This window comes from Zymoseptoria tritici, chromosome 6 (assembly GCF_000219625.1).
Source record: "Zymoseptoria tritici IPO323 chromosome 6, whole genome shotgun sequence".
Lineage (NCBI taxonomy): Eukaryota > Fungi > Ascomycota > Dothideomycetes > Mycosphaerellales > Mycosphaerellaceae > Zymoseptoria > Zymoseptoria tritici.
Window position 1 is genome coordinate 453,999 of NC_018213.1, and position 122,266 is coordinate 576,264.

Consider the following 122,266-nt stretch of genomic DNA (forward strand, 5'->3'; position numbering starts at 1 on the left):
TTCGATCGTAGTCTTAAAGCTGTTTATGCGTTTAGGGGTAAGTCTTAAACCCTTCTCGATGTCGGAAAACTTAGGGATAAGGTACTTGTTGTCCTAGGGGTGCGTGCTTAGTATAAGTTTGGCCTTATTTTTAAGACATCTCTGCCGCTAGTTAAAAGTACTACTAGGGGGCTTGCTTCTAGTGTCGTAAATACTACTATTAACGGGTCTAATCTTGTCCGCCTTGCGTTTGTATATAGTGTATACATTCGGAGCAGATCCTGCCTTCTATTCCGCTTTACGCTAGAGGTAATCTAACTAGAGAATATCTACCTACTTAATAAGCAGCGACGCTACTCGAGCTTATGAGGTAGTTTCCTAGACTGTATCCGAGGGATTAAGGGTATATTTTGTCGAGGTAATAGTCTAGAACTCCTCCTAAGCCCTTACTTTATCCTAGGTACTAAGGAAATGTTTGCCAGACCCGGGGTCTAGGAAAGGTTTCGGGTCGACTTCGACTAGTAGTCTCGTTCTAGACGACTGCAAGTAATCCTCTAGATAGTTAAATAATGCTACTACGTTACTAGGGTGTCGGCAGCCTACTCGTTTCCCGACTCCTCGGGCTTAGTTGTATAAAATGCCTTGGTCGGACCGTACCTATCTCCGTATCCCTTAACTCTAGTAAAGGTAATCGTTATTCTATCCGGTGTCGCGATTGTGCACTCGAGGGACCCGTCGTCGCAGTTTACAGATCTAAGCCGCACCTGTCTAGTCTATAGTCGGCCGAGAAGGAAAGGTGTAGTCCGTATAATAAGAAACGATAAGTAGGTAAGAACTCCTATAACCTTAATTAGTACCTGCTCTACAATACCTAGGAAATCCGTATAGCTACTAACTGTATTTATCTGTATTAGCCGATAGGTGCGTATACTAACACCCGCTCGCTTTACCGCAGACTAGCTTATAATGTTCCCTTTAGATCCTTCGTTAATTATAGCACGACGCTCCCTATGTCGTTTTGGACCGACAATGCATTCTACAATAGGCGAGGGTATAATAATATAGTCTCGGTCGTTAAAGGACAACCTCGCGTCCTTAGGGTCTTCGTATAGGTCCTGTATTAGTCTCGGGGGCATCGTAATATATAGCTCCTTAACTATAGGACCGAGGAAAGTAGGGTTATCGTCTTCTATCTCTTCTACGAACCTATTGCGTATATAAAATCTAGAGGGCAGGATGTGCTTAGCGGTAGCACTACTAAGTTTAAACTCGACTCGTACCCTATAAGAACGAAGCGGCTCGTCTATATCGTACTAGTATGCTGTAGTAGTAGCAATGTTGTCCTCCTTAACGATAATCGACAGCCCGGCTTCCTTAGCAGCTATTACGAAGTCTTCTTAGTTCTGAGCACAGCGCTTAAGAAGTCCCCTAGCTACGGCAGGCGAGGTAGCGAGAAGCTCCCTAACAGGGATATTAGACGGCTGCGCTAGTATCCTATCGAGCAGCACTTTTTCTATGTCTAGCCGCTCTCGAAGGTAAATGTCCCTTCTCTACGCACCCTTCCTAGTCGTAGTAGGCTTCTAGTTCTTCTTTTTCTTTAGTAGCGGGGGGTTAACGAAGCCCTAAGAAGGAGGGGTAGGATCTAGATCTATGCTTCTAGTAGGGTCCTAGGTCTAGCTGTCGTTTGCGGACTACGGCTAGTTACCGGTGTTAAATGTACTATTACTAGTAAGAGTGCCCTGTGTCGACTACGAGCCTTCTTCGACTACCTTTATATACTCTTCCGTATTAGGGATCTTGCGGGCATCGATCTCGATAGACACTGTCTTCTTTAGCTTTATAATACGGCTAGTATTATTACTCGGCTTAGCGGCTAGCTCCTTTCCCTTAGTCGTACTTGTTAGCCTGGTCGTAGCGTTCGCAGATAGAGAGTTAGTACGGATCTAATTTACATAGGGGGCACGAGGATCTCGCTTATTAATATACACTAGATCCTTAGGAACCGTACTTCCAGCGACGATGTTGCACTAGTTTCTATTTATGTTCGTCGCTAGTGCGGGTCCTGCAGGGGGACCTGCTGGTAACGAGGGTGCAGATTTTAAGGTCGGTGGAACAGGGCTAGGAACAAGTGCCGGATTAAGAGGTGTACTCGGTACACGTGTCCGAGGAGCAAAGGCAGCTGCAGGTAGTTTATAAGCTAGCTAGTACTTCTTAGCATCCTCGAGATTCGCATCGGCAGGCTAAGTAATAGCCCTTCCCTATGCTTTCTCGATAGCGGGAGCTATTATCCGGAGCTTAGGCTAATCCGGCTAGTTCCTAAACTACACCTTTCGTCTGTTAATATTACCTTCTCGTCCGATATACTACTTCTTTTTACTGTCGCGGTGTGTCTAGCCCGCACTTAGGAGGTAGTTTATATACTTGCATTCGTAAACACTATAATCGGGTTTAAAGCAATAAAAGTATATATACTTAGAGGCTTCCTAGTAGAAGGGGTTCGAGCTGCTAGACAACTAATAGGGCACTAGTCTAGGTCTAGCGATATTATACGAGTAGTACTCGGGAGAATTAGGGGTATTATTAGTATATAGCGTAGCTATATAAGACTTCGGAAAGTCTCTAGGTAGATTAACAGCTACACGTACACTTCTCTTAGCTCTTACATGCTTAATCTTAGTAATAGTTATCTTAGAAAGCTTTTTAGACAGGTCCTCTATGTCCGGCAGCTTCTCTTTTAGTACGCGTAACGACTAGACTCTATCGTTCGATGTATCTAGCTTCGGATACCTCTTCTTAGTCTAGTTAACAAGCTAGCTAGTAACCTAGCTCTTGCCCTTGCCGTACAACTCCTAGTAAGCTATGCGGCTTGTAACGTACTTAAGTGTCGTATCGTATAATAGAGGAAGCTAAGTATAGGAGGCTAGGTTTAAGACGTCTACTTCGAGCTTGTTTATAATTTCCTGTCCTACCTCGGAGGGCAAGCCTTTAAGGAAGAGGTAGTATCGAGCGACTTCGTTATACTGTTTAAGAGGTATCCTTTTCGAGACCGCTTTAAACGTTATAACGTACTAGCGTAGGTTATCCTTCTGTCCGGAGACATCCTAGACTCTTTCCTTTGCGCATAGCTCCTCGAGGAAAGGGAGGCTATACTTATACACCTAGCTATCGTAGCACCGATAGTAGGAAAGAGCCTCTTCCTTAAAAGCTTCGTAGCTTTTGCTATTGAAGCCTAAAAGACACTCGAGCTAAGCTCGAACGTCCGGCACCGAGTGTCGAGTAGCAAGTCGGATCCTTTCCCTATTAGGAGTGCGTAATCCTTTAAAGTACGAATCGAAGAAGTCGGCTATAGTCTAGAAGAAAGTCGAGGCATCCTTACCGTCGAAGGATAGAGTACTAGGCTCTCTAGGAAAGGGTACGCGACTACGGTAAGCAGGGGCTCTATTATTATAAGTAGCCGCGGTAAGGGTAGTAACAAGATCTGCGATATTTAGGTTAGTAGGCTAGGGAGCGGGAACTATACTATAGGTTGCTACAGTAGTAATCCCTTTAGCTTAAGGGAGAGCCTTATTAGTCGACCCTTTAGTTAAATTAGTCGCAAAGCGAGCTAATAGAATCCTATTACTATCGTAGAAGGCGCGAGCATCGGAAGGTGCCTAGATAGGGCTATTAGTTCCGGAAGCCTCGCCGGTGCTTAGGGTATTGCGGAGAATCTCCGAGGGAGTATTAAGATAGCTACGACGGGAGGGTCCGTCCGGGCCGTTATTAGGAGTGTTATTAGGAGACATCGTAATAGCGATATGCAGCTTAGTGTCGCAAATAGGGAAATAGGAAGTAAGGAGTGCAGATGCGTGTTTAGAAGGCGTATAGGAAAAGGTTAGCAAGTCGTCGTCGATACCGGGGCGGCGGGAGTAGGCTATTTAAAGCTCTCGAGGGTTTGCTAGACTATTAGTCTAGGAAACATTGTTACTGCTAGTAGTGCACTACAGCTAATTATGCTGTTTATACATAGTCTAGGGCTATATTCGATAGTCTCCTTAGTACAGGCAGGGTGTAATCGTATATTCCAGGCACGTAGGACGGCTAAGTATCCAGAAACTCGAGACTAAGGCGGGATCGCTTCTCGTATAGTGTAGAAGAGTCCAGGATAGGGAAATAAGGACTAGGGATGCGTCTAGGGTCCGTAGCTCGGTATTATTTGTTTACTAGACCCTCTTCCTAATTTGGTCTAGGAAACATCGCATCCTCGAAAGGTCGCACCTCTTAGACTGTTCTAGCTAGCTAGAGCCGAGAACTATATATCGCATTCTCGTACCGAGAACCTGGTGTTAGTAGATCTAGGCAGGGCTTATGTGCTCCCTAGTTCCAGTGCTAGGTTCGTAGCGATATTATCTGCTATTGCCTTAGAAAGCAACACTAAGGAGCGGTCGGACGATTAGTGCAATAGGGCGACGTTTCTTAGGGTATTCGCGACGCCTACGCTATAATAGCTAGTTAGTCTCGTTTCTTATAGCTATTCTATCGAGAGCGCGGGACGGCTTACGTAACCGAGTATTCTCTAATGTCTAGCATGTCTATTATAGCTACTACGGCGGTCGGTGAAGTTTTCTAGGTACTTAAGGGCTCTTTTTTTTTTACCCTGTTTCTCTTTCTTTTCTTTACGAGCGCCTCGTATAGGGTTTACCGCACGCCTAGCGTACCTACCTCGGTAGGTAGTCGGGCATAGGAAAAGCTATAGCCGTACGATTTTAGCCCTAGGAGGCTTGTTTTTACCCTATTTTGCATCCGCTAGAGTCGATATTATCTCCGTAGTAGTGTCGCGTTTTAAAGGCGTGTAGCTGAGCTCGGTAGCGTAGTCGCTCGTACAGGTATAGGAGCGATAATCTCTAATGTCTATTATATCTATTATAACCTTTACCGCGACCGGTGCGATATTCCAGGTACTTAAGGGGGCATATTTACTTGCTCTTCCTTCTTTTCGGAGCATGTAGGGCATAGCGGCCGCTAAACAAGAGATAAAATGCGGTCGCCGCTCGTCTCGCTTACCTTCACTAGTAGGTAGTCGGGCATAGGAAAAGCTATAGTAGTACGATTTTGGCCCTAGGAGGCTTGTTTTTACCCCAAATCGCGCCTATTATAGTCGATATACTCTCCGCGATAGCGTCGCGCTTTAAGGGCGTGCATCCGAGTCCGGTAGCGCGGTTGCATACATTAGTACGAGAGCGCTTTATACCGAGACTCTATGCGATGTTAGTGTCCCTTTTTTTTTTTTTTTTCATATACTCTTTCGCTCCCTCGGTTTCTTCCTTCTCCTTCTTAGGCTGTATCGACGAGCTGCTCGGCGTAGGGTATGCAGCTCGGTAGGGTATAGGGAATGTGTGTATGTGTTCGTGTGTTCGTGTATTTAGGGTGTATTCGGTAGTAGATCCAGCAATGTGCACACAGCGATTTGTGCATTAAGGTAGGGTGTATTCGGTAGTAGATCTAGCAATGTGCATATAGCGATTTGTGTATTAAGGTACTTTGTATTTTAAACTTAGACTTTAATCTTAGGTACTTAAGCCTACTGCCCTAGCTAAGGGGCAGAGGTATATTGTAATCCTTTCTTCGAGGGAGGGTATTCGTTGTATGCGTCGTAAGTACTCGTAAGGCGACCAGCGCTATTGTCGAGGTCGTAGCTACTCCGCACTTCCGCACTACTACCTACCCTTTATATATCCTCCTTCTCCGCTTTCGCGAAGGAAGGAGTCTTATATCGTCTACCAAAATGTAAGGGGGGAACTTCTAAAGGTTCCGATCTCCTGCGGATAGTAGTAGTGCGGATATATAGAGTAGCATAGGGGGCAAAAAGGGCGGTAAACTATACAATTAGAGTAAAAGGTAGGGGGGTAAAAGAGGTAGTATTAAGTGCTCTGTACTATTAGGCTTCGTGTGCGTGTCGAAGGTCCTTCCGGAGGTGCTAGTAGTCGGTGTCCTGTTCCTCCGTAGGTCGATGTTTTGATAATCCTTCGACCTGCACACGAAGCTGAAGCTAGATACAGACCACACGTAACAGTGCGATATTCCCCACTACAGTACCTTATTAATCTCCCGTTGTCTTGCTATTTCGTATTAGGTTTTCCAGACGCTAAAGAGATCGTCTTTTGCGTAGTTAGCCCTCTCGTGTTCTACGAAATGCTTGTATTGTTAGAGTCGATAATAGAGTAGTTGTATCTATATTCTCTGTCGTTTTTGCGGAAGTATCTCTCTCGAGTCCTCGTATCGGACTTCTCGCGTATCTAAAGGCGCGCTTTAGATAGCGAGTCTTATAGGGTAGTTTTCGGGTAGCTTTGCTACGCGTAGAGAGTATAAAATTAACTATCTCTCTAGGCGTAGATCCGGGGGGAAGAGATTTAACTCTACTTCGGACAGGATATTTAGGGCGGTACGGAAAACGCCTAGGATCTTTCTACAAGCTTTACTTTATAGAGATACTAGAGGTTTTATACTCTTTTTCGACCGCTACTAAACTAGGGCCCTATAGTCTACTATTATAGTAACGTAGGCTAGGTAGATCTTTCTTAACGATATAGAAGATAGACCGCGTTCGGTATTTGCTAGTCTTTCTAATCGATAAAATGCTGCTTATGCTTATGCCGATCTTATTACAATATGCTCCTTAAAGGTAAGACCGGCGTCTAGCTAAATCCTAAGCTACCTTATCGCTTTCTTTGCCGGGCGAATAATATTACTGTTTAGAAGAATTACCGGGCAATTAGACCCTTTCCCTTTTAAAAAGTGTACTAGGTCTATCTTTGCTAGGTCGAAAGCAATCGAGTTCTTCTTTCCTAGGTCTATTAGCCTTCTTGCCTTATGTTCTAGTACCTTAGAGTTCTTCTTAAGGGACGTAGACGAGGTAGATAGTCTAATATCGTCGACGTAGGAACTAGGAGTAACTCCTTATAGCGAGAAGAATATATCGCGCGTATAGATAAGAAAGAGGATAGGAGACATCGGGCTGCCTTACGGAACGCCGATCTCTACGTCCTAGAATTCCTGTATCTGTCCGTCGAATGCTATTCGTAGGCGTCTATTACTTATAAACGACTAAACCTAATATATAAGGCTATACGGAAGCCTTAACTAGATTATTATTCTTAATAGTCGGTTCTTTATAACATAGTCGTATGCTCCTCTTACGTCGAGGAAGATAACTAAAGTCTTCTTTTTCTTTCTTTAATTCTCCTCGATTTCGTTCGTTAAGAGAAGTACTATATCGATAGCCGATTTCTTCTTTCGCCCTCCTAACTACGAGTCGTATAGAAGGGGCTTCGTCTCTGCGATAATCCCTAGGCGTTTTGCAAGTATTCTCTCGCTAATCTTACCGAGATAGTTTAAGAGAAAGATAACTTGGTAGGCCTTAGGGACCGAATAGTCTAGTTTTCCCGGCTTTGCTAGAACTGCGCCTGTCGCAACTTTCTAGCATCGGGGGTAGTGTCCTTCGTCGAGTAGCCTACTATATATACGTAGAAAGGTAATAGGAATAGCGCCGTACGCTTTACTAATAATAGCTTGCGTAATACTATCTAGGCCCGGCGTTTTTCCTTTTACTATCTTCGTACTATAGGCGGTAGCGAGTTCCTCTTTAGTTAGCGTAGTCTAGCCCTAATCCCCGGCTATATACGCTTCCTAACGGCTAGGTAGAGGTTCTTCGGTAGGAGGGCGCGGAAATAAGGCTTCGGAGAAGGCCTTACATTTCCCCTCGAAAGAATCTTTATTATTTATTATAGGTATCTGTCTTCGGCTACTATTCCTAGTATAGGACATAGCTTTAAAGATAGATTTCGAGTCTTCTTTTTTAAGGAAAGCGTTCTAGTAGTTCTTCTTAGCTGTTTTAATAGCTTAGAAGTACTCGTTTCTCGCTTTCGTATACGCCTCTTTCTCGTCTAGCGTCGGCGTACGTCTGTAGGTAAAGGTCTGTCTATATGTTCTAGACATTATATAGCGTAGTATGCGTAGCTCTCTATTCTACTAAGGTTTTGCGTAGGCGTGTACTACTTTCTCTAGGATTGCTCCCCGTATCGATTCGGTAATATACGAGGTAAAGGAGTCTACGATGTTGTTAAGGGAGTTCGTATAGTTAATAGACGTCGCCTTGCTTATTAGGAGATCTGTAAACAGTTCCTAATCCGCGGAAGCTATATCTAGAACTACTTTCTTCTATTAGGCTCGATCTTGCGCGCTAATAAGGTCTATAGATATAGCCTTATAGTCTAAGCCTATCGGAATCGTTCTCTAATCGATTTCTTTCGTAGATAAGGATCCTCTTATAAACGTAAGGTCTAGGACCGACTCTGCGTCTAGGTGCGGCCTATAGAAGGTCCCGACACCTATCGTATTATATAGAGTAAAGCCCTAGTCTTCTATCTACTCTATAAATTCGCGGGCACTAGTAGTATCCTTTCCCCTCGGATCCTAGGACGGGTGTCTAAGGTTAAAGTCTCTTACTAGTAGAGTATTTAGAAGGAATATATTGCGTAGAGAGTAGAGGCTTCTCTCTATTGTTCGTCGGTTTTGCGGGTTCTCGGTATCCTAAAGGTCCTTCTCGTTATAGAGATTAACTATCTAGATCTTGTTGCCCTTTTTGTCTAAAATAACAAAGGAAAGTATGTCGCTATCGTCTAATAAAATAGGAGAGATATTAACGTTAAGTCTTATGCTAATATATAGTATTGTTCTTAGCCGGATCGTCGAATCCGTAGTCGTTAGGAATAGCTAGTTATAATCCCGGTGTGCGATAGATCTTGTCTTTTTGTAGCCTGTTATTAGGTCTTTTATAGTCTATAGTTCCTAGACTAGTAGAAGGTCGGCTTTCTGCTTAACCGCGACGTCTAAGGTAGACTCTATAGCCTCGATAGATCAGTTAAGATTAACGTAGAAAATCCGTAGAGAGTGTTCTAACATATAGAACGTTCTAGGGGCCTCCCTTTCTGTTATATACGATCCCTCGCCTTCTTAACTCTTAGGCTGTCCGCGCCTACGTATAGACGGTTTTAAATAGCCCTTTTTGCCTCCTCCTCGGTAGTAAAACCTACTAGAACTATCGCCCTAGTAAGAGTCCTTCTTCTCTCTTCGTTTGTTAGCTAAATCGGGGTGCCTGCGAGTTTAAGACCTCTATTAAAGGTCTTAATTTCTCGTTAAATGTCCTATAGGCCCGTTAGCGTGTTAAAGTTCGCGGTCGAGACGCTATAGACTACGACCTTATGCTAGAGAGAGTCCTTTATTACCTATACCTCGCCTACGATATCGGTAATCTTAGTAAGGCTATCGATCGTTCGTTAGCGGGCTTTCTCTATTATAAAGTTTAGGACAATATTACCCCGAACTAATTTCTTTATCGTAAGGATAGCTAGCTCTTAGTCTTCGCCTTTAAGAGCGTCGTTAATTTTGTCTCGGGTTGCGATCTAGTCGAGTTCCTTCTCTTTATCCTTTAGTACAAGGATAAGAGGCATCGGTTCTACTTGTTCTTTCGGCTTGCTAGCCCTCTAGGAGACGGTCGTCTACTATTGTTGTTATTGTTGTTATTATTATATTATCTTTGTTGTCGAGGAGGTAGAGGTAGAGGTAGCGGATCCGCTATCTCCCTTAATAACGTCTGCGAAAGTAGGCTTCTTCGCCTATGCTACTAGTTTCTTTATTATCGTTTCTAAGTTCGAGACTTGCTTTGCGAGGATTTAGGACGTTATCCTAAAGTCTGTATACTTAGTAAAGTGCCGAAAGACTTCGAGAAGGTCGAGAACCCGGGTTTGTTCTTCTAGAATCCCGCCTAGATCCCCTACCGCTTCGACTAATAGCTATCGGGCTTATAGGATCTTCTCGTTCGCAGGCGTGCGAGAGAGTGTTTATTTCTTTCCGAGAGAAGGGCTACGAGTCGGGAAGCTACTAAATTCGAAGGGGTTTTGCCTTTTCCTAGGTAGGAAAGGAATGTCGGTTCTTTTTAGTAGTTCCTTCGGTAACGGCAGGGTTTTAAGAGACTTAAACGTAACTTCCTCGTCCCCTCTAGCTGTAGCTTTTAGAGTCTAAGGGGCTAAGCTTATGTCTATTATTTCCGTCTCGGTAGACATTATCTTATTATTGTTATTTGTTATTTAAAAAGAGGCTTAGCAGTCTTACGCCGAGAGGGCTGCTTGTTCGTCTCTATTTCTAATCGCGTTTAGGTCCTAGCCTACTTACGATACTAGGGCACTCTTCTCCCTACTATACAAAGTAGGAGTATAGGAGAAGGTATACTTTAAAGAGGAGAGAAGAGATATATAAATATACCTCTACTTTTAGGAAGTACTTTAGCCTGTAGCAACGTGCGTCTTTATAGCAGGCTTTAGAGGCGTTCTACGGGTAGCTGTAGCAGGTTCGGGACAACCTTTGTCTCTAGGGAAAGGTAGGCCTATACTCTATATAAAGTATCTAGCTATATAGCTAGTACTACTACTCTAATCCCTAAAGGTGCAAATTCGTCCTTACTAAACTATACTGCTCCTTTAGCTTCCTCTCTCGGCGGCGTAGGACAACAGGTAACTCTAGTATAGAGAGAACTAAGTATATATGTATATTTGTATATCCTAGGAACACTGCTCTTGTTTAGCCTTTAGCTCTTTTAAAATTCGACTAAATTAGGCGTTTAATAGCTAGAATAAAAGCTCTCGTCGAGGGCTTTTAAACGGGCTACATAGCGTCCGAATCGGCGGCGTATTAGTTATGTTGTAGTGTATTAAAGTGTTATAGTACAGGTTATAAACCTTCCTTATATAATGCCCTAAACAGGGAATATTTCGAGTGTAGGGGAGGTAAGGTCGGAATAAGGTTTCGGAGGTAGGGGCCAAATCCCGGAGTTTAGGGTCCAAATTTGCACCCTAAAGGGGGCAACAAGGTAAATCTTTAACCTCTAGTAGCAGCGTAGGTTTTAAGGGCAGCAGGGTAAATGCGGGTTCGTTGGAACGGCCTTGATAAGGGCTTTCGAATAGTGCGTGTTTGGTAATAATCGGGTTAATATTAGGTGTGCAATAGAAGTGCGGATGTCGATGTAAGATGAGTCGCTCTCCTTAATTCGCCGAGGCGACTATATATAGAGCGAGAAACTCGGGCTAGAAGTCCCTTAAAAAACATCTTTATGCGAGAGACATTATCGAGCTAGTTTAGTTACAGACATCTAGCAATCGCTTTAAAGTGTCTATAGAATGTAAGAAGCTCCTCGTTACTAGTAGTCTCGTAACGACTAGATTGCCGAGCTACTAGCTGCTTAAGAAACGACCGGTCCTTAGTCCTTACCGCAGAATTAAACTAACGCTAAGCAAGAAGGGCCTTAGTCTTAAATATAGACTAGTCGCTATTAGTAAAGGCGTCGAATAACTTAAACTACGAACGTAGCATAGGGACATAGTACTTAATAGTCTTGCGGATCTTCTTACGATCCGGCAGTTTAGATAGGTCGTAGTAGTCCTTAAAGAGGTCTTCGATATTCTCGAAGAAGGTAGTTATATTGGCACCGTTAAAGAGGGGAGCGTCGGTACTTCCGGGCATTAGCATTAAAGGGGCAAGACGAACGAATAGTGCTATAGTATTGCGTCTTCTAGTAGCTATAGGCTTGCGTATATAGTCGGCTATATTACTACTCTCGAAGGTAACCTCTAGCCTATCGGTAGAGTCCGAGAGTATAACGTCGCCCTTCGGTTTACGTATAACCTAGTTAGGGCTAATCCCTTTAGTAAGCTTAGTCGAATCTAGGCCGTCTTAGCTAGGTATAGTCGGATTAGTACCTTAAGAAGACTCCGAGCTATCCTTACTTAAGGAAGGGCTAGTTTTAGTACGAGCGGCAGAAGAAGCCGTAGCCTTAGTAGGGTCGTTAGTGTTACCTAAAGACATAGCGATTAGTGTCGGTAAGGTTTAAAATAAGAGGGGGTATAAACTACGAAATAAGGGAGCTAAGGTATCGTTAACTAATTAGTGTAGAAGGCGATAATTCCTCGAAATGTCGGGCATACATAAGGAGGTATTTAAGTACAAATGCTCGGTTCTATAAGATTCTTTAATATAGTCGGTACGTTCCCTACTTGGAAGGTAATCTATAAACCGTAATATTAAGAGCCGGCTCTAAACAGCGATATCCTTACTAAGTTAGGCCCTTAGACTACTCGATCCTTAATAGCAAACGAGGTATTATAGATCGAGTAGTAATCTTGCTAGTAAAATGTGTAGTAATAAGCGATCGCCGGAAAGTATCGGAGGAATATAGGAATCGACGATTATAGTCGCCGGTTCCTTAGAGAAGAAGTATTATATCGATCGCGAGGCATCTAGTTTTTAGGGTTTTTAGCATGCCTACGCTCTAGGTATCTAGTAATTCTAGTTAGATTTTATCTAGTTTCTTCGTATCTTCGAGGTATACTATTAATCCGTAATTCCTATAATTCTTAAGCCGTATATAAACTACGCTACGAGTGGACGTACATTTAGGTTTTCTAGTAACAGTAACAATGTATAAACCGTACTATAGATTCGGTACGCGTTTAGGTTTCCTTAATTCCTTAATCTCGAGTAGACTATACTACGTACGAGCATACGTCCGTCTATACCTTACAATTTATAGTAATGCACTATAGTACGAGCGGGTGTACGTACACCGTCTTTAAATTAGAGGTGTCCTTAAGCCTTAACTTTAAATAAACTATAATTCGAGCGACTATACGTTTAGTAACCGTAACCTTAAACATTAAGAGATTACCTCGTACTCTATGTTAGCGCACTATAGTACGAGCGGGTATATATACGCCGTCTTTAGAGTAGAGGTAAACTATAAGCCTTATATAAACTACACTACGAGCGGGTGTGCGTTTAGGTTTCCTTAAGCCTTAAATAAGCTATAATACGAGTAACTATGCGCCTAGTGTTCTTAAATGTACTATATTTCTAGTAACCTTATATAAGCTATACTATAGATTCGGTATACGCTTAGGTTTCCTTAATTTAAGTGCTTCTACTTCGCCCTATTAATAGCCTATAGTACGAACGAGTGTACGACTACCGTCTTCGGTACGAGTAAAGCTTCTATATGCCGCGTGTCTTTCTTAGTACTATATATCCGAGTCCTTAAGGGGTGCGCCCGTAGATCCGAGTTTTCCTATAACTATTATATATAATATAGACGACTTATGCACTTACCGAGTATGCCCTTTCCTTCGTATAAAGGAGCCGTAAAGAGTCTTACATCGTCTACTAGAAATGTAGTAGGTAGAATCGACTACTACTAACCTAAGGCACTAAGAGGTAAGTGCATAAGTGCCTTAAGGGCGCGGTATCGAGCGTAGAATTACATTAAGAAATAAGTAGTAGCTATAAAGTATATTAAGTGCTACCGACGACCAGTAATGTTGTTGTTAGATCCTTAAAAAAAGGAAGAATCCGACTACTATACATCGCTAAGACCTAAAACTACGCTATACCGTAAACTATATTTAGCACTATTTGCCCTATAACAACCTTTAGAAAGTTAGACGCCGTAGGATAGAAACACGTCTATAAAGACGAGGCTATTTCGTTAGAAGACGCCGAAGCTATCGAGTTATAGATTATATAGGGACTTAAGGATAAATACTACCTCGTACACCCGAACGCGCCCCTCGTAGTAGTTACCCTAGCTCGTAAGAAAGCGGCTAAAAAAGTAGCCGCGCTAAAAGCTAAAGCGGCCGCGCTATCGAAAGCCGCAATTACGAACGCGGTAAACGCCGCGGCGCTAATTACTATAAGTATGCCGCTACCGCCGCTACCGGCGACGAAGAAGGTAAAGCCGTACCTACTTACGACTAGCTAGCTAATGTCCGATCTTTAGAGGAAGAAGTATACTAACTTTGCTAAACTTATCGAAGCATTCTAAGTCGACGAGAAAGGTAGAGATTTCCTTAATATCGCGTACCTCGTAATATACTACGGAGTTTTTGCCTTTCCGGTATAGTAGTTACTTACTCCTCTTACTAGAGGCGTTTAGTTACGACGTTTTGACTAAGTAATACGGTAGGTAGAGAACTGTTTTAACTATCGTGCGCTATAGGACGTACTCGACTACCTACGTACTAACTACGCCGGTCCTATTAACTAGAACCTAGGCTTCTATATACTAGCCTAGGTCTACCTCGAAGAATTTATCGTTAGCCCTATCCTGTACGTAATCTAAGATAGCAACGAGTTAATAAACGCTATCTTCGCCTACGTCGACAACTTCTCTACGCTTACTACCGAGACGTAGAAACAAGTTTTCGGGATAATTAAGTTTTTCCGCCCTAACTTCGAAGTACTAGTAGACTACCTTAAAGATCTCGACGAGAATTTAAACAACATCGCGCGTCTACCGGTAGTAAACAACGAGGCCTAAAAGGACGAAATCGAGTTCCGTATAGTAGTATTTAGGAACCTAGATAGAGAAGTTAACTAGCTAAATCTAATCGCCGAAGGTATAGCCGGGGACGAATAGCGCTAATTCGACCCGAGGTAGGCGTCTACTAACGCTACCCTCTCCTATTTAGCGATAAGAATCGACATACTACTAGAACTCGTCCTACTTATAAAGTAGCTAGAAGACATCTAAGCTGTTATACGCTTCTACCGTATATAGTACAGCCTAGCCGTAATTAGAGGATAGACTATAATAAGTACTAAAGACGACATTAATAGATAGGTTACGACGATTATCTAAGCTATTCTATTAATAGACTCTAAGAGTATTAAGTTGTTCCTCTACCTAATCGTAGGCAAGATCGTTTACGTTAGTACCGGCGCCCCTATTACCGTAGAAAAAGCGGTCGCCGTACTAAAGTAGAAGAAGAACGACCCGGCTAGCTTCGCTAAGCTTATCGCCGTAAATAGGGCTACGCTAGGAAAGTTCGGTACCGCGTCTACTATAGCCCTAACGGATCTGTCCCGGGCCTTTACCGACATCTTAATACGTTTAGATAAGCTACCGACCCCGGCGGTAGCGGAGCTTCTTAAGTAGGGCCTCGCTATTCTACTAAATTAGGCCCTATTCTAGTATAGTAGTAAGACATCGAAGTAGCTCCTTAACTATAAACTTATTAGGGGAACAATATACGAGTAGCTTACCCTCTATAACCGTAAGCTATACCTCGAGATAGACGACTAGCTTAAACTATATATTACCCTAGAACTTCGCCTAAGACAGTCTTAACTACTTATCTTAGCTTTTATTACTCGATAGTACCTCGCGTCCGCTCGGTCGATAGCTCTATAGAACTACGATAAGTAAATAGCGAGTTTCGTAGTAGATATAGAAGACATCGAAGACGCCTATCTTCCCGAACTAGTCTAAACCGCGTCTACTTAAGTAAACGCCGCTACTCTAGCGTCTTTTAACAACCTCGACTAAGACATAGCCGACGCTACCGAGGTAGAACTACTAATTCCCGACAATCTTATAGACGATATTAAAGAGCTTATGCCGTAACTAGGCGACGCTACCGTAGTAGACGCTACTAAAGTAGAACTACTAATTCCCGACATAAACGACGTTAACCTTATAGAGGACATTTAAGGGCTTATACTACTACTAGGACAGAAGCATCCTACCCCGTCGATAGATCGAAGTAACGAGTAAATAAGGCACTAAAACCGCGTCTACTATACTATAGTAGACTAATCGCATTAAATAAGGCATTACGGCATAGCGCTTTAATAATAAAAGTTTTTACCGTAGACATTAAGTAGTTACTATAGCACTTTAGCACTAGCGAGCATAAAGGTTTACCGGATAGAGAGACGGCTCGGAAAGCGCGTCTACTACGGAATAGAAATAGATTTACGTAAAGCGTTTATAGTTTATGTTTCTTTTGTTACTTAATAGAAATAGATATAAGGCTCACCGGGACGGAGAGCATTAGGAGGGGGCATCTGTTACGTTACCACGCCAAGGAGGGTCCGTGCATGCTCTTACACTTACTCGAGAGGCTGCCCTTGCAACCTCTTAGTTTAGTCACCTTAATAACATAATTCCATTTGAACGTCTCGTTTTATTACACGCATTCCCGATCGTCCTTGTTCCAAGGGGCGACTTGACAAGAAAGCCCAGGCGGACACCCCTGACCTCCCCACTCACACATCAAATGACAGTGTTTGTCGTCCGCGCAGACAAATGGATGACAGCACCGCCAGTAGGGACAAGCCGCTTTTGGGGACAGTTAGAGTTGACCTAGATTTGGATGTCCGTATGCAAAGGAACGACGTACCCCACTCTCCACCGTGTGTGCAAGGCGAGTAGGGAGCTCGAGCGACAACGGAGGCGGCGAGCATTGCGCAGATGAACAGCTTCATGGTTTTGGGTTGTGGAGATGCACGTCTGAGGGAGGTGCAAGTCCGCTCGAGGTACAAGTTGGTTGGAAGTCGGTTGGAAGTCGGTTGGAGGGGCATGTCCGTTAAAGGCGTCAGCAAAAAGTAGATTCGGGTACTGGATGAGACGCATACATCAGAATTTTGCAGCGGCAGTGTTGATGAGGAAGCGATGACGGATGCGAGAGGTCCATAAGAAGAAGGACAGAAGAGATGTGCGGATGCAAGGAGATGGACAGGAGCAAGAAGAGGCGCAGCACGGGACAATCACCGGCAAACGTGTTGACAAGGACAGGCTTCAGAACCTACCCAGTCACCGGCCAGGCTCCGAGCAGCCGATGCGCGGCCGGAGAAATCCCATCCGCATCATACAGACCACGGATGGAGTCTGGATCAAAAGCAAGAAGTAGTGCCTGCCCCATGAAGCATTTCCGATCCAATATGACCTCGAGAAACTGAACCGTTATCCGAATCCTGCCCAAGATGGGCATCGATCAAAGCGAACTGAGCGCAGGGATGAGTCGGCTTGCTGTGCCGTGAAAGACCACACGACACGCGCGATCAAATGCCTCAGTCGGTAAGTTGAGTTTCTTTGCGTCTTCTACGTGCCTTCTAGTCGACTCAGCCTTGTGAAGGAATTGGGTGGGTCATGGTTCGCATATGGTGCAGGGTTATGGCTGTGATGTGAGGCATATCGCGGCTCCTGTCCTCCGACTGCATCATCGACTCGACACATGACCTTTACAGTGAATGATCTTCGATCCATCAGGACCTCCTTCACTGCCCGACGTCGACTCGCAGCGCCATACCTCTGATCCTCGCCAATGCCGCCGCAATCTCAAATCTCCTAACCGCGACCAACTCGCCACCCACCAAGTCCATCGGCAGAGTCTCCTCCACACCCACGTATTGCTTCAACTTTTGGAGTATCTCCTCCATCGTCAACGCCTCCCTCTCCGTCAACGCCGCAACCTGCTGTAGCAACACAGCAATCGTGCGTGTCTGTCCAATCTCCACAATCTGCTCCAGTCCTCCCAGATCAACACCACTTTCCGCCCGAGAATGGTCATCGACCGCATCTTTGACCTGCGAGCTGAGCGCGATGAACGTCTTCCTCGCCGCGAATGGTGTTCGCAAGCCGCTCAGATCGACTTTCAACTGTCGTCTCGGGATCGAGCCGTAGTGATCATCCTGCACGACCTCGCTGGGGAACTGCTCGACCACGCGTTGTGCTTCGCTTGTGATGTCGCGGGGAATGTAGGAGTCGAGAAGAATTACCCTATCGGCGACTGCAAGCCAGTCTCCTAGACCACCGATGACAATCACCGTGCTGACTCCCAGCTCGGTGTACAGAGCGCGAGCTTTGCTGATGAGAGGCGTGATGGGTTCGTTGCGGATGAGAGCTTGCATCCGGGCGTCACGGACGAGCAAATTGGTGGCCGAGGAGTCCTCATCGATGAGCAGCGTTTCACATCCCACTTCGAGCGCTTCTTGGATGTTGGCGGCCATGGACGTGGAGCCGCTTGCGTCTTCGGTGGAGAATGCTTTAGTGTCTTTGCCACCGGGAAGAGCGGCGATGAAAGGGCTGATGTCTGTCTTGGAGACACTGCGGCCGTCTTCTGCTGTGATTTTCACGGTGCTAGGATCTGTGACGACTGCTTCGCGACCGTCGCCGGGGATGTGGTTGTAGACGCCTCGCTCGAGCGCTTCGAGCAGGACGGATTTGCCGTTGAAACCGCCGCCTGTGAGGAGTGTCACGCCACGTGGGATTCCCATGCCAGTGTAGACGGCACCGGCTGCTGTTGTAATCGTGACCTCTAGGTTCTTGGGCGACTGGAAGGGAATGGCTTGGGCAGAATCCATAGGTGCTTGCGATGCGCCCGAAGCTCTGGGTAGGATTGATCCGTTGGCTATCAATGCAATCAGGCCCATCTTTGACAGCTGTTGACGAAGCGAATCCTGGTTCTCTGCAGACTGGACATGTTGCGCCAGCTTCTTCTGATCAAGATTGCCATGGAACAAGGACTGCTGAATCAGATCAGTCAGATTTGTGGAGAGGATCTTGTGCGCTGCTTGTCCGAGAACAGTCCGTCCAGCAGCTGGCAATGATACCGCTAGACGAAGTTCGATGGAATCATTCCCTGAGATCATGGCAGATGTGCGAGGGAGGATCTCCTGACCAGGCCTGCAAAACGCAAACGCACCGCCCTTGGGTCCGGACCATCCACCGTTCGTCCCGCTAACACTTTGATCGAGATGCTTCGTCTGTATGATTGTTCCGGCGACTCGCGATACAAAGTCGCAGAGAGCTATGCGTCGGATGTCAGAGTCGAGATAGTGATCCGGAAGGCCAGTCTCTTTCCATGGTACGATGACTCGTATGCGCGAGGGTGCGGCGTAGGCATCGCCTTGAACGTGGTCGACGCTGAGTGTGAAACGCGGGTTGCTGTGGATATACTGTCCGAGCAGCTGTTTGTAGGCGCCTGCATGTTGTCAGACGGGAAGAGGGAATCCAGATGAGAGAAATGATGGGTGAAATAGAAGGAAAATCGGAGGACGTCTTTGCCTTACCATACTGAGCTCCATCGATACTTCTCAGTGTACTCTCGAGCTGCTGCCAGTCTTTCGTCTGACGACTATGCTGTGGCGGAGCTGATGCATGCTGTTCGCTGCTCTCGTTGTGGGCATTGGAGCCTCGACCTCTGCCACCGCCGCCATATCTCGCCTTATAGTATGCGCCTCGGCCACCACCTCCTCTTCCACGACCTAAGAGATGAAGATATCAGCGAGAGGTTCAATGGCAGATCGTTTCCATCATTCACGACTTACCTGACATGTTGGTGATTTGATGAAAAGTCAACAGTGCTTGACGTAAAGGCCATCCTTGCAGAGGGGCATGCGGACTCGAATCTAATCGTCGTCTCTCTGCGAGACATTCGACGCGCAAAGACCAATCAGATATCGCCGCCTCGTCTTCTCTGCGATCTGCTCTTCACATGCTCCAATCACCGACTCTGCAATCGGGAGCCCTGGATGGTGGCCACACGTCCCGCACTGGCGCGGCACATGACGGCAGCGAACAAGCTTCGACACACCACGCGAGTCCCTCCCATGGCGTCGACGGCATCTCCGGTCACATGCAATCGTCCGGTAAGTGATTGCACATGTCCCCTTCGCAGGTACCTATTCCGTACCTTGTTACCTTCTTGCACCTGCTTGGGTGCTCTGCTCCCTTACCATCAATGTTTCCGAAACGAGATGCGCCGACCGGATCCTCCTTCCACTTCATCGTTCGTTGATCGAACTCTCCTCTTGTACTAACCAAGCATCGCTGCAGGCCAGCCGCCGTTTCACTTCAACAACACACCCTTCTCGCAACCTCTTCCATCGGCGACGTCCGCGACGACCGCCCCCGCCGCACCCCTGCAGCAAGCCTTGAGCCACAGCGCTTCACCACCGTCGAGCTTGTCTCCGCTCCCTCGGGACTCGATCAAATACCCAATGGCCGCCCCGCCTCTACCGCCAAACACACCTGCCTCTTCGCACGGAGCTTCGAACAGCATATCCGCGCCATCTCCCAAATCACCACAGTCACCTGCCATACGCGAACAACAACGCATCGAGCTCGTGCTGGAGATCAACAATGAGCTGCTGCAAGAGATCGATCGACTGCAAAAGGACGGGCAAGGCGGCGCCGTGGATCAGGCACAACTACAACACATGAGAAATGAAGGCTTGCCGGAAAAGTGGGCGTCAGAGAGCTACACTCAGGCATATCGTCGAATGCAAGCGAATTTGACCTGGCTCATGCCCAAGGCCTCACAGGATCCGTCGAAAGCACCGCCTGGACCAGCGTTGATGACGCCTCCATCACATATGACCTCGTTGTTTCCACACTATGAGCGACTGCGTGCGTTGTTCCCAGAGTGGCAGGGTCTCGACGCTCGCATGGCCGCTGCTTCGAGTAGTCCTCGACCCAACGGTCCTAACAGCCAGCAGGCCGCGGCGGCGGCAGCAGCAGCAGCAGCGAATGGTAGCATGGCCACTCAGCAACAGCAAGGGCAACAGCAAGGGCAGTACTGAGCAGTGGTCCTGAGGGTGCAAACTAGATCGCGAGGAGGATCTTGGTGCGATCGATGACACAGGGCGTACTTGGGTCAAGTTACCAGGAAGGAAACATGGGTGGTCTTCTGAGCGTCTTACGAATTGCTTTGTTTGGGCAGTCGATTGCTAGGGGTCGAGAAGATTCCTCACCCCAGAGATCGCAATGATTCACGAAAATTTAGAATGTAAGAGGTACTTCGCGAGAAGTAGAGCCAGGAGGCATCGAGTTGTGCCGTTCAGAAATGTCAATGGCTGGATTGGACTTTACAAGGTGCGCCACAGTAACAGAACTTGTCAAAGTGCGCCGACAAATCAAGGTGGTATCCCAAGAGCACTGTCATATGCCTACGGTATGAACCAACTGAGATTCACGCACGTGAGAGTGGCATCTCCAAACATGCTAGCGCTGCTTGGCGCATCCTACACTTGTGGCCTTGCTCCGCCCGCCCTCTCTTTGCATCACATCCACCATGGAGCTCGTCAAGTTGTGCTTGCTTGTCACTGATGTTGAGGACCATGACAAAGGTGCCCTCACCACATCCAGGCTGTCAACATGGGTAGGCTCCTCGTTGCCGTGTGCTCCGCATCACGACCAATACTAACCCTCCCTGCAGAAGCAGCACCACCCACCTATGAGGCCGCTACCTTGACGAATCACTGGGACCTCGTTGCCAACTATTTACCCATCCACGACCTCTGTTCCTGCGCTTTAGTCTGTAGCCGCTGGCACACTACTTTCAGCCCTTATATTTGGGGCAATCCAGCATCCCACTTCGGCGCCGATAACGATGCCGTTCATACCGCATTGACCCGGTTTCAGCGAGCGCTGCGGACAGTCAGGTTGCGTGTCCGGGAGTTGACGCATACCCTTCACTTCTCTGCGATCGATGCGGATCTCTTCGACAGCCCTGATGAGCATTGGTTGGGAGATATCCTCGAGAGCTTACCCCAGTTGCAGTCTTTGATCGTGAGAGGACTGTCGTTCTTCGATCATGGAGTTTTGCAGGCGTTGAGCTTGGACCGTAGCAAGTCAAAGGAGGCTCGTCGTTCCGGCACAGAGCTGCCCGTCTCAATCGCGAATGCTCCGTTTGGCTTACGGTTGTTGGATGCCTCGAGATGTGACAATGCAACCTCGCATGGGCTGGCCAAGGCTCTGAGACGTTTTGAAACTCTCATATACTTAGATCTGTCCTTCACTGCCGGTGCGAGAAGCTTTGCTGTTATGGCGGCGATTGGGAATTTCACTGGTCTGCAGGTCCTCAAGCTCCGCGGCATTCGTCTTCATGATGGAGGACTTGAACAGCTTTGCAAACTGATTCGCCTGAGAATCAGAAGTCTGGACATTAGAGACAACGAAATAACGGATCGCGGTGTCAATGCGTTGCTTCTATTGTCCTTCCTTGACGGCCCAGAATTGGCTCGTCAACGACAAGCTCCTCTGGCCGCGGCCAGCAAATATCAGGGTGAGGGACTTGAGTCCTACCTCCGCAAGGCCTTTACGAGCGACTTTGTGGACCGCTTGGCGATCGAGGACGCTCCAGCTGATGGTCTCACTCATCTCTATATTTCTGGCAACCGAATCACAGTGGACGGAGTGTATGCGCTTTTGCGGACTGAAAGAGTGCATGTTTTGGATGCTGGATCGATCAAGTTGGGTACTGAACAGTCATCGTCCACGTCAGGCCAAGGTGCGCGCTCCAGAATGCATCAGTGCGGTATTGAGAAAATCATAAGAGCGCTGAAGGAGGATGCCTCTGGAGCTTTGACATACCTGCGTGTTGACCATCGCCTCGTCACTTATGGGACTCATCGAAAGAATGAATCAGTAGCGGGCCTTGACGAAACGCTGGTTTCCGTTGATGCGTTGCAGCTGAATGCAGCACTTGGCGGAGGTCAAATCGACCGCATGGACACTAGTCAGCAGGAACCGCCGCCGTATGAGGCCGACGATGGCATTGCTGAGCCAGCTCCCGGCTACGGCACTATTTATACAGCTACCGCCAACGATTCCGTGGAGAGTAGCAAGGGACAGGAATACTCGAGAGCCGAAGAAGTCCATCCTTTGACAACTCACACGCAGTATCCCGCTGTATCGCCTCCTGTCAGCTTCCAGCCTGCCATGCTGCCCTGTCTTGAAACACTAGTCCTCACAGACTTCCCATCCTTCTCCTCCAACCGCACGCTGGCCAATCGTGTCATAGCATTCATCGAAAGCTGCGCTCGAGAAGCTGCTTCCGCTCGCCGAAGGGCGGTACTTGACTACGATGTTGCGCCAGGTCGCAAAGGCTACGCTTCTACACTCCAGGCATCCGCTAGGAAGTCTTTTGCGTTGACGCGAATTGTGCTCGAACTTGCTCCGCCACGTCTTCAGCATGAGATGGATGTCATGACGAGCAGTTTCGGGCGGCATGCACAGGAGATGAAGTACAAGTCTATGACCGAAGACCAAGACAGCGAGACATTCTGGTCGGCGTCGGAGAAGGACTTCAGCTTCTTCTCGGCCGACGAGGACTCCACGGTGTCGACCTCAGACACGGTCGCCGCTACTAGCCCTCTGCACGCTCCCACGCTCGAGAACATCTCGGTCGACAATATTGCCTTGATCAGTGCTTTTCGGAAAGAGCGAAAGCTGGCTGCTCAGCGTAGTGTTGAGGCGGGCGAGGTCGACGCCGAGATCGAAGGGCTCTGGGACGGGATCATTTCGGTCGTGAGAGACATTGGGTCGGCACGTCGGGATGAGGAACTGGTCTATTATGGGACAAGACACAGGACGGCTTGACAGTATGTATACGATGAATCGGGTCCTTCCCCATGCAGCAAGGACTAGTATCGACCATCATCCGCCTTTACAAGATCAGCACCCTTCTCCGCAACCGCATACGTCGTCGACATGATATTCCCCGAAACGTGCCCCGCAAACACCGACGCATCAATCACCCGCAGCCCATTGACACCTTTCACCTTCAACTTGTCGTCCACCACCTCTCCCATCGTACAAGTTCCAATCAAATGGTACTGCGTCGAGACATGGTTCTTCACAAACTCAACCCGCTCCTCCTCGCTTTCAATGCTCGCTCCTTTCGGTGGCAAGATTCGATCCGCCAGACTCTTGGCCAGCACGGGACGAGCGGCGGCTTTGTCCATCCATTTGATGCCCTCGGCCATGATTTTTGCGTCGGCGGGGTTGCGGAAGTAGCCTGGGTCGATGACGGGGTGGTCGAGTGGGTTGGCAGATTTGATGTGCACGGTGCCGCGGGAGAGAGGGTGTTCGAGGCAGACGAGGAGGGAGACGCGGTTCTTGCCTTCGGGTGGGGCAGCGAAGAACTCGATCTGGTCGTGGCCTTTGCTGACGTCGAGTTGAGCGCCGATGCCTGGGAGGATGGGTCAGTGGGGGCGATTAATCGTGTAAGTAGGCCAAAGTACTTACAAAACGTCTGGATGTTGGCAAAGCTCGGATCCGACAGCTGGCGTACGATGACATCCTCCTGCCTCTTCTCAAAGTCCGTCTTCGCCAGGGAGTTCTTCCTGATCTCACTAATAGTGGCATCGAGCGTCTCCTTGTCGACCAGTGAGGCGTATGATACAAAGCCCATCAACATGCCAGGACTGCCAAGTGGACCATTGTTCGTTTTCTCGTACATGGCTTGCATTTGCTGCTGGTACTCAACGCCGTGCATCGCATCGAGCGACTTGAGGCCGTCCTTGAGGTCGTATAGCATACCGCCGAGGACGTGATCTTGAAAGTTGAACCCCACCCGCTCGTTCTCGATAAGGCATTCCACGCCAGCGGCAGCGAGGACTTCGCGGTTCCCGATACCGGACAGTTCCAGGAGCTGTGGACTGGCAATCGTGCCGCCCGAGACGATAACTTCGCGAGATGCCTTGACTTGCAGCTTCTTGCCGTCGTGGATGAACTCCACGCCGGTAGCGGTGTTGCCGTCCAGCAGGACTCGACTAGCGTGAGCCTCGGTCAAGACCATGAGGTTCTTGCGGCCAAGGTTTGGTCGAAGATATCCCGTTGCAGAGTAGCTGCGCTTTCCAGGGTCGTCGGAACGGTTGACGGCTGCAAGAGAGCTGTAGAAGCCCATGTGGTCTCCCGACCAGGCGTCATGAAGGGTCCTTTCGGCGCCGCCGACTTCGTAACATGCCTCGCAGAAGTCGTACTCAAATGGCTACAACGGACGGGTCAGCCATTGCACAACGCGACAGGATTCGGATAGAAGCTAAGACCTGCTGGCGTCACCCAAGAGACAGTCTCAGGAACAGCCGCAGGTCTTCTGCCCTTCAGCCTCACCTCATAGTAGTCGTTGAACGAGGTGTGTATGGGTCCGTCTGTGCCGTGATACTCCTCTTTCGCTCCCGTGGGCATGTACTGTGCGCTGGGAGGCTCCTTCTCCGATGGATCGAGAGTCTGGTGTTGTTTGAAGTATGGGACCATATCATCCCATCCCCAACCCTCATTGCCCAACGAGGCCCAGCCGTCGTAGTCCCCCTTCGATCCTCGCACATACATTAAGTAATTTATAGCTGATCTATCCGTCCAGAGAGATGAGGGTTAGCTACGTTCCATACATTGAAACGTGGTAGCAAAGTCAGACCGTGGACAAAGTTTGAGAGACTTACGATCCACCGAGCATTCTGCCACGAGGCATGGAGTACTTCTTGTTGCCAGCTGTCGGAACCTCTTCTGAGACATAGCAGAAGTCGTACTTCTCCCTGCCGATGAGCGTTGGGTAGAGACCTGGCGTGAACACCTGAGGATCGTCCATGAGGTTCTTGCCGACTTCAATCACGCCGACCTTGACATCGGGGTTCTCGGTCAGACGTGCTGCTACGCAGAGGCCTGCGGTGCCGCCGCCTACGACGAGGTAGTCCTGTATCGACGGTCAGCCCTGTTCATGACTTGGGTGAGGTTTTCACACATACATATTCGTTGGACACAAACTCGTCGACACTGCAGAGTGCCGACCCAGAGTGTGCGTTCACGCCGTTCGTACCGTTCGTAGCGCCTGGCATGTTGATGTATCTTTCAAGGTCAAGAGTATCTCGAGCACAACTTCAGAAACCGGCCCACGAACGAAGACTCCGTCTTCTTATATCGCTTCGGCGCAATGGAGCAACGGCTACAACGCAGATCGTGCCGACTGTCATGCCCCTCTTCCATCCTTTCCGGGCACTTGTGTCGTCTGTGTGAGCGGTTGACAGAGCTCGGTCCCTGCATGAAATGTCTTGTTTCTCCGCATTCAGCTTGGAAGAAGCTCGTCTCGTGTACACGTCGTGACAAGCCGTTCGACCCCTCCTCAGGTCGTCGATCTTGCCCTTCTTGCCGGCAGCGCTATTGTACGTCTCTGAGATAATGACTCAGCTGTACGTTGCCATTGAACTGCACATAGCCGTATGTGAGCTGTTGATGGCAAGGGTTCACACGTCGAGCAGCGAACTACTTACGAGACCTGAGCATCGTGACGACCGCGCGGACGGAGAAAGAGCAGCAGTGGGAGCTCGAGAGAAAGAGCAGCAGTAGGAGCTGTATGGAAGGAGGACCGTCCTGTTGAGTCTGCTCAGACGTCTTGCGAAGTCAGCGTATGCATGTCAGACTGTCGTTGGCGTAGGAGAAGGGAGCAGTATAAGTGTGAGCTTCTGAAATCTCGATCAAAGACTCAGCGCCTGCGTCGTTCTCTGTATCATCAGCGTCTATTACTTCGATCGAATCAACTCATTGTCGCCAGAGCTTCAAGATGTCAAACCTTCCGTCACCCGCTGATCATTCACCAATATACACGCCCCTCGCACAAGACCAGATCCGCGTATTGCATATTGAGGGCAGTCCCGATGTCGATGCCAACCTTTCCTTTCGACTCGAAACGGTATCGCTTCTCGACAAGCCTCAGTATGTTGCGCTGTCCTACGCGCAGGGCGACACAACCCATCGAACTCCCGCCACCATCGACTATCGGACCGTAAAGATAGCTGCGAAATTAGAGGTTGCTCTGCGTCACATGCGGAAAACCGTCACTGGAAACACTGCCGTGGTCTGGGCCGACGACATTTGTATCCATCAGCGTGATCTATCGGAGCGCAGCCATCAAGTTCTGATGATGCAAAGAATCTACCGGGAAGCCTCAAGCGTGTACGTTTGGCTTGGGCCGGCCAAAGAGCATACTCCCGCAGCCTTTGACCTGTTGCACGCAATGCATCGCGACACCGTCCAATTCAGACCGTATGGAATCCGACCACGCAGAGAGCTTCGACCTCACTTCATGAATGAAGCCCACGAATACCTCGGTCGATATAGTTCAAGAACCTCCGCTGCCGAATTCGCAACGGCTCTCAACGCCTTGTCTTCCGTGCTCAGAACGTCATGGTTCCATCGCGTTTGGATTCTGCAGGAGGCCGTGCTGAACGACAACACCGTGTTGCACATGGGCCGATATGAGCAGACCATTGTAAGGAGCGGGTGGACTGCTTTTATAAACATGATCGATCTTCTCGATACGTTGCCGAATCAGCAGTCATTCTGGGAGGCTCGTACGAAGCTGGTCGACTCAACGAGCGGACTACAAGGCCTTATGAAAGCCGAGGCCTTGGTGCGATCGCTGTCAGAACCCGGAGCAACGAATTTCCGTATCCTGGCGTTGACGATGTGTCGAGGACGAGGAACATCAGAAGCTCGTGACCGCGTGTATGCCGTCCTTGGCCTGCTGCCCGAGACCTTTGGTGTAGTTCCTGACTACGAGAAACCAGTGGAAGACGTCTTCCGCGAAGGCTGCGTGGCGATGATTCGGGAGACCCGAGGATTGCTTCCTCTGACGCAGATTGGAGCTGTCGTACCTGGTCTTGCTTCGTGGGTTCCGGACTTGCGCCAACCTCTTAGAGATTCCAACATTGGCGGTATGGACACCGAGTCGCCGCATGTGTACGGACGCTCGACAGATGACTTCTTTCAGCCCTACGAGGATCGTCCTGGAGTCCTAGCAGTAAGCGGAGTCGCGATAGGTGTTGTGCGCAAGGTTTCCCTACCGCTCGGCCAACGTTGGGCAGGACCAGAACTGTTTCCTAGCCCTGTAAGCGTACGGAATCTGTTCAAGGAATTCGGGCAATTTGCAATCACTTGCGGCATACCTTCACCCTTCAACGGCCTTGACGACGTAATGCTGCGAACTCTCTCTTGTGACGCTTACTTGGATCACGTCACCAACCTGCCGTATCGTCACACTGTGGATTCAATGGAAAGACTCCGCCGCGTAGTGCTGTGGGCGCATCTCCACCGCGACGCAACAGGTGACGCAATGCCAGATTCCAGCGCTTGGGCAGACGCTCTTTTCAAAGCTGTAGGCAATGTGCTGCTGTTCTGTGGCGGTGTTTGTTTCGGATTGGGGCGAGAAGATGTCGAAATAGGCGACGTGGTTTGGCGCCTGCGATGCTTGCCACTCCCTTGTGTCCTGCGCCCGCGAGCTGATCTTGCTAACGGGTACTTCGAATTTCGAGGTTGTTGTTATCTAGAAGGTGAGTGAGAACACAATAGCGAAGATTCCAACTGCTCGATAAATTGACATCCACAAGGATATATGGATGGCGAGATCCCGTCGCCTACTCTCCGTAGTGACGATCGACGTACGACAGGACAGCAAGAGCGCGAATTCCAGAGTATCTTGCTTGTATAAAAGAGAGATTACTGCGAGACCGAATTTCGCAGTCGAGCAGCGACCTGCCAGCCCAGATACTTCTGGAGTACCATGGACAAGCGACCACGAAGCTGGAGACCTGCACATAAGCTGGAGATTTTCAGAAAGACAGTTCGAGGAGGTTTGGCTTACCATTTCTTACCGTTGGAGACAAAGTGCACTTCTGTGGCCGTGTTGCCCTCTGGAAGGAGGAGTCGACTCGATGAATTCGAGCTTGGTCTGAATAGTTCGCAGTAGCCGCCGGCCAGAAATCTATTTAGGTCTCTGTTGAGCAATGCGGTACAGAGGCGCTCAGCCGGGCTTCATTAAACCGTTGGACAATGGGAGGCTTTCGCAGGGGATCAGATTGCCTGGGAAATTGTGAGCATGTCAGGTCTTTGCGGTGCCGCCATTCAAAGCCATCTTTGATCCTTCCTCATTTCCGGCGAGAGTCTCCAATTCTTCCAAATAGCGCTCTCGATCTTTGAGCTTTCTCTCCAAGAACCCGGCATCATTGGGACGCCACAAACTCGCCAAGAACCAAAAGTCGTTGAATTTAACCTCTTCTGTGATGTAGGAAAGATGATAAGGCACTATGCGGTCGTGGAAGATGTCCGTAAAGCCGATGGGATCCATGAAGGCAAGCGTTATCCAGAACGTGCCGCTTGCCCACGCTTCTCGCATGATAGACGACAGAGATTTGACACCACTGCGACCTAAGAGCCGCTCTTGTGCTTCCAGCGCTTGAACGAACTGTTCGTGCCTCGGGCCGAAAGTCTCTTGATCTAGTTCGTCCACGAATTCGCCTCCTAGCCAGTATGGCGGCTGCTGGAACTCCAAGGGCCAGGAACAAGAGAATTCCAGGTCGATGATGCTGATAATATTCCACTCATCGTCCACGATGATGTTGCTGGGGTGTAGATCCGTCAGAGTGAATGCGAACGGGCCAGAACGAAGATCCTGTCGGAACATCTGCGGGAAGGCGGCTCTTGCAGCAGCGAGGCTAGACATCTGGCGGTACCCATCACCGTTACTTTCTATGGCATTTGGCTGGTGGACAGTGCGAGTGTCGAACAATGCCAATTGCTTCAAAATGAATTCGTCGACAGTTGAAAACGTGGAATTTCGAAAAATTTCGACGGGTATGCCCTCGTTCTCCTGCATGACAATTTCCGTGCTAAGAGGCCGATTGTCCAGGTGCAAGTAGCCGTTATCGTCGAGCCGGAAAGCTCCAATGCGAGGTAGTGGAATGCTGGCGAGGGAGAGGATGATTCGGGCCAGATCGCGGCAGAGATTTCCTTGCAGGCTTGCATCATCGTGTTTCTCCTTCCAAGTCTCCGAGAGCATTTCGGCGTTGGGTATCAGTTCAATGATCAGGTAGCCCGTCTCCAGCCTTGGGACGTGGCGGGCGGGATGCCCAACATAGTGGGATGGCAGCGGCAAGCCGAAGAGCGCGAGAATGGAACAGCGAGCTCGCTGGACCCATCGTGACCACCAAGGGAGAAAGTCAGAGCGAGTGAACTAGAAGAGCCTCAGTCATTAGTGAACCATGAAGGTGGCACTTGGGAGATGGCCGTACCCGCTGACCGGACGATAAGCCGAAACCATATAGCTGAGGAATAGGCACCTTGGGGCAAAACTGCTGGATCCAGGCATACGCGGCGGCCTCACACCTCAGCTTCTCGTCGGCATTGCCGGGTTGCTGCGCTTCTCCAGTGCGGTATGGGAGTGGAAGCCGGACCATGACGAACTCTGGCACGAATGCATATTGCGTCGAGACGGCAACGGGCACGCAGAGATTGAAGGATCCGTGTCGCCAGTATGCTTGCGAGGAAACGACACATTGCGAAGAGAGTACGCCCAGGTGATGACTGACCACAGCGCGGATTCTGTCGCGCTGTCCCTCCAATCGTTCGTAGAACGCTCGTTTTTGTTCGGGGTACTGGGCGGCGTGGACCACATTGCGAGCCTTCGCTTTCGCGGCAGACAACGTGACGGGGCCACTGAGCAGTTCAATGTCGCCCGCCATGGTACCCGACGGGACTTGATGCAGAGCACAGGTGTGCGCAAGTAAATGCAAGTACTTATGGGCAGAGGAATAGGGTTCGGTAGCTAGATCGACAGGAAGTGTCGCGGGCCGCTGCCCCTTCTAGCGCGTATGAGTCGTATCAGGAGTACTACTATACTCTACTCCCGAGGGCGTACTCAAGGCTAATTCTATAGGCTTACAGCTCCTTCATGTATAGCAGTGACGAAGGAGACATTAATGAAAGGGAGGCAGCGTGATGCCTTAACGTTAGGATCGCCGCTTCCATGTTTATCAACGTACTGTGCAGCCGTCGTTCGACCTTCAGTCCACTCTAGAAAGCACTCAGCTGGGGTATACCGCATATGCCTCTCCACCACAACCTCCTCAGATTTTCATCGTTCCCCTCTTCTTCTCCCAGAAGTCCAGCGTACAAGCCGCCAGAAAGCACGGAATCTCCCTCCTGCCCTCGACCCAGAACTCGATGTTCGCCCTCAGCTCGCCCGCAAAGACACTCTCCACGCCGCCACTGACTTTCATCGTGCCGTTCTCTCCATCGAAGACGATGCTATTCTCCATTTCCTCCGCCTCGCCATCTTCGCCGATGATATGCGATGTCGGGTGGAGGATCGAAGTGGCCTTGACACGTCCGTTCGGCATAAAGTCGAGCTTCCAGCCAAGGATACTGCAGACTGCTTCTCGGAATTCGAGTGATTTCGCCGAGAATATCTGCTTGAGACGGAGAGTCTTCTTCTCTGCCTGCGCGAGCTGAGCTTTGACATCGTCCAGCTGGTTGCGGTAGTTGTCGAGAGTGCTGACGGGGACCACTTTGGTTGTGTGGCCGCTGCCTTCCAGTTGCGAGAGCAATGCGGCGTTCTCAGCGCGGAGTGTGGTGAGAGTAGAGAGCTTGATTGCTTCGACATCCGCTGTCGGGTTGGACCGAAGTTCGAGGACACGGGTGCGAGAGGAGGATTTCAGCGTGGTGATTTGCGAAAGACTGGCTTTGAGCTCGGCTTCGAGCAGTTGATTTCTTGACTGCAGCTTGTCGAGATCGCCTTGGAGAGTGCGAGTCTTGCGGCGCAATTCGCCCAGTCGCTCATCGTTGGCATCGTCGTCTTCTCTCGGCCTTTTGAGCGGTGACTTGACAGGCGCAGGCAGGGGTTCTGCCTTCGAGAGGTCGGCTTGCAGTGTCGCGACTTCAGTACGATACTGATCAAGCATGTCTTCGAGCTCGTGGATGCGCTTAGTCCGCTCTTCATCCATCTGCTCGGGAGTGAACTCCGCTTCCTCTGCTTCAATCGCCCTCACTTGTGCGCGAAGAAGTTCCACTTCTTTAACAGCAAGATTTCTCGCACGCTCTAGGCGAGCTCTGATCTTTGCATCTGCTGCAGATGTGTCCTTCGCTATGACAGGCTCTGTCCGTGCTTTCCGCGCCGTGTCAAGTTCCTCCATAAGGCGGGCTTTCTCAGCCTCGAGTTTGCTGATGCTATTGTCTTTCTCTAATAGCTTCGGGTGTATCGTTCCAAGCTTGTCCAGCAGCTCTAACTTCTCCAATCGCTCCTTCAGCAAGGCTTTGGCCATTTGCTCCGGCGTGTCGTATCGTAAATCGTCCTCTCCCGGAGCCTCAGTCTCGAGGTAGCTAGACCAGCCTTGCTTTTCATCTTCGAGAATTCTCTTCTGCAACTGTGCCTCCGCGAGCTCTTTCCGCAGATCGTCCATCATACGGACTTTGGCCTCCAACGCTCGCTTCTCCTCTTCCACTACTTCGATCCCCTTCTGCACCTTGCGGAATTGCTTGATCTCCGCCGAGTATTCCCGATTCGATGTCTCCAGCTTCTTGATGTAAGCCACCTGCTCCGTGAGCTCCTTCTTGATAACCGCAAGTGTATCGGAGTCTCCAGTCTGTGCCTTCAGCCGTAGGACTTCATTCTCCAGCTCTCCAACCTCTGCCTCTTTCCGCACCAGCTTCTGTTGCACGGTCTGCAGGGCCGTCACCTTCCCGCTGAGATCTTGCTGAATGTCCTCGACTGACGCCTGAAGTGAGGAGTACTTTGACTCCAGCTCACTGAAGGCATGCTTCCCTTGCCTGTCCTGTGACTCCAGGTCCGCCTTGGCCTCCTCGAGATCGTCACGCAACGAGCGGTTGTCGTCCTGTAATGACCGCACCTTTTTCTCCAGCTGTAGTTTCTCGTTCGCAGCCCGGTCCTGAGTGTCCTGGAAATCCCGTGCAATTGCTTCCGCCTTTTTCACTGCTGCATCTCTCGCACTCTCCGCTGACACAGCTCGCTTATAATCAGCCTCCGCTCGATTCTGCGCTTCTCGAAGCTCCTGCTGCTGGTGCAGTTCATATAATTCGCGCTCCTGTTTGATCGAGTCCAGTTCGTATTGTGCCGTTCGCAGTTGTGCTCGGAGGTCCTCGGTGCCGACGTCTGCGCGGGAAGCGGTGGACTGCTTCATGCTTTCGCGTAGTGCTGGTCGTGCTGGTGGCAGCATCTCGCCTCCAGAAAGGAAGTCATAGGTTGGTTGATTGGCGCGAGCCATCGTGGGCCGCGATGCTGGAGCACAATGACAAAAGCGAAGCTGGGCGGACGCGACCAAACAAACAAAGGAAAGCGCGCGCATGTGAAAGCGGAAGTGGGCGACACTGTGTGCCAGAAGTCGTGTTGAATCTGATGGAGTTGAAGAGAATGCTTTACCGCCCACCTCATGCGGTGCATGTCACACAACGAGCAACGATCCTGATGCACATCTCCCCAATTCGTCGCGCAGTTTTCACAGTACATATATCGCTCGGTTGGCTTTGATGGTGCAGTTTGAGCAGAAGCACGGAGACGGAGGTAGCATTGGTGTCACGATTTCTGGCGCGAAGCCGTACAGAACTTTACTCTGACCGCATCCTTCCCCATGAGGTTGACATCGTTCTCCGTCCTTCGCCGCGCTGCGCTGCCTGCCTCTCTTTCTCACGAACCTCCCCTTTCAAACATGCATTGATCACATGCTGCAAAAAGAGCACTGGCATTTGACCCTCCGCGCTGACTCCCACTGCTTCGCCAGATCACGTTCCTCGTTCCACATGTACTCAAGATTGCCAAACCCGACCAGCTCGAGGATAGTCCTGTCGTCGGCCTGGTCGTCCATGTACGGGCCGAGACACTCCAAAATCTGTTCCTGCATCTCCTGATCTGGAATCCTCTGGTCGCCCAGGAGTACGAACTTGAGGGTCTGGATTTCGCGGTGCGCGCGTATGACATGGGAGAGCCAGTCTTGATACTTCCGGGGTAGCTGCTCGCCATAGCACCGCGCCAGCTTCAAAGTCATGGGCAGAAAGACTGTGATCCGAGATATCGTTGCTGGGTACTTTACCTCGCCGTAGTCGAAGAACAAGGTTGACTCCGGCAGGTATGTGGCGGTGCTGTTGGAGATGAGGCACTCGCGAGCCTCGGAGTTGATCTGCTTGTTCACGGCCAGAAGAGCGGGAGACGCCGAGGAAGCGCCTAGAGCGTCGATTGCGGCGTCGTCGAGGTTCTCTTTCGCCTGCACCTCCAAGACCGTGGCGCGCTCGTCGTTGTGGCACAGCGCGATGTCGTAAATGGCGTTGCGGATCTCTACAGAGCAAAGCATGGAAGTCAGCAGATGTCTCAGACATTGGTGGAACGAAGGTCTCCGAGACGTGTATCATCTCCGTGATTCGACTCGAACTGCACGGCATGAAGTGCGTCTTGGTGGTGTGGTGGTGGAGCGTGCATTTTGAGCAGGAGAATGGAGGTGTGCCTTCCACACTTGGGTTACTTACCTGGAATGAGGTCGAGGAAGCGGAAGGTCTGCTCAGAATCGAGCTTTCGGAGCTGTGTGAAGCGTCAGAATTTGCGTGTCATCGAGGATGGTCAATTTGCTTACCTTGCGGATGCACTTGCTGCGGCCCATCTCGCGGCGGAGATTGCCAGTGCGCTGACGATAGAACTCGCGCAGCTCCTCGACGGTGCAGCCATGCGAGTAGTCCAGTGCGAACTTGCGTAAAGTCATGCTGGGTGGTTGGTGGGCGGTCGTTGGGTGGTCGGTGGAGTTGTGTGGAGTGGTGTGTTGCGAGAGAGCGTGCAGAGCAGATGCGTTGCTCCGCTCGTTGAGTTGTTGTTGGTCGAGTGTTCGAGTACCTTCACGAATGCCGCTGCTGCTGCTGCCGCGCGGCGAAAACACAAAGCACGAAAAACTTACAGTGCGGAGAAGCTCTGGTGAAGCTGCTCAAATGAGTTGGTGCGGTCGGGTGATGCGCACAAGGTGCTGCATCGATGTATGTGGTGGTGTGTCGATGTGGTGGTATGGTTGGATGATGTTGTCGGGAGGTTTGTTTGGCTGAAAATTTCGATTCTTGTTGACATTTCTGAAACAGGTCGTTGGCAAACACTGCACGATGATTCACCCTTTTCACGTGCAAGTCTTGGCGGGGCGCGGAGAGGTGTCCGTCGCAAGCGCGGAAAGAACCTGGACTGCGTTAAGGACAAGAGCATTTCGACTTCTTCCGCGGCTCAACTTCGTCAGTCCTTCGAGCATCAACAATCATGACGCTCCCCAAGTACGCTCTCAACTATCAGAACTGCGATCTGACAGAGCTTCGCAAGTTCTATATTCAGCGACATGCTCTCACCGACATCAGCGGCATTGCAGTCCACGACCTTACGAAGGGCGAACTCATTGCGGCTCTGGAGTCTCTGGACCACACCTCGACCTTCCATTTCCTCGACCTCGCTCCAGAGTTGCGGCTGATGGTGTATCCTCACCTGCTCTCACACCACTACAATCAGACTCTTGAACTTGGACCTCCCTCACCCGCTTCCGCATTCCCTGAGATTCTGAGGGCCTCCAAGCTCTGCTATAAAGAAGCGCGGGATATTCTGTACGAACAGAGCAGTCTCACTCTCTATTTCTTCGGCGAGGAGGAGTGGTCGGGCGAGCCACTGGAAGTCCAAGGGGATGTCAAGTTCAGGGATTACGGAGAAGTGCCGGACCCTCATGGTCTCTCCAGTCGGCTCACTCCATTCGCCGATGTGCAGTACGTCAATATCCTGATTGTGGACTTCGACAATCCTACAAATCCAGGTCCGAGTACCGGAGTTGCGTATCTCTTTGCCGCAATTGTCTCCACCTTCCGTGCTGGCAATTCTCTCAAGGCGATGGTCATCAAGTTCAAGTCCCATCACTTCGATGGCTTGGAGGAAGTAGGGAATGCCTCTCCCGGCGTGGATGGCATCGCCACCTCAGACGATGTGGAGGATTTCGACAAGACATTTCGGACGCTGTTGAGGCTGCAGAAGCTGCCAGCTACCATTCGTCTGGAACTTGTGGACTTTCGCAAAGCTACTTCATCGGCTTTGCGAGGCTTGCTAAAGGAGATGGAGGGGCTGAGGTTATGATTGACTCTCGTGGTCTGCACGATTGATTCCACGCCTCGGATCGACGATTTGTGAGCGAATGGGACTGGTGCTTCACATGTGTTGTGGCTGCAGAGAGCTGCCAGTCATCATGCGTCTGCAACTTGTGGACTCTCGCAAGGCTAGTTGGCTAGCTTTGCAGCGCTTACTACAGGAGATGAGCGGTTTGGAGGCCTGCTAAGGTTCTGGTCAGCACGATTGCTGCTTACATGTTGGTTCCACGGTTCGTGAGCGAACGGGACAGGCGCTTCACAAGCGAAATAGGTTGGCGTACTTCATGGTAGGACATCCATTTCGCACATGCTGTTCACTTCACTTCACGGTCTCATCTAATTGCATGGTCCATTCGCTTGATTCCATGTCTATGCACGAGCGAGATTCGCATTGTCTGCTGATATTCGATCGGCAATTCACACACAGGCAATCCATCCAAGTGGCTTGCACGGACAGCAGCTGACACTCACACCCACAACATCGACGCTCCAACACCATAACTTCCACACAGACCTCTCTTCCAACCATCGCCACGCGACCCATCGCATACCAATCTTCGCATACTCCATCACCACCGACAACAAAGCTCACGGTCAACAACACGTTCCTCTAAGCGAGAGCGCCGTCAAGAAGACGCATCGTCCCGCACTACCATCACCATGGAGCGTCCCACCAAGCCAGTCGACTACAAGTCGCTCTCGGATGAAGAACTGCGCAAGCTCTGCGTGCAACATGGCCTTTACAGCAACAAGCGTAGGATGCTCGCAGCACAAACCTACATCAACGCACTCAAGGCTCGTGATCGCAAGCTGTTCGGCATTCGGCCTCCCAAGCACAACTATGCCCTCGACTACAAGTGCTACGCCCCGGCAGATCTCCGCAGCTTCTGCGTGCAACGCGGTATATACGATCAGAGCCGCAGAGACATGGTGAAGAGCACCTACGTAAGTGCGCTGAGAACTCAAGATCGCCAGGCCACCTTCAGATTCTTCGACCTCCCGCCGGAATTGAGGGTGGTCGTATACTCGATGCTCTTAAATCATCAGCGCGGCGACAAGGTCGGAAGAACCAAGACCTTGGCTTCCATCGCATACCCACAAATCCTCAGAGCTTCGAAGCTATGCTACAGGGAAGCACGCGGAGTCTTGTACCAGCAGAGCAGCTTGACCATGAAGGTCTCGACTTGGGATGAAAGACTCCGGGTCCGTGGCGACATTGCGTTCGGTGTCGAAAAGGGCAAGGAGACGGTTGACTTGTTCGGTCGCCTGCTTCCGAAATTTGCAGGCATCTGGCACGCCAATGTGGTGCTAGTCGAGGACGATTACGGCGATTTCGATGACTGGAGTCTCGAGTGGACCCTCCAAGCACTCGTGAAGGCCTTCCGCAGGAAAAACGCCCTCAAGACATTGACCATCAAATTTGTATGCACGTGCGGCAGCAGACGTCGCCATGAGCGCAGGAAGAAGGGCGAAGCAAAGACGACTCCCCAGGAGATCGAAGAATTGGAGACCGAGCTACGCACATCCCTGCGGAGGCTGCCAGCAACGACTCAAGTGCAGCTTACGGGCTTGGAGAAGATCAGCTCGCAGACGATGCGCTTTATGCTCGCGCGTGCGGACTACGTGCAGGAAACGAGACTCAAGTCTACTCCAGTTCACACGTGAGCTCACGGACGACTCCTGGGCACAAAGTACATGAGCACCAACATCAGGGATGGCAGAAACCGCAACGACGAGTCACCATCTTCGCACAGAAGTCGCCACACCAAACATCAACACATCCACACCAAAAGCACAACTACGCATCCCTTCTCCAATACCAGCCAGCCGAAGCAAAGAAGACTCCCAGCAGCGATGCGCCCGACATTCCAAAGTAGCCAGACATCACAACTCGCACTATCAGCCCAACACATCACTCCCAGCTCGAACCAGAGTCATTTACATCGGTGCGAGCATCAACAAACATCAATATCCCGACATGAAAAGCACAACCACACATCCCTTCCCACCATCAGCGAGAAGAAGCAACCCAGACTCCCCGGCATCAACACTCCCGACACAACGAAGTGCCCGAGCATCACAACCCGCACCTTCAGTCCAACATAGCACTCCCAGCACGAAGCCGGGGCACCCATATCGATGCGAGCATCATCATATCAGCACCATTCCGACATCAAAAGCATAACCACGCATCCTTTCTGCACCATCAACGAGATGAAGCAAAGCACGCTCTTTAGCAGCGATATCGTAGCGTACGTTACTACCCGAAATCAAAAGTTCTGTTTCGAATGATCGTGCCGACCCCTTTCACCTGACCCTCACAGTAATGCCAGTACCTGGAAATTAAGAAGCGCTAGCTTTCAATGCGAGGCCATCCGTAACACCTCCATGATACGTCCGCTACCCAACCTGTACACCGAACAGTATGTCTCGTCAACGTGCTTGTACACTTTTCTGTTCCCTTCCCTGTTCGCCCATTTGCACCACCCATCTGTACATCCACCAGACAGTGACCTGGAGACTCGCCTTCTACTGGCAGCACACTTCTTTCCATACCAACCTCCACGCACCCACTCCGCTTCCCCTTGTCGCCCACCACCATCTCCTACCAACGTATCTGCACACGCAACATTATATCCCGCTAATTACACCGTACCCCTATAATCCCGTTCTCTCATCGTAACTGACCTTCACCTACACGAGTCCGTCCTCCTTGGCTAGTAGACCCGTTAGTTCTGTCCCCTGTGGTTGTGTTCGTATCTGTATGCACGATCGAAGAGGATGAAGAAGGAGAGCGAGAGGGAGTCAAGTTGACGTAGATCAGGTAGAAGCCAGTTCTAGGCAGTATTTTGGAATCTATTCTTTCGCCTTGCCCTTCCTTTCTTTTCCAATCCTTTCCTATCTGAGCCCTGTATCTCCAAAGTCATCAAGTGTCATTCGTTTCCAGAACGCCCAAGGTGCAGTCCAAACCTAGGACACCATCCCTCAGGCATCCATTCGCCGGACCCAATTCGCTCGAATCGCAGCATTTTCCAAGCACAACCACTGCATCCACTCAAAGCATAGCACTTAACCTCTTCTCCCCCTCCGCCCTCACCGCACCCTCCCTCGCCTGCACACCTCCCACCACTTCATTCTTATACACACCCTCAGGATCATACATCTTACTCCTAATCCAGCTCTCCAACTCCTCATCTCCCAACCCTCTCAGTCCCACTTCCCGATCCACCCCATCCCTCTGCGCCGCGCGGATAACACCTCGTGTTACTACCACGCTCACCTCACGAATCCTCGCAATATCCGGGTACAGCCAATTCTTCTCCACCTCCTCGGGAAGCAAACTCGTCGACAAGCTCTCCGCGGAAGCGTAGATCATATTTTGAGTGATGGTCAAGGACTTGGATAAGATCGCCGCAAGTCCGATTCCAGGGAAGACGTACATGTTATTTCCCTGGCCGGGAACGAGTTCTTCACCCTTGTAATTGAGAGTGGGGAACGGCGAGCCGGAAGCGAAGAGGCATTTGCCGTGGGTGTATTTGATAGCGTCTTCAAAAGTGCACTCGGATTTGGAAGAGGGATTGGAGAGGGGGAAGATGACGGGTCGGTCGTTGAGTTCTGCCATGCGGCTGAGGATGGCGGGCGTGAAGGCTCCGCCGATGGTGGAGAGGCCCATGAGGATGGTGGGTTTGACGTACTCGACGACTTCGGAAAGGGTCTTGAATTGCTTTCCGTGGTTGTCGTCGCGGGCGAAGTAGAGCTTGTGCTCGGCGAGGGGGCGGCCGGGGCGGTCGAGGGTCACCATGCCTTCGGAATCGACGAGGGTGAAGCGTTTGCGGGCTTGCTCTTCGGTGAGACCTTCTTTGATGAAGAATTCGGTTAGCTGCTTCGCGACGCCTACGCCTGCACTACCGGCGCCGAGGAATACGGCTCTCTGATCGGCAGGCGCGACGCCGGATTGCTTCACAGCGTTGATGAAGCCTCCTGTGATGACGGCGCCAGTCCCTTGGATATCGTCGTTGAACATGGTGTAGGTGTCTTGATACCGCTCGAGAGAAGGAAATGGGTTCTTGAAGTCTTCGAACTGAATGACAATGCTCGGCCACCTGTCAGTGAGAGCAGCCATCATCTCGTCTAGGAATTCCTTCTCCTCTTCTGGCGTGACCTTGTCTCTCCGGCTGCCCAAGTAGAGAGGATCGTTTCGAAGCGTCTCATTGCTGGTTCCAAGATCGAGGCAAAGTGGGAGGGTCTTCTGAGGATGGATACCAGCGCAGGCAGTGTACAAAGACAGCTTGCCTACTGGGATTCCCATACCGTTGACGCCCAAGTCGCCCAGACCGAGAATGCGGGAGCCATCGGTGACCACGGTTATGTCGACCTCATGTGGCCAGTTTTTAATGACGGAGTGGAGGTTGCCTCGGTCCTCGAATGAAAGGTACATGCCTGTTGCGATGTCAGTCACAAAGCTGAGGTTTCACAGCCGGCTCAATTGACCTTCGGGTTGTGTGTAAAGTTCCGACCATCTTTGACATGCTTCTCCAACGGTAGGTGTGTAGATGAGAGGAGTGATCTCCTGTATAGTTGTCAGACCATTCGTTCGTGTTGCAATGCTCTCTGCTCGATCATTCCTACCTTGATGTTCTCCGACAGCAAGCGGTAGAAGAGGTGAACGTTCGAATTCCGTAGCACGGACAGATATTGGTATTGCTCAATGGGAGTCTTGCGAGAGTTCAAGATGGCCATGCCTGTCAAACGGCATTAGTTTGTGTGCAACCTTGTCCTGTCCTCCATCCACCAACTCACATCTCTTTGTCTGATTCTCGAACGACTCAACAGCGGGAGGAGTAAGACCGTAGGTATGATTTCGTTTGCGAACTTCGATCGAATTTGAGGTGTCATAGTCGGAGCTGGGAAGTGAACTGTCAGCGTGGAAAGCTTTAAGCCATAGGTGAGAGATCCGAGGATTGAACCAACATACGGAGCTGGTAGGTCTTGATTTTGTGATTGTCTTGAGGTAGGATGTGATGTCGCAGCTCCCTTGAGGTTCTGCACGATATTGGTCATGGTCGCGGCGGATTTGGAGGTCGAGGCGAATGGTCGTGTGAGCGATACCGGATCGGAAGTGGAAGAAGTTGGAGTGAGTGTCGGAGTTGTGGTGAAGTAGCGGAGTCGCGGAGAGTTGGAGTGAAGATGGAGAGAAGTTCGAAGATGTGGAGGAATCGATTGGCGAGGGAGTTGTGAGGTGATGAAAGCGTGGGAGCAGCGAGTGGTGGCCCTCATGGATGCAATGGAAGCTCCGACAACTTTTCGGGCGATATCGTAGTTCTAGGGAACCGAAGGGTTCAAGCTCTGGCCGTGTCAGATGCCGAAGAGGAAGCTTGTCGCACGCAGCCGGGGCATTCGCTGGAATCCGCCGGAAGAGTGATGTGGAAGAGCTCGTCTCGAGGATGCGGAGGAAGAAGGAGATGAGGGGATGTGGAGATGTTGAAGATGTTGTTGCTTTGTGGTTGTTGAGGGAAGAAGTCGGAGCGTGTTTGTACTGAAAGTGAGATATGACTCCACGAGAAGACGAGAATTGTCGTCGCGGACTAGCAAGACGGAGCTACCGTGATCTCTACCATTGGAACGTAATAGTGGTTTGAATCACACGATGTTGTAGCATCTAATCCTGGAAAGAGTGACAGAAGTGCACATTGAAACCCGACCGCTTTCAGCTTCAGCTTCTCACTTGTTGCAGCCCATCGTCCTCGTCCTCGTTCTCGCACTTCGATCATTGTACCTGGAACCTTTTTAATATAGCCTTTCCGTTCTCCGACCTGCATAAGAGCTGCACGATCCCGCCTTACTCCCAATATTGCGTGGAGGAAGCTCTTTCTGTGAGCGGAGAAACACGGAAGCCAAATCCAACAACTTCCAACAGGACAAATCTTCATCCGCACATCCTTGACCGAAATGGAGCACGCAGGAAACAAGCAATGACCTTCCCCACACCCACGCGAGCTCCATTCTAGTTCTCGCGGACCACTCCGAGTGACCTGCATGAGGCATGGTGGTCATCAAGTACCAGTCTTCGGGCATTGGCACATCTCAACTGCGTCTGCGGTGCCTCCATGCTCATGCTGTCGTGTTCCTTTCTTCATCGACGATCAACTCCGATCTCGCCCGAGCACTGCTTGTCCGACCGGAGCATTCGGAGAGAGATGCTCGCGGATGCCTGAGAATCCAGGCGTCCGAATGGGACAAAGTCTCTTCACAGGCCGAGGTGGGATGGCAGATATACTGCATTGGCACTCTCCGCGTCCGGGTTCTCGCCCTCCAATCACTCTTGTAGGTGGAGTCCGGCCCGTCGCCAATAATGTTGGCCTCATTCCTGCCTGATTGTAGCGTTCCTTCACATGTGAGTCTTCTCATCTCGATTCATCCCAACTCCTCCTCGTCATGGAGAAAAGAAGCTTCAGCCACTCATTCACTTCAACCGCCGGACATCACTCCGCTGGACCTATCAATCAAGCTCTACCAGCCACAAAGGCACAAACCTGCTTTCCGTCCACGTTCACCGTGATCGTGATCGATCGTCACGGATCAACGTGAAGCGGGGCGGTCGACGCTGCCGAGAGACCATTGCTCTCGTTCTGCTGTCTTTCACCCATCTCCTCCCACCGCCTCCACTCCCTCACTCACTCACCTCCCACCACCGCCATCATGTCCTCCTGCTTCGGATCCCGCAAGAAGCACAACAATGGAGAGCGCGAGCCTCTCCTCCCACAATACAACGATGACACGACCCTCCAAGCAGAGGTGCATCAGAAGCTCCATACCTATCAGATGTTCCGTGCCATGTCAATGGGATACATGCCGAGCACTGAGCAGGCCATTGTCAACCTCAGAACATTCCTCTCCAGCGATGTCCTCAATGCCGACAACCCAGACCTCTCCGCTAGCGGCAAGCGATTGGTCAAGCAGACCCGGACGTTGCTCCAACAGTTCATGGACCTCCTCGAGCACAAGAACGACAAGGATCAAATTCAAGACTTGATCTGGTATTTGAGCAAGAGCAAGATCACGGTCGATGTGGATGACTTGACACGGAGAGCACAAAAGAGCAAGGCCAAGGCTGATACTCAGGCTGCGTATCAAAGCCTGCAGACGGTTGGATCACTTCTGCTCACCAACTCCGATTTCCGCACTTTCTTGGCCGATCTCAATGTGGTGGGTAGAGAAGTGTTCAAGGATACTGCTTTCGCCGCATCCACTGCCGCCGAGGAGATCGGAAAGCAGATCGAGCCTTCTCAAGAAGAGAAGAGCACGGTTGCGAAGCCCGGAGCGGACGACAAGCTGAAGGCGCCTACAAAAGAAGAGCTGGGCGAGCAGGTCAAGGATCTGAGCAAGGTCGTCGGTAATGGCACTGCTGATGTCGCACAAACCGCAGTAGACAGTGCCCAGGACAAGCTCCAAGGCGATGAAGGCAAGACCTTGGTCAACCGACTCAAGCAGGCTGTTTTGAAGCTGCGCCAGCGCAACGACTACTCCGAGTCTGTGTCGACATTGTCTCTTCTGCTCAAGCGGTATGCCGTCATTTACTCTCGCGCAGCTGAGCGAGTCACCGACGTCGCGGCCGAGGACATCAACGAGAACGAGGCACTCGATCAAGCAATGCACAACATGTGGATCTTCATCACTAGCTTCGGCAAGAAGGAAGACTGGAAGAAGTGTGAGGAGCTCTTCAAGCAGGTGATGAGCCACAAGGAGAAGGACCCTCACTTTGAGGAGATGATGGAGGAGACTGGCAATTCTCTGCAAAAGCTGCTCACCGACCCTGACTTCCTCGACAATGCGCAGGAGAAGTTTGGCGAGCTCAAGGAGAAGAGCGAACAGGTCGGCACCGACAGCAGCCTCAAGAAGGACATTCAGCACCTCGTTGCACAGGTCGAGAGAACTCTCAAGGGCGTCCTCCACGACGAGGACATCAACAACTTGATCGTCACCACTACACGCATTTTTGGCATTCTCTCTCCAGCGAACCAAGCCGCCAACCCAGACCTCCTCCAGGACGCCATTCGCGTGTTCGCACCACTCGCCATTGCTGCCATTCAGTACATCCCGATCCCTCGTCTGGAGATCAGCACTCCCGAAATCGACCTCCTCCTGGAAAACCTCATCGTCGAGCCTGGTCACACGGTAAACCACACCTCATTCCTCCCTTACCGCCTCAAGGTCGAGACGTACAACGACTTCGAAATCCGAAAGGCCCGCGCACGCACGGCCACAGCCATGACCAACCTCATGACCATCAAACTCGACGGCCTCTCCGTCAAAGCTGAGGAAATCGGCTTCTGGCTCCGCGCTCACAAGGGTCTCCTCCGCCTCGCCGACGAGGGCATCGCATCCTTCGCCCTCGACGAGCGCGGTATTGACATCCACATTGACGTCGAGATCGCCAAGGACCGCATGGAGCAAATCCTCACCCTCAAAGACGTCCGCGTCCACATCCACAAGCTGAACTACAAACTCCGCCAGTCAAAACTCTCCTGGTTCGGATGGCTCTTCAAGCCGCTTCTCCGCCCCATCATCCGCAAAGTCATGGAGAAGCAACTCGCCAACGCCCTCGCCGACTTCTTCCACGCTGCCAACCGCGAACTCCTCTTCGCGAGAGAGCGACTCCGTGCCACGAGAATTGCGGATCCCAAGGACTTGACGACGTTCTTCAAGGCCGTCGCTGCGAGATTGGTGCCCGAGGACGACCCAGATCTCTACACGAGAGTCGGCTTCGCGCAACCGGGTAAAGGTGTGTTTAAGAATGTGTATGCTCCGGGTAGTGTGGTCAAGTTGTGGGAGGACGAGGCGGTGAGGGCGAGAGAACGGGTGGAGGATAATGAGTGGAACGCGGGTGGGTGGAGGAATGAGATTTTTGATACGCATGTTCGGAGTATGACTTGAGAGGAGACAGGGTGGAGAGGGATGGCAAAAGCGATCGAGGTTGCAGGACTCGGTCGGACGGACATGAACAGTATGAGATAACAGGGATAGTGATGGCGCACAGGATGCAGGATGGAAAGCAGAATAAATCGACAGTGAGAGCACCATAGTTGGTGGACGAATGTAATTGAAGCCTTTATTCGAGCTTGTTGTCCGATTTCCATCCAGTGAAATCCTCTCCATAGCAGGACTTTTCCATTGTCCACTGACTCATTTCCACTATCCTCTGGATGTATATCCGACATCATCCCCCATTGCTGCGGCCGCTACGTACATACAGCCGTAGCCATATTTCTCATCGGTGCCCTCGTGGCTCAGCCGTTTGCAGGTCTCTCCTCTCCCTCGTCGACTGTGAGCCGTTGTCGGCTATATTTCCATCGCCCGGCGGTGTGGGGACGGCAGGGAGCCACGCTTCTCGTACCACTGTCGATGGAGAGTGCCATCACAGAGGTTTTCCGGAGAGGAGGAGCGAGTGAGTGGGATCATCCAAAGCAGCTCTTACTTGTTCAGACACGCTTTCGGTCGAATGTTCTTTTCTCTCGGCCAAGGGTGAGTGAAGCTGCGAAGCGACACTGTACCAGCCTCTTTCCTCCCCACCCCAAACGATCAAATGACCCCAACATCATGTCCATTCACCAACTCTCCCTCCTCCCCTCCCTCCTTCCCTCCTCCTGGCCCACGTCGACGGTTCCGCAACCTCCTCCAGAACTAACCCTCCTCCTCCTCTGCCTCTTCAACTCCAACTCCGCATCCATCAGTCTCGCCTGACACCAACTCCTCCATTCCGCATCGGACTTGACGGCTTCGCAGTTCAAAAGGTCCGTGAGGGTGCATTTGAGGGCGTGGGTGCGGTCCAGCATGTCCATGTCGTTGGAATGGGAGGAGGTTGTGGATGAGGTGGATGGGTTGCGGGTGTGGGAGATTGTCGGCGAGGGGGAGGGTTGGGTTTGTTGGAGGAAGGGGGAGCGGGTTGGGAGGTCGGTCTGAGGGTGAGATTGTTGTTAGTTGTTGGGTTTGGAGGTGGGGTGGGAGGGGCGTACTCGTTGGGGGTTGTCCATTTTTGTGGCTGGGCGAGGATTATGCGCGGATGGAGCTTTGGAGTAGTTGTGTTGTTCGTTTTGTCTTAGTCGAGAATGCTCACTCCACTCAACCAGACCAGGAGCGTTGAGGTATACCTACCCTTTTAGTACCTCAAAATCGGCTCCAAGAACGCAACCGATTGCGTGCGAATGAGGTGTGTGGTACCACACCGTCGGGAATTAGAATTCTGGAATGCTGACACTTGAATGATGACACGCTGCGTCTCTTTCTTCTTGCGACAAAAGTCCCTCACGCGCACGAAGTCACCACGATGGAGTACCGAAACAAAGGGAAAAAACCAAGAAGAAACTCGCGTAGACATGCCATACGTCTGGACGAGAGCATCATAATTACCTTATACCCTACCCTACCCTCACTTACCCACGCTTCTTGTTTCCAAGTCTGAGATGCGTTTTGGTGACGTTTCGGTCGTGCTTGGAATTGGGGAGAAGGAATTCGGATGCTCACGGACTTGGAGCTTTGACACCTGGCCATTGAGGTTCTTTCGCGGGGTGGTGAGGAGCACGGAATGGGTGAAGTTTTAGACTCCCGATCGCAGAAGATCGTGAGTGCCGCGGAGGAGTGGTGTCTTGCGGCAAGCGTAGTGTGGTGTAGTGCTAGAGGTACCACGTGGAAGCCTCGAGGTTCGGCATGGCGTGGCGTGGACGTGGTGGGAGTTTGGAGGGAAAGTTTCGGTGACGACGAAGTGATGATGCTGCCAAGTTTCAGCTGTCTATGTGGAGGAAAGACCGATCTTGAGAAACACCATTCTTCTTGTTTGAGACATGGGAATACCGGGGCATCGCTATTGATCACACGAGTGAGTCTCTTCTCTTCGATTGGCCGCCAATCTACTCATCCTTCCCACTAAACTCATACTCTGGAATACCATACTTATCCCCTCCAAAAGCACTCGCCCAGAAACCCCCCAACCACGCAAACAGCCCACTAAACTTGACTCCCCAACTGACAAACCTCAAGAACAAATTCCTCAGCCAAATCCCCCGTGCCGTCTGCGGCGCCATCATCGTCAACACGCCAGGAGGAATCGTCTGCATGTCCTTGATGATAGGCTTCATCCTCGCCTCATAAGCCATCAGACCCGCTCCGATGTCGCCTTTACTCGCTGCGATTTCACCGGCGAGAACGTACGCTCCTGTCAGCGCGAGACTGGTTCCTCCGCCCGTCGGACCTGCCGCGTACCCCGCGTCGCCGACCAAGACGAACCGGCCGCGCGAGAGGGACGGGACTTTGACTTGCAGGATCTCAGAAGCGTAGAAATCTTTCGAGTCCAGCATTTCGTCGACGATCTGCTGCGTTTTCCAGCCGTATCCCGTGTAGAGCTCGTAGATGAATTTCTTGAGGGCTTCGGTGCCTTGTTCTTGGGCTTGACGGAAGGAGAGCGTTGCGTCCTGCTCGGAACGGGAGTGGCATCTTTGTAGGAGAACTCTATTCGTGCCATCGGGACCTGGTGAGAGCGCGTAGAGGCGGCCTCCACGCACGGAATGTCCTTCGCATATCCTGCTACCTTCGAGAAGGTCTGACGAGATGGAGAAGTAGGCTGCCCAAGCGTTCACGGAGACGACGTGGTCTCGTACGCCGCATCCCAGACCGATCGCTCGTGTTCGTGAGGTGGATCCATCGCATGCTACGACTAGATCGAAGGTTTCTCTCGGTGTTCCGTTGAGGAACTCGACTGTGATGGGCCCGCCGTCTTGATCTTGCATCGAGGTGATTTGCTCGTTGAAGATATACCTTACATCATCCTTGGTTCGATCGTAGAGTATCGCAGCGAGGTCTCCACGATAGATCTCGAATTCCGAGACGAGGGATTGCTGTTCGGTGTTGCCGCTCGCTTTGATCACGATGACGGGTTCGCCGTCCTCCTTGACGATGCTCATGCCGTCAAAGTCTGCGAGATGGTCTCGCACCGCAGCTTCCATTCCTCCCATTCTACGCATGACCGTGACGCCTGATGTGCGAATGTCGATGTTTTGACCGGCGGTCCGGAGTCGGGGGAAGCGTTCGATGACTGTGACTGTGAAGCCGGCTTTGACGAACCAGTATGCGGCTGTGGGGCCTGCGATGGACGCTCCGGCGATGAGGACTTTGCCTTTGGACATGTTGGCGGGTGATGAGTCTGTGGAGTGGTGGATGGGAACGAAGGAGTATGCTCTGGATGAGCTTATTGTTCTTCGTGTTGACGTCGAGCAGAGACGCGAGTGAGATGACGCCTTCCTCGAGACTGAACTCAACGTCGTGGGCGTGTTGTCTTTTTATATAAACTGTCGTCGAGACATCGTTGCCTTGGATCTTTCAGCTCCGTACCGGAGGTATGGCCGTCAGCAGAGCCTATTGATCCTGCGGGCGCGCTGCTTCGGAGATTGAAAGTCCGCTCCCGCTTGTCAGTCGTCCAGTTCGAACGGACTTCGAGAACGCACCAATAACATCGGCATCTTGGAATACACCAAGTAGCCATGGTCACACGATTGAGGCAGTGACTAGATGTAGGCGGCAAGTCGGAGTCGTCTGTGAGGCCGCTCCCGAAACGTGGAGCGCAGCTGTATTGCTGATCGGACGAAGCTTGTTCGGCGCCGAAAATGCTTGTCTGCGCTGTAGCGAAGCTTGGCTGCCATGAAGTGAATGGAAATACTATAGCTGAGAGGAAGCCATCTCGTGGTCGTCATTGTTCATTTGAGCACCATTCACTTGTCGCGTGGCATGCTTTGGTACTCATATCTCCTCCAAGGCAAGCTCCATCAGCTGCGACGTTCACAGCTATGCGATCCAACGCCCCTAGGCGAAGACGAGCAATGCTCAGACGGATTAGAATGGTCGGGGAGTAATTGCCTGGCATGCTACAACAGGGAACGGCCTCAAAGACCGTGTCACAAGCTGCTCCGGGTTCCCAGGAAGCTTAGCTTGGAGTGGGCGTCGTTTCGATTCACCGAGCCGACGGCCGTCTTCTCGGTAGTACCTGGACTCCGTTTCCGCCCTCGAAGGCAACCGTCTTTCCGGCAGGTCCCACGAAGCTCAGTCTTTACTTCGAAGGGGAAGATCGCATAGGGTTGACAGTCGCGGAGTAATGGTAACGGCTCGAAATGTGCTGGCTGTCGATGTAGTGCTCGTAGGCGAAGCCCCTCGATGTGCATTCCTGCCTGTCGTCCAAGTTCTGGAGGAATTGAAGCAGGCCGCTATTCCGTGCAGTAGAGTCACACAGCAAGTTGAGGGATCGCCGGATCCGTTTGATTGAAACGATAGATCGCTCGAGATCTCATCCAGGCTGCGTCTTCTCACTATGTCAATCCTCAAAATTGAAGGGCAATCTTCGCAATCCTTACCATTTCAGCGTCGCCTCTGAACGAGCCCAGCAATCTCCTCGCCTCCCAGAACCCCTTCCCATAATTGACCAAGATCTCCTCACCAGCTTGAATCCCACCTTTCCGCTTCCCCGCCTTTCCAGCCGGCAACACAAAAATGCCCACCCTCCTCTCCCACCTGATCCCATCCGTGCGCTTCGTCGATTTCACCTGGATGAAGCAATCGCGAAACTCGGCATTGGGTCTCTCGGCGATGGAGCGGTAGTCGTTGGCATGTCTGGACTCGTTGCCGGCTTTCGTGGCGTCGACGCTGAGGCCGAGTTCGCGGTCGAGGTTGAGATCGTAGTCGCTGTGGGGATCGGTGTCGGACTGGCTGTTGAGGTGGACCTCGCCCATGTATAGCAGGATGAATTGATCAGGTTTGAGGTGCTGCGCTGCGAAGAGGCCGCGTTGTCCGTTGGCTGGATGCTTTTCATTGCTGATGGTGAGGATCTGGACCAGGGGTGAGATGCGGTGGATGAGGTTCGGAGCGACTTTGAGCCATGTGGAGTCGTCGGAAGAGCCACGGCCGAGCTTAGGACGCTCTTCGAGAGCAGCGGCGGTGTATATGTGGTCCGAGAGAAATGTGACGTCTACGGGCCAGTTCAGAGGCACTTCCTGGGTTTCGTCTTCTCCATTGGTGATTTTGTGCTTTGTGCTGCTTTCGAGCTGGGAGATGTGTGACATGATGGAGCGCTAGATCTTGAAGAGGTGCTCGTCGAAAGCTATCTGTGATATTACCGGCGCCGTCCACATTTCGGTCTGATGAAAAGAGGTGTGTGGACATCAGAGGTGAGCATGAGAAGGTGGCAGAATTTCCTGCCAGGTTCATCGTCAGATGTGAGCTAAGCACGAACTCTAACCCTAGTGACACTCCCGGTTTTCTTTCACAACGACATCTCCTCCTCCCTCGTCAAGTTCGACTCTGATCACAGGCTCGCACTGCTCGCAGTACCCGCCGAACGACCACGGTCAAACACAGCCCATTGGTGCCAGCTCTGGATGCATCGCTTTCTAAAGCAAGGTTGGAAGAGATGCTCAGCCAGGAGAACTTGCATTGCTCTTGGTCTGTGAAGACTTGACTGTGCGGATCCGTGGTTCATTCATGCATGCAAACCGCGAGCCTAGCCTGAGTCAGACTGCATCTGGGAGCACTGTGGATGCGACGATGTTGCCAATGATAAGCGCGACTAAGTACGACATCCCCCTGGTAGCATCCATCCCCGATATCCGAGGGTAACTTGTGCTCTTTGAGCATCCGCTGATCACTTCTAGGCTCGCAGCGTATCGCTGACAGTCCCGCCGTACGACCAAAGACCTATCTGTGGATCGTGTAAGATCCGTGTGCATTCCAAATCCGCTCGCCTCGAAGATGTCTCACCAACATCCAAGACCTCCTTGTCACTCACCAGGAGATTCCCGAAATGACCTGCGGTCGAGACCGCCGAGAGTGAACGCCAAGAGAATATCCGAAGGGACCCAACGCTGGGGCTCAGAAACAGGACCACGCAGGAGCTTCCCCATACTCGGTCCATTCCAGACTATCTATGGCAACGCCTACTAGTCAAGAACAATCCTCTCAAGTCTCGCTATGGTGAACGTTCGCCTCCCCGCCGTATCCTAGAAATCGAGCTGCACTGTATGGTTCAGGCACCCGTGTCAATCGGCGACGAGAGTGGTGAGATAGAGGGCCTTAACCCTGAAGAGTGGGGTGGCGCAAGACCTAGACTGGGAAGTCGTAGCTGATATGCAGGGTGGACGTTCAAAGGCGTGCGTCGAGCCTGTGGGCGTCTTTCTTCCATGCGTCTTTATTTCCTCGGCTCGCTGGTCGTAATTCTGTGGTATGGTAGCGAAATGGCCGTTGCAAGACGTTGTGCGTTGTTATCACAATGTGGGATATGTTCCAGACGGGCGGGAAGTACAACGGCTTCCTGCGGTGCCCTTCTTGTGATCGTTGGTCTCAGTCTGCCCATGGTCAATTCCGTCACAGACAAAGACACGCTCTTGTTCTCTTGGCGCCCCGCGAAGTGGAAAGTCGTTGCGATGTACAACGAAGAATGAGTTGGCATCGTCTCTCCGATGGATGGAACATCCAGGCATGATCAGGCGGTGCCTTCGTTCACCGTCTTTACCGTTGACTTGGGAGTGTAGATCGAGCCTTCGGGAGGTAACGATGTCCTTGATCGACGACAGCTGCGCCGATTAATAACGACTGGTCGCTGCTCGCATGGACCTACCGGGTTGCAGTACGTAGTGAGGACTTTGCAATGACAGCCAGGGACTGGCAGCGTGCGGTTTAGACCATGGTCTCCTGCGTAGACAGATGGATATCAGTCTTCATGGCAGTACCTTGCGTACAGCCGTTTCCTCGGCAATGTCTTGCGGTGCAGTGCAGAAGTTTCCAGCTCGAGGAGCCACTTGCAAAGACTGTCCGTCGATATCATCGTTGACGTAGTCCGCCATCGGAGATGAGGCCAGTGTACGCGATCCCTCTCTCGACCCGTATGGTCGCAGTCGGCCCTCGTCCCAATACGCTTCTCGTCCGGACATCATGCTTTCGATCAATGTGATCTTGGAACCGCACGACGTAGGGACCCAACGCCGGTATCCTCATTCGAAGACAGATGCAATCATCTGCAAGGCAGCCAGAAGCCACGATATCGAACGTTGCAGGGCTGAAGATGGCACATTCTTCACTCTTCCACCTTTTTGCAAAACGCCATTTTATCGTCAATCGTACGCATCGCAAGAGAGCGTGCACTCTGAGCGTCCTGACGTAGCCATCCAACGGGTAGTCTTCAAGATCGTCGATGCGGCTCAAAATTCGCACACAAAAGTCCCAGAAGCCGTTGTACGAACGGGCGCGTGATTGAAGTTGGCACTTTTAAATCCAATCACCGTCTTTGCGAAACGGCCTTTTGCATGACAAATTGCGGAGAAGATGAACTCGAGAGTCCTGACGTCGTTTCCCAAGGCGCGTTGAGCGGTATGAACGATGATGGAGGGTAGCTGCGTGGCCACAGTACGACGTTGGCGATGAACGGCGTGGAGAGGAAGTTGGCACTATTATATATGCAGCCCAGCAGGCGTCATCATTCATCGTCCCATCGCGATGGTCTTCGCGGCGGCGGTGTCACTAACATGGGATTTTCAGCGCGTGTCTTTCGCGATCGAGGATGTCGCTTTACATCTAAGGGAGGAAGAGCCGTTGTAAGTCTGGCATCCTCGTTTGAGCTATGGGATGTCGGATTGCCTGAACTGCTGCAGGGCGCGGTCTTGTAAAGCGACATTACCTTGTACCTGGCGACGGACGATGCTTCATCGAGATGGCGAACGGGCGGACGATCGAAAGCTCGCAGCTGTGGTTCCTGGCCCGAGGCCTCTGTGTCGAAACGCAGGTGGCATTGGAAGGCGGTCGTGACTCCGGTGTGGTTTCGGTTGGGATCCAGATCCATTTACAGATGCAGTGCGTTACAATGCTTCATGCTGCGGCCCAACTGCACGAAGACATCCCAGTCTTCAATAATGCCTCACATTGCTCACCTCATGGTGTAGCACGTGTGTGTCGTGTACTTGTAGCAGCAATCAATGTGAGACGATGCCCGTTACACAACTCACCGCTCATGAAGCCATAGCGACTCCACAGATTGCACGCCTTATACAAATCAGTGCTATAGTGTGTGTCACCCTCGTGGACCCACGGATCGTGGTACAACCGGAGGACCGAAGGACCGGGTCTGGGAGCGATGCAGGGAGTTTCAAGAAACGTCGGACGGTACGACTCGTGGTCCGTGGAGGGGAAGGCTGCATCACATGCTGCATATGCAATGCGAGGTGGTTGACTGGGACGCGGGAGGGGTAAGCGTACACCATGGCATTGCGGACCTGCGGTGAGTCGTAGAGCTTCGTTGTTGTTGTTGTTGATGATTTGTTCGACCTTGTTCCCTGCGTGTGTTTGAGCACGACGAATCTCACGCGATCGTGATCTCTCAAGTGCCGGTGTTGACTGAACGAGATTGGATGTCTTCAACCTTCGCACGGAAGCTCGCGATGCTGAAGAAGACGGGAAGAAGGATCTTGATGACGGACACGGTGATGGAGATCGACGGACGGAGCGATAAGACGACGGAGCTTAATCCACATCGCGTGGAGTTCGTGTCAAGGCTTTCGGAGTATCGTTTCTCCATTGTTTACCGGCGCGTCTTCCCTGGCGTGATCTGGTCCTTTTGCAGAGCCCTCGGCAAAGCTCCACCATCTCATTTCACATTTTGCACTCCCGACGACGGACCAGACTGCCCACAGGGAGGACCCTGACCCAACGGTCGGTGGCGAGGCGCGTCAAGCCACCAATGTTCAAGAGTGTGGGTTGCAGTCGGCCACGGCGAGCTGCTGTTGGCAGGATCAGATCATGCCAGCTTCCGGCCGTCGCGACGTGGAGACCAGACATTGTGCTCGGCGGCAACAGGTCTCGGTCTCAGCTCTCAAGCCACTCTGGTCAGCCCACTTGGTCCCTGGAAGACTCGGAAAGTCTAGACAGCCAAAGCGCGCGCTTGTGTCGGAGACGCCGATGGGAGTGATTGTGATGAGGAAGGCATTTGTTGTTGTGATGATCCTGATCATGTCCAATAGAACCAATATCATCCAAGAGTAATACGCGCCGGGCGGCCGCAATCGCGATGAAGCGTGGCAGAAGACGATGAGCATGACGTACGGGATGGTGCACGACATCGCGTATGCTGGCGGAATCGACGCTCAGCGGGGCGATCTGAGCAATCTGAGGTCACCTGCAGCATTATCCTTGGATCGCTGTTGTGGGAAATCCGGATAACGCGTGGGAGACCTGGCAAAGCTTAATTCTTCGCTCAAAGCCACCGACGAGTCTTTTACTGGCTCGTCCGTTTCTTCACTGTGGAACGAATGAGGAGCGGAGATGAAAGAGCGTTGATGCCGTTGACAGTGTGCATAGAGAATGCCGTGAAGAAAGCGTTGGCAAGACGTCAGGTTCATCGGTCTCTGCTGTAGAAGAGAAGCCTTCTTTGTGAACAAACCACAGTTCATGACCATCAGATTGATTGCAACGACAAGACAGCCACTGGGTATACGTACCTCGCAGCTGCGGTCCGAATTGCCGGAGTTTACACAAGACATGGTGATGTATTTTGAACACGCAGGAAGGAAGCGGAACTCCTGATAGCGTCGTCTCAAGAAGACATCCCTTTCGCCAATCACACCACGCAATAGTGCAGTCTTCCTTTTCTTCGGGGGTTGCTGTCGACAAGGCAGAGCACGGATTGCCCCATCTCAAGCGAGGAATCCCGGTGGATGTGCTACACATTGTTCCTTGCAGGAGCAGGGCTTTGTGGTCGAACTACAGTTGGCCAGGTGAGCAGCGTAGTGCTGGCATGTACGCCTCGGCGAGACACGGGTACCGTGGATGCGTGGCCAGAAGAGCAGTGCGTTGATATCCTCTGATGAATGTATAATCCATTGATCTCTGCTCAAACCGGAATTGTTGGTGCCGAACAGAAAGACATCGACGATTTCAAAGGTACTTCTAGGAAGATGCTAGTCGAAGAGTGTATCGAGATCTGTCAACCGGATCGTCCGCCTCACATTGCTGGCACTTTCATGTCTCATGGCTGTTTCGCCAATGTCTCTCATCACTGTCCGCCGTTGTCGTCTGAGGGAGAAGAAAGTGAGCATTAAATGATCATATCGACGCGCCATACATTAGAGTATCGTAGCCATTTAGAACTAGCCGCCGCCGTGGTTCCAAGCAGAAAAAGAGCGATCCCGTTGTCTCATCATCGTCTGTGCTCACGGTTCCGGCGTGTGTGCTCTGTGCTCTTGCCGTTCCTGGCGCTGGTCTGGGTTCGCTTGTGCAAAGCTAACTGCGCGGGGCCGCACCTTCCCTTACCACAGCAACGCTCTCAGCTCAGCAACCGGGACTCTGCCTGTCTCTTAAGGTGACCGCCGTGACCTGCTCCCAGGACGACGACATCGACTCACTGGGAAAGGCCTTGCTCGCTGGCAACGTGGAAACTGACATCGACATCGACATCGACACCGACCTTCCGACAACGCTCGTCCTTCGTTCCTCCTCCCTTCGTCGACCACCTCTCCTCCCCAACCCGGACGACGACTGCCTGCTGTTCGTTCGGTCCCGACGAGGTCGTCCATTCGCTCCATCCGCCAGCACCACCACCGCGGCGAACACATATCCATTCATTGGAAGAGCCGAGACGAGACGTTCATTCGTTTGTCGTACGCACGCACCGAGACCAAGGTCACCACCGAATCGATACCAACACCGAAACCACGACGATCACCACCTCTCCACATGCACGGTCATCTACGCTCCTTCCTCCAACGTCAGTCACTACGGCGGTCCACCTATCGATAGCGTTCGGCACTTCGACAGAGTCAGAAACAGCATCATCCAACCTCAGACATCGATCCGCACAAGACATTGGAAGACAGTCAACAGGAATACCATAACCTACACCATATCACACACCACCCAGCATGGAATACTCATCGCCGTTGGCGGCCATGCACCCGCAGCCATGCGCCATCTGGGCATCTCGAAAGGACGTGCCGGAATCAAGAGCCATGTATCCCAACTTCCAGACATATGGTCCCACCACATTCGACTTCAAGACATTGAGCATGCAGCAAAAGCCGCGTCGACAAGACTACTTCTCGTTGAGACCCATCCGAGGCTCGTCGCCCACGTCCAGTCTCACGGCCGATCTAGACGCCAACTTCCACATCGATAAAAGGTAACTATCCGACCCGCATTCCTCGCTTGTGCCCCCCAAGGTCGAGACCCTTCTTGGGCATTACATTTGCTCACCATGATGTTCCAGCCCTCAAGCGCCCACTCCGCGTCGTTCATTGTTCACCCAAGATCTGTTCCGGCCGCGTGAACATGCAGGTGAGTTCTCGTCACGCAAGAACTCCTCTTGCACATTCCACATCGAGACTGACAACCGGCAAGTCCAAACCCCTCCCGTCGAGCTCGACACTGCCGGCACTCCTCCCATCATGTCGTCCTCTCCTTATCACGGCGACGCCATGGACATCTCGCCACTTCCACACAAGGTGCCTCGCTTCGTTGCTCAGGTCACCCTGCCGTCACCCACACCCGAGACAACGCCCGACGATGGGGAAGACAGTCATGATTCCACCCCAGATCTGTTGACGCCCGAGGATCTCTTCGAGCCCACTGCGCAAGCTAACCAATCCACGCAACCACCGAGCTACTTGGCTCTTCCAGAGTAAGTCTTGTTCCCTTGATGCATCGCTCTCCTCCAACTAATGTGTCTCGGCAGACGTCGGATACCAGCCAGGAGACCAACTCTGACCCGCACCAAAGGTCTCTCCACCAGCCACATTCCACAACGACCCAGCAGTACCGAAACCCAGCTACCGCCCTTTCGGTTCGGCAATGTCGCCACAAGCGGTCTCACGTGCTCGTCGACGCCCAGCCTGTTAGAGAGCTTCAGCGAATCGCCCGTAGATGACTTGCAGCAGCCATCCGGTATCGGCTCGATGCTCCCTCCTCCCCGTAGGACTTCCCTCAGCGTCGGGAATCGCAGTAATGGCTCTCCTTCTTCGGGACACGTTCGAAAGCCTTCGGCGGAGCGCCGAACGGCATTCATACGCCCTCAGAGGAAGCTGATTCGGAGGAGTTTGAGTATGTTTCAACATCCCGACGATGTGATGAAAGAGGAGCAAGACACTTTTGAGGCACTGCCATCTCCTCTCGACTCGGTCATGGACACTGAGCAGGATCAGCCATCGAAGTACAGACTACCGCATTTCATTCCTGAAGGTGAGCCAGAGGGTCTCCCTCGCATCACGCAAGAAACCATGGTCGAGGTGCTGGAGTCGAAGTTCAGCAGTCAATACGACCGCGTCCTTGTCATCGATTGTCGCTTCGAGTATGAGTACAGCGGCGGCCACATTGAGAACGCCGTGAACTTCAACGACAAGCAACAACTCGCACACGAACTCTTCAGCACCGGCGTTCCGGCGAACACTTGCCTCATCTTCCACTGCGAATATTCGGTCCACCGCGCGCCTCTCACCGCGAAGTTCATCCGCGGCCATGATCGAACGGTCAACATGGCCAACTACCCTCAACTCACCTACCCAGAGATGTACATTCTCGACGGTGGTTACAGCAAATTCTTCGCCGCACATCGATCAAAATGCTACCCACAAAGTTATGTTGAGATGAACGACCATCGTCACGAACAGGCTTGCGAGATCGGCATGGCCAAGGTCAAACAGAACCGCCAGAAGCTATTCCGTAACCAGACGTTCGCCTTCGGCCAGAGTTCGGACGACACAGAGGACTCGCCCACCGCCAACCCTCGTGCTCTTATGGTTGCTCGTAGCCTTAGCAGCTTCACCGTTGGCGCAAATATTTCCGAAGGTATCGGAGCATCATTTCAGCGGAGGATGGCGTCGTATTGATCGTGTTCGATGACATGGATCTCAGCGCCATCATGCATCCAACCACCCCATCGAGAACCGGACATACCACGACCGACTCGACGTCTCGTTTGCTTTCTATCTGCTGCATAGCGCTGCGATCTTACGGACCAACAGAACGGCCCTGACATCGATACATCCACACCAACACAACTTAAAGCTTCACCTCTTGTCCTTGATCGACAACTTTGGACATCTGAACAAACCCAAACCTACTACCAACATCGGCATTGAACGCGACCGTTCTGCCCAACAAAGAACACACCATACACTTGCTACTTTCCCTTTGCCGCGATTCAGCGAGCTATTTTGCCCTGGCATCGACAAATCCTCGATCCACATCCTCGGGCCTTGTCACCAACGATTTGTTTTTTTATTGTACTACCACGAACGCTCTCTGCATTTTTGCTGCCCCTCTCTCTTCCTGGATTCCAACGCGCGACTGGCTTGCTTGCTTGCTTCCGTTTTTCTTTTTTGCTTTTGTCAACGAAATGGTGGTGGAGGAGGATTGTGTGGTTGTACGTTTAAGCGAGCAAGCGCTGCTGAGCTTTGCGTGCACGGAGAAGATGGTGGGAAAGGAGAAGAGAGCGCCACGAGAGCGACTTTGATACATTGCGGATTGCGCGTCTAGAATGATGGAGCTTGAGATCTCGGAGAAGATCATCCGTGGGTGTGCAGGAAGAAGGAAGATGGGAACTTGATCGATCGACTGATTGATTTGAAATGCTAGGATGAAACAACAACATGTGTCGCTGTATGAGTATCACAAGACGACGATGGAGTACTGTTGAGGGAGTGAAGAGGAAGATTGATTGTCTGATTGATTGGATTTTTCGATTAGCGATTGATACAAGCTGATATATGTTGGAAAGAAACTTTTCCATCATTGCTCTCCTTCTCCTATTTGTTGCTGTGTGCCTTTTGGGCGAATGCTTGAAAGCAGTTGCCCATCGTCTTTGATCTGTATCGTTGTCATATCTTCAAGCACTGCTCGTGTACGCATCGTGCGCAGCTATTTGCGCCCTGCACGGAGGAGCAGCGGAGGGAGGCAGCGACCACTCGTTCGTTTATGGACGTTGATCAACTGTTATATACATATATATATATATATATATATATCTGGCCTTCGCTCGAGGAAGTCCCCGAGTCGTGAAGCATCCCTCGTGTCACGCACGTTTTCTCTCGTTGACCCGTCAAGACGTCAAGCCGTTATTAGTCGGTATGGCTGCTCGGGTCCGGTACGCTGCAACTGCTTGCATGTCGGTTGGTCGTTTGCAGCGGTAGGTATATCGTTGCTTCTTTGAGAGCATATACCGCATTTGGGCCTTGCTGTTCTTGAGTGATCATGGTGATCTTAGGTGGGCTTCGGGTTTGCCGACTTGAGATCGTGGAGATGTGGTAGACGAGTCAGGACGGCGGCGCGCATGGCCGAGGGAAGGGGAATTTGTGATCGCGGAATGAGGTACTGCAGAGGTGGTGCATGAACAACATGAGTCTGGCTGGACTCTCCAGGTTAGGTGTGTGACGAGTCAGAGTAGTAGTAAGTATTATTTGTACGAATGTGATTCTCTGCGCTTGCTACTATCATCCATCTTGAGCATGAGAGGTCCCGTCGCTGGAGTTGAAGTAGTGATTTTTCTCTCGCTTGCTATATATCTTGAGCATGAGAGGTCCGCTGGAGTTGAAGTGGAGGGAGACATCGCCTGCTTTGGTCCGAGAGGCGTGATCCGAGAGGCATGATGGGGAGAGAGGGAAATAATGGTTCAATGGCGGACGGTTCCTGACAGGACTTTTTTTGCGGCTTGGGTGAAGGCGTGCAGTGCTCGAAGAGAGAGTAGTCGTGCTGCTTCGAACGGAAATCTCGGGTAAGTTTGTCCTGGGAGGAAGAGAGAAAAAAAGGGGAGCAGCGACAACGCATGAAAATTTGAAAAGGTGTTGAATGCCACTTACCCTGTTCTCAGCGTTCGTTCGTCAAGTCTTTGCAGTCGAGTGTATGCTGATGACGGAAGATCAACGTACAGCGGCCGGTCAGTCGACGTAGCCGGAGCCAAGTGCTGTACTCATGAGATGTACACTCGGACACCGTTACACGAGCGGTCGCTCTCACTTACTTCTGCGAAGGCGATCCGGCGTCTAATTGTCACGTCCGATGCAGATCGACACGGACACTCGGAGACCCGTCGGCGTGCACTCCGACAAAGAGACATCTTGTCAGACCCCCAACGCTGGACAATGCGAGTGGTACTCTCCGGGTGATACCATCTTCTTGATCTTGACCGTGGTAGGGAGACGAGTCCTCTTGAGTGCCACCGGTACGCGACGGCGAGGTCTGTACTACCTGCCCGAAGCGGCGATGTTTCGGTAGGCTGAGCGAGTATCACGTCGGGTCTTACAGTACTTGGTCTGTTGACAACGCCAAAGGGGGAGGCGGTTGCGTTCGCCGTGCTTCTAGGCCTTCGGTCGGACGTAAACGGCATTGGATTAGCCTTTGAATGTTTCTTGACCTCGAATTCGCGTGCAGGCATCGACAAGACGTCGATGTCGTGCGTCATCCTGAAGATCCAAGCGGATCCTTCTTCTAGCTGATCTTGACGTTCGGACAGCTGGAGGTGTCGTCGCTTTACGTGAGACTCAGGCTCGATGTCTTTCTGGACCACTGGAGAAGTCATCGGTCTTCGGGACCTCTGCCGTGCATGTAGTCACAAAGCGACCGACAGACGACGCAATGCTCGATCATTATCGCCTGCAGCTCCGGCGACACAGCCACAATTAAAGGCAGACAACGACGTGCATGACACGACACATTCCGAACAAGTACCGTCTGCAGTGCGCTGGCAATGCGCGCTCGGCAGTGGTAAATCAGGCAGGTGGGACAGATTTGCTGCTCGCTTGACGGTGAGATGGCTGCGCGCGTACAGCACAGCAGGAACGGGCTGTCGGAGTAGGAGCTTCCGCCGCATTGTGATCGGGGTGAGGATGCGAGCACTCTCGGTCGGCGGCTGGGTGTTGGATGGCTCGTATACTTGTAGCGATCGTATCCTGCTGCGAGTGCTCGAGCTCTCTTGCATGCGGCATTTCTTGCTGTAGGATGTTCCACCAAGGTGTTGTGCTTCATTGTGCATCACTGTGCTTCAGGCACACTGATAGAGCAGCTCCGGGGTCCGGCAGATGGAGATAGAGCTCCGCGATGGGTCGGAGATCCGGACCGCTGCAGGGCGAAGATCTTGATCTTGGTGGTGTAGTGGGTGTCAGGCCAGGTGCAAACAGGGAAGCAGCATTGGAGTCTCTGCAGTTGTCTTGGATGCTTTTGGATGGTGAGAGTGAGGGCAGAATGGCGTCAGACGTTGTCGATGATCACATGCAAGTCGATTCGAATGAGGCAAAAGCTCATCCCCCACCCGCCAGTCATGGATGTTCGGTTGAGCTTCCCGCGGATCGGAACGAAGGCCGAAATGCCAAGGGTGAGGGCAGTCTTCACATGAAAGTATGCAAGGCACTCTCTTTCATCCTTATCTGTTGGATTCTGATTCCAAGTTCTGGTTGATGGAAGAGAGTGCGTTGTACTTGTTGCGTCGTCGTCCACTGGCAACGAGGTCGTCCTGGGTACATCGAGGCTATACGGATCGTGCTTCTCAAGAGAAAGCAGGACCGGGCCAGATCTCAGCCACAAGCACCGGCAGGTTGTTTGCACATGTCAAAGGAAACGCCTTGCAAGTCTTGGCTCATCACATGCGTGGCAGGAAAGTGGGTTGAGGATGTCCCAAGCGCGTGGATGGCTGCATTCGCCCATGCCCATGCGGTTTGCTTGCCGGCGAGCCCACTCTCTCCGCCAAAGGATACCCAATGCCGCATAATCTGCTCGAGCAAGATTGTGATGTGTTGAAAGTTATGAGCCATTAGATTGTAACTCTACCTGAGGGATCCTCGGTTCTATATATACATTGATGGGAACCAGTGTCGGTTATTAACCCTTGTAACAAATCGGCCCTATTACAACACTCCCACTTAACCGAATACCGGTTACTATAATATCCTGTTGCCCTCGTTAAAAACCCATTGGGAAAAGAGTGGTCAACCGCCTGTCCGAATAATTGACATTAGTTAGACTCCTTGGTCCGCTTTCTCTTCAAGTCCTTCCTCACGCGTCCGCCCTCCAGTCCGGTAATTCCAAGTCCATTAATGTGCTTCTCAAAGGTGTATTAATCCAGTACTTTCGTGAAGATGTCGGCGGTGTTGTCGGTTCCTAGTATGTGAAGGAGAGTAACTGTCCCATCGTCAATCAATTAACGAATAAAGTGATACTAGATCCGGATGTGCTTGGTTGCTTCGTGTTTCACCGGGTTGTTGCCAATCGCGATGGCGCTCCTGTTGTCCACTCGAATAACCACGGTGTCCTGCTCCGTTCCGAAGTATTGGACCATTCGTCGCATCCAGACTGCCTCCTTTCCAGCGTAATAGAGGGCAGTATATTCGGCTTCCGCAGTAGACAGGGCTACGGTGGTCTGCTTCTTGCATCTCTAGCTAAGTAAAGTTCCACCGAATTTGAAGACGTATCCACCAATTGACTTGCTGTCCGAGCGGTCTCCAGCCCATTCGGCGTCGCTTATTCCGGTAAGAGGCTCCAGGTTATTTCCATCAAATTCCAGTCCGAGGTCCAGCGTTGCGGCCACATATTTAAGTATCCTTTTGATTTGATCCTGGTGGTCCTTTAATGGGTTTGAGCAAAACCGGCTGGCCTGGGAAACCGAGAATGCTAGGTCCGGTCGAGTTCCTAGCATTGCGTACATTAATGACCTAACTATTGATTGATACCTGAGTCTGTCTTCGGCGGTGGCGATGTGATCCGTGGGCGTAGGTTGCCATCGTGCCTTCGAGTTGTACAGAGTTAGTGCTAGGTTAGCATCTTTCAACCTAAACCTTTCGAGCATCGCCTTAAGATGCGCTGTTTGAGTTAGTCGAATTGTCCTCTTTCTACGGTCTCTTTCAATAGCGATTCCAAGGAAGAAGCTGCATTCGCCCATATCCTTCATTTGAAACGCTTTCGAAAGCGACTTCTTCGCCTCCTTGATTAATTCAAGATCAGGGCCTGAGATCAAGAGGTCGTCCACATATACGAGTATATATGTTCCGTCCTTTTGAAACACAGCTTGATCGTGAGGACACGGCTCGAAGCCAAGTGATTGAAGGGATTTGATTAGAGTTTAATACCAGATGCGCGGTGCCTGTTTCAATCCGTAGAGGGCTTTGCGCAGTTTGCAGACTTTGGTGCCGTCCTTTGAGCCAGGCAGTAGTTCGACCTATATGTCTTGGTCGATGTCGCCGTACAGGAAAGCAGTCTTAACGTCCATTTAATGGACGTGCCAGTCGTGTCTCGCTGCGTGTGCGAACATCATGCGATAGCTCATTAGTTTGACGACTGCCGCAAATGTCTCTAAGAAGTTAATGCCCTCGCGCTGTTCGAAGCCACGCACTACCCAGCGTGCCTTGAATCGAGTGATCTCGCCGTCCTTTCCTCGTTTGAGCGTAAACACCCATTTTCCCGAGAGTGGAGCGTCCTTTGCAGTGGCGCCTTCGACTACATCCCATGTTCCGTTCTTATTAAGCGAGTCGATTTCCTCGCGAATTGCCGCGATCCATTGTTCTCTGTATTCCGAGTCCATGGCCTACTGATAGGTATTTGGGACCATTAGGTCTTTCTCCATCAATTAAACAGTGACCGCGGTGTCGACGTCTGGAGGCTAAAGGGGTCGATTTGGGTCCGGTGGTTGCGTGTCTTCCGTTTCTACTTTAAATTCCATAACCGGTTCACCGGCGAGGAACGCTGCATTAAAGACTGATATTGAGTCACTTTAATGCGTGCAGTAGTAACTCACGGGTTGCATTCGGAGTGGTAGCAACTTCGGATTCGTAGGGACTTTAATTGGCGTAGGTCCAGTAACGTGGCTAATCGGTGGTAGATTCGGTCGAGTTGCGACCTATAGATTCGCGACTTGCGGTCTAACGTAAGGCATACGCTGTATGTGGTCCGGACTTCCTTGATTCCTGTTCTCCCACTCGGACTGTACAGCGGATGCTTCTTGTAAAGGTTGAAGCGCAGCGACGTCGTAGGCAGTCGTCTTGTTTGGCAGATTCATCTCCGGTGCATCAATTGCGTCCAAATTGGCGCTAGACATCGGTAACGTATAGTTCAACGAACTATGGTCCAGTCGAACGTCTTCGTCAAACAGAACTTCCTTCGCACGCTCGATTTTGCCATTGATGGGATTCCACAGTCTGAACAGGTTTTCTCCTTCAAATCCTACTAGTACTCGGAGATGAGCTCGCGGATCGTATTTCTTCGGAAACAGCGCTTTTGGTACGAGTTTGTATGCGCGGCAACCGACTCGCCGCATCCACCTAATCTCTGGAACGTTCCTAGTAAGTGCCTTATGCGGTGACCTTTAATTGTGTAGCGCTCGCGTAGGGCTCCTGTTGTTAATGAAAATTGCTACTTTTAGCAGCTCTGGCCACAGTTCGTTTCGAAGGTGCCCGTCCTATTTTATGCACCGGATAATGTTCCAGAGGGTTTGATGTCTTCTTTCAACGACTCCGTTCTAATCAGGCTGGTACGCCGCTGTTATCTCCAGTTTCGCTCCGGCCAATCGACAGGCCTGCGTAATGACATCTACGAATTCTCCGCCTCCGTCTGTGTGAATGCATCGAATCTTCCCATCAAATTGAGTGCCCATGCGCGTCAGCCAGTCCTTGTAGCATCGGTAGACTTCGTCGGCCATCTTCGTTTTTATTATGTACGCCTATGAGTGCCTGGTGTAGTCGTCGACTAGTAGCAGGTAATATCGTTCGCCGCATATCGAGGCAGGCAGTGGTCCGCCGAGGTCCATGTGAATCTTCGCAAACGGTTCTGTTTCTCGCACAGGCTCCGATATCTTGTGAGTTTGCTGGGCCTTGCCCAGATGGCACAATTCACATGAAAAGGATTGATTAATAAAGCTAATGTTCCTTCGCCTCAGCATCACTTTGACGGCCTCCGGGCTAATGTGGCCCAGTCTTTGATGCCACACGCTTAGTAGTAGTTTCGCCTGCGTGCGCGTGTTAAAGAATAAGGCCGTATTAAATTCCATCGGGAGGTTTGATGGCGTTTGATAGATCCAGGTCGACAGGTAAGAGCTTCCAATCGAGACGTCTAGTGTCCAGAGTTTTCCGCGTTGTGATCCAGTAAGCAAAACTTTACCAGTTGACAAGTTTGTGAAGTCGCAGTACCCAGTAATTAACGTGTATCGTGTGCCGCTTCGATTGAGGTTGTCGACAGATAGTAAGGACACTGGCATTTGAGGAATGTAAACAACCTTTGACAGGATCAATTGACGGCTTCCGGAAGGGTGTCGAACTTCCAGTTGAACGCGCCCAACTCCTACTGCAAAGAATCCAGTGCCACAACCGACCATTTCCTGCGGTGTTTTCAGTAGCACGTAATCGACAAACAGCTCGTGATTCGGGCAGATATGCTCTATAGTGCCGGAGTCCACAATCCAGTCGTACTTGCCATACCCGCCTTAAACAATGTCCGATTTGGTAGTCTTCGGAGCTGATGCTTAATTGACGACGGAGTAGGAGGCAATGAATGATTGATTCGATATTGAAGGGTATGTAGGGTGAAGTGCACCCGCAGCAATGTTTTCTGATCCAGACGCGAGATCGGATAGTTATTCCTTTGTAGTGAATGATGAACTAGTGAATTGCATGACCCGCTTAATCTGAGGATCGCCGTCATTTGTTACTGAGTCATCCACACCCGCTAGGTATGAACGCCGTCCTGGATGAACAGCGTCTCTGTTCGCACCGGAAGTCATTGGTTTCGAGCTCCCGGGGAGTTTTCCACCCGCCTTGAATGCTTTGAACACTTCGTTGTTCTGCTTCGCACATTGACCGTTCGTGTGGGTAGACCGTCCTTTATAGCTTGGCCACTCGCATTTGTTGTTCGCTAGTCCAAGTAGTTGTCCGAGTGGCGGGTCGTTTAAGTCGTGCGGTCGCTTTGTTCCACGGAATGCCGCATACGAGTAATTTAAAGCCGGCATTGGGTCAATTTGACTTATTTGCTCCCATTCGTTGCCTGCGGAGGACTTTAAGGACTCGTACGAAATTAGCTGCTTGCCCTTTCCGATGCTACAGATCTTGTAAATTGAGCTCTAGGTTATGATCCAGTTGCTGAAACGAGGGCCTAGTGCTTTGACGAAGAAGCCGGTTTTGAAGTCGTCCGGAAGTTTTGGCGCCTCGGCCAGGGCGTGGAGTTTAGTAATCCTTCGCTCGAATTCTTTTATAAAGTCTTCAAATGAACCGGCCTTATTAAACGAGTAGTTAGAAACATCGCCGAGTCTTGACACGAAGTAATGAACTCTATTCGCCATGCAGTAGTTCTCAATTGCTTCCAGAGCGGTGGCGACGAGGGTAATGCCCTTAATCTTTGATTAAAGGCCTTCGGTAATGTGCCTTCGAATGTAGCTGAGCAGGGAGAGGTTTCTCGCCAGCTATTCCGCGTGTTCCAGCATCCAGTCGTTCTATTCAGAGGTTGGTGCATCTCCCACTAGAGACACGGGCGGGAGCTCCGATCCATCAATAAGGGTGTGAAAATTAACTGCGAGTGCGCAGTTGAGGAGTTGACGCTTCCAGGTGGCGTAGTTATTTGGGCCAGTAAGTGTGACCATCGTGTCAAATTGCTTAGTGTCCTTAAAACCTGATTTGTACGCCTTCTTGTACTCCGTCGAGCGCTCGGTATATCTAATCTCCAATTCCGGCGGAGCAGGGGCAGCGGTAGCTGCTGGCGCACGTCGAGGTGGCATATTAACAATGTTGTTGATGGGAGCTGCTTGAAAACGGTAGGAGGACTCGTCCGGAATGAAGAGTGCGTCGTCGTCGTCGTCGGAGGGTGGTAATTTGGCCGAGTTTCCCTGGGCAAGAGGGGCAGGATTAGTAAACTAAGAGCTGCTGTTAGCGTGATTAGCTTCCTTTGGTAATACAGTCTGTGCAGATGTAGTTGTACCAGGTAGAGCCGTCGAGGTGCTTTTAAGGTGATCACTGCGCGTCGCACCCGTCTCATCTGGAGACGCTTTCTTCTTGCCCTTTAACTTGGAGGCCTTTGGTGGTTTTGATAGACCTGGAGTTGGTAGTGGTGCTAGTGCTGCCGGTAGCGCGGATGGTGCGGTTGCCTTAGTTAAGGAGGTTATTAATGCAATAGTGTTGTCGTGTAAATTAATGTCGTCAAATGTTCGTCGAGGTGGCCTTGAGTCGTTAGGTACGGATAAACTCGAGAACGGGTTGGTCTTGGGATTAAGGTAGGGAGTGCTTTGAATGTTTCGTCTTTGTTCTTCGATTTCGGCCTGTTTGTTACGGTGTCTCTTGTAGCGCTGGCGCTCTGCAGCGAGGAAACGACGATATGCTGCTTGTTCTTCTGTCTCGCCTGGACGCAGCTTGTATTGTTTTGCTATTGTTCGCTAGGACCTAAGTATATATGCACTAATACGTTAAAACTTTAAAGGATCTTAAATGGGTCTGTGTCCCTTAGTGTGTCACGGTGGACATAGAATTGCGTTAAGAGTAATCCACTTTGTATTAGATGTTTCGAGTAATGCAGTGATACATTGAATAGGAAGTTGCACGAAGTGTTACGTTCGTTAAAATGGCAGCAAGTCCGTGTCGATAGCGTAAAAACTCTAACGTTGTTCCGAGGTTATCCTTGTCGCTTAATTAAACGACGGAGATGCTCGGACAACGACTAAAGTAGTTACTAACTCGACTTGAGGTTTTTTTATTAAGATTAACTGTGAAGTCCATTGAGTGTTTGGCGCGGACGCCCATTGAGAGTTGGCACAAGGCCTATTGAGAATCGACGCGGAGGTCGGTAAAGACATTGACAAGACATACGTAAAGAACGTAAAGAGGGCTCATACACTGGAGGTATTGTAACCTGTAAGCGCGGTCCGGGCTTATAACCTGTTGAAAGTTATGAGCTATTAGATTGTAACTCTACCTGAGGGATCCTCGGTTCTATATATACATTAATGGGAACCGGTGTCGGTTATTAACCCTTGTGACAAATCGGCCCTATTACAACATGATGGAGCCAGACCTCCAGCAACATGATTCGAAGGTGACGAATGTGATTGAGTCGTGATCAATTGCGAGCAGAGGACGAGAAGACCGTTCAAAGTTCGTGCCCCAGACGAATTACCTCTTACCGGCGTGGCACGTTGAGAGGGCCGCTAAGCCGGACGCGGGCCGGATACGTCACCCCCCAGCGCCTTTCACATGCAAACCCTTTTCTCTTCTTGCATGTGATCGAGCGATTGTTGCAGGAGAGACACGCAAAAAGAAAAGAAGGTCCATTCACTGCGACTGCAAGTGCAACTGCGCCCTTATCTGAGAGACGCCGACTGCCCACTTTTCTCTTTCTTGCTGCTTCCTTCTTTCTCCATCACTCCCTCGCCAAATCAACACACATCCCCCCACGCTGACGGCAGATAAGACATCGACAATCACACATCTCGCCCCATCTCTCGCCCATCACACAACAGAACAACAGGTACACTACCTCGTCCGTCTCACCCGACTCGCGCTCCATCCCTGCTCCGTCTGAAACCATTCACCTTCACCCACCAAGCTCCCGCCACACACTCACACCCTCTCTGCACCTCCACCTTTCACACCCTTCACGCTACACACCCACACACCCATCCGACTGACTCCATCCTCCTCAGTCCAGCCCACCGCCACAATGCCTCACGCAACCGAAACCCTCACCAACGGCGACAAGACCTCTTCTTCGTCGCAGTTCATCTCCCACCTCACCTCTCTCCCCGCCGTCAACGATGGCATCGAGACCTTCAAGTCCAATCCCTACGGCAAGAAATCCCTCGAAATCGTCGACGGCGCCTACACCCGCATCGGCAAGCCCGTCGAGCCATACCTCCAGACACCCTACAGCTATGCGAAGCCATACGTGCAGAAAGCCGATGAACTCGCCGACTCCGGTCTCTCTTGGGGCGAGAAGCAGTTTCCCATCGTGAAGGAGGATACACACACCATCGTCGACACGGCCAAGGGATACATCTTCTTCCCCTACAGCTATCTCTCCAAGACATGGCAGGGTATGTTGCGTTGAGTCCTCCCTCCTCCCTCCTCACCCAACTAACACCTCATCTCCACAGACGAGTACTCCAAAACCGCCCAACACCGCGGCGCCGGCCTCTCCACCACTGCCTTCGCCATCATCTCCACCGAACTCCGCATCGCCTCCGACGTCGCCCAAAAGATCGCCGACATTCTCGGTCCCCGCGTCGAGCAGGGCAAACAGAAGACCGCCGACTACGCCAAAGCCATTGGTGACAAAGCGGACACGTACTCTCAAAAGGGACAGGAGAAGTTGAATGAGGTGGCCAAGGAGGGGGAGAAGAAGGCGAATGAAGTCAAGGGTCAAGCGGAAGAGAAGAGTTCGCAGGCGAAGAAGCAGGCTGAGAGCGTGAAGGAGGATGTCAAGGCTAAGGCGCAGAAGTAGAGGAGTGTTGATGCTTGAATGAGGGCGTCGCGTTGTACGAGTCGAGTTGAGAGTGAGAACGGAAAGGAAAGAGCGAAAAGACACGAAAGATGGTGGTAGAGCTGTGATACCTGGCGGAATAATAGATCGGTGACGGCATGGTTTTTGACGAGAAAGTCCTTTTCGACTTACATATGTAGTATCTGATCAAAAGACAAGGATACCTGCAATGGAATGATACGAAGTGCCCGGCTTCCTTTTCACCTCTATATAAACTATCGTCAGTTGTCCATCGGTCATCCTTCATAGTCACCTGGTTGACATTAAAAACACTACTCGTCGACCTTGTATACATCTCTGTGCCTTGACTACAGAGAGACGGCTCTAAGGCTTCGACAGGGCAGTGCTGTAACGGTAGGTATCTCAAAGTACTCGATGTCGTCGGCCCACTTGCCATTATTATTGTCATCAATGTCACTTTCCGGAGGAGGGAATGCATTCCCGATGGCGTCCATTGGAAAAAACCCAATCAAAGTGATATCGCTCTTGAATTGTCCTTACTTTCCAAGTAAGTAGCTAGTAAAACAAAAAACGAGAAACTTTCCCATGAAGCCATGCATGCTCTATAATAAGAAAAGACGTGGAATGTCCAAAAAATCTCCCCAATGTTTGACGCCTTGCCTTCGCGACTCAATCCTCTTGGGTCGGCGGTGATGCTCTCGTAGTTATTTTTTTCCCTGGCCGTCGCGCCGGCGGCTTGCTCATCGATCGATTGATAGCAGCCGCTCCCGTTTTGCGATGATGACTATTGCGTCCAAGCCATCGTTTTCCTCGAACCCTCCCTCACCCGGTGTGTATTCTCCACCTCCCATCTCTTTCACCATCAACTCACTGCTCCCCCACCGCCCCTCCCTTCCCCGTCCAACTCCCCAACTTCTCCCCCGCATGACTCGCAATCGCTCCAGCCGAGTACGCATCTCCCAACGCGCCCGAACTACTCACTCCACCGAGTAACAAGCCCAACGTGACCATCACCCCGATGAAAACGATGATTTTCCTCGCGGCGGGGTGTTGCACGCCGTATTCCGCCCACGAACGTTGCAGACCGCCCATGTGTTCGCGGAGCTTTTCTCCGCCGAGTTTGTAGTAGACCAGGCCGCCGAGGGCGATGCTGTAGCCGAAGAATTGGAGGGGGGCGACGGGGTCGCGGAAGATGAGCATGGATGCCAGGACGAGGAGGATGTCTTTCAGGACTCCCGAGAGGGTCATGACGAGGGAGGAGGTTTTGCCGATCTGTTATTCTGGTTAGGGGGGTGGTGGAGCGGGAAGGGAGGGCAGGCATGGCTTACGAGGAATACAACCGACACGTTGAGCAAAAACGCAATCATCGCGTTGACGAGGAAGGTAAAGTACCCGACCTTCTCGACATCCGCGAGTGTCATTTTGGGAATCTCAACGAGCAGGGAGACGATTCCGTTCATGATGGCGCAGGCGGGAGCGAAGTAGTACAGAGAGACGAGGGGGTCCATTTTGAATTCCGCCGAGGAGAGGAGGCGCTGCACCATGACGAGACGGGTGGCTTCGAAGACGATGCCGCCGATTTGGAAGAGGAAGCCGATGAGGACAAAGTTGATTTCGCCGTAGGAGGCGATCATCACGCCGATGACGATGAAGGAGACGTTGCCGAGGGTTTTGAGGTTGACGGGCGCGACGCCGAAGACCCAGGAGGCGATGAGGACGGCGACGGGGGTGGTGGCCTGTGTTGATATGTTAGTATATATGTTTTTGGCCATTGGCGCCTCCTCTCCTCAGGCAATCTCACCTTGAGCATTTGGATAAATGACACGGAGAGGTAGAGATATGTCAAGTTGCCGCAAATGAGCGACAGCGAGAACATCAAACCAATCGGCACGATCGCTCGCAGGTATATCTTTCCCGTCATGGGCACTTTCTTCCTCGAATCCAGGACGGTGGTGAAGCGCGCGAGAAGTTGGGTCATCAGCGTCGCGAAGGCGAGATGCCAGGTCGTGAGTACGATGGGGAAGCGGAAACCGGCCGTGTCGAGGATCCATTTGTTGAAGATGATGACGCTGGAGGAGAGCGAGATCCAGGTCGCGATGTAGACGGCGGGATGGAGGCCGCCGGAGGAGGAGGAGGGTTCGCTGGATTTCTCGGCGGAGGGGTTGACGGTGGGGAGGACGGGGGCATCTTCGCGGTCGACTTGTTCGCCGGATTGCCGTTCTTTTTCGGACATGATGGCGGTGGTGAGGGAGGGTGTAGTGGTGGAGGTGGAGGTGGTGGAAGAGAAGAAGTCGATGGTGGATGTTGTAGGCGCGCGAAGGATGGAAAGCTTGAGTGGAGGGAGACGGGACTTTTTACCGGGAGGGCGTTGGTCAGGGTTCAGTCTAGAACGAATGGCGGTTTCGACGTTGATCTCCTGCGTGGGCCGTGGCGGTCTCTTTACTCTGCAGACGGGCGATTGATGGCAGGTTATATTATACTCGGAATGAGTCCAATGCTGTGGCCAGATCCGAAGCACTGGACACTGTGAAGACCGCAAACGAGCTGTTGTATTTCCTTGTCGGAGTGGGACCCCTTAAAACACATTTACAGTGCCATGGTTATGGTCACGTTGCAATGCCGGTAACGGTGACCCGTGTGGATTAACTCTGCACCAGCTAGTTAGCGTGATAACTCAATTAAAGGGTATTGCATCATCTCATCCTCTTAGCGTGATAACCTCTTATGGCTTGAAGGCTGTCGACTTAGAGCGTGTGAGATTCGCGTTTATGTTATGGCCATGGCGGCTCGTGGAAGTAGTGTTGTTGCTGCTGCTGCTCTGCGTTCTTTATTAGCGCTCTTACCAACTACTCGTGTATCCATTTACTATAAACATTCTGCTGCTGCTAACGCTTATGCTAGTAAATAAGGAAGAGCAGCTGGCACTTATTAAGGCATGGCGTAGCGCTAGGGCTCCTGTGATCGGTGCGGTTAGCTATTAATATAAGCACTTCGAATAGACGCTGGATTATAAGACCGACAACAACATACGCTTAAGGTCACGATTTACTAAGGAGCAGATCGAGCGACTAGCACTATTGCTGCTTGGCAATAAATCTATGCGATATCTAACCGGCCAGAGCGGCTAGAGCGCTTATCGTTGTAATCTAGTAAAGGCTCTATATCTGGTGTTAAACCGGCTGGCGTTTAGTAGCAGATACTACGACATTCGTATTAGTCGTAGCCATAGCTAGATCTCGGAAGTCTTTAACACTACGTGCGAGAGGTTGTATAACACCTTTAAGGATATTATTTACTAGTGGCCGGAGCTGGATAACTTGGCCACGTTGCAGCGGTATGCAAGGAAGACTAGTGCGGCTAGCTATAGCGGTAGAAGCCTCTAGGGTTTCGTAGATAGCACCTTTAATAAGTTCGCACGGCCGGCAGACGCACTTAGACAGCGTGCAACATACAGCGGTTATTATAGAGGCAACGGCCAGAAGATTTAGTGCATTACTGCACCTAATAGCCTAGTTGTTTACTCCTCAGAGGTTAATCTTAGTCCGGCAAACGACTAGCAGATCTTCGCGGACTCCGGGCTCGAGAATCGACTAAGGGGCCTGTTCGAACCGCTGGATCATAAGCTTTACCTGTATAGCGACAGTGCGTACAGATTATGCTATAGTGTTATCGACCCCTTCTAGTCTATTAGTAGGTAGCGGTTTATGTCAGATGAGGATCGCAGAGCTAACTTCTTCCACTTACAAGCTCGGATTAGCGTGGAAATAGCCTTTAGTTAGAACTGGAAGTTCTGGACGTATGCTTACGGCGGCAAGACTCTGCGTAGTGAGTGCCAGCCGGTCGCTGCTTACTTCTTTGTATCGTTGCTCTTACAGAACTGCTTGTTATGCATAAGGGCTAAGGAGGGTTTCGAGAATCCAATCGCTAAGATATTTAATTATAGCCCTCCGACGGTAGAGCAGTATCTCGGCCGATATCGACAGGATAGCGGTGCGCCGGTGCGGCCGGCGGCGGCGGCGGCGGCGGCGGCGATGTAATAAGGCTGTACTAGGTAGTAGTGTTATTGTTAGTAGTAGTGTTGTTGTAAAGGAGAAGGAGGTTTTGGCCGGTGGAAGGAAGTGACGTTAGAGAATAAGGTGTTTAGGGGCTAAGAGTGTCGTTAGAGAACTAAGAGGTTATTTTTAATGTATTTCTTTTTCTAAAGTTGTTAGAAGGTTGCATGTTAGAGGACTAGTGTCTTGTCTTGTAATTCTTAGCGCTGTTTTTAGTGTCTATACTATAAATTTGTATAGAGGTGTTTTGAAAAACAAGATAACTACCCTCCGCCTCGCAATTTACAAGAAATCACTACATTTTAGACTTCTCTATTAAAACTTAAGTAATATAAAATCAAAAACTGCTTATTAATTGCACACGCAGATACAGATAATTTAAATAAATGACTTCTTTACTTCTTAACCTCGACACCACGCCTTACACCGCTTACGAGAGCTTCTTAAGCATCGTCCGGAGCATATCCTTAACCTCCTTTATCTTACCTTAGAGTGTGCTAACGACTCTATCATTCGCAGCAGCTATACGACGTTCCTCACGCTCCTCGCGTTTCTTAGCGATCCGACGCTCCTTACGCTCCTTCTTAATTCGACGCTCCTTAGCGATTCGACGCTCCTTACGCTCGGCCTTGTTACGCTAAGACTGCTAATAAACCTCTATAATCCGATCGACAGCTCCAGCGCTAGAAGCACGCACACGATCCGACTCTAACTGAGCCCTCTTGGTAGAGCGACGCACACTAGCCTCGGAGCGCTAAGGGATTAAAGAAGGTAGATCAGAAGTAGCATAGCTTAAGGATCCTTTACCGCTATTGTCGTCCTTAGTCTCAGTCTTACTAGCAAGGCGACTGGCACTGGACTTCCGCTTTATAGTATTCTGCTTATATGCGTTCTTCCGATCAGCCTTAGCCGTCTGCTCGGCAATAGTTATGTTTAGCCCCTTCTAGTGAGTCTCGCGAGCTCGCACCGCTTCGTTAAGACGAGCACACAGCTAATAATACTCCGAGAGGTTATAACCGGTGCTAATATGCTTCTGCTTTATGTCGTCGTGATACTAAGGGATCTAACCGGTAATACTATTGCTACTAAACACCGTCCGGTGCAGAGCAGACGGTGCGATATCCGTGTCCTTCGCAAGCTGCTTTTCAACGATCTTAAACACCTTCCGGATTAACTAATTCTTAATAAGCTCCTTCTAGTAACTAAGCAGAGCCTAAAGAACGATATTGCGTCGCAGCTCGGTCTATGCTGTTAGCCGCTTCTTCCTTGTTTCCTTGCTAGAGCGTAGACTAACATAAGTGAACATCTTATCTAATAGCCCTTCTAGCACCTTCTCAGGCTCCTTCTTAGGCTCCTTCGCTATAGCCTTCAACTCCGGATAAGGGCTCTGCAGAGCTTAAATTAGCGGCAGTGTGACCCTGTTACTATTACTACGCAGCGGCATAGTCCTCGTTAGCATTCGGACCTCGCGATACAACGCTTCTTCCTCGTAGTCTAAGAACGCTAAGAAGCTGCTGTTAGCGGTGCCTAGCAGTGGCGACGAGCTGTCGATATTTATCTACGCCTAAGTGCGCACCGGCGTGTGCTCTTGCTAATGCTGCACGAACGCCTGCTAATATTGCTGCTGCTGCTGCACAGTCGGATACTGCGGCTGTTAGTAATACTGCTACGGCGGCGGTGGCATAACTAACGACGTAACTAATGGTGCTCTTACCGGCGCGATAAGAGGGGATCGCAGCAGAGGGAAGTTATTTAATAGATCCGGCGGCGGCGTTATGCGGAACGACTAGTTAGTAAATACACTAGTCTCGTTGCGCGTAAAGGGACTATTGTGGCGGAGGTTAAATGCTATAGCGTCGTTGTCGTCGGCGGTGTATCTAAGCATAGTATACAACGAGTAGTATATACAAGGAGAGGTGCGACTATAGCTAACTGCGAGATACAGGCACTACCACCCCCCCTTCTACCACAACGCGTCGACGCGCTAGCTATAGCTATAAATCGCACCTGCAGAACAACAACACTAGCACTGCCCTATTGCGGCTCTATAATAGCTGTAGTAGCAATTACAGAGGCTGTAACATGCACTACAGAGGTAAGAAGGTTTACCGCTTAATATAGCATAGCGCTATGCAACACACGAGTCGTTCAAAACTCTGCTAATCGCACCGGAAGGTTGTATCGACGATTACTGCCTTAAACGGCTGTGTAATTCACGATAAATGTGTTCTCTTGCACCATTCTCCGGCGCGCTTTTGGAGATAAGCATTGCAAACAGCACTAAAAGGTATAGCCTGAACACGCGTTGCACTTTCTTTGACGGACATCTTTCGAGTATTGTTTCATGTTCTTGCGCCACACTGTCTCGAACGCTGCTGTGCTTGATCGCTGTGGACTTGTTTGCTTGCTGTACGACCGCCGCTGAGTGCATGTGTCCATCTTTACAAATCGATGGTGGCACAATCTCAACCCAATCGTAGTACCTTGCACAGTGCGTACAAGGGGGAGAAATGGAGATCAACGAGAGCGGAGAGGCCACGCAACGAACGACCCTCTCCTATGAATGATAGCCACCCCTGTGAGAGCATTAATCATTGACCACGACCGAACAATATGGCCTCGTTGACGGCACGTTTACACGCCAACCAAGTCGTGAATCAATGCCTCCCGTCTTTCTCCGTGTCGAATAGTCGTAGCTGGTGGCACTTGCGCGAGCTGATCCTCACTGACTTGAGTTTGGGTTTCTTGGATTCGACGACGGCAATTGGTCAGACGCCGGGATGTTTCAGCGGCGGCTGAATCGAGGGGCGGCGGGATGTGCCTCTGGGCCCTGTCGGAGAAAGTGGCGGACTAAGAATTTCAAGGTTGATAGGGAGTCGACGTTCAACGTGAAGAAGACAGACCTCTCTCAAGCCATCATAGACAAGAAGGTCAACCTTCTGCTTCTCCTCTCCTCCTTCTACACACCCACCTCCTATACCACACTTCTTCCACCACTCAAACCACCGCAATCATGGCTGCATCTGGACACAAGAGACAGCTCACCAAGGCTACCGGCGAGGAAATGTTTGTGCTATCCATCCTCCAACACTCTTCGGAACAGCCATTGACTTTGTTGACCACAGCGACGTTGATGTTCTCGTCATTGGTGCCGGTCCCACCGGTCTGGGTGCTGCGAAGCGTCTGAACCAGATTGTATGCATTCGCCTCTTCGTCGGCCACGAGCTCGAGATTCTAACTCCACTCCCAGGACGGCCCATCATGGTTGATTGTCGACAACAACGAGGTGCCGGGCGGTCTGGCCTCCACTGATATCACACCCGAAGGCTTCGTATGTTCAAAACCTATCTTCACCACTGCTCTCCCTCCCACTGACCTCTCTCTCCCAGCTCTACGATGTCGGCGGCCACGTTATCTTCTCCCACTACAAATACTTCGACGACTGCATCGACGAGGCTCTTCCCAACGAATCCGACTGGTACACTCACCAGCGCATCTCCTACGTCCGCTACAAGGGTCTATGGGTCCCATACCCTTTCCAGAACAACATCTCCATGCTTCCAAAGGAGGACCAGGTCAAATGCTTGGAAGGTCTGATCGATGCGTCGCTCGAGGCAAGAGTTGCAAGGGACAAGCCAAAGGATTTCGACGAGTGGATTCTTCGCAGTCTTGGTGAGGGTATCGCGGACATCTTCATGAGGCCGTACAACTACAAGGTCTGGGCCGTGCCCACCACAAAGGTGAGTTTGCCTGATGTACTAGACGACGGAAGTCAAGAGCTGGCGAAAGCATGGACACAAGGAGAGGAAAACAGCAGAGCCAGAATCATGCTGACAAGGATATCTAGATGCAATGTGCATGGCTCGGTGAGCGTGTCGCCGCACCCAATCTCAAGATGATCACCACCAACGTGGTTCTCAACAAGATCGCCGGTAACTGGGGCCCGAACGCAACCTTCAAGTTCCCTGCCGAGGGAGGCACCGGAAACATCTGGATTAAGGTCGCCGAGACCCTGCCCAAGGAGAAGACTCGCTTCGGACAGCACGGAGCGGTTCAGCTCGTCGATGCCGACAACAAGCGTGTCCTCCTCGGCGACGGGACCACCGTGAACTACGAGAAGCTCGTTTCCACCATGTCTGTCGACCACCTTTGCGACACAATGCGCGGCCACGACGATCTCAAGGACCTCACAAAGGGCCTCTTCTACTCCACCACTCATGTCATTGGTGTGGGTATTCGCGGTGAGCGTCCCGAACGCATTGGCGACAAGTGCTGGCTGTACTTCCCCGAGGACAACTGCCCATTCTACCGCGCTACCATCTTCTCCAACTACTCGCCCAAGAACCAGCCCGAGGCATCCAAGAAGCTAGCCACCATGCAACTGGCGGACGGCTCCAAGCCCGAGTCCACCGAGCCAAAGGAGGGTCCTTACTGGTCCATCATGCTCGAGGTTTCCGAATCCAGCATGAAGCCAGTCAACGGCGAGACCATCCTCCCAGACAACATCGCCGGTTTGGTCGCCACCGAGATGCTCAAGCCGACGGATGAGATCGTCTCCGTCTACCACCGCCGTTTCGACCACGGGTACCCCACTCCATCGCTCGAGCGTGAGGGTGTCCTCACTCAGCTTCTCCCCAAGTTGAAGGATCTCGACATATACTCCCGCGGTCGCTTCGGTAGCTGGAGGTACGAGGTCGGCAACCAGGACCACTCGTTCATGCTGGGTGTCGAGGCTGCGGACAGCATTGTCAACGGCGCGGCTGAGCTGACGCTGAACTACCCCGACTTTGTCAACTCGAGGAAGAACGACGAGAGGCGGTTGACGGACGGTGCGCAGGCGTTCAGCAAGAAGAAGCAGAACGGTGTGCCATCCCGGCCGAAGGCTTAGACGCGAGGATGCTGCTTGAAAAGGTTGATGCTCAGCATAGGATGGAGTAAAAGGCGCGCATATATACCATAGATTGAATTCGCAAATGCGTCCTTGGTGATCAGCTGTATTGAAGTGCTCACCCTTTGTCACGATATAAGATGCCTCCGACACTTCCAGGATATATCGCCTCCTACACTTCCACGATTTAATGCCCACAGATTTAGATGTCCAACGCCGCGGTCGCTCCCGCCTGACTAAGCTTGTGTCGAAGTCGCTCCAGAACTTTTTTCTACATTCAATGCAAAATCAAACAAATAAATGTCAAACCTCTGCGACCGCACGAAATCATCCAACATGCCTGGAACCAAGCGACCGTTCCAAGCGGACTTGGACTCAACCAACGGCCCAGACGGAGACGCCGTCCACCCTTCCCGCAAACGAAAAGTCAGTGAAGCCGACGCCGAACTCTCAGAAATCTTCAATGGCCTTCGTGATGAGCTGCCTACGGTCCGCACAGAAGCGACGCTCAATTTAATACGAAAGCTGGCCGTCAAGACACCGGAGCAGAGCCAAAAGATCAACAATGCCATCACCCGACTCATCAAAGGCGTCTGCAGCAGTTCCAAAGGTGCACGATTGGGATTCTCACTCGCGTTATCGGAAGTCCTACGACTGGCGAGGAAAGGCGAAGCGAAAGTCAGCGTGGGACAGATGGTGGAGAAAGTCGAAGCTTTAACGCGGCCGAGTGAGAGGGATGGCAAAGTCAGTGGGGAGGAGAAGAGGAATTATGCCATTGGACGACGATTCGCGTTTCAGGCGATTCTGCAGAGCGGTGCGTTATCGGAGAAGACGACGGAGGAAGAGGAGGCGAGGGTCGTGTTTGATGCTGTGGCGAAGTTGGCGGCGGAGAAGGATTGGTTGAGGAGTGAGTGCGGACTGATGCTGCATGAGTGGTTGAAAGCTCCGGGTGGGGAGGTCAAAGCGGGAGTTTTGAAGGCGTTGGTGGAGGTTTGGGCGGCGAAGGGGTTGGTGAAGACGCCGGAGGGAGTGGCGTTGTGGTTGACGATTCGGACGGGTTTCGAGGGGTTCAAGTTGCCAAAGGGGCATTGGCATCATAATAACCCGTTGTCGTCGCAGGAGAGGGCGATGTTGACGAAGGTGTTGCTTAAGACGGCGGACGATTCGACGGAGGCTGCTGAAACGGAAGGTGCGGTGAAGAAGAAGTCTGCTGGGACGAGGGACTCGATTCCGAGTTTTGCTTGGAGTGTGGTGCTTGCTCACCTGTACGAGCAGAACAACGGAAAGGAGTTTGCACAGTTCTGGGAAGACTGTGTGGCGAAACCCATGTTCTCAGCCTCGTCGAAACCGGAGAGGAAGTTTCTTGGCTTGCAAATCTTCACCAAAGCATTGGCGAGTGCTCCGGCGGAATTGCTGGGCAAAGTCACGCATGCGAACATCATTCGGTGCATTTTGGATCAGCGTGTTAAGCCGGATCGATATCTGTTCGAAGCCGCGAAACCTCCGTTGAACCAGATGGCGAGTCGAGCCAAGAGTGATCCTGCTGCTGGTGCTGAGATTGTCCGTCAAGTGTTGACTGTTCTACCTGCGGGCCCGCTGGACAAGTTGACGAAAGCGACCATCGATTCGATGCTGGCTGTGGCAGCTCCGCTCGAGCCGCTTGTGCAGACTTTTCATGATTTGTGCTTACGGCCGGGAGTGTCAGACACGAGTGAAGCCGAGAAGAAACGACGAATGTTGGCGGACTTCATGCTGGAAATGGTGCGGACTCGGAGAAATGACGAGAGCAAGAAGTGGCTCAAACCTCTCCTGAAGCATCTCGCCGAGCTGGCGTATGCGGAGGTTGAGGGTGATGTGTCGCCCAAATTGACTGAAGCGAGTCGAGGTGTGTTCCGCGAGAAACTGATGCTGGCGCTCGGACATCTCATGGACCTCCCACTCGAGCAAGCAGTGGCGCATACTTCAACCGTGGTGGACAAGCTCCACTCTGCCCGCAAGTCGCTCTCGAACGAACTGGACAAGGACGCAAGTTCAGCCATCAAAGCTGCTCGCGCCCAGATCGCCAGTGCGGAAGCCAAGAAGGATGCCGACGACGACAGCGCGAACAAAGTTAACCTCGCCTTCCGTCTTCTGCTCGGTCTCGGAATCTTACAAGTCTACAAGCAAGAGCCGGAGAGTGTGAGTGTGCTGCAAGACATTGTCACTTGCTACAGCAGTCCGCAAGACGATGGCGATGCTTCGACCATGTTGGTCGAGCTGCTGCTCAGCTTTGTGTCCAAGCAATCATCGTTGTTCCGTAAGCTGGCGGAGCAAGTCTTTGCGGCCTTTGCGCCGGATGTCACCGCCGAGGCGTTGCAGAGTATGATTGACATCTTGTCGCAGAAGGAGAGTTTAGCTGGGCAGCAAGAGTTGTTCAAGCAGGGCGATGAGGAGGAAGAAGAAGATGACGAAGATGATGACGATGACGAAGCCTCCGATGTCGAGATGGAAGACGTAGACGACGCATCCGACGTCGAAATCGTCAACGGCGTCGTCGCCAGCGCCGACAACGAAGCCTCTGCCAGCGCCTCCGACTCTGCCAGCGATACCTCCTCCCCTCCCTCCAACGAAGACGAAGAAGCCGCCTTTGACCGCAAACTCGCCGCCGCCCTCGGAACAGCCGGAATAGACAACGACGCCGCCGCCTCCGACTCCGACGGATCCGACATGGACGACGACCAAATGATGGCTCTCGAACCGCACCTCACCACCATTTTCGCCGAACGCAAAAAGGGCTCCCATACCAAACAAGACAACAAAGACGCCAAAGCGAATATTGTCAATTTCAAAAACCGCGTGTTGGATCTGTTGGGTGTGTATGTGAAGAGTCAGTATGCGAGTCCGCTGGTGTTGGATCTGTTGCATCCGCTTGTTACGTTGACGAGGACGACGGGGAGTCAGCCGACGGCGAAGAAGGCTTGTGATTTGTTGGTTACGCTGTTTAATGCTTGTAAAGAGCATAAGTCTTACCCCGACGCTCCTGCTATGCTGTCTACATCTACATCCGAATCCGACTCCAACGCCGAGGAAGAAGCCCAGGGCGAGGAAGAAGGCTCCGACGACGAAGACACCGTCGAAGCGTCCCCCCTCTACCTCATCCTCATGGCCATCCACGCGGAAATGATGCACGGCGGCTCGAAAGTGCACGCGACGGCATGTAGTCGGACGTCGCAATTCCTGGCGAAGATTTTGATTCATCAGGATCCCGAGCATTGGACGAGGGTGAATGCGATGTATGGGGAGTTGCAGGCGAGGTGGAGGGTGGATGTGGGGAGTAAGGTGCAGGGGAGTGTGTTTAATGATTGGCATAGTTTTTCGATGCAGAGGGGTGGGGTTTGAGCGGGCTTGAGCGACGTCAGGTACACCGGCTCTTTCACGATCACACAGGCGTCCTCCGAACGTACAGGCGATTTCCAGAGCCACAGAGCCTAGTCGCCTGTCGCAAAGGCATAGCGATCGCGGAGCACCAAAGACTTCGCCATTCAGCACAACGATCCTCCGACATTACATTCAACCTACGAACATCAACACACCTTCAGACCATTACTTCCTCGCCTTCCACCGCACCACCTTCTCCGCCCTAAACCTCGACCCAATCACCAACAACGCAAACGCCTCCGTCCACAAATGATCCCACCTCGCATCCTCCCCCGGCAGCACTTTATTCGGCACCAGCTCGCCCGCCAAGTCCCCACTTCCACCAATCTTCAAAATCTCCGTCAAAAAATGCGACACCACCACCCGCGCCGCTACGCTGCCGTTGTTGACGTACTGCTGATACACCTCGTTGAGAACGGATGCCATCTCGGCGAATAGCAGGTCGCGGGTGATGCGGCAGAGTGGCGTTTTGGGATACCAGGGACAGTCGTCTGCGCGGAGGTAGGTGGGTGTCCATTCGTCGGCGTAGGTGCGGAGAAGGGGTTTGGGGGTTGTGGAGACTGATTTCCAGGTGTCGATGAGGAAGTTGTGAGAGAGTGCTAATTTGTGGAGGGGGAGAGCTTGCAATGCGGAGGGATACATCGTCCACTTTCCGTCGGTATCATAATCCCCCTTCGGCAGCTGTGCCCATTCCCACGCTGGTATATTGGGCCTCGATGCGATATACGGCGGTTCCAGTCTCTTTCTCCTGATCCACTCTTCCTTCGACACCTCTCCCGGCTGCTCCTCGTCCTCCAACACCCCTGCCGCCTGCTCCTGTTCCGAGACAACATATTTCATCTCCACCGAATACCTCCCAATCCCTTCCGAAATAACATGACTCCCCCACGCCATCCCAAACGCCTCAAGACATCTCATCGGGCTCCCCACATGCTGTCTCCACTCCCCGTCCCCTGCTCGTTTCGGACACATCATAAATGGCTCCAAGTCAATCGTCAACGACTTCATCCTCTTCCCGTTCAACAAAATCCACAACACCTCCGCATTCACCACCCTCACCCCTCCGCAGCACTTCTTCTCCCTCTCCAGTCGGTCCCGCTCAATCGCCGCTGGCCACCGAGCTCGTCCGTCGAGATCTTCCCGTACTGTTCGAGGTGGGCGGTAGATTAGTTCTTGCACCCAGATTGACTCTTCGATTTTGCGCTCGAGGACCCGCAGACCGGTCAACTTTTCCATCACGCCTTTTCCCGCTGGACTGAGTAGCATGACTTCCACTTCACTCGAGGTTAGTGTGAGGGTATTGAGCGCGTACAGAGCCTCCACCGCGAGGGGATATAGTGCCTGACAGGTTCGCGCCACGGAGAGGTTCGGCATGCGGCTGGGTGGGTAGAGGTGTGGAAGTCCCGGGTCGGCGGCCCAGGACTCCAGCCGATTGCAGAGTCTCAGACAGTGGGAATACCATGGCTTCTTGAGCGAGGTGCGGAGACGGGAAGGCCAGGGTTTCTTCGTGGAGGAACGGACGGAAGGGTTAGGGAGGAGCGGCACGCAGGTGCATTTGAGGTTCGGGTGAGGGGTCGTGAGTTGGGTGGTGGGGGTTTCAGAGGCGATGACGAGGTGGAGGATGATGAGGAGGATTTCGTTTGGGAGGGAGAGGAGAGGGGAGGTTCGGGTGATTGGAGATCGTTGTAGTGTCTCGGAGCAGGGGTATGTCCAGCGGCGGGTGGGGTGGTGGTTGGGGACGGCTGTGGGACGGGGCATTCTGCGAGATCATCTGGGCATTGGGATGGGAAGGAGGGAGGTGGTGGTGGTAAGTCTGTCCTTGTGGATGACAGCAAGGTCGTTGCCAGGCCACTCGAGATGTTTGATGTTAGAGAAGATGAGGTCAAAGTGTACAAATCGGTACTTACTGCGATTTCTTATGCTTTTGAATTTGCTTCGTGTGCTGTGTAAGCTGTAGTTACTGAAAGGTTTCTCAGATCTACCTGTCGTAGTTGACGCTCATATGACCCAATGGGTAGCAATGCTGCTATTGATACCCTAGCCTCTTGCTGGATCCGTGGTCTGCTCAAGCTTCAGCTTCTTGGAATTCTCCGGTCGACCAATGGTACGCATTATAATTGAGTCGCCATTTGTTCTCCTACCTGATTGAATAGCAAGATGGTCCCGCAATAGGTTCATCGATGATGTTGAGTTCAAAACTTTGCATCTTGTCAGGCTACGGTGGTAGGCTGGGTTGTAATTGGGCAAGTCAAGACGGCATAAACCCAACACCAATGCGATAGGGACGACTGAAGACTCAATCTTCACTACCGTCGAGCGAGAACGCTCATGGAGGTTCCGGATAATTGATCAAACGATTCCTGGCGACCTCGGACCCTACGCTAACAGCCTTCAAGCTTGTGGTATTCATCGTTAGGCACTGCAGCAGTATCAATGTTCGCCTTCCAGTCTACTCATCGTACTCAACAGTCAACGACGTTGGGAACGGCGACTCCCTCGCATTATCGTCCAGGTAATGCGTCAATACCACACCCGCAACCACGTGCCTCGTCGTAGTAAACATCCCATTCTTTCCAGGCGCAGCACGCACATTCTTCAACTTGAACACCTCCCTCAACGTGGCCGCCAAAGCAGGGAGAACCAGCTTCGAGCCAAAGTCCGCGTGTAATCCGCTGCGGAGCATGAAGTAGCTCTCCCTCGGACGAGATGGATCAATCGTATCCGGGTCTGCAAAGGCAGATGCGTCTTTTGAGGAGCTGGAGGTGGCGATCAGGACGGTCTGGTCTCTCTTGATCCGAACAGATCCGTTCGCGCCGTCTTCGACAACGACGTCTTTGGTTGCGACTCGTGGAAGACCAGGAACGACACCGGCGTGTCGCATGCCTTCCAGGACATATCCTTGCAGTTGAGACTCCGAAGCGGCGTCGTTCTGATGCGCAAGCTGCACAATGCGGCCCTTGTGCTGAGAATTATCCGGACGAAGATAGAAGGCGATCAAGAGAGAAGCCTGCTGGGTCACAATACCGGCGACCGGAGCTCCCATTCCGATGCAATCGGTGACCAGGTCCCTCGTTGGAAGCTTGGAGTCGTTCAAGGCGTGGTAAAGACGATCGGCTTCTGGGCCGACCTCGTACGCAGAACCCTTGGCAAGCCTATCGACTATGGTTTCCTTGAATCCCTGTTGAGTCTTGAGGTGCGTTTCGAAAATGTTTCGCAGGACGGGTTCGGCCTTTTGATATCCGTCCCGGAGCTTCCACTCGTTGATAGGAAGGATATTGAAGTTTTGGTACAGGAAAGTGACCATGTACATGTCAAACAGCTGAGGGAGAGACAGCAGACCCTTGGGAGTCCTGGCAGTTTTCAGAGGGATGGCGAAGTGCTCCGCCAACCACATGATCGGAGCAACGTTGGTCACGTCGCGCACGATATCGACAGATCGCTTCGAGCCGGCGTACTTGAGAGAGCTGTCCTTGATGAGTCTGGCCACGGTCTCGCTGAAGTATTTGGTGATCTTTCCATCGAAACCGTCCGTGAAGAACACCTTGGGCAAGAAGTTGGTCTTGTCCATTGAGAATGCTGGACGAAAGGTCTGCTCGTCTTCGAAGACCTGCTTGCATCCGGCTTGGCTATGGACAGCGACGATGCCGCCATCGCTTCGATTGCGATTCAAGTCGTACCGATCAATCGCCTTGTTGCCCTTCAATATCCCAGCGACTGCCTTCGGAGTGTAGAAGGGTAGCAAAGCGTACGGAGAAGTGCCCTTGTATGCACCAGGAAGGCCAGTGAAGAGAAGGTGTGGGAGCATACCGCCGTACGAGCCTCCGGGTAGACTGCCCAATTTTGCAAAGCCCCAGTTGGTCAAAGTGTTGCTGTTGAAGTCGTAGCTGAGGAAGCGATCGCCGCGGACCAAGGCGACGGCATCATCCAAGATTCCGCGCCCTGTCGTTTGACCCGGACAGACTCCACTGCCAGGCATGGCTGGTTTCGTGCACTCTGCCATCAGGCCTGGATACAGTTCCAAATTGTCAATGTGACCGTACAATAGCTCGGCGGCACGGGCGGTCTTCTTGTCAGGATTCCAGTCCTCGAAGGATTCATACGCTTTCAAGTTGAGATACGTGCGGAATCTAGATACGGCGTCAGTATGTAGTAGAACCTCGGGAGAGACATACTCACTCATTCATTGTGCAGACTTTAAAGTGGTTGCGAGCCTGCAGTTGACCCATCAAGTCGACCACCTTCAAGCTGGCCGGCGTTCCATGAGCACCGAAAGCATGTGCAGGCTCATCAACGCAGTTTTTTAAGATCTCACCCAGATCATTGTCGCTGAAGCGTCCATCAGCTCCGCGCTTGATGCCGCCAAATGTCCAAAGACGAGGCTCAGTGCTCATGAGCTTGTGTCCTTGCGTCTTTACAACCTTCGTGAATGTTTCGGCCGTGACGTCGTCGATGTGTCCGATCTCGGGAGCGGATTCACGTATGATGTCTTCCATCCATTGCGCGTCGGCAGCACTCAGAGCCGCATGCCAGTGATAAAGTACAGCGAACTCGGTCGAGACCACATTGCCTGTACCTCTTTCCACTCGAGATCCTCCTTTCTTGATCTCTGCTCCGAGGTCCAGTGACCACTCGGAGTTGGCGCGGGGCGTGTTGAGAATGGCGGCGACGTAGTCCTTCAGTACTACCGTTGCAAAGAAACCGACGTTGATATTGCGAGAGAGCTGGAAGATGTCGTTGTCTTGCCTGTTTTTTTGATCAGTGCCCAAAATACTGTTGAGAGGATCGACTTGCAGCAGACTCACCATACTTGCTGCTCCTTATCGAGACTATCCCATGGTTTGTACTTGCCGTCCTCATTGATGGTATACAGAGACTGTGCAATCTCGTTGTGATTCCTTGAAAACATTACCAAGACCGCAACCACGCCCGGAGGCATCATCATGATCCTCTCCGAAGCGATCGAATCAGGATATATGGTGCCGTTATTGTATGTCCGCACTCTCTTTTGCTCCACTTCAGTGTTTCCATATAGCGTGCTGAGATCGACATAGCTGGAAGTCTCGTTGATCCAATGATGCTCGCGAGAGGTCTGGAAGCACTCGTGAATGACGATAGTTGCAAAGCTGAAGAAGAGGCGGTTCAGACCGGATGGGTGTTCGCGGAAAGCTCCATCTCGCTTCAGCAATTGCTCAAAGACAAGCTCGACGTCTGGAAGATTGGGTCCCTTTGGCTTCACAGGTGGCACACTCCGAGAGTATGGTGTCCCGGCCTTGCCCATTTCTGGCTGCCAGGGATTGTTGCCGCCGCCGTCGTGTCGTCGATAGCGCGATTCTGGTCCCGCGAGTGTAGCAGCTGGATGAGGCAAATCGTTCCACAGCATGCCGATGAAGCCGTTTGAGACCGTGGAGCCAAGACCACTGTTCGAAGGAAGTGATTGAAGCATAGAAACGCCATTCTCGAGAAGGAGCTGCTTGTCGTCTAGTGGTTCACCGCCTGCCATGTCGACGAGTGCGCCGCCGAGCATCTTGACATTCTTCACGCCGATAGACGACAGGTCAGACATCAGCGATGTCTTCTCTCCATTGACTCCATTGGTTTCTTCTCTCGACCTTCGATCGGGGGCGGTGGACGGCTTGCGTCGAATTGAGCCTAAAAGGCTCTTAAGCTGACCGACTGCCATCGTTGCGAAGTCTTGACCGAATGCTGGTATACTCAAGAGGTAGAAGAGGGTGTTGAAGCAAGGAGACAATGAGCAAAGCTTGCGGATTGCTACTCACGCATGGGTAGCCGCCAGTACGAGCACAAAGCGCGTTGAGGTCTCCGGAGCATCGCGACACGAGTGGCCTGAGCATTTCTGCGCACATCTGCGACATTGACACGTAATAAGCAAGCCATGATTGGACGGCAGAGCTGAGTACATCTCCGTCTGGACTGACGATCGTTCAGCGGCGTTGGCAAGCTGTGGTATGCAGGTTGCATGGTGCGAGCGTGAACGCAGTCGACGCGAGAAAATGTGTGGGGCGAGACCCGTTTGAGGCATTGCGCAGTTCGGGAAGAGGGTCCTTCCGAGTCGTGACAGCGAATAGCACGTCTGAACGGATGGACGTAGCTGTCATCGTTCGATCAGCTGGCGGGAAGCGCCGTGGAGCCGGAACACACTTTCGATGAACCTCATGTGCGAGAGGTGGTCGTGCGTTGATGCTACTGCAAAGCACTGCAAGCTCTGCAATTCGTGGAACTTGTGGTAGTAGTGCTGCAGCTGAATGAGGTCGATAGTCACCTGTCCAACCTACCTAGTCTCACACTAGCGCACGACTGGAAAGTCTACTTACCTCCGCGCCAATGGCCAGATGTGGTGGTGAACTTCTGCGTCGTGCAATGTCCAGATTGGTGAAGATCGACAGTGCGGCGAAGGACCGACGGGCGAAACGGCGCGAAGCAGATTGTCTATCTGGCCAGGTCTCAGAGCGTGTTGCATGTAGCGGCGATCGGTTGCATGGTCAATGTGGTACCTCCAATGCAGTGTGTGCATCGCCGTGATTTGCAGGAACCACGTCACCAGCTCGTGGAGCTCACTATTCTTGTTCGTGAGTTTGGTGTTGCCTTTTCCAGCATGTGCCGTGCGACTTCGTCCCAGCTTCACAGCAGGACCAAGTGCGACAGCCAAAGCTTTCAATATGGCAGGGCCAGCAACAGCGTCGACCGCGAGTCCAGCAGCTTCGGACACAATGCCTGAGCGTCTGCCCAAGCACATCCGTGCTGTCAACGATTCGAAGACGTACAAGGTTCACGAGCGAACATTGATCATCTGTCTGGACGGCACCGGCGATAAATTCGATGCGGACAACAGCAACATCGTCCATCTGGTCGGCTGCTTGAAGAAGGACGACCCAACTCAAGTAACTTACTACCAGACTGGCATTGGCACGTACGATGGCGGAGGCTTGAGTAATGGTTTCAATGCCTCTCTGGACATGGCCGTCGGTAGCGGTCTTGGAGTGCATATCCGGGATGCGTACAAGTTCCTCATGCAAGCCTACAACGAAGGCGATAAAATCTGTCTCTTTGGCTTCAGTAGAGGGGCCTACACGGCGAGATGTCTCGCAGGTCAGTAGTTCATGCCAGTACAACTGGACAGACACTCACACAGAAACACGACAGGCATGATCCACAAAGTCGGACTTCTCCCTGCCCACAATGTCGCCCAGGTAGAATTTGCATATCAATTCTACAAGGACGACTCCGCCGAGGGATGGAAGATGTCGCGCGATTTCAAGCGCACATTCTGCATCGAGGTCAACGTCCACTTCATCGGCGTGTTCGACTCTGTCGCCAGCGTGGGATTCATCCCGAGGAAGCTTCCGCTCAGCGCGACTCCCACCAACAAGCCTCTTTATTTTCGGCACGCCATCGGTCTGGACGAGCGAAGAGCGAAGTTCAAGGTCTCTCGATACCAGTTTCGGGAAAGTGTCGAGTCACAAGAGCCTGGAGGCGAAGACAAGTGGAAGGTCGCCGCCCTGCATGAGCAGTCTGTCAAGCAGCCGATCAAGCAGTCGGGCGCCAATACAGGGGCCGAATTCAACGGAACTCCTGCCAATGGTTCGGCACACCCCGGAAAACGGCATCAACCTGTGACGGCGCAGACTGACAGTCTGGAGGTATGGTTTGCAGGTTGTCATGCTGACGTTGGAGGAGGTGCGGTCAAGAATGAGGTCCGCCACAAGCTATCGCAGATACCGCTTCGATGGATGATTCGGCAATGCTTTGAATGCGACACCGGAATCATCTTCAACACCCATCGGCTCGCGGAGGAGGGATTGGATGTCCACACATTGTGGTAAGCCTTTTCTGAATATCCCCGATTTGTCAACGACATCCGCTGACCAAGCTGCCGTTCGCTTATAGGCCTCGATACATTGCTTTGGGACGGCCCACCGCACCGCCACCGAAGCACCTCATGGAGAAGTACAGGGCCGGCGAGATTGGCCCGATCAGTAGGAGGACCACGGCATTGGAGGATGTAGGCGAAGACGACAACGATGACCGTGACGAAGGCTCGTTCCAGTTGAGAATCTGGGAAGACGACGAAAAGCAAGTCCTCACGAATCTTTACACGCCGGAGCAGACGGAGGACTTCTTTGATGCCATATCACCCTTGAACGACCAGCTAAAGGATGCTAAGGGATGGTGGGCGCTTGAACTGTGGCCGATAAAGGTGAGGGTGCAACCAGAGGGATCCGAACAGTGGGTGAAGAAGGTACGGATGAATCTCGGTCGATATCGTCCTGCGCAAGAGCTGGCACCCAATCTGCACTGGACGGTACAGCAGAGGATGGAGGAGAAAGGATACCAGGTGAAGACGCGGACCAGCAAGAACGCGAAGTGGAGGATCGTGGTGTGAGTGATGGCTGAAGTATGTCGGGTCCATATTCTGGCATATCGATTCTGAGAGGCTGTACCTTGTGGGCAATGGCGCGAAGGCACATGTCAAACGTACTAGACGCGGCAGACGAGATGGAAGTGAATCAATATCGTTGTCGTTGTGATGGAAGGGAAGGGAAAGGACAGGGCAGGTGACGCGTTTTCAGGTACAAGCGGGGGGGAGCTCGACCAAACACATGAACTTGCGCCAGGATCTGTGGGACAGCTACAACTTTTTGTTCATCTTCCATCCTCTTTCCTCCATTCTCAAACATCCTCTTAAAATCACAGTCGTCCTCACCGCCAACATGGCATCCTGTCCGCACGTTTCCTCCGCGGCTCTTCAACCTCCACGCCCCTCACAGTCCGTCTATCGAGAAGACTGCACTCTGTGCTTCGACGGCGCCGATGATCCCGCTGGCCTAGACGTCTGTCTGCATTGCTTCAACGGCGGGTGCGCAGGCGAGAGAGTACACGGACGACTTCATGCTCAACAATTCCAACATCCGCTTGCCGTCAACATCACTCGCACCCGCAAACGCAAGCAGCGTGACGATGGCGAACCCGCAGCCAAGATCAGCAAACTCGAGATCATTGCAGAGACCGATGCCGATCGATACGATACAAAGACGGAAGTGAAGTGCTTCGAGTGTGGCGTGGAAGGAATCGACACGGCCGGCAACATTGGCGAAGTCGTACAAGGCGTGCTGAAGGCGAACACTTTCGCGCAAGAGCAAGAAGTCAAGGCATGGCAGCTGGAGATGGAGACTTGCGAGCATGTGCTTTGTCTGGAGCAAGAGTCAGGACGTATAATTGCTAGTGGCGATCTGGGACAATGTCAGGGCTGCGAGCTGAAGGAGAACCTCTGGCTCTGTTTGACCTGTGGCAACCTGGGCTGTGGACGACAACAAATGGGCGGACTGCCTGGTAACTCACACGCGCGACTTCACGGTGATGCTACTGGTCATCCGGTGGCTGTCAAGCTTGGGAGCATCAGCGCTGAGGGACATGCAGACATTTACTGCTATACCTGTGACGAAGAGCGTTTGGATCCTGAGCTGGTGGCTCATCTGGCAAATTGGGGCATCGATCTGACTGGACGTGTCAAGACGGAGAAGACGCTGGGAGAGATGCAGCTGGAGCACAACCTGTCATACGAATTCAGCATGCTTGGGGCGGATGGTAAGCAGCTCAAGCCCATGTTCGGTCCTGGCTTGACTGGACTGAGCAACCTGGGCAACAGCTGCTACCTCGCATCCATCTTGCAGTCGCTCTTCGCCATGCCGGAGTTCTCCAAGCGATACTACCGACCCGATGAGCCTCTACCACCTCTCACAGAGCCAGCGGCCGACTTGGAAGTCCAACTACGCAAACTTGCGGATGGCCTACTTTCTGGCCGCTACAGCAAACCGGACTCTCGCATCGCATCTGAGAATCCAGACGAAGTGGCACACCAAAAAGGGCTGGCGCCTGCGATGCTCAAACATCTCATCGGTCGTGGGCATGCCGAATTTGGTACCATGCAGCAGCAAGATGCGTTTGAGCTGCTACTGCATCTGCTGAAGCTCATTTCTCGCTCCCAGCAAAGCGCGCGGAGCCAGTACAAGGACATATGCGACCCTGTGGACTCATTCCGATTCTACATGGAGCAGAGATTGCAATGTCTGCAATGCAAGAAGGTGCGCTACCGTCAGGATGAGATGGAGAACATCTCAGTGGCAGTGCCGATCAAGCGACTTCCTCAGGATGTAGACATGACCGGCGACTCGAACGAGAAGAAAGAGCAGTTCGAATCAGTCACACTCAAGCAATGTCTTGATGACTTCACCGCACCTGAAGTCGTTGAGCTCACTTGCAATGGCTGCGGGAGTAAAGGTTTCACCAAACAAACTCTTTTCAAGACCTTTCCGACCATCCTCGCGGTCAATGCGAGACGGTTTGAGATTGTCAACTGGGTTCCCACCAAACAAGATGTGCCTGTCATCGTTGGTGATGAGATTTTCGACATGGAATCCTACCGCAGCAAGGGCAAACAAGACGACGAGGAGGCACTTCCAGAGGACAAGGCTGCCGCCGTTGGTGGAAGCAGTGCATTTTCGCCGAATGAAGCCGCATTGGAGATGCTGATGAGCATGGGCTTCCCGCGTGTGCGCTGCGAGAAAGCGCTGCATGCCACGGGCAATGCGGACGCAGAGGCAGCGGCTGGGTGGTTGTTCGAGCACATGGATGATGCGGATATCGATATCCCGATAGATGCTGGAAATGCCGGAGGTGCAAGTGCTGCTGGTGGTGGTGCCATCGACCCAGAAGCGATCGAGAATCTGGGCAATATGGGATTCTCCGCTCCTCAAGCTCGACAGGCATTGAAGGAGACCGGCGGCGACATGGAGCGTGCTGTCGACTGGCTCTTCTCACATCCCGATGCTGTTGGCGACTTTGGCGAAGACGACAATGCTGCTGCTGCCGGGACGCCTGAAGCTCCACAACAGATTGAGGTCGAAGACACGAAACCTGCAAAGTTCTCCCTGAGCAGTATTGTCTGTCACAAGGGCTCTAGCATCCATGCGGGACATTATGTAGCGTTTGTGAAGAAGCAGGAAGGCTGGGTGTTATTCAATGATGAGAAGGTTGCATTGGGCGGAGATGTCGACGAGATGAAGAAGTTTGCATACGTCTACTTCTTCAGGAGAGAGGGCGCGTGATTTCGATGATGACGACAGCAACGATGACACATGAGACGACGATTTGTGGTGGTGAGCGTGGATTTGCATGGCATGGAGACGGGACAATGGGCTGCATGGGAGGTTGCCTTGCTTGTTGCATAAATTCGCATTGCCTTGCGTGGTAGGAGAGAAGTCGCTGTCCCAGTCACGGAGTCCGATGCTCTGGCTGACATCCATTACAAAATAGAGAAGAGCCCTCGCTACAAGCAGTCTCGCACCAGTTTCTGAGATCATTGGGTCGCCAAGACATCGTCGTTCATCGCCCATGCTCATCGCATTAACCACAGCACAGCCGCTCTAGGAATTTCTATTTCTGCAAGGCCTTGCAATCTTGGCGTCTAGGACTGCAACGTCCAGCAAAAGTTATCAAGCACATGACCAGACACGCATCTTGTCAGCCCAGCCGCGAAAGCCTCGAACCTCACGTCATCCTTTCGGTGCTCAGCGCTGACAAGAAGTTCCGGACAAGGATTCGTCCTCTTGGCTTTCCTCCCCAATCCCTGGAAGATCCCTCGAGGCTTAGGATGACAAGCACCGTGACAACCAATGGCACATCGCTTTGCTGGCGACAACGTGTCGAAGTGTGGCTGCATTGCAGGTGATCGATAGGATGCCCCCAGTCAGCGATTTCCAGCAGCCGCGAAACTGGGATGTCCATCACTCACCTCACCCGACCATGTGGTGCACTGCCAGACTTGGCGTCTACGTGAACAGATTCGGCTCTGGCGGCTGCGGACGTGACAATCTGAGCGTTGTCGTGGCCGCGATGGTCGCAAGGCTTGGAAGTCGTGTTTCAAGCCCTTCGCCAGCTGTACTGCTTCGCGGCGTGCGTCACCCGTGGTGAGTTGTGGTAGGGATGGATGAGATCGTCGTGTCGTCCATAAGGGAGCATAAGTACATCGAAGAGCGACGGTCGTTTCATCGCTCCATTTCCATCATCTCAGCAACCTCAGACATCAAGGCTTCACCAAATCTCTCGCTTTTCAACAACACCTGTTTCATAAGAAATTCAACATGGCTATCAAGGGCGGTCTGTTACGTCTGGTCAAGATCGGCTGCTACCTCGTAGCCTTCTGCTGTGCATCGGTCATCACCGGAGCCTTTGCCTGGGTGAGTCTACCACACAGAGCACAAACGACCGTGAACAACCTCTGACAAACATCCCAGTTCTGCGTCGACCGCGATGAATTCGAAGACCGCAACCTCGCATCCCTCGTCATCGGAGCCGTCACCATGTTCTACACCCTCGTCGCCGCACTCTTCACCTGCTGCACCGCTGGCATCTCCTTCTTCGCCGTCATCAGCATCTTCTTGGACATCGTCTTCGCGGCCTTGATGATCGCCGTGGCCGCCATCAACAGCTCTGCAACGAATGGCTGCGACAGACGGCCGTATCCTCGCATCATCTACAGAGGATCTCGGCTCATGGATTGCGAACTTTTCGTGGCTGCTTTCGCCGTGGCCATCGTCGCGATCTTCATGTTCATTGTGACTGCGGTCACTCAGGTGCTCATTCGAGGACACAGCCGAAAGACTCACGTCAGCAAGGGTAAGTCTGGTGGAAGACTTGACATGGCTTGATTGAGTCTGACGGATTGCAGCTTAAACCGGCGCCTTCCAAAGGCATCATGAAAGGAACGACCAGAGGACGAAACGGCGGCAACATGCAATGTATATCATCATGAGTTTATTGGAGGCATCGCAGTGCAGGAGTTATCAGTGCAGACCGGGAGTCAGTGCAAGCAAGCATGGTTCGAATTAAAATTAAATTAATCTGAGATCTTTGATCACAAGAACAAAGACCAGCCCAGTCTCACAATCTACGGCATTCCCGCCCTCACGTTATCCCACTTGCTATACGGATAGCTCAGCACATTCTGCGTCGTGTCTCTCTGCGTAATGACATTCGTGAACGCCGCGATCAAGCTCCTCGAATCCGTAGCGGCGAAGTCACCGTTTCCTTCCCACCACATGCCTCCTCCCAGACCTCTGCTTGTAACGTAATTAGCCTTGGCTCGGGTGATTTGAGGCGTGTCGAAGGAGATGAGCATTTTGGAGCTGCTGTCGTAGCTCCATGATGCGATGGCTTGTGTATCGGTGTAAATTTTGAAGGTGCTGCTTGAGCCGGATGCTGGAATTGCCTATGTCGTAAGTTAGTCACTGCGTGTAACGTTGAGAATGATGTCAAACATTTCGAGCATACCTTGTAATCCCAAATACCAGCCTCCCACGACCCAGTACTTCCAGTGCCGCTGAAAGCCTTGCCAGGAGCGGTGGCCTGCGCGAACTGCCTTCCGTAAAGCGGCATTCCCAAGATCATCTTCCTCGCGCTAGCACCCTTGGCGATGTACTGCTTGATCACATAGTCGGAGTTGAACGGCGTGCTGGCGGAGTTGGAAGTGTTGACGAACAGGTTCGCCTGGTGACCAACGACCTTGTCCCATGGACCAGAGTAGTCGTAGGCCATAAGGTTCCACATATCCAGAACAGAGTTGAGAGCCGTGATGTTGAGAAGATTGTACTTGTCTGGACCCGCGGACACGGCGGCTGTCAGAAGGAACTGAGGCGCGCCGGAAAGCTGTTTCGAATAGCTGCTTAGCTGTGCCCTCACGGTTTGCATGAGTCTGAGATAGTTGGCGGCTTGAGTGCTGTCGCTGGGAAATTCCCAGTCGATGTCCAGCCCGTCGAAGCCGTGGTGCATCAAGAGCTGGACGGCAGATTGTGCGAACTTTGCGCGACCTGAAGCCGTGCCGGCAGGGCCTGCGAAGTTGGGGCTGTAGCTCGCGCCTCCAATGCTTAACAAGGTCTTCAATTGTCGGTTGTTCTTCTTCAACTTGTAAAGGCTGGCTAGCGAACCATAGAGGTTCTTCGTATCGCCGGAAGGACGGCCCCTGTCAATGTCCGCCCAGTTGTCGCTGAGGTAGACCTCGCCGGTTGTGGCATTGACGTTGGCAAAGGAGTAGAGGACGTGGGTCAATTTCGAGGCTGGCAAGTTTTCGATCTGGTAGTTACGGGCGTAGATGTCCTGAAAAACTTTTAGCAGTCATCTTTCGTGATAGCAGGGGTTTCGAAGACGTGCCCAATTAGGATAGTAGAGCGTTGTTTTGTACGATGCATAGCTGTCGGCACGGGCTTGCTTCGTACTGCGTGGTATCAAGCCTCCGAATAGGCTCCCAAGCGATCCTTCCAGGAAGCCTCCGAGGGCTTTGACTGCTTCGAGAGGGATAGCCGCGGAGACCAGACCAGTGCGAGCTTGTGTCGCATTGTTGTAGTTGGTTTGTGGCACGTTGCTGAGAGCTTGCAAAGGATTGACCTGCGCAGAAGTAGGGGACGCCAGAAGCAGCGCCGCAGCCGCGACTTGACTGGAAAGAGCGAAACGCATGCTGGAAACGAATGTGTTCGTGCAAAAGGAGGAGAAAACGACGTTGGTTAGCGATGTATATTTCTGAGCGTGCCGCCTACCTCCTCGTGGTATCTATAGTCGGTTTTCCACGTTGCCGGGCTCAAATTAGGAAACGCCACCGTGGGCAGCACTTTGCTGAGGAATGTAACATGCAACCAATCCCGATGACTGATGGCCAGACCCTCAGCCGCTCGAGGATTATAGCGTGGACGCTGGCCAACGAGCGCCGAGACATTCATTGGGCTGAAGTCTGGAAGAGATGCTGTGGTGATCTCCTGAGGGTTTTGCGAACAGATTATCCATCGCCTCGACCACAACAATTCATCAACGAACAGCGTTGCACAGCGTTGCACAGCGGGACAGCGTCAAGAGACGCTCCGAGGTCGCTGGACCGTGATCGCAAGTGGGCTGACCATTTCCGGTGGCAAGACGGCAGGCGGGCGACGCCCTCCAAGACGACAAATATTGGTTCTCGCCCAGTGGCAGGACCCTGAGGCGTGCTCGATCATCCGCTAGCGAGCGCCAATGAAGCCAAATTCCCATGTGTTTTTGCCTTGCACTCTCAGCGTCAGATCCTCTGCTGAAGAGTGGAATATATGTCCGTCTTGCGAGTCTCGAGGACCGGAGCGTGCTTCATGGAACCCGAGCAAGACTCCGTGGTGAACATCATTTTGAAGGCCGACGATGACGGCATGTAGACCTCAAAGCCGAGCAAGTCCAGCATGCCAGACGCTATGCAGAAATTCTTTCGAGTGTATGATCCAAGAGCTGAGAGGACTGTGAAATAGCAGTCACAGTCGTAGGCGTCGTGCATAATAAGCATGCAGCTTCCAGACCATCGCACGTCGAAAGGCTCAGAAGAGATGATGTCCATCATCATTGGGAGGAAGATCGAAAGAAGCCTGAAATCGAGATCTGTCACGATTGTCGCCTGAGGCAGTCAACGCTTAGTCACCGGCCGTTGATGCCAGGAAACCCCTGTGCTTGGTCCGTCCCTCTTGACTCTTCCTCTCCTCTTGGACCAGGACCTCCAAGACCCGCTGCGGTGCGCCATCCCCGCGACCATCAGAGGGCCGATCGTCGTGGAGAAGCCGGAGCACACAGACCGCCCATGATGACATGGTGCCTGCTGAAATCGAACCGGCCAGGTCCTTGGGTGATGGACGGAGACTGTGGTTGGTCTTTCGGATCAGCGTGACTTCCGATAAATTCACTCCATTTCTCCAGTGCGGGGGAAATGTCCGCTTCGGGCCCATGATCTGCTTCGTCGGAAGGAGCGTGAAGAGAAGGAGCCGGGCTAGCGCTGTCGATCTGGCTTCGAGGAACAATATCGCTGTTTCTTCGTCAAGTTCGGCACTTTGATAGCGACTGGGGGTTGAGAATGCTGTGAAAGCGACGAATTCCCGGGCGCGAATATTGTGCGGTGGATTGAATGCTCCTTCGCCAACCTATACCGGGTCATGCATGGTACCACTGGAAGCTATCCAGGTCGATCATACCAAGACGTGACACTCGAGCCTAAATCGCTCGCTCGCTCTGAGGCCTTTGCGGCGGCGACGTTGAGTCTAAGAGAATAACCGTGTTTGCCGTGCGACGATCGAAGAAATCTTATGTGTACATAAGACTCAGACGAACACTTCTTGCTGATCGATCATCTTCTTATCATCGTCATCCAAGATGCTCCCACTCGTCCTCTCCCTCGCCGGGTTGACAACAGCCCAGCTGTTCGTTGGAGGATCATCTCCCATAGTCGACACCGGCTATGCACGCTTCCAAGGCAGACGAGACGAAGTGACCAAGACGGACAACTACCTCGGAATCCCATACGCCCACGCACCTCGATTTGATCACGCTCGGATCTTCGACGATCAGTTGAGCGGCGTCCAACAAGCGACGCAGTATGGTGATGTCTGCCCTCAGCATCTGTTGAACCCTAGCATTCTGGCGCCGGACGTCGGAGAGGTATGTTGCTTGCATGTATGTTGGCATGATCCTCGCTGACCACCCGACCTCGACTCGCAGGTAGGAGAGGCCATCAGTTACGTTGAAGCTCTTCCCTTCGCCCAGAAAGCCACAAGGCAGTCGGAGGACTGCCTTTCAATCAATGTGCAGAGGCCGAAAGATCAGAGTCTCAAGGATCTGCCCGTTGTTGTCTGGATCCATGGCGGTGGATTCGAAGTTGGTGCATCTGGCGCACTTGGTGTCGATGGGACCGTGAGTAGCAGGGATCATGATACCTCTTAGCCCTCCTGCTGATACTCTCATCCAGACTTCGCTGCCGGGTGTGTTCTACCAAGGTGCCAGCATTGTGCAACGATCCCTGTCGATGGGCAAGCCGGTTCTCTTCACCTCCATCAACTATCGTCTCCACCATTTCGGCTTCACTGCTAGTCGTGAGTTCGAAAAAGAGGGACTCCTGAACCTTGGTAAGAGCTGAAGACATGTCCCACAACTCAATATGTGTCATTTCCCCGGCTAATTCGAAATTCGAAATTCGAATTTTTGGCTAACTTTACGCTCCCCCGTCTAGGCCTGGAAGACCAGCGTGTTGCCCTGAGATGGATCCAGAAGAACATCAAGGCATTCGGCGGTGACCCGTCGAAGGTCACAATCATGGGAGAGAGCGCCGGATCATGGTACATGACAAATTCGGACTCCGAACGAGTCTTCGGAACAACAGCTGACAATGAGGCAGGTCGGTCACCGCGCATATGCTGGTAAATGATGGCGACAACGAAGGGCTCTTTCGTGGTGCCGTCGGCATTTCTGGAGGACCCTTGAGGGTCGATGGCCCTGAAAGACAACAGGCACTCTTCAACGACATGGTCTCCTACGTTGGATGCGATGGAGCCTCGGACAAGATTGCATGCCTTCGCCAGGCCCCATACGACAAGATCTACGCTCACGCCAACACTGTCAACAATTTCTTCGGGTTCAGGAGTCTTGCTTCCGCCTGGACTCTTCGCCCAGATGGCAAATTCCTCACGGATTCTCCCGACAGGCTTGTTGCACAAGGAAAAATCGCCAACGTCCCGATCATGTACGGCGACATGGAGAACGAAGGCACACTGTTCTCGCTCATTAATCAGCTCAACATCACCACGACAGAGCTGGTCAAGGACTACTTCAAGACGTACTGGTGGCCCAAGGTCACCGAGACCCAGCTGGACCGCTTGATGGACCTCTATCCGGCCGACATCGACAACTTCCCGGCTGATGGTCTACCACAGTATAAGCGTCTCTCTGCTCTGATTGGCGATTACTCCTTCGAAGCTCAGCGTCGCTCTCTCCTCGCCAAGGTGACCGCGAACAAGTGGAATTACTACACCAAATTTTCGATCCCATTATCCGTGGCTGGGGACACCGTTGTGGGCAAGCTTCTGGCTGGGTTGAAGCTCACCACGATCCCGGTTCTCGCTAGCTTCCACGCGAGCGACGTGTTGCAAGTCTCCCCAGGGCCTAGAAGGCTATGCGAGTTTGATATCTAAGCATGGCTTGCTGGTGTTTGAACTCTCTTCACGTTCTCTGAGCCTTGGCTGACCCTTTACTCTAGTTTCTACTTCTTCGGCACGATCCCAGACACTGTCTCGTTGAATACTCGTCACCTGCAAGGCTCCTTGGTCTCCTTTATCCACGATCTCGACCCGAACCACGATGAAATCCCAAATTGGCCGCAGTGGAGCAGCGGCAGCTTGGACACCATGCACTTCAGAGAAGAGGGTCTTGAACTGATCAAGGATGACTACAGAGCAGAGGGGATGGCTTACATCAACGAGATTGGAGATTCGATCCGTATCTGAGCGAGTTTGGCCGAGCGTTCAAAGCTCGTGACAACACTTTGGGAAGGAACAGCTGTTTAATCATTTCCGTTCGAGATATGTAATGAGATTCCGTGCTGATCTGTTATGTCTTTTGCATGGAACGCCTTCTCCCAAAAGAAAATCCCCACAACGCCATTGTGCAGCAGCCCTTTCAAGCCGAAAGTGGGTCGACGTTTGAGCAAGGTCATTGTCGTAGATGCTGGGGTCACTCTCCTAGCTCCCTGGACCGTCACCATCCTCCGGAGCCGCCTTCGCTTTTGCCTTCACCAGTCTCGCCTTCGACTTCGCCTTCGCCTTCACCTTCGTCTCGATCTCCTCTTCCGTATCCATCTCCTGCCCCATGTCCTTGCTGGACTGATGCCGGGCGGTCACCCGCTTTAGAAGCACACCGAGGAACATGATGAATTCACGAAGATCGACCAAGTACTCCGCATGCTTGATGGCCAACGACTCATCCGCGCTGATCTTCTCCTCGAGTAGACTGTTGAATGCCAGGTTACTTGCGACGATGCCTGCCTTATAGTAAGGGATTTTGTCGAAGGACGGGAATTTCGTGTCCGGACGCAGCTTTTCGATGCGTTGATCGACGGCGGCGTCGAGGTTGCGGTTTTTTGCGGCTGGTCTGGGCTGTTCTTTGTCCGAGTCTTTCTTTGCTGGCACCGTTGATGCGAGAGATTGCTGCGACTCATGTTAGCCTATTCAGCTTCTTCGCATGCTATTATGCGAGCCAGAGACAACAAGACTCACAGCTGGGTGTTCTGGAACTTCTTCAAAGTCACCTCGTTCGTCTTCGCTCGTGAGTCTACGGCGTTTCCGGCCGCGCGTAGGGCCAGACCTGGGACTGAGACCATGGTCCTCCACTGCTGTGGAGGCCTCGTGCGGCTGCTCCGACGTTGTAGCATCTCCTTCCGGCTCGCTACAGTGCACGATGTCCAGGTCATCGCTTTCTGGATCATCTGTTACCTATTAGCGGTGCGTCGATAGAACGATGGGCACTACGATACCTTGAGATTTCTCGATCTTTTCCTTCTTGGTCGAACGCTTCTTGCCTGGGACTTTCTTGAGTGGAGTTCCATCGGTTGGAGAGTCGACAACAAGCTCATATCCGGGAACTTTTTTCACCGGCTGGATTTTGCGCGCGATGCCCTTCCTCGGTGGTGCTTCCCACTTGGATTTGCGGCCCGTAGGCTTGTCGTCCATGTCTGCTTGACGTGGACGTCTGTGGGGGTTTCGGATGGGGAAACAAGTTGATTGATCTTGGGCGGAGAGGGCTGGGGTTTTGTGCGGCCGGATGGCCTTCGGATGCATCTCGAAAAGGAAGAGAGGTGACGAACATGAATGAATAGCCAGCGTGTCGTTGGTCTGCATCGCCTTGACTCTTGAAGTTTCGCCCATTGATGACACCTAATAACAATGGCGAAGTAACACCACACTTTTGAATCACTTCGGCGGCACGCCCTCTTCACCCGCACGTCCAACTGCCATTCTCGCCGCGTCTGCGTGGTACGAGACTGCATCGTTCACGCCATTCTGCGCACGAGTGATCATGGTACTCGCTTGACTCTGCCCTGCGATTACCTGTTCTGAGATGGCGGTTCTCGCAGTGTGCTGGAGGTCCTGTCCGAGAGCTTCCACATCCCGTGCCGTAGATTTTAGTTGCTCGTTGAGCTCTTCTGTCTTTTCGGCTACCATACCACGTCCAGTAGTTTCCATGTCTTTCTGCATGTGTCTGGAGACGTCGTCAGCCCGATGATTGCATGCCGTCAGGCGAGGACTTACGATATGTCCTTCAGCTTCTCTTCCAGTATACCTTTCAACCCTCTTGCATCTGCCACCAGGTTCGAGACAGTGCCTTGTACTTTGTGAATCGTATCGTTTGCTTCGGCTTCCTTCTCGTTCCATCGTTTGCTCATCATATCCGCGCTGAACGTTTGATGGGGTTGAGCGGCGACTGGACGTCCAAGCTGCGTCACGCTGACAAAACGATCGGGTCGGTTCGCTTCAATCTCTGCACGCAGAGTGTCGTACATCGCCCGTATCTTCTCCACCTCTTCAAGTACATTCAGCCCATGATTTGCATAGGAGAAGTCCCGTTCTCGCTGCTCGATGTACTCTCTGATCTTTGCCCATTCGTGCTGGAAGAATTTCAGGCGGAAAGGAAGGCCACTTCCGCGAATGGTCGTCAAGAAGCCAGCGATGCATGTGTTGACCGCGCCAAAAGCTGTGACCTGAAAAACGTCAAATTTGGACTTTTGTCAGCTGAGATGATGCATACTGCTTTATTGCTCGCTGAGGCAGCACCCAGTGCCGTAAGAGCTGCTGCCACAATGATCTGGAGACCATAACAGAAGTTGATCAACCTAGCAGACGACTTGTAGTTCCGCTTGGCCTTGATCTCGCATTCGCAGACAGTGCTGTATATGCCAACGTTGGGAGCTGGCCTCTCCAACGTGGATGCTTCCGGAAGTCGATTCGCTTTGAAGCCATGCTTGGAGGTGTACGATTTGTCCTGCCAGACTGTGAGATTATGCCCAGTCAGCTTCACATCGAATAGCAAGCCCTCAGCTCGGATCGCTTACTGCCAATGAGCAGACGAAAGTCGTGCAACTGCGAGTTTGGCTCGATTAACGGGGCAATAGAAGGCTTGTGTACAGCTTCTGGTTGCTGTTGTTCCGTGTCGAAGCCCATCTGGGAAGGATGTCGAAACTCTGCGAATGCATGCCTTGCTCGGCCAACAAAGTCCAGAGTAGCGTCCATGGCGTGCCAATGGAGGGCGGTTTGCTAGCGAGGAGATGTAATCGAATGGATGAGACGATTTGGAGTGGATAGCGGGCATCTTGGTGGCAGCTGCGAGCTTCAAGTATCTCACGCAATGGCGTTGAGCCGATGTACGCGACGAGCTGAAGTCAATGCAAGCCACCATGCACATGACAGCTGATCTTTCGTGGCGCTATAGCAGCGGCGTGGTGCCAGCTGAAGACCATCACCTGCAATTCTTTCGCTTCTGGCGGGGAAATATGCATGTTAAGCGGCGAATCACAATGGAGCAGACCGGCTCACTTGATCTTCGTTTACAATAGAGCTGCAACCTCCACGGCGACTCCGAGCGCCATAGTGTGCTCGTTCGGCTTCGAGCGAGAGGCCAACAAGCTTGCGTTGTAATGCTGTCAGAATGGAGGCTTTATTGTGTGCATGTAACCGGAGAATCTGGCACGGCGATGAGCGCGCTGTTCGCTTCGACGATAGCAGAACACACATCATTGAGATCATTACGCTGTCATCATTCGTATCTGTCGCTAGTAAATGTAAACAAACTGCATGGAGGTCAGCAAATGTAGATCAAGATATGGGCTCGGAACTCACCTCGTCATTCTGCCTGTCTGTCAGGTCTTCAAAGGCGTGGTCACCAAGCCTCGCCTGTCCAGCAGACGTTTCCGTGTCGAGTTTCTCGTCTGCATTGTGGTATTCGTCCTTCATGCTCCAGTCGGTGATCTGAGCTGGCTTACCGTTCTTGACTCTCTTCCGCGATTGTAGCTTGTTCAAGAACATGAGGTTGAACACTTGAATGATGATCACCGCTGCGAGAGCCACGAATAGGCCTAGCACGGCTCGGACACCAGGCTTGTATTCCGGCGCATCATTACTGTTGAATAGCAAAGGCCCGATGATGTTGCCGGCAGAGGAGGCTGCGTTGTAGACTGACATGAGAACACTCTTCTTCGTGGTTCCTGCGGTGTTGCCAACAATCCAAGAGACGATGAGCGGGTTGCCGCCAAAGAGAAAAGCCAACAAGTAGTAGCCCGCTAGCAGTGCGCCTTGATTGCCATCCGTGTGCTTGATCGTGTAGAGCATAGCGAGGCCAGCAATGACTGGCAGAGTGAGGCAAGTCAGGATGACAGACTTGTTCTTGAATCGTTGCGCCGCCCAGGAAGCGAAGATAATGACGAGGAACTGCATTGCGCCGAAGGGTACGCTCAATAGTGCTGTCCGGTACTTGTCGAAACCGAGACCAGAGATGATGAGTGGTCCAAAGATGTTGGTAACACTGGCACCGCAGTTGAGAAGTAAGGACATTCCGATCCACAAGTACGTTTTCGGCTCAAAAAGCATCTCCCAGACATGCTTCATCTTGAACTCGCTGGAGCCAGTGCCAGACTGATTCGCTCGGAGTCTCTCTACCGCCTTTGGCTTCTGTTCCTCTGAGAGGAAGCGAGCTGAGGGTATGTCGTTATCGAGTTTCCAGTACACGAATGGCGCGGAAACCACCGTGATCAAGCCTACGAACAAGAAGATGCTGCGAATGTTAGCGCATGGCAGTCGAAGATCGCATAGCCGACTTACAGCTGCCACGACTCGATCAAAGGAGACTTGACGTGGCCCAGGCCAAAAGATAGCAGACTCGCTGCCATACCCGCGATGCCATTCGTGGAGTACCATGCCGCCACACGCATGGGTTGCTCAGCTCTGCGGTACCATTGACTGGTGATGATAGAGAACAAGGGCAGGCAGCCAGCTTCGAAGAGACCCAGAAAGAATCTTGCTGCGAGGAGTCCGCCGTAGTTGTGACAGGCAGCCTGTGTACCGAAGTCAGCACTGTGCAAACCGTTTAATATCCACATCATCGTCACATACCATACAAGTCTGCGCGATGCCCCACCCGAGCACGAGACATGGCATGAGAATGCGATGAGGTACTTTCACAATCAGGTACGAACTGAAAGGCTGCCATCCTAGCTGTGCCATGGCAGCGATGGAGCCCACCAGCGAGTACTGTTGGCCGACGAGACCAGTATCCTCTTTGAGACCGAAAGTGGCGCCATAGCCCAGTACACTCTTGTCGATGATCTGGAGGAAGTATACCCACACGAGGATCACCAGAATTACCTTGTCCGTCGAACGTCGGATTTGTTTGTTCTGGGTGGCGTTTGTCAGCCAGCTTATATCGCCGAACGGAGACATGCTCGCTCACCTCTTCATCTGTCAAACTGACTCTCTCGTCTCCAAGCAATGCAAGCGCGCGGTCTCCGTGTTTGAGAGCATTTGCATCTCGTCCAGAAGCTACACTGAGCTTCCGCTCGGTCGCGGGTTGGTCCCCTTCGATGCAGTCAATGCCGCCGTTCTTGCCAGACATTTTGAACTCGTTGAGCATGAAGCGAAGGCTGCCGGCGCATTTCCGCGCGGCAGCGAAGCAGGTTTATAACTCGCTCAGGCGAGATCCCGGCAAAGGGATGTTCATCATGCAAGACGGAGGGTCGTGGACAAGGATGATCGGTGGAGTAAGGCTGGGCCGCCTGGGCGGGAGGTGACGCCGCTGTCGATCCTCCGCTTGTGCCTCCGCTCTTTGGCTGCACGTGGCCTCGATCGCTTGCACAGGACCCTCTTTTGGTGAGGGGAACGGCATTCGACGGGCATTGTTGTGGTGTATTGCATGCCACCGGCAGTTCTCGAGACGGTGTCGAGATCATTGATACTGGCGACTGCTGCTGAACCGAATTAGTTATTGAAGGGATGGTAGCTCTTCGTTCAATGTAATATGATTCATCTATTGACCTCACGCCGCATCTCCACCGCTATCTGCGCCAGCGCATCGCGCCGTATGAGTGTAGCATCCGCACTCTCTGCAGTGGAGTAAAATCGCTCAAACAGCGGTCATCACTGTAATCCATATAGTTGTACGTTGCATCGAGGCCTGGATCTCCCGAGCAGGTATCTTGGTGTGCTGGGCAGCCGTCTGTGGCTACTCTCTGCTTAGGCGTGTCCGAGACAAAATCGCCCGGTCTATCCACATCGTTAGTACTCTTATCTCATCTGTGCTTGTATATGCAGAAGCTAACCCGTCGCAGCTGTCGCCTTGAAACGTGTGGTAGAGACCGAGCCACTGTAAGGCATGTTAGCAAATCGACGTCGAAGCTGAATTGGGACCATCTCACATGTCCGGTCTCATGGATGGCCGTGGCTCCCAGATTGTATCTCTCTGTCTCTCCTCCCGGCATCGTTCCGGCGAGTATTGTGCACCCGTCTAGCATGACTTCCTCTTCGGATGGGCTGTCTCCTGGCATGTAGCAAGTGCCGAGCAGGGTTGACTGAGTAGCTCGGCCGAGATCGCTTAAGAAGTAGAGATCGAGCTCGCCGTAGCCGTGACCCCTCTTCAAGAGCGACTTGTATTCAAGCTCAAAGTCATCATCATCATGAGTTGCCCAGATGTCATTCGTTGTTAGGTCGGCCGAGACGAGGTAGAAGGTGAAGGAAGGCGCGAAAGCCCGATTCATAGCTTCGATCTGACCAAGCGATCAGCGAGAAGACGGCGGACAGTATCTCGACACGACTTTACCTGCTCGTTGACCATTGATATGGGATATATGTCGTTCTTCTCCGTCGTGGTGATGACATGAACGTATGTGTTGATCTGGAATGACTGTGGGTTCCGTGCGTCTATGCGCTTTGTGATGAAATCGTCGTTGAATTGGGCATGGAGGGCAGAAGAGTTCCTGCCTCTTCCTTTGCCTTTGCAAGGTATGATCTCTCGTGCTGAAATGAATGAAAGAATGGACAGGCACGCCAAAAGAGTGTAAGGATGATGAAACATCGCCATGAAAGGGAACGAAAGAAAGTAGTCTGGCAGACTCAAGACTCCTGCATCGTCTACGAGGGTACTTAACCTGACATGTACTTAACCTGACATGCAGTACGGACTCACTGTGTTACAGTTCCAAGCTTTCGTATGCCCAACATCCTGAGACAGCCTCCGAGATGTTTCTAACAGACGGCGCCATACAAGCAGCGCAGAGTGGTTGCGGCTGTATAGCAGCGCTCTCGGCGCCTGGAGGATGTCCAATCAGTGAGGAAACGCCGTGCGCAGCTGAGCGTCGAGTGGGTCGGCCATGAAACAATGGCACAATGCGAATTCTCGGCCGAACCAGAGACTTTGTCGCACTGCGACACGAGATTGCTTGAGGTGGTCTTTGATGGTGGCCATGTGATTGGCCTCGCTCGGGAAAAATTGACTTGTCGCGTTCTGAGCGTGGCCAGCAATTTTCGGACACTGCCGAAGACAAATTGAGCACCCGCAGGATTGAGCTGCAGTCAGCCGGGGTGTGTACCCTCCGGCGTGCGCCATATTGATGTCCTCGCAGATGCCACAGGACGCCGGGCGCGTGAGAGTGGATTCACAGGCGCAGTAAGTACTGTAGCGAGTTGTGCTACCGACCACATGCGGGAACGAAGTCGTAGTCGTACGCATCGCACGGATTTCTCTCTCGAAATGTTGGAATAACAAGCGTCGCAGAGATGACAATGATGATGATGATGGAGAGGAAGAAGAAGGAGAATGATAGAATTATGAAGGTCGAGACGGCCAGACGGCGTGCGTGTGTTTTCCGAATCGACCAGGCTGCATTTCTCAGAACGGGCGCCTGCCTTCCACACCATGACCACCACCACTACCTCCAACGACATCAGCACTACGGAAGAAGTCATCGTATCCGGATCCAGTCGAGTCCATCGCTCTGATGATTCGGGATTGCTATGCGCCTGAGACGAGCCATATCGCGCACAATCAGGAGAATGGCCGCAAGCAGCACGACGTTCCAGTTCGCCCTGCTCGAGCTGCCGACGGAACTGCTAGTTTCAATCATCGAACAGATTGACAGCATTGATACGCTACGACGTCTGGCCATTTGCTCAAGGCAGCTTCAAGGTCTGACCGAACCTTTGATATATCACCGTTTGCTCCTCCGCAATGGCAGAAAGACAGAACACATTGTGAGGTCCTTACGTGCTCGCCCGGACCGAGCCATCGCTATTCGAAATCTGGTCATTGCATGCGAGACTGGTGTTCCGCAATCATTTGGACCATCGGGCATCGCGGGCGTGCTGAATCGCGCTATGCGGCTGGAGACACTGTACTTCGAGAGTCCTGAATGCAATTCCGCCAATTTCGAACCCCACGCTCCATGGACTTACATGTTCGATCGCATAATCCGTCCGTTCCAAGACGCAACGGCGTCTCCAGGCGGATCTCTTCCAGCGCCAAGACCGTTGCAATGTCTGAAAGAGCGTGAGTTGCCCTTCAATATGTTTCATAACGGGCATTGCTGAAGATGACAGTCACAATCCACATGAACGGCGCTTCGTCGCCGTACTGGACGATCGATCAAAGAAGCGCATCGATCTTCCTCCTTCCAGCGTTGGAAACTCTCAAAATCTCATGTGTCATCATCGAGGACTCCCTCAGCGGCATCAATCGAGCTCATACCAGTCCTCTCAAGCACCTCGAGCTGGAGGAAGTCTACATCACGCTGCAGGGACTCGAGAGTGTGCTGCAGCTTCCAACTGCGCTAGAGACGCTCATACTGTTGGAGAACATGCACAATGCGAATCAATTCCCCATCCGACCATCACCAACATGGAATCGACTCTTCCAGAACAACCCTGGTCCAACGATGAAGTGCATCGACCAGCAGCGTGCATCTCTGAAGTCATTCACCTACGGTACGACAGACAACCCGCCCTTCGATGGAGGTGGGCGGCTGGCTTTGAAGGACCCGACTCCTGTGGACGGCGCATTCGCCGACTTCCCTCTCCTTGAGGAAGTCTGCCTCAACGTTTGGGGAGAATGCATCAGCTTCGAGCGCGCTGTGTTGTCATCCTCGCCACCACCGAATCTGAAGAAGCTTGCCTACGTGGGAAGCCGACCCTTTAGCAGCAAAACCGCAAGTGCCGCAGAACCGCAGGAAGCGTCTTCGCCGATGAGTCAAGTTCCATTTCTACGAGCACCCGCTTCCTCGCTCCCGCTGGGCCTGCGGACCATCTGTATGTCATATTCAAGACCACCTCTGAGTTCGTTCCATTCGACCAGTCTCCTCGGCCGGACGATCAAGGCGGTAGACGCAGAATTGCGCAGAATCGGAGACATTGATCTTGAGGTTACCGCTTTCGAGTACAACCGATACTTCCCTCCCTTTTTATATGGAGAACCGACACCGAAGGAAATCGGCATCTTTAGTGATAGTCGGTTCCAGGAGGATTTTCAGACGTACTGGAATGAGGATGGTGATTCTGCGACCGAATCTGAGGGTGATCTCGATTTGAGCTACAACGATGTGTTCGGGAGCGATTCAGATTGAGGAAAACACAGGAGCAGCAGCAGACTGAGCGCTGCGACAACCGTATCAGACATATTCCTGCAAAGGGTGAGTGTTGTCTCTGTCGAGCGTGATATAGTTGCTATATGGTGATCGACGGGCCGACTTCTCGATTCGGAAAGCTTGCCGCTTGATGAATCTCCACGACCGAGGCTCGTGATCGACCACCTCGTACACCGGTGTCTGCAGTCATCAAATATGCAGTGTTACATGATGGATTCCTGTCTTATGCTGAGTTCTAGGACGTAACTCCATCTCGTCTGACCTCAATCTACCATCGCCGGGAACCTGACACCAGAATCAAATCGCCACGCGGAGGACTACAATCGCCAACATGGAGCAGCATCGTGTTTCATCATCGCCGATACTTACCACGGCTGCCTGCCTGCTTCTAGCATTTATCACATACTCCTTCGTCGCCGCGACATTCTCGACCACAGCCCGCTTCTGGCGTCGTCAAACATGGGTTGGAGACCGCAAAGGCCTTTTCTCCCGCTTGAGAACGAGCATCGCTTCCATTACAGGCAGCCGGGCGATGGTCAAGGATGGCTATGATCGATTATCCAAAAATGGACAGCCGTTTGCTCTGCAGCAATTCGCCAACCCATCGGTTCTGCTCCTTCCACCGGCGAAGATCTCACAGCTTTTGCAGAAGTCCGACGACGAGATCGACTTGCTGAAAACTCTGCAGGAGACGCTTGCGATGCGTTGGACTGGTGATATGGATCTATCTGAGGATCCGATTCACATTCAGTACGAGATCCTTTCGAGACCTCCTGTCTAGACATTTGCTGACTTTATTCGTCAACAGGGTTGTGCGGCGCCAGTTGACGCACAAATTGCCGTTGCTTACAGCGGATGTCCACGCGGAATTGGTGCTGGGGTTCGAGGATCAGTGGAAAACATCGACAGAGTGGACAGCGGTACCAGCTGCAACGTCATGTGCCAATGTCATCAGTAGAGCAGCGAACCGGGTGTTCAGTGGCACGGAGCTGTGTAAGTTTTGGTCATCTTCTGCAAGCTGATGCCCGTGACTGAGAGGTAATACAGGCAGAAACCAGGAGTTCTTGGATGCTTGCAGGTCTTTCGGAGAGGGAGTTTTCATGGCGGCTGGTGTCATCAACATGATTCCGACATGGCTCAGATGGGCTGTTTCTCCTCTGATCACATCTCGCAATGCTCGGAATATGGCAATTTGCAAAAGAATAGGCGTTCCTGTTGTGAACAAGCGGATTGAGGAATACAAGAGCGGAGCAGAGCCCAGGGTCAGTTGCTTGAGACTACCTCGCGAGATGTGAGTGAGCTGACCGGTCCTTCAGAACGACGCTTTGCAGTGGGTTATTGAAGAGAGTCTCAAGAGAGCAGACCCCAAAGAGCACGATCCCGTGCGCATTTGCAGGAGAATCGTCAGGCTCAACATGTATGTATTTTCCAATATCGATTGCAGTGCACAGCAGTCTGACGCTACTTCAGGGTCGCCATTCACACGACAACCATCTCCATCACAAATACCCTTCTCGACTTGTACGGCTCGCCACGAGCGGAAGAATTCGTAGCCGGGCTACGAGAAGAGGTCGAGCGGGTGCTGAAAACTCATGGCAACGAGTGGACCAAAGGCGCAGTGAACGACCTCTACCGCATCGACTCGACCATCAAAGAGAGCCTGCGATGGACACCACTCAGTCTAGTCGGCTTGACAAGACTGGTGACCAGCAAAGACGGCATCGATCTCGGAGATGACCTGCATGTCCCGCACGGCGTGCTGGTTGCTGCACCCAATGTGGCTATCCACAGTGATGAGAAGCATTACAGCAATCCAGCGGAATATGACGCTTTCCGATTCGCTCGAAATCGTGAGGATCAGGATGGCAATGTCGTGAAGCAGAAGAGCCAGGGGATTGTGACCACGAATGAATCGTTCTTGACGTTCGGGCATGGTCGTCATGCTTGTCCGGGTCGATTCTTCGCCTCGCAGGAGATGAAGCTGATGCTGGCACATATCGTTATGTATTACGACGTCAGGCTTCCGGGTGGGAGGCCGAAGAACTTCGATTTTAAGGGAGCGTCGGTTCCAAGCAGACGGGCAGTCCTTGAGTAAGTGATTCCAGAACGCTCCTGGTACAAGATTGGATTGTGTGTAAGACTTTGCTAACCGCCGTTCGATCACAGAGTCAAGATAAGAGCTTCATAAGTGCTTTCCGACATCGTTCGAGGGCTCCAGAGATCAGGTCGAAAGATGTCTTATCAACGCAATTCCGTTCAAGTGTCAATGAGTGTTTGTTCTTCACTCGCTCCTTCGTATTCGTCGAAGCATTTGCCCGGATATCTGCGAAGCCTTGTCCAAACCACTGACGCTTCAATGATACACGTGAAGAACACGGCAGAGGCGAGTCCGATCCAGAGACCACTGACTCCTAGCCTGGGCGATCCTAGCTCCAGGAATAGCGCCAGCGGCACACCGTACAAGTATGCTGCACCTAACGTTGTGTACGCAGCGATGGATTGCCATCCGATGCCTCTGACAACGGAATGAGGCCAGAGGACAATAGCGTCGCAGAACAAGAAGACCCCCAGGAATGGGAGATTCACAAGGACAATGTCTGCCACTTCCTGATCATTGATCAAAAACCGGAGCATGATCGCCACGATCCCAATCCCCAGCGCCACATTAAGGATACCGTTGAATGCAAAGATGGCCGCATACATCTTCATGATTCGAAGTGCAGAGCCGTGGGTCAGGCCGCCTCCGACAAGCTGTCCGATCCGAGTGCTTCCGGCGATCGAGATAGAGAACGGGATGTGCCAGACGAGAGTGGCGGTAGTCGATAGGAACGTCTGTGCCGCGAGCGGGGCGTTGCCGAGATATGTCAGGGCGAATGTGAGGATCTCGAATGACAGCCATTCGGAGAGAGTCATGACGGTGCCGGAAAGCGCCAATCTGCACATCGGACTCCAGTCCTTCGACCACGAAGAGCGGATCTCTTTCGTTGTCGGCCAGCATTGCAGCGTTGTGCGATCGGTAATGAACGCATAGCCGATAAGAATCAGCGGTCGGATGAGATTGGTTAAGGATGCGGCCAATGCAGCGCCCGCGACCCTCATGTCTGCTTTCAGGACAAGAGCGTAAGTTAGACCAATGTTGATTGGCAAACAGATCAGGAGACTCCATAGTCCTGCCGTAAATTGTCCTTGCGATTGCCTGCCCCACGGACCGTCAGCAAGTTGCAATGCATCAACATTGCCGCGCGCTACTAACATAAACCTCTTGCCAGCCTCAAAACTAGCATAGCCAGGCAACCCAATGAGGCTGTATCGAAGAAAGCTGCCGGCATGGACCGCCAGCTCTTCTGAAGGTACCAGGCGTCGAAGGATCGCCTCTGAGAACAGCCAAAGTCCGCCGATGGGTATGGCGACCAAGTGAACGAAGACCAAGAAGCGGATCATCGCCATCCCGACGTCGCTGAAACGACCGGAGCCATATGCCTGCGAGCACAAGGTGTCCAACGCCGTGGCCATGCCTTCGAAGATCGCATATCCGATGATATTGGACTAAAGCCAAAATAAGTCAGTCACTCTGCGCGACAACCGAATGGCTCAGAGCCAAACCTACTGTGGTCATACCTAATGAGCATCCTAGGTAGCAAAGAATATACGGGTCAGCGATGTTGAGACAACAAAGCGACGGTCTCAGACTCTGATTAGTGCAAACTTACCAGCAAGCTCATCAGTGGAGAGTTGAGAGGCGACCAGTGTTACGATAATGGTAAAGGAGTACTGCAAAAGATAACTCGGTATCAACGGGCCAGAGTATCGTAGAAGCACTCTCAATTCGAGCTGGGAGACCAGTTCCGAGGCATTCATCCGCGGCCCGTCTTTCGACAACGTCGAGGAGGAGTCGGTGGTTCGATTAACGCTCTCGCCGAGCAGTGGCTGGCGTTCCGTCGTACTCAAGCGGCGGGCGGCCATCGGTGCTGTCTGTCTATGCAGCGGAACTGCAAGGACCAGGGATTCCGAGGAGCGTTGGCAGACCGGAGCTCATATGGACTCGTTAAAGCGCAGAAAATGCTCGCAAGTCCTCGAAGAACAGCGGACAGTGCCGGCGCCAGTCGAAATAGCGTGGTTGGAGAAGTCGCACACCTCATGCATGGATGTGTTGTCCTCATGCGGCTGACATGAGAGAACTGGTTCGAAGTCGGATTGATGACTTCACACTCTTTCGCTGCGCCCGAAGTTGACAATTCGTCGATACCCGTCGAGCTTCTCCATTCTCCTTGTCCTCGTTTCGATCGTCTAAATCGCAAGTGGTTTTCACGGCAAATATTAGCTTCACTCGAAAGCACGCTAGCGAGATGACGTAACACGACACTTTTCTTCAACGTCGAAGGAAGGATAAGTAGAACGATATTCGTAGAAGCAATCGATGAACATCGCCTTCGGACCGCAGTCATCAGCCAGAGCAGAAGTGTTGTTCCGCTGCTTGTCTATTGCAAGCGAACTGCCTGACGCAGAGCCGGATCTAGCTTGCCGGAGAGCTTGACTGCGGGGAACGATGACAAGAGGCAATCGTTTCAATATGGTATTCGAGCAGAGGCTTGACTCCGACAGAGGGGCAGTAGTCTTCCGCAGAGATTCTAACGACTGCACGCTCCTCTTCCGGCGTCATGATGGGACCTTGTTCTGGACCAGCTGAACGAAGCTGGTAGCTGTCGGCAAACCGAGGTCAACTTTGGCCGTGATTCCCGAACAGAACGGAGCCGCAAGTTGAAAGTGCCATGTCCGCTATACCCGAACTTCGGCATCCATGAGGTACTTTGTCGATGTGGCATATGTCTAGCATCGACCTCGTCCTGTTCTCCACACAGCAGGAGTCAAGAACGCTTTAGCAGACATGGTGTTCAAGAATGATGACAAGCTAGAAATCCCTACGGTGGACATTTTATCGTGGTATTTCTACCCAGGCTCCGTCCGCCGCCTAAACTTGTGTCCGCGACTTTGCTAACACTCCCATCTCCCCCCTCAGGTAGTAAGTCGGCTCAAGCCTTGCTGACTGAGCCCTTCTATAACATGCTCGCAGCTTCGACGACACGAAAGTTCCATCAGACAAACCTGTCTACATCGACGCCTTTGATCCCAAACGGCAATACACCCACGGACAAGCACGTACCACCATTCGCAAACTCGTGGCTGGTCTCAGGAAAGCCGGTCTGAGACAAGGCGACGTTGTCTGCGTGCACAGCTTCAATGATGTGAGATTTGTCGTAGACCTTCCACAACATGGCTCTGATTATTCACAATGCAGATCAACTATCCTGTTCTCGCCAATGGCATCATAGCTGCGGGAGGAATCTACTCTGGCACCAATCCAGCGTACCAACCGTACGAGCTTGCCCACGCCATCAAAGTCGCTCGCATCAAGTTCCTGGTCGTCGAGCCTGAAATCCTCAAGCATGCCCTCGAGGCGGCAACGGCCAGTAGTCTACCGCAGGAGAACATCTTCATCTTCAACAATCGAGACGATCAAGTGGTGCCCAGCGGGTTCAAATCGTGGCGGACATTGCTGCAGCACGGCGAGGAGGACTGGGTGAGATGGGACGATGCGGAGAGGTCCAAGTCGACCACTGCAGCTCATTTGTTCAGCTCGGGCACAACAGGCCTGCCGAAGGTGAGTTTGAGTGATAGAGTATGATGCGAATGAATCTGACTTCCGTATAGGCCGCCATGCTGAGTCACTACAACTTGATCGCCCAGCACTGCCAGATTACCGAGTGGAAACCTAAGCCATACGCTGTATGATTGTTCCTTGAGCTGTCACAGACTTCCCGCTGACCTTGTCGCAGATCAAGAAGATCACCGCAACACCCATGTTCCACGTTGCAACAGCTCCGACATGCCACTTTTCTCCCCTTAAAGACGGCGCCGACACGGTGATCATGAGACGATTCGATACCGAGGGCTATCTCAAGACCATCCAGGACCATCAGATCACCGACGTTGCGACTGTGCCGCCGATGGTGCTGTCCATTATTCAGTCGGATCTGGAAGACAAGTATAGTTTGAAGTCTGTCAAATTCGCAACCTGTGGAGCAGCACCCTTGGAGAAGCGCCAGCAGGCTAGATTCCAGGCACTCTTGAGTGAAGGTGCAGTTTTCACACAGGTTTGGGGTGGGTTTGTGCCAATATCCGGTGACCTGAGCTCAAGCTGATACTTCTCCCGTTCGAGTTTAGGCATGACAGGTAACATGAGCTTGGGACAACGACATTATGGAGCTACTACGTGGCTAATACCACGTACAGAGACAACCTGCATTTGCACCAACACCCCGTTCCCCGTAAAATAACCGTTGGGAGCACCCTTCATATAAAGACTGACCTGTCCATAGGGAGAAGATGATACCGGCAGCGTGGGCCGCCCAGTACCCGGCATTGAGCTCAAGCTCGTCGACGCTGAGGACCCGACCAAAGAGATACACGAGTATGGCGTCCGCGGCGAAGTCTGTATCAGAGGCGTGACTGTCATTCGAGGCGTAAGTTGATCCCAAACACTAGCGTGTCTTCCTAATCCGATTCTCGCCGATCAATCGCCCTGGGCACTGCTGATACTTCTGCTCTTCTGCCTGCAGTACCTGGATGAGCAGGCCACACGGGACTCATGGGATAGTGACGGGTTCTTCCACACCGGAGACATTGCTTACTGCGAAAAGGGGACCGGGAAGTGGTACATTGTCGATCGGAAGAAGGACCTAATGAAGGTTCGCGGATTCCAGGTCGCACCACCGGAGCTGGAAGCAGTCTTGCTCGAGCATCCGGGAGTGTACGATGCTGCAGTGATTGGCGTCAAGAAGAACAAGGACGATGACTCGGAGTATCCACGAGCGTACATCGTTCGAAGAGACAACGACGAAGGTAGGCGGCTTGATGGAAAGGCGGTCTTCGAGTACATGGGGACCAAGCTGGCAAAGTTCAAGAGACCGGAAGGCGGCGTGGTGTTTATGGATGCGATACCGAAGAATCCCAGTGGAAAGATTTTGAAGCGAGAACTGCGGGAGATTGCAGCGGTCGAGATGAAGAAGGAGAGACAGGAGTCGAAACTGTAGACGATTCGAATGGTCGATAGAGTGCTTCTAAGCAGGTGCGACCGTATCAGTCTACACAATAGCAGAAAAGCTGGCCTCGTCGGATGCTTGAGAAAGCCTTCGTTATGACACCCTTTCTGAAGTATATACTCGGTAGTCACAGGATCTTCTGTATGAGCCTTGATCGTCCAGTGCTTATGTGGCCAGGTCTGCAAATTGACGGGTCCCGCCGGATCTTCTTGCATTGATGCAGTTTGCTCTGACCTGTGAGACTTTTGACAAATGGGATGAAGCCCGTGCAGGTTGCCAAATATCAGCAACGATGGTCGATCATGGTCCCAAGTGAACCCTTGTGGAGTCGGCGTCTGCTGGCGCAAAACGAAGCCAACCAACCTGAGCGGGCGATGCTCCGATATCCAACTCGATCTCCCACTAGCTGGAGAGGTCCGGCACGAGTTGACCATCGTCTCTACAACCACATCGTCACCCATGGCTGATAGCGCATGCTGGAGCACGACACAGAATGATGTCCGTAGGTGTCCCGTTCCTCCTCAAAAGAAGTCTCCACTTCCTCCCATTGATCCCAATCGATAGCAACACCACAATCCGTCCGAGCTCCTTCTCCGCCAGTAGAGGACATGCACGTTCTCACGAGTGAATAAATGGCTGATTGGTGTCTCCTGGCTTTCGCAAGTGAGCCAGACTTCGGCGACGTTGGAGCCTTTGGTGAGGGCGGCTTTTGCGTCTTTGACTCGTACGGTCCACCGCGGCCATATGTTTCTAAACTCACGCTGATTGTCGAAGAGCTGTTGCCGGCTGTAACAGGTCTTTGAACCGGACTTCGAACTGGCTGAACAACTGAGTCAACGAGCCATCACGAAGCGTGCACTCAAGACGACGACGTACCGACTCGTTCTCGTTGATCATCTCAAAGTCATCCGCGATGTGCTGCACAAGGATGTCGGCTCCGCTCTGTGTGAACGCTTCCATGATCGCAGAAGAGATCTGCTCGAGGTGTGAGGCGGTCGATCGATGCTGCTGCAACGGCGCAGTCGTGATCCTTTCGAGATCGCAATCGCCATCGCTTGTAGAGACAGTCGCAAGCGTGTCCCGAGTGGACATGGTCTGGTTGGCAGATTCTCGGAATAGTTCAGACAAGCATCACGATGCCTGCAAGGGCGGGGCTGAGGCGAGTGAGACGGTAAGGCTGATGGTATGCGCATCACGTAGTTCTAAGCCAGGCACATTTGCTTTTCCAAACTCTGCCTCGGAGACGACACTCTCTCCTTCTAGTTCATCCTTCACAGTGTGTTCGTCCCTAGACTGGGAGAATGTGCGACGGCGGCGACTCCTCAATGGTCTGTGAGCGTTCCTGGTACACCTTCGCCTCATTCATTTCACCAAAAGACCAGCGTGCGGGATGCTGCAATGACGCTCTCTGGCCTGCCCTTCGCCAATGCCGCGAAACATTCGGTCGCCTCAAAGAGATTACTCTGAATCTGCTGTGTACGTTTCGTATTTGTTGAAAACGCTGGCGCCATGCGCTGTCCCGGCTGGGCTCAAGGCTCGTCTGGCATGGCAACCTCATCTGTCCCACCGAAGTTGTGACAGGAGGCAGACATTGCTGCTGAGCTGCAACTAATGCCAAAGGCTAGGGTGGCATTGTCGTTGGGACGATTCGTTTCCTTGCTGTGGTCTTCATCGCGTCGGCGCCGTTCCAGTGCGTCGACGTGTCAATGTTCGGATGCCACCGCCGAAACGCCAACAATGCACATTGTCACATCGTACGCAGATTTACTGCAGTCCTCCTCTGACGTGCAGTTGACAGCTGCTGCGCCGAAAAGCAAGGACTCTGCTCGCGCTCAAGCGACTGTACCTGGATTTCGAGACGAGATTGCAATCTGACAGCGACGCCGAGAGTGGCACTTCAACCGAGATGTCCCTGTACGGCATACAGGAGAGAGTATTTCGCGTACAGCGTGAGCTCCGCTCACGAACTCGTCGGCATTGATGCCGGTCCACGATGAACTTGCCGGCTACTCCAAGAACCGGTATTTCTGCGTTCTCCGCGACCTTCTTGAAGCTCGATCGAGTATAATGGTGCGGAGTCCAAGGAAACGAGCTGATGATGAGCATCTTTTGTTCAGTCGTACTGCAGCAACCTACCAACCGAAGGAAGCACTATTTATGGGTCCAATATCACTCGGATCCACCTGTGCCAAGTCGTCTCACTCCTACGTCCTCGCTTCGACGACCATCTCTCCACCGCCGCGCCGCAGAATGGAGAGCCGGCTCTGGGCACTCTCGCGTTGGTCACGTTGTGTTCACACGGCTTCACTACTGGAGCAACAGTCGTGACAGAGAATCAATGACTTCAACACTGTGTTCTGCGCCCTTGCTTGAGCATGCATGAACCGTAAGAGGAAGACCTCGCTTCGGGGAACACTGCGTCCTGCGTCGGAGAATAAAGATCCACTCTTATTATGGATCTCACGCATGACAAGATCAGCTCGGGACCAGTGATGATGGCCATTGTTTGACACTCTGCATGAGCTTGGACGAGATGAGTCCAGAAGCAGACTGCCCATGTCCGGCCTATTTGTAGTGGACATGCTCCTGGTTGGGGAGTACGTTGAGGTTATAAGAGACTGTGAGTGCCCCATTCTCTTTGTCAACGAACTCTTCCGTCCTGCATTCTACATCCTCCAATATGCGTTTCACCACCGCCGTCCTCGCCTCGGCGACCCTCTTCTCTTCGGCATACGCTTCGCCTGCGCCAACTGGCTACCTCCCAGCACCGACTGGCTCTGTACCAGCACCACCTGCCTACGCACCTCCACCTCCGAGCTACGCACCAGCACCTCCAAGCTACGCACCATCGCCTCCAGCATACACACCTTCCAAGAATGGCCCAAAGCCTCGCAAGGGCTTCGGCCGTTGGGGCAAGAAGCATCAGCACAGCTACAACCCAAAGCCTCAATGTTTGAGCGACGAGGACGCCGATCAAGGTGCCGACATCTTCCGCCAGCTCATTCAAGAGTACTCCGACGAGCTCGCTCTGGAGGCCCTCACGGAGGACTTCATCGACTACACCTCCGCCGTCAACATCATCCGCAACCGCGGTAACGAGGGTCCAATTGTCGTCAACGGCATCTCCTTCGGCAGCCGTCAAGAGTTCATGGATGCCCAAGGCTCTCAGCCGCAGATTCCATTCGACACACTCCAAGTCTTTCACGGATGTGATCACATTGCCATGCGATGGCAAACACTCCGCTCCGCCAATGGCCAGCCCAACGAAGCAAACAACATCGTAAGTTTTGTCTTGAGAGATGTTTCGAACTCCGACTGACACTGTCCCAGCCCGTCGTCGGCAACGCCATCATGGAGACTGTGCCAGACACCAACAACAGCTACGGCTTCCGTATCAAGGTCCTGTACTCGGAGTTCAACTCGGCTGCGTGGCTCGTCAACAACGGGGTCTTCACACCCACACCGATCGCCAAGCGTGATGTCGACCACATCGGCATGCTTTGAGCAAAGTCGTATTGTTGAGTCGGGGTGTGGATTAATGTTCTGAACTTGGCACTCCATATACTGCACTGTCAATTGAACCTCTTGCGCACAGAATCACTGTCCTATAATCCGTAACAAACTGTCACTGTCGCTCCTTGGTGAATATATGGTGGCGGTTGCTTGTACTACTGCCCTTTCCTTCGGCCGGAAAAATCTCAACTGCTGCCTCGGAGACGGTGACATTGGGTCAGAGGTGCCTTGCTCCTGCAAGCGAGCAATCGACGGGAATCTCGAGCCATTACATATTCTAAAGAGCAGAAGGGTCGGGACGCCAAGCCTTCCAAATCCAACTCCAACTTCCTCTCTCACCGGGTTGACTAAACCTCCACGGCGTCTACTACTACTACCACACTATAAACAGCGACGAAACCGCTTTCCCGTTATCACCACCTGTGTCGTGTTGTTATTTTGAGCTATTAATATTGTCCTTACTATTAAGACTCGGTGCGCAATCACTGCTAGAACTTTCGAGCCTCCTATACGAGGAGACACAACTAGTGTTCTTCTACCAAGACTCCTAGGACTTTTAAACACCCGCTATCGACGAATCTACGTACAGTAGCGACTATATAGACGACGACGAGCTTCCGGACGGTCCTTTAAGCCCCCTAGAAGACGCGTATTCGCAGTTTTAGACACAACTACTACCCAGCTCTAATATACTAGAGCCAGAGCCGGAGCTACTAACGGAGACTTAGGTTATTGCCCTAAGCAATAGGGATCCTGCTAAGGAGGCTATACAGCGTAACGGCAACGACAACAACACCAGCTATATACTTATAAGAAGGCGTATAAGGGCGTTATCGACTAAGGGCGTAGAGGTAACAACAACGCCGGCTAAATAAACGAGAAGGAAGTCGGTAACCTTTACGCTTCCTCCTAACTACATCGACAGCGATACGGTGGTGCCTCTAACAGGCGGCACAGCAGTCCAAATGCTACCTAAAAAGGCACCTAAGAGGGCACCTAAGGGCACGGCTCGTACAGCGGTAAATGCTAACAAGAGGAAGGAACGAGCGGCCGATAAAGCGAGTAAACTAGCCGTTTCGAGGGCAGCCGAGGTAGCAGCAGATAAAGGGCCTAAACCGGTTGTTAAGCCGGTATCGAAGAGGGCTCCAAAACTACTACTACTATCGTCCGATATTAATAGCAAGTTATACGATCTATCTCTTAATATAGCTAACTAACCTCGTTGTGTTTTTAGTACTATCCGACGACTATAGCGTAGTGCAGAGCCTAGCCGACTAAGCTACCGGCCAGCTGTTACAGGAGTCTTAGCCGCAGTCGACTCCGGTGCCCTCCTCGTCTGCAAAACGCTATAAATCCACGCCTACGCTATCCGAGCAATACTCCGTTCTTACTACCTATAGGGTCTTATTTAATAGCTAGAAGCTTAAGGACTTCAGTTGCATATACACTAGTAAGCGAATATAGATCTAAGACTTGGTTAACAAGGCTAGAGGGTTAGCTACAGAGTATGCACAACGACAAGGCTTAAGGAAGCGGCTTACTAAGCGAACGGCGGTATTAGAGGCTCGTAGACATAGCAAGCAAGCTGTAAACGTGCCTATCGACTACGACGAGGACTCTACTACGCTGTCGTTTATAGAGTCGTTAAGTCCCTATATTAGACACTTCGTAGGCTTCTATTTGACCCTGCTTATAATAGAGTACTAGCATAACGTAGCACCGGACGGAGCAGCTAAGGCTGCTGCGATATTAGTCGAATTCGACTCCGATAAACTTACGCCGCTAGACGACGAGGATACACCTAAGGGCAGACGACTAGCCAATAACCGGACGAAGGAGGCATTTAATGTTTAGAGGGACACCTTCTTAAAGCTTATAAACATATACAAGTGTTAGGACAGGTTTTGTAGCGTTAGCTCTAATAAGACGTCTACGTTCGTAGGCTGCATAATATTCCGTAGTTAGCACTTCGGCGTGAACAGCAAGACCCTTAGCGACTAGAGCAATTGCATTAAGGCTAACACTGCTACGATAGATGCTATGCCGCTATATCTTATAGAGACGGTGTTTTAGATAAACGAGGACTCTACGAGAGGCAAGAAGAAGGTAGTAGCCGACTAGCTAATATAGCAGCAACAATAGCTATTACTACCCCCCCCTCCTTACTAGTACTACTACCCTCTACCGCCGTCTATACTACTACCGGCCGTAGCAGTGTCGCAACGCAGTAGCCCTCTAGGGTAGAAGGAAGAGCTTGACAAGGTTAAGAACGTAGAAGGTTACTATGCATAGCTTAGTAACAGATATCCTACAATGCAAACGATCTTAATAGAGGTCGTTGCCGCTGCTCTGTTAGACGACTTCTAGACTCTAGACATGCTAAAGGAAGAGCCTGACGAGCGCTTGGAGCGTATAGTTAGACAAAGGGGTATTCGCAAGCAGCTACAAGATAAGGACAATATTAAGAAGTATCTAAGGCTGTTAGAGGCTATGTAGGAGGTGCGAGAATAGTTGTTGTCGACTTGGAGGTAGTAGAGTTTAAGCTGAAGCCGAGTCCGGAAGCTAGTTAATTGTTGTACACGCGATATCTCTACCGCTACAAATCCGATTATGTTCGTTCTTTTTTTACGCTTTACTAATGGCGACGAGCTATAACATAGTATATGCATGTTAATAGATAACAATTATCTTTAATAGACGGTGTTAATGCAAAGTCGAATGATATTCTCCGCAACTAGCGCGGCGCTAGCGTTAGGACCCTTATTT

General features: G+C 52.0%; 36 protein-coding genes across 36 annotated transcripts; 19 read left to right on the forward strand and 17 right to left on the reverse strand.

The window, feature by feature from the left end:
- Positions 1 to 17,118: 17,118 nt before the first annotated feature.
- MYCGRDRAFT_93689 (uncharacterized protein) lies at positions 17,119 to 19,177 on the reverse strand (the record flags this gene model as incomplete). Its single annotated transcript, XM_003851905.1, has 3 exons — positions 17,119 to 18,824; positions 18,913 to 19,107; positions 19,171 to 19,177. The coding sequence occupies 3 exons, from the start codon at positions 19,175 to 19,177 to the stop codon at positions 17,119 to 17,121; spliced, it is 1,908 nt and encodes a 635-aa protein (XP_003851953.1).
- A 377-nt stretch (positions 19,178 to 19,554) lies between these two features.
- Positions 19,555 to 20,711, forward strand: MYCGRDRAFT_81065 (uncharacterized protein; the record flags this gene model as incomplete). The annotated part of the gene is made up of 1 exon (XM_003851317.1): positions 19,555 to 20,711. The coding sequence occupies one exon, from the start codon at positions 19,843 to 19,845 to the stop codon at positions 20,422 to 20,424; it is 582 nt and encodes a 193-aa protein (XP_003851365.1).
- A 359-nt stretch (positions 20,712 to 21,070) lies between these two features.
- On the forward strand, positions 21,071 to 23,218 carry MYCGRDRAFT_21185 (uncharacterized protein; the record flags this gene model as incomplete). Its single annotated transcript, XM_003851318.1, has 1 exon — positions 21,071 to 23,218. A coding segment is annotated over one exon (2,148 nt), but the record flags the coding sequence as incomplete, so codon positions are not given.
- Positions 23,219 to 23,268: 50 nt separating this feature from the next.
- Positions 23,269 to 25,613, reverse strand: MYCGRDRAFT_72806 (uncharacterized protein; the record flags this gene model as incomplete). Its single annotated transcript, XM_003851904.1, has 5 exons — positions 23,269 to 23,816; positions 23,873 to 24,617; positions 24,740 to 24,977; positions 25,069 to 25,319; positions 25,372 to 25,613. The coding sequence occupies 5 exons, from the start codon at positions 25,459 to 25,461 to the stop codon at positions 23,269 to 23,271; spliced, it is 1,872 nt and encodes a 623-aa protein (XP_003851952.1).
- Positions 25,614 to 26,183: 570 nt separating this feature from the next.
- Positions 26,184 to 27,780, forward strand: MYCGRDRAFT_109741 (uncharacterized protein; the record flags this gene model as incomplete). Its single annotated transcript, XM_003851319.1, has 2 exons — positions 26,184 to 27,509; positions 27,694 to 27,780. The coding sequence occupies 2 exons, from the start codon at positions 26,184 to 26,186 to the stop codon at positions 27,778 to 27,780; spliced, it is 1,413 nt and encodes a 470-aa protein (XP_003851367.1).
- A 719-nt stretch (positions 27,781 to 28,499) lies between these two features.
- MYCGRDRAFT_86381 (uncharacterized protein) lies at positions 28,500 to 30,138 on the reverse strand (the record flags this gene model as incomplete). Its single annotated transcript, XM_003851903.1, has 2 exons — positions 28,500 to 29,630; positions 29,689 to 30,138. The coding sequence occupies 2 exons, from the start codon at positions 30,136 to 30,138 to the stop codon at positions 28,500 to 28,502; spliced, it is 1,581 nt and encodes a 526-aa protein (XP_003851951.1).
- A 384-nt stretch (positions 30,139 to 30,522) lies between these two features.
- MYCGRDRAFT_109742 (uncharacterized protein) lies at positions 30,523 to 34,158 on the reverse strand (the record flags this gene model as incomplete). Its single annotated transcript, XM_003851902.1, has 4 exons — positions 30,523 to 32,779; positions 33,173 to 33,629; positions 33,929 to 33,980; positions 34,033 to 34,158. 4 exons carry the CDS (start codon positions 34,156 to 34,158, stop codon positions 30,523 to 30,525), a joined length of 2,892 nt encoding a protein of 963 aa, XP_003851950.1.
- Positions 34,159 to 34,691: 533 nt separating this feature from the next.
- MYCGRDRAFT_93695 (uncharacterized protein) lies at positions 34,692 to 35,543 on the forward strand (the record flags this gene model as incomplete). Its single annotated transcript, XM_003851320.1, has 1 exon — positions 34,692 to 35,543. The coding sequence occupies one exon, from the start codon at positions 34,692 to 34,694 to the stop codon at positions 35,541 to 35,543; it is 852 nt and encodes a 283-aa protein (XP_003851368.1).
- A 671-nt stretch (positions 35,544 to 36,214) lies between these two features.
- On the forward strand, positions 36,215 to 37,219 carry MYCGRDRAFT_93696 (uncharacterized protein; the record flags this gene model as incomplete). Its single annotated transcript, XM_003851321.1, has 2 exons — positions 36,215 to 36,445; positions 36,530 to 37,219. 2 exons carry the CDS (start codon positions 36,215 to 36,217, stop codon positions 37,217 to 37,219), a joined length of 921 nt encoding a protein of 306 aa, XP_003851369.1.
- A 1,390-nt stretch (positions 37,220 to 38,609) lies between these two features.
- On the reverse strand, positions 38,610 to 40,831 carry MYCGRDRAFT_93697 (uncharacterized protein; the record flags this gene model as incomplete). Its single annotated transcript, XM_003851901.1, has 5 exons — positions 38,610 to 39,994; positions 40,046 to 40,124; positions 40,184 to 40,296; positions 40,355 to 40,470; positions 40,530 to 40,831. 5 exons carry the CDS (start codon positions 40,829 to 40,831, stop codon positions 38,610 to 38,612), a joined length of 1,995 nt encoding a protein of 664 aa, XP_003851949.1.
- Positions 40,832 to 41,993: 1,162 nt separating this feature from the next.
- MYCGRDRAFT_72810 (uncharacterized protein) lies at positions 41,994 to 44,488 on the forward strand (the record flags this gene model as incomplete). The annotated part of the gene is made up of 1 exon (XM_003851322.1): positions 41,994 to 44,488. The coding sequence occupies one exon, from the start codon at positions 42,254 to 42,256 to the stop codon at positions 44,486 to 44,488; it is 2,235 nt and encodes a 744-aa protein (XP_003851370.1).
- Positions 44,489 to 46,458: 1,970 nt separating this feature from the next.
- Positions 46,459 to 47,802, reverse strand: MYCGRDRAFT_72813 (uncharacterized protein; the record flags this gene model as incomplete). The annotated part of the gene is made up of 1 exon (XM_003851900.1): positions 46,459 to 47,802. The coding sequence occupies one exon, from the start codon at positions 47,728 to 47,730 to the stop codon at positions 46,459 to 46,461; it is 1,272 nt and encodes a 423-aa protein (XP_003851948.1).
- A 295-nt stretch (positions 47,803 to 48,097) lies between these two features.
- On the reverse strand, positions 48,098 to 48,497 carry MYCGRDRAFT_104737 (uncharacterized protein; the record flags this gene model as incomplete). The annotated part of the gene is made up of 1 exon (XM_003851899.1): positions 48,098 to 48,497. The coding sequence occupies one exon, from the start codon at positions 48,292 to 48,294 to the stop codon at positions 48,109 to 48,111; it is 186 nt and encodes a 61-aa protein (XP_003851947.1).
- Positions 48,498 to 48,837: 340 nt separating this feature from the next.
- On the reverse strand, positions 48,838 to 49,705 carry MYCGRDRAFT_59681 (uncharacterized protein; the record flags this gene model as incomplete). The annotated part of the gene is made up of 2 exons (XM_003851898.1): positions 48,838 to 48,896; positions 48,949 to 49,705. 2 exons carry the CDS (start codon positions 49,651 to 49,653, stop codon positions 48,882 to 48,884), a joined length of 720 nt encoding a protein of 239 aa, XP_003851946.1.
- A 2,373-nt stretch (positions 49,706 to 52,078) lies between these two features.
- Positions 52,079 to 53,499, forward strand: MYCGRDRAFT_93701 (uncharacterized protein; the record flags this gene model as incomplete). The annotated part of the gene is made up of 4 exons (XM_003851323.1): positions 52,079 to 52,176; positions 52,644 to 52,856; positions 53,269 to 53,327; positions 53,432 to 53,499. 4 exons carry the CDS (start codon positions 52,079 to 52,081, stop codon positions 53,497 to 53,499), a joined length of 438 nt encoding a protein of 145 aa, XP_003851371.1.
- Positions 53,500 to 55,346: 1,847 nt separating this feature from the next.
- MgCDC25 (putative cdc25-like protein tyrosine phosphatase) lies at positions 55,347 to 57,810 on the forward strand (the record flags this gene model as incomplete). The annotated part of the gene is made up of 4 exons (XM_003851324.1): positions 55,347 to 55,748; positions 55,836 to 55,891; positions 55,967 to 56,246; positions 56,319 to 57,810. 4 exons carry the CDS (start codon positions 55,492 to 55,494, stop codon positions 57,448 to 57,450), a joined length of 1,725 nt encoding a protein of 574 aa, XP_003851372.1.
- Positions 57,811 to 65,087: 7,277 nt separating this feature from the next.
- On the reverse strand, positions 65,088 to 65,651 carry MYCGRDRAFT_81070 (uncharacterized protein; the record flags this gene model as incomplete). Its single annotated transcript, XM_003851897.1, has 1 exon — positions 65,088 to 65,651. A coding segment is annotated over one exon (363 nt), but the record flags the coding sequence as incomplete, so codon positions are not given.
- Positions 65,652 to 68,215: 2,564 nt separating this feature from the next.
- MYCGRDRAFT_28649 (uncharacterized protein) lies at positions 68,216 to 68,782 on the forward strand (the record flags this gene model as incomplete). The annotated part of the gene is made up of 2 exons (XM_003851325.1): positions 68,216 to 68,609; positions 68,670 to 68,782. Coding segments are annotated over 2 exons (507 nt in total), but the record flags the coding sequence as incomplete, so codon positions are not given.
- Positions 68,783 to 69,755: 973 nt separating this feature from the next.
- On the reverse strand, positions 69,756 to 71,331 carry MYCGRDRAFT_104744 (uncharacterized protein; the record flags this gene model as incomplete). Its single annotated transcript, XM_003851896.1, has 4 exons — positions 69,756 to 69,838; positions 69,888 to 70,288; positions 70,345 to 70,752; positions 70,818 to 71,331. The coding sequence occupies 4 exons, from the start codon at positions 71,247 to 71,249 to the stop codon at positions 69,757 to 69,759; spliced, it is 1,323 nt and encodes a 440-aa protein (XP_003851944.1).
- A 4,640-nt stretch (positions 71,332 to 75,971) lies between these two features.
- On the forward strand, positions 75,972 to 77,956 carry MYCGRDRAFT_72829 (uncharacterized protein; the record flags this gene model as incomplete). Its single annotated transcript, XM_003851326.1, has 5 exons — positions 75,972 to 76,134; positions 76,194 to 76,263; positions 76,319 to 76,399; positions 76,458 to 76,808; positions 76,916 to 77,956. 5 exons carry the CDS (start codon positions 76,082 to 76,084, stop codon positions 77,954 to 77,956), a joined length of 1,596 nt encoding a protein of 531 aa, XP_003851374.1.
- A 336-nt stretch (positions 77,957 to 78,292) lies between these two features.
- On the forward strand, positions 78,293 to 81,334 carry MYCGRDRAFT_43752 (uncharacterized protein; the record flags this gene model as incomplete). The annotated part of the gene is made up of 2 exons (XM_003851327.1): positions 78,293 to 80,926; positions 81,023 to 81,334. The coding sequence occupies 2 exons, from the start codon at positions 78,293 to 78,295 to the stop codon at positions 81,332 to 81,334; spliced, it is 2,946 nt and encodes a 981-aa protein (XP_003851375.1).
- Positions 81,335 to 81,744: 410 nt separating this feature from the next.
- MYCGRDRAFT_93707 (uncharacterized protein) lies at positions 81,745 to 83,131 on the reverse strand (the record flags this gene model as incomplete). Its single annotated transcript, XM_003851895.1, has 2 exons — positions 81,745 to 81,933; positions 82,520 to 83,131. The coding sequence occupies 2 exons, from the start codon at positions 83,129 to 83,131 to the stop codon at positions 81,745 to 81,747; spliced, it is 801 nt and encodes a 266-aa protein (XP_003851943.1).
- Positions 83,132 to 83,822: 691 nt separating this feature from the next.
- On the reverse strand, positions 83,823 to 87,053 carry MYCGRDRAFT_100421 (uncharacterized protein; the record flags this gene model as incomplete). Its single annotated transcript, XM_003851894.1, has 4 exons — positions 83,823 to 85,500; positions 85,550 to 86,116; positions 86,242 to 86,246; positions 86,484 to 87,053. 4 exons carry the CDS (start codon positions 87,051 to 87,053, stop codon positions 83,823 to 83,825), a joined length of 2,820 nt encoding a protein of 939 aa, XP_003851942.1.
- Positions 87,054 to 88,040: 987 nt separating this feature from the next.
- Positions 88,041 to 89,774, forward strand: MYCGRDRAFT_72837 (uncharacterized protein; the record flags this gene model as incomplete). The annotated part of the gene is made up of 3 exons (XM_003851328.1): positions 88,041 to 88,480; positions 88,535 to 89,210; positions 89,279 to 89,774. The coding sequence occupies 3 exons, from the start codon at positions 88,051 to 88,053 to the stop codon at positions 89,772 to 89,774; spliced, it is 1,602 nt and encodes a 533-aa protein (XP_003851376.1).
- A 328-nt stretch (positions 89,775 to 90,102) lies between these two features.
- Positions 90,103 to 92,496, forward strand: MYCGRDRAFT_100423 (uncharacterized protein; the record flags this gene model as incomplete). The annotated part of the gene is made up of 1 exon (XM_003851329.1): positions 90,103 to 92,496. One exon carries the CDS (start codon positions 90,103 to 90,105, stop codon positions 92,494 to 92,496), a length of 2,394 nt encoding a protein of 797 aa, XP_003851377.1.
- Positions 92,497 to 93,531: 1,035 nt separating this feature from the next.
- Positions 93,532 to 94,123, forward strand: MYCGRDRAFT_93710 (uncharacterized protein; the record flags this gene model as incomplete). Its single annotated transcript, XM_003851330.1, has 3 exons — positions 93,532 to 93,627; positions 93,685 to 94,066; positions 94,119 to 94,123. The coding sequence occupies 3 exons, from the start codon at positions 93,532 to 93,534 to the stop codon at positions 94,121 to 94,123; spliced, it is 483 nt and encodes a 160-aa protein (XP_003851378.1).
- Positions 94,124 to 94,337: 214 nt separating this feature from the next.
- MYCGRDRAFT_86391 (uncharacterized protein) lies at positions 94,338 to 95,899 on the reverse strand (the record flags this gene model as incomplete). The annotated part of the gene is made up of 3 exons (XM_003851893.1): positions 94,338 to 94,658; positions 94,721 to 95,542; positions 95,831 to 95,899. The coding sequence occupies 3 exons, from the start codon at positions 95,897 to 95,899 to the stop codon at positions 94,338 to 94,340; spliced, it is 1,212 nt and encodes a 403-aa protein (XP_003851941.1).
- Positions 95,900 to 97,597: 1,698 nt separating this feature from the next.
- Positions 97,598 to 99,408, forward strand: LIP1 (putative precursor lipase; the record flags this gene model as incomplete). The annotated part of the gene is made up of 5 exons (XM_003851331.1): positions 97,598 to 97,886; positions 97,971 to 98,098; positions 98,190 to 98,346; positions 98,451 to 98,556; positions 98,616 to 99,408. 5 exons carry the CDS (start codon positions 97,598 to 97,600, stop codon positions 99,406 to 99,408), a joined length of 1,473 nt encoding a protein of 490 aa, XP_003851379.1.
- A 2,324-nt stretch (positions 99,409 to 101,732) lies between these two features.
- On the reverse strand, positions 101,733 to 102,190 carry MYCGRDRAFT_27514 (uncharacterized protein; the record flags this gene model as incomplete). Its single annotated transcript, XM_003851892.1, has 2 exons — positions 101,733 to 101,969; positions 102,017 to 102,190. Coding segments are annotated over 2 exons (411 nt in total), but the record flags the coding sequence as incomplete, so codon positions are not given.
- An 890-nt stretch (positions 102,191 to 103,080) lies between these two features.
- Positions 103,081 to 104,700, reverse strand: MYCGRDRAFT_72843 (allantoate permease-like protein; the record flags this gene model as incomplete). Its single annotated transcript, XM_003851891.1, has 3 exons — positions 103,081 to 104,035; positions 104,083 to 104,315; positions 104,374 to 104,700. The coding sequence occupies 3 exons, from the start codon at positions 104,698 to 104,700 to the stop codon at positions 103,081 to 103,083; spliced, it is 1,515 nt and encodes a 504-aa protein (XP_003851939.1).
- A 611-nt stretch (positions 104,701 to 105,311) lies between these two features.
- Positions 105,312 to 106,205, reverse strand: MYCGRDRAFT_72846 (uncharacterized protein; the record flags this gene model as incomplete). The annotated part of the gene is made up of 4 exons (XM_003851890.1): positions 105,312 to 105,519; positions 105,576 to 105,619; positions 105,672 to 106,019; positions 106,073 to 106,205. The coding sequence occupies 4 exons, from the start codon at positions 106,085 to 106,087 to the stop codon at positions 105,312 to 105,314; spliced, it is 615 nt and encodes a 204-aa protein (XP_003851938.1).
- Positions 106,206 to 106,421: 216 nt separating this feature from the next.
- Positions 106,422 to 108,866, forward strand: MYCGRDRAFT_93715 (uncharacterized protein; the record flags this gene model as incomplete). The annotated part of the gene is made up of 6 exons (XM_003851332.1): positions 106,422 to 106,460; positions 106,875 to 106,918; positions 107,055 to 107,104; positions 107,200 to 107,330; positions 107,383 to 107,797; positions 107,848 to 108,866. The coding sequence occupies 6 exons, from the start codon at positions 106,422 to 106,424 to the stop codon at positions 108,864 to 108,866; spliced, it is 1,698 nt and encodes a 565-aa protein (XP_003851380.1).
- A 352-nt stretch (positions 108,867 to 109,218) lies between these two features.
- On the forward strand, positions 109,219 to 110,982 carry CYP-75 (putative P450 monooxygenase; the record flags this gene model as incomplete). The annotated part of the gene is made up of 5 exons (XM_003851333.1): positions 109,219 to 109,637; positions 109,696 to 109,884; positions 109,939 to 110,149; positions 110,204 to 110,304; positions 110,358 to 110,982. The coding sequence occupies 5 exons, from the start codon at positions 109,219 to 109,221 to the stop codon at positions 110,980 to 110,982; spliced, it is 1,545 nt and encodes a 514-aa protein (XP_003851381.1).
- A 161-nt stretch (positions 110,983 to 111,143) lies between these two features.
- Positions 111,144 to 112,745, reverse strand: MYCGRDRAFT_43706 (uncharacterized protein; the record flags this gene model as incomplete). Its single annotated transcript, XM_003851889.1, has 4 exons — positions 111,144 to 112,083; positions 112,141 to 112,433; positions 112,495 to 112,517; positions 112,598 to 112,745. The coding sequence occupies 4 exons, from the start codon at positions 112,743 to 112,745 to the stop codon at positions 111,144 to 111,146; spliced, it is 1,404 nt and encodes a 467-aa protein (XP_003851937.1).
- Positions 112,746 to 113,772: 1,027 nt separating this feature from the next.
- Positions 113,773 to 115,930, forward strand: MYCGRDRAFT_59716 (4-coumarate,CoA ligase-like protein; the record flags this gene model as incomplete). The annotated part of the gene is made up of 8 exons (XM_003851334.1): positions 113,773 to 113,866; positions 113,985 to 114,130; positions 114,184 to 114,546; positions 114,597 to 114,671; positions 114,722 to 115,046; positions 115,152 to 115,213; positions 115,265 to 115,408; positions 115,505 to 115,930. Coding segments are annotated over 8 exons (1,635 nt in total), but the record flags the coding sequence as incomplete, so codon positions are not given.
- Positions 115,931 to 118,650: 2,720 nt separating this feature from the next.
- Positions 118,651 to 119,554, forward strand: MYCGRDRAFT_81079 (uncharacterized protein; the record flags this gene model as incomplete). The annotated part of the gene is made up of 2 exons (XM_003851335.1): positions 118,651 to 119,267; positions 119,318 to 119,554. The coding sequence occupies 2 exons, from the start codon at positions 118,668 to 118,670 to the stop codon at positions 119,489 to 119,491; spliced, it is 774 nt and encodes a 257-aa protein (XP_003851383.1).
- Positions 119,555 to 122,266: the final 2,712 nt, after the last annotated feature.